Raw genomic sequence first — 121896 nt, 5'->3', positions numbered from 1 at the left:
CCCTTCCCTCTCCAGGACCCACCCACCGCTGACCGGCCTTCCAGAACCTCCCACCCTCCCACGCCGTGAGAAGCCAGCTTCCAACGTGAGAATATAAACATCCGAACGCAGGTGAATTTTCAAGACTTATCTGTGTTAGCTCTGCATTTTAAAGCAGGGTCCAAATATCGCCGCGGTGCCGTTGATATTTTCCTGCGACTTGAAAGGCCTTTCTCCCCTCCTCCCTGTTGTCCTTCCCCTGGGCAGGCCAGGTGTGCAGTCAAGGGTGAAGGGTGCTTTAAGAGCTACCTGTGCTGGAAAGTGGGCCAGACCCAAGCCCTGTCTCCCTGAGGCTGGCGGAGCTACAGGTGGAAAAGGTGCAGCGGAAGAAGCCAGGCTGAGCGCTCAGGCCGGAGCCCGGCTCGATTCCCACGGGCAGTCACTAGAAGCAAAGCGTTTCCACCGAAGCGTGTCTTTGCCCTTCCCCTAAATCTTATGTGAATCCCATGGAGCCCGTTTCTCTTCCAATGAACAGTGTCATTTACTCCAGAAGTGTTTTGGCACCTGCTCATTCAGGTAGTGCTTCCCAGATTCCGCGTTTTGAATGAGCTAACTCCTTGGAGTCACCGCCACGCCTGCTCCTTGAATGAAACTGAGCGGCACAGACCTAATTGTCCCTGACAGACTCGGGGAAACTTGTTTATAATCTTCCCAGCCCTGCACACACGTCTGATAAGGCTGCTTGCACACAGCCTCCACGAAGACGTGGTTAAAAGAAACGGAGAGACAAGAGAGGGAGAGAGCGATCTGAAAAATCATTCAGAATGCAGATGTTGACTTCAGACATGTTTTATTATAATCTTATACAGTCTACATAAATTTGAACTTGTATTGACTCGGGTTCAGTTATAACATAGCATTAATAAAAATCAAAGCACTGGTCCTCTGAAATAAAGCAGGCAATCACCATTCAATAAACACACTTGATTTATTTTGTATAAAAGGGTTAAGTTTACAACTAAACTTTTATAAAAAGTTTAGCATGAATAAGTACATCATTACACTTTGTATGCAGAAACATACATCTCTGCCACTATACAAGAAAACTCTAATTAAAGAGTTCACAAGGTTTCACTCAATATATATATATTTATATATAAATATATACACAGCATTCAGTAGGCTTGCGTCAAAAGGTAATTTCTGACCAAAAGACTTCATTTAAGTAACTGAATACTGGATCCTTCTGGTATTCACGCTCCACCTTTGAAAAAAGGCAAAGTCTGCTTAAATTGGGCAATTCCTTGTGATTTTAACGTTTTCGCTCCCCATGGTGGGAATAGTATATAAAGAAACCTTCCAACTGCAGAAAGGGCATTAAAAGTCTTTTTCATAAATAACTAATATCACAGTCCAGGTCAGAAACACTCTGGGGAAGATGATCTGATCCTTCTTAGTTTTGCTTCCATTTTTTAAAAAGGTCCATTCGACTTGCTGTCCTCCTTGTGAAATGGTTGAAAAATAAGTTCCCGTGGATTTGTTGTTATTGTGCAAAGAAAAAAAAAAGTCACAAACACCTGCAAAAGATTGAGAGAGAAAAGCAAGTTTAGGAGAACATAACCTAAGGGCAGAGGCAGGCAGCCCGGCGCCAGAGGAAGCCACAATTTTACCATTTAACCAAACACTCAAAAGATTGGGCAAACCCTGGCGTCCAGATGCAGCACACACAGTCGGCCTCGACAGCGCAAATTAAACATTAAAATAGCAGAGGCTCAAGGGAAAAACTTCCCAACGCAATCTCGTACTTGGATCCCCAACAGCAGTGCTCACAGGCGCCAGTCTGCTTCTTGGGAGGATTATTTGATTGAAAACAGCCCTTTAGTTAAGATAGGGAAGTCGGAATCCCACATCACAGGGGCTGAGAGGCACAGGGTCGCAGAGCTCGCCCCGCCGGATCCCAGAGGGTTACAGTTTTGGGGAAGGAGGATCCCTGTGGAATTTGTGGCGATAAGATTAATTACACGGAGGTTAGTACCTCATAGTACCAGGGCCACACCAGAAAGCGGCCAGGGCATTACATCCGACAGAGGCAACACACTTTCCCCGGCCACCCTCGTAGGAACTTAGGGGCATCCTTTTTTAATTTTTTCTTTTTCAAGGAAAACGACCTGTGATCTTGAGTGACCAGAGCTAGAGGCCCCTTTGCTGTCTAGCACACGTAAGCAAGATACTACCTGCAATACATTGAGGTACACATTCATTTATTAAACCAAAATTTTTTACGGATACACAAATACTTGCACACATGAAAAAACACACGAGCCCGCACACACTCGCCAAGGGGCAGTTTAGCCACCCGGAGCCACAAGCAAACACTCACCATTTATTCAGCCACAGAGCGCTTTGCTGTCATTTGACATTAACTCAGAAGGGAATTCGGAAGCCTGCGAGAGAAAGGGAATAAAAAGCAGGATGTTAGACTGTCTCACGGGGACAGCGCACCTCTCTCTCCCAAAAGTCGTCCGCGGAACGCTAAGTTCCATTAACCACGTTCATGCTACAGTTCCGATCAAAGACAGACACACTAACATCACAACTTCTAAGCAATTTCACGCGCGGCTCAATCCACAGCAGATATTAAGAAAAATAAAAGTTAATTAGCTCCTCTGTAAGTCATCGACTGCGGCCGTCTCGACAATGGGTCTTGCTCGTGGCAGCCCAGGCGATCGCCCGGGTGCGCGACGGCGAACGTGGCACCGAGAGCCGCTCTTACCTGCAAGGACAGGATGCTGATGTCCGTGTTCAGGGTGGTGAGCGGCGTCCTGGACGCCTGGCTCTGCCCGGGTCGCTGGTGGTGCAGGGTGACGATAGTGGGGTGCGAGTCCAGGGCGAGCTGCAGGTCCAAAATGTAGTCGATGACGTGCTGCAGGATTTCCATCTTGCTCACCTTCTTGTTCTGGGGGATGCTCGGCACCAGCTCCTTGAGCTTGGAGTAGCAGTCGTTCATGTTGTACAGCAGGCTCATCGGGTCGTCCACCGGGGTTTTGCTCCGGGAGATGCCCAGGCTGTGGTCCGAAAGGCTGTTTTTCCTAGCGGACCTTACTGGACTGAAAGCTTTCATGCTGACCGCGAGAGGAAGGAGACACCGGGAGGGAGCGGGCTGCCCTGGAGCTCAGGCCGCTGCCGCCTACGGAGCTTCCAGCGCTCGGCAGCAGGATGGGTTCAGAATGAAGCCGGGAGCGCGGCGGGGCGGCTTTTATCCACATTCGCCGGGGCTACACGAACCGGCTTCCCTGCGTTCCCATTGGTGGAGGCGGCGCGTCCATCAGGCCAGGCGGGCGCCCCATTGGCAGGCGAGGACGCGGAGCGAGCGCTCAGTTCTTCCGCGTTCGCAGCCAATCCCCGCGGGGTGGGCGGGGCGGGCGCGAGCCCAGCTGGGGTGGTAAATAGAGTACAGTAAGCGCGGGGCGGGAGGGGGGAAGAGGGGGAAGGGAGGAGTGATGGGGAGGGGAGAGGAGAGAGAAAGGGTGGGGGAGGGGGACCCCGGGAATTTAAATGTGCATCTTAATTCTGATTCCAACTGCCTAGCAGGACCCTCGCCCTAGGGTGTGCTCCGACACCTTGGAGCTTTCAGCAGTCCGAAAATCAGAGCGATGGGGGCAAGTTCTGCACGTTAGAGGGAAAGCCACAGTTCACTGCGACCCAGGGAATGTCATCAAGATAGAAAGCATTTCTGCAGAAAGTGAAAACGCAAATAAGTTTTGCCATTGCCATGTGACGTTTGTAGAGAGTGCGGTCTCTTAAGAGAAGGAGAAGCTACGTGAAAAAAAAAAAAGGCAACACCTACGCGCGCGTTCAACGACAGGTTTAGTGTGGGATCTTGCAACCCGGAGCAACGCAGGAGGCGTTATTGTAAACTCAGTAAAATGAGTGCATACTTATTGGAAACCGTGCTGATCGCTAAGGAGCTCTGGACGCTTGCAGGGTTCCTGTTCTAGAACAAGGCAGAACTATTATAACGATCCTACTAATCGGAAGTCATTAGGAGAATTTGCATCTCGAAGCTGTGTACACTGCCCTGAAGGCTGGGGTTTGTGCCCTGCAGGGTAGATGGCAAAGCAATGTGATTAATTATGCACAAATCCTGATTTCGGGTGTCACATTCCAGCACCTACAGTATTTTTAAAGCTTTGTGACAGGTAGGTGGCCCTAGTCATTGACTGACATCTTCACACTATTTAAACAGAAAAATTCTGTCACGTATGAGGTTTGGAATCTTTTCAGCACTAGTGCTGGATGCAACTTCAGGTTTGTTTTTGTTTTTTGTTGTTGTTGTTTTTGGTAAATCTTTAAGAACTCATTCCTGCAGTCTATATTTAAAAAGAAGTTTGCTGCTATTTACTCAAAAAGTTTTCAGTTAATTCACACAATTTCAGTTTAACTGAAGACCACAGTATATTAGTCATGTTTTGAAAATCATACCTCTCTAGAATACAATCAACTGGAAAGTCTGAGAAAATATAATTTTTTTAAGTATATAGTTTATTTTTTGTCCGACTCTCCATCTCTTGTGCATTAAAAAAAAACAAAAAAAAAAAAAAAGAAGGAAGGAGGCAGAACTGGAGAAAAAGCAAAGCTTAATAATGGGGGAAACAGTATTTTTCCCTTCAATTAATGATTAATTCTGCACCTGGCGGGCCAGCCTTGTGTCTGCTCCCAGGCTTCTCTGTAGGGAGGCAGAGTTGGTGGTGCTGAGGTGGATGTCACTTTCGGAAAATCCAGCTGCATTGTTCTGAAGGATGGAGGTGGATGGTTTCCTGACCAGCAGAGAAGCTGCTGAGAGCCTGGTCCTGCAAGTACTGCCTGCATCTCTGTCCCTGACTGCGCAATTAGCAATGTCTCCTCTGATATTAAGCCTGGGAATGATTTAATACCCAAGTCCCCCACAGTTCGAGCCTTTCGATGTACTTTGTGTGCATGTGTTTCTGTCACATACGTGCCACAGTGGAACAGATTTTGTTTTGACACTATTTTGGTTCATGATGTTATACTTCGACTATTTTACAATAATAGCCAACGTAAACAAACATCTTTGGGATTCTCAAATTATTACTTGTGATTCTTGGACATTGCAGCTCTGAGATACTGACGCATTCCTAGCTTTTTCCAAGGACACCGTATGTTAACACCCGTGCCAGGCTCATTATCCATCCCAACAGCCAGGCTCCGGGCTGGTTGGTAATGAGCTTGTGCAGTAGTTTACACACTTGCGAAGTTGATTAAGGCAGTGCCTTCTCCCATGATCTTTTCTGTACCCTGATGTCGTAACATTGCTAAATATGGTGAAAGTTTTCTGGTGTTTCTTTCTTTAGCTGCCATGTCAGAGTCCAGTCAGCCTGGCTGCGTTGAACTGGACTCCACTGGCACGCTACCCAGTTCTACATTCATTTAAAGATCATTTTAAGGGGATTGTGAGGCTGTATAAGTTAATGATTAAAAAAAAAGGCCCGAGTTACTGGTATGTCTGTCTCGGCAAGCCCAATGTGGAATTACCTTTAAAATTATGTTTTCGTGGGGGAAATGGTGCAGGGCCATTTTCAGGGCAGGTTACAAGGCAGTGAAATAAAGACCTGTCAATTGGTGTCTCTGTGGGTTTGCATTTGAGACCGCTAAAGTTCAAATGGTCCCAGCTGCAGAAAGGGCCCAGGATTTGCGAGATCCGTGGGTGGTGGGAAGGTGTGAAGGGCTTCCGGTGGGGGGTGGAGATGCCGTCCCCATTTAAAGCAACACGCAGGCCCTGAGTGGAAGTCCCCCTAAGCCGGTTCCAGGGCTCGCCGGGCGCTCGGTCTCCAGCCCAGTCTCCAGCCCAGGCCCGGCCGGCGGCTCCCAGCGCGTCCAGCCCCTCGCAGTAATCAGAAGCAGCCCCGGGGCCGGGCGCGCGTGATGCAACGGGGCGCGGGGGAGGGCGGGAGGAGCCTGCGGGGGGAGGGGGCGTCTCAAGGTCCTCCCTGCACATCTGGCGCAATTGCGAGCGCTCGCCTTTCTTCCCCCCGGTTTTGTTCTCACAGCTGTGTCCATTCCGCCCGTGACCCCCCGAGTGATCCCTGACAGGTGATGAATTGGCGGCGGCGGCGCGCGGGCCAGGCCGCGGCGGGGCCGGAGCCGGAGCCCCGGAGCAGACTCTCTGGCGCCAGGCGCGTGACGCCGCCCATTCACGCCGCCCTGCAGCCTTGTCCTCCCGGCGCCGCTCAGGCGGCTGCCATGGCAACCGCGCCGTCACTCAGCGCGCGCGCCCAGCTGATCAATGCCTGCGAGGCCCGGCGGTCCCAGGCTCGCCCCGGCCCGGCCGCCCGGCCTGCGCGCACCTGCAGCCGCTGCACGTCTTAAGTTTCGAGCGATTTGGGGGAAGGAAGGAGGACAGAGAAGAAAAGAAAAGGGGGGTCGGGGGGAGGAGAGGAAAAAGTCTGGGAGAGGGAGAAGAAAGAAATCTTCCTTTTGCCGAAGGAGGCATAACGTGGCTTAGAGGGTGCCAAAGCAAAAGGTTTTGCTTTATTTTGTTTTTGCAACCGAGGCGTTCAGGGTGGGGCCGGCGCGAGGCGAGGGCGGATGGGCAGAAGGCGCGGGTCTCAGCGCACGGCGAGATTTGTTTATGCCTTTGGATCCTCGCGCGGACGATTGTGCTGCTGGACTCTTAAAAATACTATTGAGGGACAACCCTCCCCCCGCCCCCGTCCCTTGCCTTCCTCCTTGGAACCCTTGGAGTTCGTGGAAAACCATCAGACTTTTCCAGAGCAGAACCCCCCGCCCCCGGGCCCACGGCGGGGAGGCGGGAGGACGTGCGCCCCGCCCGGCGCTGCGGGCGCCCGCGGACCCGCGTCGCCACGCTCATTACCACTACAAAGCCGGCGGGCGCCCCAGCCCGACTCTAACGCCGAGTCTTCCACCGAGGACATCGGGAGGCCAGCCACTTCCAGGGCGGCCCGCGGCCGCGGACGCCGCCCCCGCCCCCGCCCCGGCTTTATCTCTAGGGAAAGTTCCAGTGTAAGAACCAGATGCCAACATTCCCGGACGGTTTATGGCATCCGGACCCCTCGAGGGGGCTCCTCTGCAGGCCGAGTGTGAGCAGCGAGGATTTGTCGTCTGCCCTGCAGAGGGGTTCCCTGAACGTGGACGTCCTCTGCCGGGCCGAAAACGGGGGCGCGGGGCGGGGGGGGCGGGGCACGACCGTTCCCGACCCTCTTATCTGGCTCAGCAGTTTGTTGTGATTTTCGAGGAAACAGCATCTGGATCACATGAGGATTCAAGTTTTTGCTTTCCCTGTTTATTTAATACCTTGGCAAGAGGGACCCCTGACCCTGGCCCCAGATAACCGACTGTGGGCTTAAAACGGCCTTCGATGGGGACGAGGGGGAGGGACGCGAGCGAAGCCGCAGAAAGCGCCCGAGGGGACGCGCGTTTCTCCCCCTTTGGGTATGTCCAGGACCCGCCTACCCTCCCCCAGTCGCACGGCTCTAGCAGAGCGCCTCGGCCACCCCCGCGGCTCAGCGTCGGCGCGGCCCCCCGGCCCCGGCCCCTTCGCGGAGTCGCGCGGCGCGGCCTGTCCCGGGCCGTGGGCCCGTCCGCCCCCCGCGCGCGCCGGTCGCCGTCAGCTCCGCGCGGGCCAGGGGAGCGACGTTTGGGGAGTTGGGCCGAGGGCCGCGTTAACGACCGGCACGGCAGATCCTCAGTCACAGATGCTGTGAAGGGCCCCGGTGTGTGGCCGCCTTCGACTTTCACAAAAGATTTTCCTGTGACTTTTGTTCCGGGCACCGAATTAAAAAAGAAAAGCAACTTGAGCGACAGGTCTTGGGAAAGAATCCCGGCCGCCCGCGAGCTGGCGGGCGCGGGGCCGGCGTCGCCGAGTCTGCGGGGTCCGGCCCCCGTGGGGCGCCCAGGCCACCGCCCGCCGTGGGCCCCCCGCGCCCGAGCGCAGCGCCCAGGCCGCCGGAACCGCCCTCTCCAGCCAGCCACGAGGGCGGGCTTGTCGGGAGTCAGGCTGCATGTTAATATTATAACGCGGCACCAAAAGCAAAACCCGAAGTCGCGGCGAGGAGTCCCTAACAAGAAACACATTGTGCGCTTCCCCGCCCCCTCTTTTGGCCGAAGCCACGTTTGCGCGCCGGCCGCGACGCCGCCCGCCAAGTCCATGACTTCAGTGGGGAGGAACCCGCCCGCCCCGCACCACGTGCGCGCCCGGCCCCCGGCCACCCTGCTGCGCCCCGCCGGCGCGTCCCAGCGCCCGGCCTGGTCATGGGCCCGCTCCGTGGACACGTGTCCTGCGCCCGCATCATTTTGGCCACGGCCCTTTCCCGACCCAGGAGAAGGGCGCTACCCATCGCCCAGGGCGCTGATGGCACCCAGGTAGCACCAGAGTGGGTGATTTTAACAAAAGCCCCCTCAGTTTGGCTGGTGGAGAGACCTTTGTTTTTAAAACAGTTTGACACCCTCTTCTCTTACCCTCACCCACAGCTTTGGGGCTCTCGCTCCCATCCCCCATTACTATTTGCGGGTCTCCTTCCTAGTCAGAGGGACATTCAAGGGGGGTTCTGCAAGCCCCCTGTCACAATCTGTGTGTGGGGAGGGGACAGGACCTAAAGCTGTGTCCTCAGGGAGGTGAGTGCAGGGGACTTCAGGAGCACTGGGGACCTGTAGGGGCCCCTGGACATGCAGCTCTTGGGCACCCGCGGTCAGCTCTGGGGTGGGGGTGGGGGGACCCTGCCATCTTCCCAGTGCTCCTGACCCTCTGAAGTCAGGGGGCTCCCGTCTCGATGCTGGGACTGCCCAGCAGCCCCACCCCGACAAAAGGCCATGGGGGTTAAGTCATACATTTTGTTTTGACCAGGTCTGCCTTCCCAGTCCGTGAAACACAGAGAGGTGCCGCTTCCGAGGAAAAAGGGCCCATGATGGCCCTTCGCATGGGGAGGGTAAACACTCGCCCTGGGAGAGAACGGACCATTTATAGCCTCCGCACAGCTCACCTGTTTTCCCTTCGCTTTGACCCCATGAGTTAGGAAAGGCAGATGCTGCCCCATCTTCCAGAGAGGGAAACTGAGGCACAGGTGACACATCCCTCCGTGGTCCCCAACACCCTGCGATGACGCAGAGGTGTCCGGCCTTCGCCTCAGGCTGAGTATCAATTACCTTTTTTTGATTTTTTATTCGAAGTCTGCTCCTGCAGGCTGGATTGCCCAGAGCCAGGGATTTGTGAAACACTCTGTTCTCACCTTCCTCTAAAGTTCACACTGAGTGACTGAACTTGACCCTTTGTTAAGAAAAGGTCAGCTCAGATCTGAGGACCTTTCAGACCTCGCGTATGTGAGAATCCTTGCCACACAGGGTCCTGGGGCCTACCTCTAGAAATTCTGACTCAGGAAACAGTTCGAACAAGCCTCCTGAGGAGGTGCCGATGTGGGTGGCACGGGGACCACCCTGAGAAGCTTGGGGAGCAGAACTGGCCTCTTAAGTCCACCTGTGGCTGGTGTTGTCGCCTACTGGGTGAGCATGAGCTGTCTCGGACTCCTCGACGACCCAGACATTTGTTTTCAGAAAATTCAAGACGGCAAGGAAAGTTTATTACATTTACCCCCATTTTCCTTTTTTCGTCTATTTTCTTTCTTTCTTTATTTTCTCAAGCATTTTATTTTATTATAGTTTCAAGTATACAGTACATTGGTTCGACATTCGCACTGTTCACGGTCCCCGTGTTACTCGGTCCCCCCCACACACCGCCGTTACTTTGCTGCCGACGGCGTTCCCCACGCCGCGCTACCCCTCAGCACGGCCTTTCCCCTTCTCCTCCCTGCCGATCCAGTGCTCCTTCTGTGACCGTTTCCTTTGTGTTTCGAGAGCATCCTGTGGACATTCTTGTAGGGTAGGTCTGCCGGAGACGAGTTCTCCTAGTTTTCCTGCATCCGAGAAAGTCTCGTTTTCCCTTAGATTCCCGAAGGATAGTTTCGCTGGATCGAGAATCCTGGGTTGGTCCTGGTTTTCCTTCGGCATTGGATGTGTTGCGCCGTTTCCTCTGGCCACCGCGGCTTCTGATGAGAAATCCTCGTCATTCGAGTTGCTTCTTCCTGTGCAGGGAAGGGGCTGCTGCTCTCTCCCTGCTTTCTCTGTCTTCGGTTTTCGGAAGCTGGCGCACGATGTATCGTGGCATGGATTTCTTCTTGTGTGCGTTGGGTGGTTTCTATTGCTCTGTCTTCAAGTCCACTCATTCTTTCCTCCGTGCTCTCCGTTTTGCTTCTGAGTTTTGTTTTGGTTATTGTATTTTTTCAGTTCTAACATCTCCGTTCCGTTCTTTCTGTCTTCTTTTATGTTGCTGAGATTTTTTTGTGGTTATTTGAGCATGTTTGTAATTGCTTATTGAAAGACTTTTTTGGTAGCTACTATAAAATCCTTATCAGTTAATTCCAACTTCACGTCAATTAGATGTGGGCAACTGTTGATCGTTTTTCCTTATTCGAACTAAACTTTTCCTAATTCTTGGCGTGACATGGAAGTGCTTGCCGAGCACCTGCTATGCCCCAGGCGCTCTTCTAGTAACTTAGGGACCATCAGTGGACAAAACGGACGAAAACCCCTGCCCACCTGGGTGCTACATTCTAGTGAGAAGAGACAAAGAAACGAAGTCGGGGTGGCAGCCGCATAGGCTATCAGAGGACGCGGACAGCTGTGGCGGTACAGCGGGGGTGGGGGACGAGCAGAGTGGGGAGCAAGCCAGGAGTGACCGTTTCGAGGAGGGTGGCCCTGGTGGGCTGCCTGGAGAAGGTGACTTCTGAGCAGAGACCCGAAGAACGCGAGTCTCGCCGCCCCCACTGCGTAGGGTGCACGGACGGTAGGGGGGGGGCGGTGAGGCCCCGCCGGGCCCGCACGACGCCGGCACCGGGCGCCCATCCCACCAGCCCCCTGGGAAGCAGCTCAGCTGCAGAGTTGCATTCCCCGGTGAGCAGGGGGCCGGCCCTCGGAGGTCGCAGAGCTGCCCAGTGCAGGGGGATGATGGCTCTGCGCTCTCTGCTTCTCTCAGTCAGGTACGGGGGTGGCGGCGAGGACAGCAGTTACCCGAGGGGGCAGGTAACGGAATCCCGTGGGCGGTGCTTCCAAGTCTCGTCCGGAATCCACGCTCATCCGGGCAGCGACGGGCCTTTGCTGCTTTGCGTACTGCCAACTCCCCCCGCCCCCACTACAATGATCTGAAAGTTTCTGGAAAGTACGGGTTTGTAGACCCTTACCTCTATGTATCCCATGAAAATCTGGGGATGGGTGAGGAGTAGGGCCAAGGGCTTTGCCTCTTCTCACAAGCTTCCTGGTCAGTCCTGGGATCATGCTTTAAGAAACACCCCGAGGCCCCCAGCTTCTGACAGAGGCGGAAGTGTGACCGTGCAGTTGCTTTTTAGAGACGATCCCCCAGGTGATTCTTACGGCCATGCGGTGATTAGAAGTGGCCGTTTTATGATGCAATGGAGGTCGTGACTTTTGGGGACATTGAAGGAAAAACAGGAATTAACCACTCAAGCTTTACCCATGTTCCATTTAAAAACAAAATTATTTATAAGCAAGATACATGAGTTCATTTACTCTTGAACGTAAACCATACTACTGAGAGATTAAGGACAAATTTTTTTAAAAACCAGCTTTAAGTGTCTTTGCATTTGATGGGGCCAAATCTCTGCTTTTCATTTTTATTTAATACTAGTGTTTTTAGTCCTGTGCATAGCTCCGGTTCCCTCTCAACTACTCTCCTGTGTAGGAAAAGTTCTAGCAAATACAGTGTTCATGCGACTTTGCGGCTTTGTGAGAGCCGGTGGCTCAGCCGTCTGTGGAATCTCGAGCCGACTCTCCCAGCTCTGCCATCACCCCCCCTCGCTCCCCACCCCGTCCCCCCACCAAGAGGGCCGGCCATGGCCCTGCTGGCCCCAGCTGTTTTTGATGACCCCCTCCCGCAGGATTTCTCTGGGTGACTGACTCAACATGAATCAGCAACCTGAGTTTTAGGGGAGCCGGGGTAGTTTGCCACACAACCAACATATGGTAAACATTCACACTGTTTAGCAACATCGCTGTAAATTAAACACACCAGGAAAAAAAAAAGGCCCAGATTTCCTCACAGCCAAACCAGAGAGGTCAGCTCAAGGATGCTGAGGACAAGTTGAAAAAGCCATTTCCCCCCTGGGGCCAAACTGGAGAGTTGCTGTGTAGAAGGTGGCCGCAGAGGACAGCGAGGCCGTAACTCAGGCTCCTGGGTCAGGAGGGGCTGATGGGGGCGCCTCCCCCTCGGTTGATAATAAAAACAGCTGGCCAAGGAGGAAACAGCTCGAACGGTCGGATCTCACTGTCGGCGCACGTGGGTCAGCTTTACTTACTTATTTGCGGGCAAAGGTACGGTTTAATCCAAAAATTTAAGCTTAGTGGACCTTTAGCTTCTTTTTCCTTTTCTTTCTAAGTGGCGTGAAAGTACAGCTATTTAAAGAGGATGCCGCGGCCGCCGACCCTTGGCAGTCTCTGCGGACGGGGTTTTAAGGCTGAGAGCCCCGCGGCGGGGGCTTCCTCCTGGGAAAGCGTGAGCTCACCCAGCCGCCCGCCCCCAGAGTCTCGAGGGTCACTGTGTTAAGCCCGCAGTGACAGGACAGCCTCTTTGACGCAGCTGCCTGGGCCGGCCCGTCCCAGGACGGATTCTCGGTGTCTGGTGTTCACGTGAGGAAGGACACACACTGGATTCCTGGCCTTTTAGAGTTCGGTGTTTTCTGCAGCCGGGGGAGCTTGTTATGCTTTAGAAAGATTTTGCTTTTTAGGTCATAAAGTGGAGCCTGAAGACTGGAAGAGGTTTTGTGTTGTGTCTGTTTTCATGTCCGGCCTCCGTGCTGGGTGTTTGCAGGGTCTGGGAGTAAGGACGGAGGCACAGAGGTTTGCAAGTGGAGAGGCTTTGCGGCACGGCTCTCCTGTCCCAAGGGAGGGAAGCCGAAGGTCAGTCTCGGGCACAGGGTTCACCGCCGCGGCCGGCGGGTAAGCTGGACGTTCCCTGTCCTGCCGGCCTGTCCTGCTCTCTGTGCAGCGCCTTCTGCCCTTGGTCCGTTGTGTAGCGAGCTCCCGAGAGCAGGGCTGCTTTCCCCGCTGCTGCCCTGTGCCCGGCGCTTGCGGCAGGGCCTGGCGCGAGCACGTGGCGGGCGAACGGAGCCGCCCTGGGGAAGCGGGCTGTCAGGGGAGGAGGTTCTCGGCGTGAAGCCCGCTCACTGGTTCTCGTTCCCAAATAAGAGGTCGGGGTTGCCAGCTCCCCCCACGTCAGCGGGAATGGGACGGGGCGATGGGCGTGTGTGTGCGCGCGCGTGTTGAAACATGTTTTGGCGAGCAAGGAATCCCGAACAGAAGGCAGCCGAGGCACACGGCGCCGGCGTGGAAGTACAGGCGTCCGAAGCGGGGCGCGGACCTGTGTACCCGTCCCGGCGGGGTCTGGCCCGTCGGGCGCCGGGGTCGGCGTTCCTCGAGGCCGCGGAGACGAGGAGAGAACCGGCGAGTCGCTGCTCCTTAGAAAAGCGCGACGCTCGCGTGGTCCGCGTTTCGTGTCTCCCCTTCGTTCTGCGCGGACAGCACCCCCTCCCAGTGCGCTGCCTCCGGTTTTGCCTGGTCATCGGGCAAAGGGGACGCTCGCTCCGGACGCCCCCTCGCCGAAGCGCCCGCCACGCTGAGAAATGAACCGGCGCGGGGCCCGGCCGCTGCTGCCCCGCGGGGAGCTCACCGGCGAGGCCGCGTGAGCGGACACACGCGTGTACCCTGCGCCCCGCACAGAAGGAAAGGATGAATAAGAGACACACGCCAGGTCACAGGCGTCCTCGACGTCCTCGGGAACACAAAGGACCGGACGCGCCCGCCTCCGTCTCTGGAGCGAAACCGGCGTCCAGGTTTGCCGGTCTAACTTAATCGACGCCCATCTTCTGCCTCTAGGACTCTCTACCCCGGGCCAGGGAGCCAGGTCGCTGGCTTTGTGGAGCCTTCGGGTGCGAGGAGGGCCTGAGTGGGGTGATGCACAGCCCCTCTGAACATGGGGTACCCAGAAAGCAGGGAGAGAGGACAGCGAACGCCGGGGAGGGCCTCGCCACTTGAACCGGTTGACTGTGAGGCGGACGGACGGACGCGGAGGTCAGCGGCCTGCGCGGGGGGCTGGCCACGTTTCCGCAGGGCATCTTCCTGCCGCCTTGCCCAGAGGCGCTACACCCCCAGGAGTCTCCTAAATTTGGATCTTATCGCTGCCATTTCAAAAGTGAGGGGGAAGGTCGTTTCCTTTTTCATTAGTTTTAACATCGCTCCTTTAAGGCTGTGTTCCCAGGGAGTACGCCCACGGTCCCCCGGAAATTTCTGATTGATCGCCTAATGAAAATCAACATTTTCAGAGCTGATCTACGACGGATCAGGAAGTTGGAAATTCGTCCCAGGAGGGATGTGCCACTGAAATTTGCACTAAAATGGAACTCTTAATGCATTTTTACTTCCTTCTCTCACCTATAAAACAAGTCGGCCCGCCATTCCTACCGGATCTTTCTCCAGTCAGGACAGAGTCTGTTCCTCCCTCGCCTTCTCGATGCCATGCACATTTCTCTTCTCTTGCGGAGTTAATGATCCTTCTGAAGAACAAGGAACCGAGGTTATTTAATTGGGGGAAAGGTCAGGAGCGATCGAGGAATGACTTCAGGTGGCTGTCGAGGACTGCGAAAGGCGCGAGCCTGCTTGCGCACCCCTTTCCTGTGCAGAACCGCCCGACGCCAATCCAGAGAGAGAAGGGTGGCGAGCGGGGGTGCCTTCGGAGTCATGTCAGCCCGCCCCCCCATTCCTGCCAGACTGAAAGGAGACGAACGGACTGGGTCATGAGCCGAGGGGCTAAGCTGAACTGTGGCCAGGAAACTCAGACCTGAGCCTCCTTCCCGGAGGAGACGCATAAGACGTTATCCGTGCGGAGGATCGAGCCCTCCGCCTTCTGAACAAACTGGTGGGAATTGTCAGAGGCCTCAGTTGGTGCCGCACAGAGTCAACCCCCCTCTCTGCTTTTGGTTGAAGGCAGGGTGACCGCAGGGAAGAAGCAGTCAGACAACTAGTGATCCTCATGACAGCCTGAGCCCAGGGGGGCAGGTGTCTGAGTTACATCCCCACCACATCTTTAAGAAGAGAGTCACCGGTGAACTAGCATCTGCCTGCCTGCCCTGGGATAGGTGAATGCATCCATCCATCCATCCATCCATCCATCCCTCCATCCGTCCATCCATCTGTCCGTCCATCCATCCATCCATCCATCCACCCATCCACCCATCCGTCCATCCGTCCATCTGTCCATCCATCCAATCGTCCATCCGTCTCGAGCATCAGTGCTGAGGCAACTGCTTGAACAGGGGCATAGGAGCAAAGACGTAATGTGTGGGTGAGGCAGGTGCACAGGTGTGTACGCTGAGATGCTGTGTGCTGAGTTCTAGGGGAGAGGCAAGCCCGGGCCGGTGTGGAGCCCAGAGCAGGGGCCTTGGCCCAGTCCGGGGAGCATGGGGCTAGGGGACCAGACCTCCTGGGAGGGGGGCCCTACGAGATGGCAGGTGTGGTGGGGGTTTCTAATCCGATCGGCGGGATTGGTAACAGGTGACGCTCATGGTGCCGGAGGCCGCCGGAAGCGCCCCGGGTGGCTCCCGCCGAGCTCCGGCCTCGGAGGTGGGCCCTGCTGCTCCCCGTTGGCCGTGTGAGTGTGGGGAGGGGAGTTCAAGCGGAGGCAGGCCGCGTGGGGCACCGAGGGGGCCATCGAGAGCCCCGCTGCTGCCGGGCAGGTGCTAAGGTAACTTTGCTGCAGGTGGGTAACGAGGTGAGGGTCAGCCTTCCGGAGGGTTCCTGGAGGCCGTGCAGAGGGCGCCCTGGAGGGGAAGCCGGTCGGGGAATGAGCTTCGTGGCACTCCGCCCGCTCCCACCCAGGCTCCGATGAGGACACCGAGGCTCAGAGTGGGCCTCAGGCGCACTGCAGGTGTGTGGCGCGATCCCCGCCCAGTGCGGCTTCCTCGACTCCGAGGCGAGCTGGCTTTCTTCCACGCCGCGGAAACCGAGTGTGGCCTTCCATCCTCCCCGCTCTGCAGTTGTCGTCTGGGTCTGTTCGTCCTCCAGCCCCGCAGACTACAGTTGGGTCTCTTTCAGGGTCGCGAGAGGGAGGAACCCTTTCTTCTGAGCTTGTCCCTTTATGCTTCGCCTCCGGGAGGCACTTGTGGGATGGACGGCGAGCCCCGGCTCCTGGCCCCCGCGGGTTAACTGGCGGTTCTAGAAGTGAATCAGCTCACACTTGCGGCCAGTCACAGTGGCTGCTGGGACCCCCAGGGGACACTCCACCGAATGGCAGGCAGGAGCTTCCCCTCCTGGCTCGGGGTAGATCCTGGGCCAGTGCGGTGTCCTGCGACCCCCATGCTCCCCCGTGTCGCGAGGTCGGCCCCGCAGGACTAAATTGATTCGCTTTTACCGAAATACACATTTTAAATATTTAGTTGGTTATGGTAAGTTTTGTTTAAAATGAGTTGAAATCAGAACTTACGAGAGACATTGGAAACCATCCTCGAACTCAGAAAAGAAGCTCACTTCGTGGCTCGGACCCAAGAGTGAGAAACTCCTTCTAAAAGTGATGGTGATCTTGAAAAGTTAGGAAGGAGGCAGTCATGACGGAGGAGAAGGGTCTTGCCCATAGCTCGTAACGAGTGAGTGTTGGGCGGAAGTGTGGGATGGCCAAGGGCACAGGAGGAAGCCTGCCCCGGCGGCGGGAAGGGTTCCCTGCCCCACGAGGGGGCCCTGGGCGCAGGCCCAGAGTGACCCCGGAGGGGCCCCGTGGGCGGACCTGCCCAGTGGCTGCTTATCCTGTTTCCTTCGTGCCTTTCGGGAGAGCACTGGGCGCCAACAAAGCTGGCTCTGCCTCCTCCCTTTTCCTTTGCAAACTGCAGCCTAATTAACTTCCAGATTCACCCCCATACACCTTCTTTTGATAAGGGGTTCTTCAAGCCAGTAACCCCCAGCTTCTGCAGAAGCCCAGCCCTCTTCGTAATTGCAACTTCCTGCAGAGCTCAGCAGCTTCCGGCAGGATGCACACACATCCGCCCCCAGGCCGGGCCAGCTGGAGGCCTCTGCCTTGTGCACATTTGACTTGTGCCTTGGGTGTCAGAGGAAAAGGGTGTTGAACAGTATTCAGCGCGAAGGAAAGCCTCCAGCTCCTACGCTGAAGTGTTCAGTTAAAAATATTTTGATTTTCCAAAAGGTGGAAGGGAATCTGTAGGCAGTTTGCCCGAGACCAAGGCAGGAATGAAGTCGCTTTGGGTTCAGACTATTTCCAGGTGTCGCCTTCTTTCATTTCCCCCAGAAATAAAAGGACTTATCGGTAAAAAGAAGTGCACTGAAACCCATAGCAGTGAAGGCATAAAAAGTTGCATTCGAACAGTGAAAATGAACCAGAAACAAAAGGTGAATCAGTAATACTGATCCTGCCTTTGTATAAAAATTCAGCATCTATTCACCAAAGATTTTCGAATTAATTTTGATTTCTTCAATGTTGCATTAAAACGTGGTTTATCTCGATCACCGGTTTCTGTTTTTTGACATCCCCTGCGATTTGGCACCCCCGCCTCCCCGACCCTCGGCGCAGTCTCAGCGCTGGGGCTGACTGCTGTGCCCTGAGCCCTGGGTGTCGCCTGGGCACAGTTTCATTGACGGGGAGGTGAGGAGGGAGACTCACTCAGGCCTCCCCTGAGCCCCCTGCCTGGCCCCCCTTCTCTGTTCTTTATCTGACAACATCTCATCCTTCAGGCTCCTGCTCAAATGTGCCCTTCACGGTTCAGCCTTTTTAGTCCCTGCCATCTTTGGAGAACTCCCCTCCCCCCATGCTACTAAAAAAAGCCTCCGGCTCACCTGTGCTCACCTGTGCTCACCTGTGCTCTAGCCCCGCCTCCCTGCAAGTAAATTTTCCCCATGGCTGCATCTGTCTTCCCCACCAGCCGCGGAGCTCTTCAAGGTCAGGCACCAGGCTTTCTTTATGTCCTGTGTGGCGTTCTTGATACGTGGTTGGTGAGCACCCGCTGCATGGGGAGATAGAATGATCAGACGCGAAGATCGTTTTCCTGAGTGTTAATAAATGATACGTTCTAAAAAAAGTGGCCGGCCACGTGCGAGTCCTTCACTCTGTTCCCGTGACCGTGGGACATTCCACTGGCCCCGTCCAGTCTGGTCCCTGGCGGTCCGGTTGGCAGCTTGTGGGGCGGAGCTGGGTTGGGAAAGGTGGTTACACCTGAGAGTGCAAGAATTTGAAAGCTCTGGGTTATCTTCAAAACAGGAAGCCTGTGGCTGGATGGGGAGGGCGGAGGAAGGGGCAGGGAGGTATTTGGGAGGGCACCTACCTCCTGAGCTCGGTCAGCGAACACTTGCTGACCAGCTAGAGACTCAGTAGATGAAGCGATAAGTGGAGCTGTCAAACCACAGGTGTGCCGGGGAGGAGGGCGAGGACCCGCGGGAAAGGCTGGGGCGCAGCAGCGAGGAGGCATCTCGGGACACCGGCCGCTCCCGGTGGGAGGGGGCGCTGGCGGAAAGAAGGAAGGCGATCGGCATGTGACGTTTTCCCACAAAGGGGATCTTCGGAGCCATCCGAACGTGTATATTCCCTTTTAACTCAGGTTGAAGAAATGAGGACGTTAAATGCTGTGGAAAGGCTATTGGCAACTCCAGCCAAAATAACTCGATAATATTTTTAGTTTTATTGCTCTGGGATATTTAAGGAAGATAAATAGGTCTTGTAATAAGCCTACAGCGTGCAGACCGTTTGGCTATTAAAAGCGGGGCTTCTGGAGGAGCAGCACGCAATGATTTAGGACGGCCATAAAAAGGGCGAAGCGAAAAAACAAAAACAAAAACAGCAGTAAGTTAGAATCCAAGACGTGAGTCAGGCCTGAGTCGAGAGGGGCCCAGGGTTTGGGGCTGTGCGGCAGCGTCCCCCAGCATCACGGCCTGGAGCAGCCACCGCGTCCTCGGCCACGACTCGGCGGGTCCGGGATGGGGGAAGGGCCCCGGATGCCGTCGCTGAGGCCCGGGCACTGGCCGCTGGCCGGGGCACTCGGCTCCCTCCGCGTGGCCGTCTGCACGGCACCCTCGCCGCCTGGCCATCGGCCCTGAGTTTCTCTGTGGGCCGTCTGCGCACCGTGCGGCCCGTCCTCCTCGGAGGCTGGGAAGCCACTTCCACCAGTGACAGCGGCCGTGTGATGGGGGAGGTTTTTGTCGTGGAAACACAGTTATGAGATTCCTGGGCAACGGGGGTGAAGGAGGCATGGGAACTGGGCACGGCAGACGGAGTCGCCGGTTTGTGGAGTCGCTGCGGCCCTGGGAGGCCCCCCGTCACCAGGGCTGCTGAGGCGATGTGTTCGCCCCAGCATGATGGCCCAGGGGAGCCGCACCTGTGGGGTCCTGGCCCCACCGTTGGTTTGGAAGTGGCAGGTAAGCCTGTGCGTTGCGGTTTCTGGGCTCCCGCTAGGCAGGGCCGAGGCAGGTAGGCTGTGGGGAGACAGGGGAGCAGAGGCTGCTCGGGGTCAAGGGTTCCAGCCCAGCGAGTCACGAGTTGGCCCTAACAGTGCTCCCCGTGACCTCAGAAGGCCGAGGCCTGCCCCGCGTGCCCTGCCTTGGGCCAGTCTTGCCTGGCGGAGTCTGGGCCAAGGCGGAGCGTGCCGGGAAGACGGCTCTCAGCTCCCGGCGCCTGCCGCCTGCAGAGGCCTGGGGTGGGGGCAGAGGCGCCGTGACTGGGGCACACAGCGCCCAAGAACAGGCTGCGTTTGAGACTCTGCGGGTGGCCCCGAAAGCTCATGCTTGCCTGGGGCCCACTCTGAGGGGCAGCCCGGCCCCCAGCCCCCCGGGGCCAGCGAGTGCCCAGAAGGCCTCTCTACACCCTGGTACCACACTGGGACTTCGGAAGCCTTGTTTGCCCGAGGACACGGCTTTGGCGTGAGAGGAAGCAAGCCTTGATTGGGTAATAGACCTGGGGAGAGAGAGTGCTGGGGAAATCAGGCCTTTGCTTTAGATCCGCAGCTTCCTGTCATCGGGAGAGACCCTCTGGGGCCTGGGGCAAGGGCCGACCTTCCCCCCATTCCCTCTGCCACGAGGCTCTCGCCGTAAGGAGCGGGCACCCACCACGCTGGGAGCACAGGGTGGATGGGGAGCAGCCGCCCCCGATACTCACGGCCCAGGGCGAGGGCGCGACAGAGGTCCCTTCCGACAGCGCCTGGCAAAGGGGCCTGCAAGTGGCCCAGGGACGCCCCAGCCCCAGAAGCGAGGGTCGGACCCTTTGGGCAGGGATTTCGCGTCCCGCGTCCCAGGGCCTGCTTCGGGAGCCGCGGCGTGTGCTCCCTGCGGGCAGGTTCCTTTGGCCCTGCAGGCCCCGCGCTGGCTTGGTGGTGGCGCTGTAGTAAAGCGCCATAGCCCGGGGCTGTAGACAATGGCGCTGCGTCCGCGGGGCCTTCCTGCGTGTGTGTCTGTGCCCTAATTTCCCCGTCTGTGACGACACCAGTCGCAGTGGACTAGGGCCCGCCCCGATGGCCCTGATTGGACTTTATCGCCTCTGTAAAGACCCTATCCCTACATAAGGTCCCGCTCTGAGTTCCTGAGGGGCGAGGACCTTAAACAGAAGAATTTTTTTTTGGAAAAACTACAACCCACAGCAGCCTTACAGCCCTGTAGGGAGGAGCCCGGCCAGGCGAGGGTGACAGTCGGGCCCTGGAGAGCTCAGAGCAGGGTGCAGATTCTGAGGACCTGGGTAGGGGGTTGTGGGAGGTGGGCCCGGAGAGGTGGTGGGTCCTGCTCAGGAAGGGCTGGGGGACAGTGGGTCTCTGAGTGTGGGAGACACAGTAATCAGATCTAAGCTTCGGGACCCTGGTTCTCAGCCCAGGCTGCACCCACGCCAGTGACTTCAGGCCCTGCTGAGACCCCCATCAGCATTCAGCGTGTAGGGGCTTCTGGGGAGGCCTGGCCGGGTGGAGGCTGATGGGAGGCGGGTTCGAGCGCCCGAGTTAGGGGTTCCCAGGTGGGCCATGCAGATGGTCCTGGCGGGGGTTCGGGAAGGAGGAGACCCATTTAAGAGCCGTTTCTGAGGTACGTCCTCTGGGTCTCGTCCCCATGTTCCGGGCAGAGCCCCAGAGGCATGACCTAGGCCCCGAAAGCCTCCACAAGCTCCTTTATCTGTTTCCTGAGCCTGCAGCCCGGAGGCCAGCAGGCGGAGAGATGCTCTCTCAAGGACGGCTGAAGGGGCAGGGTCTGCCGAATGCGTTTCTGGGTCCCAGGCTGCCAAACAGTTCCTTCTCGGCCCGAAAGCTTTCGGAAGGTGTTGGAAGAGAGCACGGGACGCGGGTGGAAAGCCGGGGTCACGCCGGCCTCGTCTCTGTCGCCCCGCACCGAAGGGCATGGCTCCCCGGACGCGCGGGCCAGCAGCCACCTCCCGCCCGGTCACAAACATTCCCTCCCAATCGCCATTCGAATTTGGATGCAGGAAACAAAACGCAACAAGCCAACAAGCCCGAGCACTCGCTGGGCCCACCCGCCCACGCTCGGCCCGCCTGCCCGCTGCCCGCCGCCTCTGCTCTGCGGGGCACGCCCTCCGGAGGCCGCCCCCTCCCCGGCCCTCCCCGGGAGGGCCCACGACTGTTTGCGATGAACATGACATTTATTCTTCTTGGCTGTGTACAGAGTCAGGTGAGGTTATTGCAAATAGAATATAGAAATATTCACTTTTCATTCCAAAAAAGGGCTCTTAAATGTCAAATCAAATTAAATGAAATCATCGCGTCGGGCGGAACACAGATAAGTTGCAGATGGTGCTGTCCTCCTGCAAATTCTCCCAACCTCCTCGCTCCCCCTCAGAGTCGACCGACCTGGGCCAGGTTAGGCCGAGTTCAGACACACTTATTAGATGAGCAAATGGCATTTGCTAGCGTCTGAGCAAAATACACTCGCGAACTCCCCCTCCCCCCACCATACGCACACACCATTTTTTTGTCTGTCCTTCCTTGCTGGACTAATTATAAGTTTCTCTGACATCGAGATCACATGACATAGTTTAACTCTGCGGTCCACCTTCAGACGGGAGCGGCTGGGTGCGTGGCACCCAGGCCTCGGCATTCGGGGTGAAGCCTGGGTGAAGCCCCAGCGCTGTGGGCGGGAGGGGGCAGGAGGGGGCGGGGTGGCTGGCGGGCTCCTGCCTGCAGTGGCCGGGCCCCACCCCGCAGCGGGGCGCGCGGGGGGACGCGGGCTGGGGCTGCGTGGTGGGCTGGTGGACGCGCTCAGCCCCTCCAGGCCGGGGCCCTGCGCGGCACAGATGTCGTAAGGCTATGAGATAATTTTCGGGCCTCAAAGGGGTGGAAAGGGCGGGCGTGTCAGCAGGGGCGCACCTAGGGTGGCCTTTTCACTCGGGCCTTCATTACCATGTCAATCCCGGGAGAGGCCCCTGATCGAACACAGCGGGGCTGAATGCACAGGGAGGGACAGGCCCTGCATGAGCTGTGAATGGCAGACCCGCTGGAGTCTGCCTCGCGCTTTGTTTCCGCGATGGCCAGCGTCAGGGACCCTGGCGCCGGCCGCACAGATGGCGGGGGCGGCGGCCGCTGGTGGCTGCGCGGCTTTCCCCTCCGCCCTCTCGCCAGCGGGCTCTGCCTCCTGCCCGCGGACACAGCGGCCTCGCCAGACTGGCTCTGATGTCCTCAGTCCATGGAAGCAAACTGAGCTTTGGGGGGATTAGAGATGAAAAGCTCATGCAGCCACGAACACATACGACCCCCCCGCCGCCACCCCCCAACCGAAGTTGAAGGTACGCAGTTTTGTGAGGTTTAGAAGTCACTGAAAACGTAATTAAGAAATCACAGAAAGGACCATGGGAAGTGTGAGCGCAATGGTCCTCCTCGCTTCTGGGTCCCCCCGCGTGAAGGGACCTGGCAGGCCCTCGCGTCCGCTGGGAGCGCGCGCCCGCGTCCGAGGGGGCGAGGGCCGCGAATCAAAGGAGTCTGGCATCATCTAGTTTCCTTTCTGGCTTTAAAAGTTAGAACAGATGTCACGAGAGAGGACAGAATGGATTCCGTCCTCAGGAGAGGGGCTTTCTCGCCCTCCGTGATAGGAAGTGCCTTGAAATGCTAATGGACACAGTTCGTGTTGCCGGGGTTTGCATCGAGATGGTGGGAAACAGCTCGATCCCAACAAAACCTTTTGTTATTAATCGAGAAAATCTGGTTCTGAGCAGCAAAGAGCTGGAAATCAGCGAGGCCACTGGCAGAGACGCCGGGGAGCAGATGCCATTGCTCTGTGAGACCCGGTCCGGGGGCCTGGCTGCGTTTCCCTGTGCCCCCGACCTTCTCTGCTGCCCCGAGCCACCACGTCAATAAAGGGGGGGCGTTTCTCTCGTGTCTTGTACTTCAAAGTGGCGTGTCTTCTTTTTCAGCGATTTCGAGAAGCAGGCCGGAAGCACGTCCGCGGGACACGAGCCCCGCAGAGCCCGAGCGGAGCGTCCCGCGTGGCTAAGGGGCTTGGCGATGAGACCTCACAGGCCCTTTTATAAACGTGGATTTTATTTTGTGCTGGAGAACAGGGAGTTTTTGTTTGGTTTTCAACACACATGATCACACCCGCACATACTCCTGATTCAAAGCCGAGAGAGCTGGGGAGGCTGATGGCCTGAGGAGGAAGGCCAGGGCCAGCCCCACCCCCGGGGGTCAGCAAGCGCGCTCTGCAAGCCTGGTGCACTAGGAAGGGGAAACCGAGGCCGCAGCAGCCCCTGCGGCTCTCGGGCGCTGGCGTCTACCCGGAGTGCTTGCTGCGTTCCCTTTGGGGTCAGGTGTGCTCACCCTGCTTCGTCCTGGGGGCTGGCTTCTGCCTCGTGGGACGTCTACCTGGCCTCTGCCCACTAGGCCCCAACAGTCGCCATCCTCTGTCGCGACCACCAGCAACGACTCCAGACTTGGCCGACGCCACCCTGGTTGAGAGCCGCTGGACCCACCTGAGGGCGATGGGTCCGCCCGCGAACCATTCTGGCTGCCTGGCGCCCCGCTCAGCGAGGGCGCAGAGCCGAGGGGTCAGCGCGTGCTGCTGGGGAGAGCTCGGGGAGGGCAGAGCAGGTTGGCGCAGCCTTCGGTCCCCCTCCGAGATGCCAGGGGTTTTGCCTTTCCTTGTCTTCTGCAGGCTGGAAGAGAGAGAGGAAGCAGGAAGCCTGAACCGTCCGCAGCCTGGACACTCAGCTCGGTTATGGGAGACGCGCCGCGCCTTATTTTAAGGTCTGCATGGGTCTCCCCCGGGGCAGACGGTGTGCCCTCGTGGGACGGGAACGCGGCTGCCGCTGACTGCCCGGCGTAACCTCTGGTGAGGTTTTTAAGTGAGCCTCCTTGCTCTTTAAATGATGCTCTGTTATCCTAGTAAGGACCCCTTGCTTTTGGGAATGACGAGCTATTAAAAAGTTGCCTGTATATAGGATTTAACATTCACGTATGAAATATGTCTTGAGTGCACATCATACACACATTTCAACTAAAAGAGAACTTAAAGAAAATCCGTTACAAAGAATTTAATTGTATCACGGAGCGTCATCTTCCTCTCCATCCTGGGCTTGCTTAAAATGCGGCAGGGACAGCCTAGGGCAAGCGCGGGGAGCCCCATGGCCTCCTGGAGGTAGGTGGAGTAGCAGTGTTGTGATCACCTTGTGGAGTTTCCTCCACTGTGACAAGAGCTCCACGAGAGACCCGAGATAACATAAAAAGGGGACTTCAGGTGCATTCCGACAGTGGCCGGTCTCTGCGTTGCACGGAAGAATTCTTAACCGTGCGATCATGCTGACCCCACGGGGGGCTCATGTCACAGATGGCTGCGGGGTGGTGCGTGGCCCCAGCTGTGTGCACACAGGGGCTCAGGGACCTGGGGGTTTCCAGGCACAGGTGCTGTTGGCCTCACGAACACGTGGGTTTATAAATGGCCACCTTGATTTTGCCTCATGGGCTGAGGGGGCTTCCACATCCTGAACGCAAGAGCCATGGGGAGCCTGGGGCCCGCAGAATGCGGGGCGGGGGAGGAAGGACCCTCGAACCAGGGCTGGGGAGGGGCGGCTGCGGGGCCCCCAGCTTCGGAGCGGCGCCTTCTCGTCTGCCCGCATGTTTCAGGCTCGTGGTGCTGCTGCCCGTCCGTCAGGCTGATGGCCCCCTGGCTCACGCCTGCCCGGGAGACCTTCTGGGCCGGTCCGGGCCCCAATGCCTTCAGCTGGGGGAGGAGGAGAGGCGCGTGGAGGCGAAGGGCTGTGCCTGCCGCTGTCTGCCGCGGCGGGGCGGGGGGGGCCCCACAGCGCCTGCGGCTCCCCCCGCCCTGCGAGGGAGCCCCCCAGGGCCCGGGGCCGGGGTGAGGGAGCACTGAGGGGGGTGGGTGCAGAGATGCGGGCCAGGCCTGTCTGACCCTGCCTTCCAAAGTTAGGGCCCTGTGTGCAGGTCGGAGCTCAGGATCTGCTCCCCAGGGAGGCCGGGGTCACTCCCCGTGCAGACCTCGCCGGGACGGGAGGGGTGGTCCCTGTGCGACTCCCCTGTCCCCTGGACTGACCCCGTTCTGGGACTCGACACGCACATCGTCAGCATTGGTGCGAGAGGCCAGCAACTCCAGGGCCGAAACCGAATTTCGAGGGCCGGCTGGGACCCAGGGGACAGCGTGAACGGTGCTTCTGAGGGACGAAAGCACTTTGCGTGTGAGCCTTTTCACTTCCCAGAGAGTTTTTGGGAAACGGGTGGGTGGGGGCCAGCGGGAGAGATGGGGTTCAGCAAGCCCCTCTTCCAGCCCTGTCCCCACAGGGCTTTTGGCGTGCGGGCTGGTGCGGCGGCCGGCCTTCTCCCAATTTATCTACCACCCTCCCCCAGCCCCAAGTGGGCTGAAACCATCGGTCCTGCTCCAGAGTGACCCACTCTCGGGCATTAAAGAGAAGAGCTGTCGATGTGTGGCAAGCAGCAGAATGTCCTCCTGGGCTGAGATCTCACCTCGTGAGGGGGTGAGCAAGGAGCAGAAAAAAGGCTGCGTTATAAACACCTCAAAAATAGACATCGAAGGAAACGCTGAGAGCCCTCCCCGCCCCCATTGCCCCAGTCTGGGAGGGGGGCACTTCGCGTGGAGCGCAAAGCCCCGAGTGGAAGCGGGTGAGACCGTGGACTTGGGCAGAAGGCCGTGAGAGCTTAGCGGAGAGGCGTGGTGACTGGCCTCGGGGCCTGCGGGGCTTTACGAGGCGGACTTCGGAGCCTGCAGAGGCTGAGGCCGCCTCTGTTTCTGGGGCTGGCTCCGGGGCCGAGCAGGGTGCGTGTGGTCCGCACCCACGGCAGAGGGGAGCTCGGAGGCAGACGGGAGGGCGGTTTGGGGCAGGTCTGTCCCGCAGTTGTTTGAATCCTGGAAAGTCAGCACTGCTGAGGGGCCGTCATGGTTTTGGGGGTCAGAGAGGTTGTAGGGCACAGGGAGGGGCTTCAGGAGAGCTAAAGCGGGGTGAAACCAAGGCCAACGATGCCCCCTCTGATGGACCTCGAGGCTGCACCCTGCCAGCTCTTTGATCCTCGGTTCAGGAACACTGGGCCAAGCGAGCTGCTGGCCTTTAACATGGGTCGCCGAGTGCGTGGTAGCAGGTGACCGGTTTCCGGAACCTGCCTTGGCCTCTAGAGAATGTCCATTACTGCTAGGACCCAGGGCCACCACGGACCCCGCCCCGTGAGGGAAGGCTGAGACGCCCATAGGGCCAGGCCTTGCTGCGCATTTGGGGGACCTGCGTCACATCCTGGTCACAGACGAGGACTTTAGCTGCCAGGACACCTCAGGGCCCAGAGAGCAGGAGTGTCACTGTGTCTGGTTCTTGGGTCGAGGTCCTGGGTCCATGGCGTGCGTCCCTGTCAGATGCCACTCAGGGGAAACCATCCTCCACGGGGCTGGTCAACTCCCCTCTATGGAACGAGAAAAACGCCTGTGAGGAGAATGAGCAAACTCCATCGCCAGCAAACCAACCGAGGCACACCCCTGGCCCGACCCACACCGGAAAATCGCACGTGGCCGGCGGAGTGGCCCAGGGGCGTGCGAGGACTTATCACACGGCCGATGTCCGATGTCAAAAGGACGGTGATGACGGGAAAATGGGAAATAGTCCCGCAGCGGCGTTTCTGGGAAAAGGCGCCCGGCGCTGGGTCCCTCCCGCTCATTCAGATGCCGGCTCCTCTGTCCTCCCAGGGCTTCGCTCTTATCGATTCGTCTCGAAGTCTCCAATTTCCTGCGATGTGAACAGCAGTCACAGAGGCCAGCCACACGGGGACCAGAGATGGGGAGACATTTCAGGAATGCGAGGGAGGAAGACCATCGAGGGAGAGAGGTCTGAACAGCCTGGTCTCTTTCATGCTTTAGAGAACACAGAGGCGGGCTGGGCGCGGGGCGGGGAGGGGGGCCGTTTTACCCAGTTTGAGGCACAGCGAGGCCCTGGGGGCTGCCGGGGTGGGAGGGGGCGTGTGGGGGCCGGGGGCCTCCCGATTCCTGAGCCCAGCATTCTCAGCCGCCCAGGAGTCTTCAGAGGCTCAGCGCCTCCCTGGTGCTTTCAAAACAAAATCATTTCTAAGTCGCTTGAGTTACAAGTATGTTTGCTGTCAGGGGTCTGACTAGAAATCTTGGGCTGGGGTCACGCGAAAGTGCGGCCTGGTCGGGACAGTTCTCGGCTGTCCCCCTCCGAGACGAGATGGGGAGAGGCCTGGGAGGGGCGGGGGCCGGTGGGGGGAAACGTCTCGATTCGCCGGGGCGTCAGCTCTGCGCCCCCCACGCCTCCGGGCCTTCTGAGTGCCCGCGCCCCACGGCCCTGACCTCCAGCCTCCGGAGGGCTCGGTGTGGCCTTGGCGGGGCCGCGGCAGTCCCAGCGGTCACGCAGCAAACGGCCTCTTGCTGCGCCCGGCAAGGCCTCCGAGTGCCGAGGAGCGCACGTGACCTCTGGTGTCCCCCGCCGGCCCAGGACACGCGCCGGCACGGCGGCCATGGCGGCTGGCGGGCCCTGCGGCCTCTGCTCACGGGCGCCTCGCGCCTTCCTCGCGGCAGCCCTGTGTGCGCGCGGCTGTGTCCTACGTGGGGAGCCGAGGCTCGGTAGCAGTGAGTTGCGATTCGGGCCAGACATGCAGACCCCAGACCCCAGCTGCCGGGGAGTCGGCCCCCTCTGCTGCCCTGGGCTGTGTGGAAGGGCGAAGGGACCCGGGCTCCCTGAGGACCTCCCTGCTCTCTCTACACTTGTGGTTCCTAACTATTTAAAAACAATTAATGTTTCGAGATCATTGTTATTTGTTATGAAGTGGCAATAATGGCCAGTGATTCCTTTATTTAAAAAAAACAATGTGTAACAGCACAGATCGCAGACTCGGCCTGCGGTGCTGTCGCTCTCACTCCGATGTGTTTTCGGGAGAGCGAGGAAGAGGCAGGGAGCGGGGGGGGGGGGGGGGGCCCGCAGCTGAAGGGCGCCCCGTGGGTCTTGGCAGAACGAGGTTGGGCGGCTTCTGCCTGTGCGCGGCTGGGTCCCCCATGCTTTACGTCACGCCCTTCGTGACCTCTGGGGAGGGGGAGGGGCCGTTCTCTCAAGCTAAGAAAGCCCAGGCCGCAGCTGACAGCAGTGTCGTGGGTAGAACTGTGTCCTCCCCAGGATAAGTTCAAGTCCTTAACCCCTGGTACCTGCGAATGTTAACTCTGTCTGGACGGCAGGTTTTTGCAGATGTGATCAAATTAAGAGGAAGTCGTGTGGGTGGGCCTCATCCAGTGACCCCCGAGAAGGGGAAATGTGGACTCAGAGCTGCCCTGTGGTGGTGGAGGCAGAGATTGGAGAGATGCATCTGCAAGTCCAGGAACGTGAGGCCCCGCGCCCTCAGGGAGCACAGCCCTGCCGCCCCCCGATCTCGCACTTCCGGCCTCCAGAACCGTGAGAGACACATTTCTGCTGTTTTGAGCCATTCCGCGTGTGGTCCTGTCACGGCCGCCACAGGATGAGGACCCCCAGCGTTCGCCTTGCCGAAGGGGCTGGGGTGCTGCCCGCGTCCGGCCTGTAAGCCAGAGCAGCGCCCCCCGCACCTCCCGCCCCAGAAAAGGAGACGGAGGACGCGACCCAGAGGCCTGAGGACGGGGGGGGGGGGGGGGGTGGACGTCACCGAGGTGGAGGTGAGGGCGCTGGTGTTGCCACCCGAGGGTGGGCAGCAAGGGCCGGACGGGGAGCCGGGGACGGACCCGCAGGGCGGAGCCAGACGCTGGGGCCTGGGGCCGCAGAGGAACCGGGCTTCGGGGTCACACGTAATACAGGGTTCTGAGCGTGTAAGAGCGGGCAGGAGAAGAAGAGCGCGGGGAGAACGTTTCAAATGTTTGTGCTTCATCGAGGGATCCTTGGAGTGACGGAAAGGGCCTTCCCCTGCCCCAGCTTTCCTGGGGACCCAGGGGGGCTGGAGAGAGGGAGGGAGCAGGGGGAGGGAAGTGGCAGACGCTAGGGTTATGCGGAGGCCTGCGCGGGACGGGGTCTGGGCGCCCGAGGGAGCCCGCGAAGCCAGGGGGCGGCAGGGGCGGCAGCCGGCAGGGGCGCGGGGCTGGCACAGGACTCGTTGACACGCGAGGCATGCGCGATTCTCCGTGATAAACGGCCCTGGGAAGGCATGAAGGACCGAGCGGGCGGGTGACTCAGAACCCAAGCATGCCGACCCCCTTGTGATGTGGGCGGCCCAGCCATGCCGGCGGGGCGAAGGGGTTAGTGTCCCCCGGATGCCTGGGGGAGGCCGATGCAGGGGAGAAAGAGTTAATAATTAAACCGTTTGCGCCACTACAATGGGCCAGGCCGGCCGGCCGGGGGCCTCGGGCTGACCCCATTTGTCACCGGCTGCCAGGAGCCGTGTGGCCCACACGGGAAGACCGCAGGAAGCTGGGACCGGCGCGAACAACAGGCCTTTAAGTTCTGGAGTCTGCGGGGCAGGAAATTAGCGAGGCTGCTTAGGGAAATCGATTTGGCTTGCGTGAGATTGGGTGGGAGGGGAGACCAGGGAGGGAGGGGGCCGGCGTTGGGGGAGGGGCGAGGCCGGCCCGGGGTTCCTCCGCGCGGGGGAGGGGTGATGGGCACGGAGGCTCAGACGGGGCGGGCGGGCGGGTGGCAGAAGGCGGGAGTGAGGTGCAGGCTGGCTCCCCTCCCCGCCCGAGCCCCCACCGCTGCACTGCCCCCCACGCTGGCAGGGAGGAGGCCTCACAGCCCGCGGCAGGAAGCGGGGGGCCCAGATCCCGCCTCTGGCTCTGCCCTCCTCTCAGGTGGCTATGGGAGAAGCTCCAGGAGCGGGGTGCCGGCCCCCCACCATCCACACCTGCCCAGGGACGCGGGGCGGCCAGGGGCCTCTGAGAAGGGGTGACAGGGTGGGGGCAGGGCGTAGGCATTGACCAGGCGACGGTTAAGATGGCAATTCATGGTTTCTGGAGCAAGCGATAAAGACCGTCCTTGTGTCCAGGGGGGGCTCTGGGGCGGGACGCCGCGCCCGTGGGTGTCCGCGAGCACACGAGCACCCGCCGCTTCCCCGCCCTGCGCTCCCTGCTCCAGCCCGGCCTTTCCCGCGTGTCCCGCGCAGGGCCCGGCTGCAGTCCAGGCCTCTGCTTCCCCGCCCGCAGCGCCCGGCCCCGGCTGGCCCCCTCCAGAGGCTCCCGGTCAGTGCGACCAGGTGCCGGCGTCTGGCGACCTCCCCGTGCTACCCACGGCGGGCGCTTCACACGGCAAGCCCCACCCCGGCTGCAGGGCCCCGCCCCGGGTGCCCAGGACGGCCTCACCACCTGAGGTTCGCTGGGCCAGAGTGGCTTGGGTGGCCAGGCCCCCTTCCCTCCGGTGCCGCGGCCCCTCCCCAGACCCTGCGCTTCCAGCTCTTTCCCTCCCGTGACTCGCCACCCCCTGGGTGCAGTTTCCTGGAGAAGACGACCCTGTCTGCTGCTCAGCACAGGCCCCCCCAGGTCAGGGAAGGTCGCTTCCCAGCACCCAGGGCCCGCGGGGTGCCCAGTTAAGAACCACGAGTGGGGAACTTTCAAAAGTAAACGTTTTGGAAAACAGACTTCGGGGGCTTTTTCCGCGGAGGCGGTGTCAAAGGCCACCGCCAGTGGCCCCTCGAGGTACACTCGCTGGCATTTGCTCTCGTACCCCCGGGGACCCATCCTGCCCCCTGAGCCCCTGCAGGCGAGTCTGTCCCTCCTGTAAAACTACTGACATGTGACGACTGTAGTCCAGGGCCCGTTAGCATCGATTTTAAATCACAGTATAACATGCAGACGGAGATGCTTACCAATTCTGCATGTTTTGCCCAGTGAGTGATTATATCCACTGCTTTCGAGTACTGCAAAATGACCATTAAGGTAAACTAAATAAACCAAGAATTTTATGGCTGGCGCTGTCACTCTTTCCCGTTAGATTTTCTGTTAATTTGGCCCATTGGTGGCTCCGTCGTAACCGTAGCCGAGGTCTGTGACCGGCCAGTGGTGATCAGCGACGCTCCGTGATTCACCTGCACCATTTCGCTTAATCCTCCCAGAAAGTTCTATCTGGCGGTCTTTATAATGACCCCCAATTCAGAGACGAGGCCCCTGAGGCACAGCGGTGTTGGCTGGTTTGCTGAGAGCCACACAGCAGGGGACCGTGGGGCGAAGTCCAGCCCCAGGGGGCTCTGCGAGGCGGCTATGGGCAGGGCCAGAGCGGACCCTCCCAGGAACAGTCATCAGCGGGCTCCTGGCCCAGGCGCGGGCTGCGGAGCTGGCCCGGAGGACCCTGGGGTCTGATGGGGGTGCTGTGCTAGCACGTCCCAGTTCACACCCGGGGTGGGGGGGGTGGGGACTGTAGCACCTCCCAGTTCACGCCCAGAGAGCGGGGGACTCACAGGCGCGGAGGAGGCCAGCGCTCAGCGTGGCGGGGGCGGGGGGCAGGACGGGGAGGTTTGGAGCTGACGTAGTTTTCACCTGAAGAGCTGCTGCACCGACTTGTCAAGTAGAAAGTAGAACCGTGCTGACTTCTGGGTGTTCGCACACCTAAAAGCACCCGGAGGTGGCAGCCAGCGCCTCTTCGCGGCTCCAGGTGCCATCCCGTGTCGGGCGCTGCCGACGGCGGCGCGCTCAGCTCGCTTTACGTGAGAAACACTTCGGGAGCAATTTCTCCCGAAGCGAATGAAAAGCATCCGCCCCGGGACTGTCACAAGAAAGGCATGACTCGTCGCCCACGCCGCAGCCCCCCGGAGGTGACCGCTGTGTGGAAGGTTGACTCACGTCACCCGGGTGGCCAGCTCGTCGTCTGCAGGATGCACACCCGGCCGCCCCGCGCGGTCTCCCGGGTCCCTCGCGTGGCCTCTTGCAGGCCGGCTGCCTGAGTCCCTTTGGCCTCATTCTCCTGCTCGAAGCGAATGCTCCTCTAAGCACCAAGTGCTCGATTCGCTCTTGTCCCTGGAACTGCCATCCGACAGAGGACCGTGACCGGCAGGTGGTCATGCCGAAGGTTCGGGCTTTCCTTTGTGCCTTGCTCCCCCGCCGCCAGCGGCCGAAGCCCAGCTGGGGCTCTGGCCGCGCCCCAGGGGTCTCCTCTGAGCCTGCTGCCCAGCCCCACCCCCCCGGTCACCCACTCTGCTGCTGACGGGCCCCGGGGTGCCCGTGTCCCGTGTGACGTGGGTGAGGTAGTGGGGTTGTGAGAAGTTCAGCTCCCCAGCATGAGTGGAGAGTGAGGTCCCTGCCGTGACTCGAATGCAAGAACGCTGTGGGGAGTCGCGGGCCTCCGCTGGAGGCGAGGGCCCCCGGAGGGGAGGGCCACCGTGACCGGGAGGGCCAGCTACTGCCCCGGGACGCGTGGGCCTCTGACCGGCCTGCCGTGCGACCTCAGGTGCCCTTAGAGGAAGGTGTGCGCTTCTCCATCCTCTTCCACTGGGTAAGGCAGCCCCGTGGGGGCCAGAGCCCCACGCAGCAGCAGCAGGGCCGCCAGGGCCGCCACGTGCAGGCCCCGCCCCTCGCTCCGCGGTGCCAGCCCAGCCGTGGCACTCTCCGGCGCGTGGCAAGCGAGCGTATCAGCCCCTGCGTCTCAGACCCTCGTCTGTGCACGGGTAGCACGGCCCTTGCTTCAGAAGGCTCATGCGAAGGCGCCTGGCGGCTGACCCGGGCCCGGCATCTCAAGGTGCCGAAGAGATGTCACTTCCTGGTTACTCTCCTGCCGTCCCTGAAAACCGCCCCTCTCCTCCCCTTCCTGCCTCTGTCCGTGTCTTCGTGGGCCGCTCTTCCCAGCTTGCCCTCTGCGGGGCGTCCCTCTGCAGGGCGCCCCCCTGCTGCGCCTTCCTGGGCTCCCGCACTCCCCCTGTCTGCCGGGGGTGTCAGGGGAGTGGGGGCCAGGGGAGTTTTCTGACCGATCCTCCTCTGGTATTTCTGCTGCGAGGAAGCGTCTTTCCTGGGTGGCCACCCGCGCGTGAGCTTCTAGAACAGGCCTGGGGTCACGCCTCCTCTGACCACTCCAAGGGGCCGCATTCAGGAAGGCGCTTAGACGCCCCCTTCCTGTTGCTGGGCTGCGAGGCTGGAGTGGCCGTGAGGGAGAGGGGGACCCCGCGGGAGGTGAGACTGAAGATCGGGCCCCCGGCCGGCAGCACCCCGGGGAGCCCTGGGGCTGATGCCTGGGGTCAGCTCCCTGCTGGGTGCAGAATGGCCGAGGGGAGGCCCCGAGGTGCTTGCCCGAGGTGCGAACCCAGGCTCACCGAGGGCCTCGCTGAGGACTGCCGCTCGCCATAGGGTCAGTTCCCAGGGGCCCTGCGTCCTTCAGCCGTGGAGACTCGGCCTCGACCTGGGCCCGGAGCCCGGCACCCGGCCTTGGGGAGGGTTTTATGGGGCAGCCGGTGGGGAGACTCCGGTCCTTGCTCTGTTTGCCGGGTCCACCAGGGTCACTGCGAGCTTGACTTAGTTCAGATAACACTGTCTGTCCACCACTCCCTACTCAGACGGAGCCCTGAAACTTAGGGATTTCCTATTTACCTTTTAGTTTTATGGCCGTTTGGTGAAATGGTTTGACTATGTCCTGTGTGTTTAGCTGTGGAGTTAAATTTTATATTGATCCAGTTCTTCTCTCCCCACCTCCCGACACACCCCAGGCACACACGTGTGCGCACGCACACACACACACACACACACACACACAGCCCTCATCTACTCCAGCCTCCTGACGCCTCCTCACAGCGGGGCCTGTAACTGGCCTCCAAGCTGGGAGCCGCGGGCTGGGGAAGGTCTGGGCTCCTGGGCCCCGGCTCTGTTGGCCGCTGTGTACGGGGTGCTTTGTGGGGTCCTGGGCTCCTGGTGGAGGGCAAGGGGCCTGGCCGGGGCGAGCGGTGCCTCTCCAGCCATGCTCCGTTTTTTGCTTCAATCAGACCAGCTTTGCTTTTCTGTTTTGCCTGCTGAAGCTCTTTGCTAATTCTCTTGATGAAGTGATTCTGTCGCTGAAGAGCATTTGAATAGGGCCGGCCCCTCTCGTCAGCGCTGGGGTGCCCGGGGGGTGTCCCCTGAGCATCTGCGCTCCCTCCACCGCTGAGGCAGGGAGGTAGGTGGAGTCTTCTGAGTGTGAGTCTGGCATCAGGGCTTTTTTTGTATTCGTAGGGATGGGGTGCGGGAACCGGCGCTTTAGGGGCAAAAGAGCTTTTCGGGGAAGCGTAGGACTCCCTTCTCTTTGCAGAGCCAGCTCATCAGTGAGCCGCCTGTCCGTCCTTTGTCCATCCGTTGTCCCCACTTTCCAGGGCCACCTCCAGTGCCACCCACGGATCCTGGTGGCTGCGAGTTGTGACGGTACAGTCAGCAGTGGGCGGTTGGCCACATGGCCCGGTTCACCACGTCATCTGAGGAGAGCTGGGGCAGGGACCTGGGCGCCTGCGGTGGGAGCCCCCTGAGGCCAGACCCAAAGAGGCCAGCGGGATGAGAGCCTGCTGTGGGCCGGGTGAGGACGTCGGCCCAGCAGGCCAATCGGGCATCAGCCCCGGGCGGGAAATGCATGGAGGAGGCTTCCTGTGCTGCGCTGTCTCTGGGATGTCTTCCTGTATTAACAGCGCTCCTGCGGGAGCCGGTGATGGGGGGAACCTGGGCAGGTGCAGGAGGTAGGGCCTCCGCCTAGAGCTGGCCAGGCTTAGCCTGCCGGGAAGGCCTGGCCCCTGTCCTGACGGCCCGGTCCCCGTTCTGACGGCCCAGCCCCCGTCCCGATGGCCTAGCCTTCGTCCTGACGGCCTGGCCTTCATCCTGACGGCCTGGCCCCTGTCCTGACGGCCCAGCCCCCTTCCCAACGGCCTAGCCTTCGTCCTGACGGCCTGGCCTTCGTCCTGATGGCCTAGCCCTCTGTCCTGACAGGCTGGTCTTTGTCCTGATGGCCCGGCCCCCGTCCTGATGGCCTGGCCCCCATCCTGACGGCCCGGCCTTCGTCCTGATAGCCCGGCCCCCGTCCTGATGGCCCAGCCCCTGTCCTGACGGCCTGGCCTTTGTCCTGACAGCCTGGCCTTCGTCCTGACAGCCTGGCCTTCGTCCTGACGGCCTGGCCCCTGTCCTGATGGCCCGGCCCCTGTCCTGACGGCCTGGCCTTCGTCCTGACAGCCTGCGGAGGCTGAGGATCAGGACCAAGGGTCAAGCGGTGGACCAGATGTCTGGACTGAGGTGGCATCTGTAGGTGTGCTGGGTGCGCTCTCACCTCTACCCATGCAAGGCAGGCAGGGCAGACGCCCTGTCCTGCTGTACCTCTGACCTCACGTGACCTTGGGCAGATTGCAGTTTCTCTGAGCCTTGTTGTTCTTATCTGCGTAATGAGAAGGCCAGACTAGAAAAGCAGTAAGGCCCCCTAGAGACCCGGGATTAAATGTAAGGCCACGGGTTAAAGAGTGAGTATTTATTTCACTCCTTGTTGGCAGAGGAGGGGAGGAAATGGGAAAGAAGCTCACGCCGCGGCATGCCGGAACGAGAGCCTCAGAAGTGGGAATTTTATTACTGCTTTGGGGCTTCGCACTGGGTTCTTTTCCACAGAATTTAGGTTTGTAGGTTAATTATAAAAATGGTACCAGAAAAAAAACAAAAGCCGTCCCGATTTTTCGTGGCTGATTGGTCTAGGGGCGGAGCTTCCTCATTCTTCCCCTTGCGGCCATCCGACGTCTGCATCCGCATTATTTAATTTTTTTTTTTTATCGTTTTGGGCGTCAACAGCTGGAGAAGCGGAGAAGGCGAAGGCGCCCGGTCTCGCCGCGCGCTGGTGGCTCTGACGAAGTCGCCTATTTCTTCACTCGTTTGTTCCTTCATTCACAACATCTTTGGTCGGAAGATAAACGGCTAAGGAAATGTCGGCCTCGAGGAAGAGTGCGGAGAGGCCGCTTTAATCATTTCGTTTCTCTCCGCTCCCCTGCCCCCTGCCCGTTATAATGAACAGTTACGATCACGGAAAGCGAGGCGTTTATAAGATCCACGAGGGGGCAAAAAACAGGAAAGGGAGGCGAGCGTGTGTAGCTCTGTGGAGACGCCGAATTCGGGATCGACGACGGTCTCACGGCAGTTGAGAGGTTTGAATAGGGTCATGGATTTCTCACAAAAAAAGCGCCACCAAATCCCATGACAAAGCATCACGCGTCTCACGAAAGGAAGCACGTTGCAGGAAACGTGCTGTGTCTGTCCCCGCAGGGGGCAGAGCGTCGAGGGGCCCTTCCTGCCCCCTCGTCCCTCGACTGGCTCCTCAGCCCCCCCGAGCCCTCCTTTCTTTCCCCCTGAGAGAAGGAAGGTCTTCGGGAGCACCCGCCCTCCCGTGGCCTCTGCGGCGGTACGGCTCCATGGCCGCCTCTGCCCCTCGCCGGGCACTTTCTCCCTCTTCTTGAAGTAACTCGTTCTGGAGTGTTCTGAGCTGCTGCAAGCCAGACGGGCAGCCCTCGGGACGTCCATCCCACTTGTCATCCAGGCAGCTCCATTTGCCCGGGGACCCTGTTATTCTCTGTGTTTTAAAAAATTAACTTAACCAACGCACACTATGCAGAGAAAGAGCGTGCGCAGTGTGAGCCCGTGTCATGATGCGTTACCACAAAGCGCACGTGCAGCTGTCAGGACAGAACTTGGCTGGCGTTCTAGAAGCAACCCCTGCCTCTCTCCTGGGTACCCCTGGAGACCGCCACCCCTACCTGCTCCCCAGCGGTGACTCCCACTTACTAACGCAGATTAGTCTGGCTGCTTTTGCCTGAAGCACACGCTTCGGGAAGGACATGAGCCCTGCTGTTGTTGGACGGGGTATTCTATAAATGCCGGCTAGGGCGCGTTGACCATTCAGGTCATCTGTGTCCTGCCCGAGTTTCTGCTTGTCGCATCTGTCGATCCCTGAAAGAGGGGTCTTGGAGGCGCCGACCGTAACAGCCGATGCCTTTTCTCCTCCCCACAGTCCTAGCGGTTACCGGCCCGGGTCGATGCTCTGTTGTTCGGGGCACGCACGTTGGGGATTTTTCTGTCTCTCGGAGAACGGACTCCTCTGCCGTTACGTAACGCCTCTCTTCATCCCCGATCATCTTCTTTACTTCGAAGCCATCCTAGGAAGCTAATGCATCGTCAAGAAGGTACATTTGTCAAGGTTGAGGAGAGACGAAGTATTTTTAGTCCTTTCAATAGTTTATTATCTTGGTTTAGCCTTTCTTCATACATAGGGCGCATGGCTTCCTTTGGGACCCCTGTCAAGGACAAGCTGGCTTCTTACATCCCCGAATCTGGTTTAGGGTTCCGCTGTGTCCTGCTCACGCGGGCCCTCCCCCCTCCCCCGTGCGCCCCAGCTTCCCGCTGGGCTCGCTCCACTGACAGGTCTAACCCGGCACTGTCCAGCAGGTTTTCTGTGATGATGAGTAATGAACACTGTGGTTCAAGCCGCCTAGTGTGTGCTGACGGAAGTCCAGACTGGCTTACACAAGGAGCGCGGCCCGTATGTGCCAAAGCAGGTGCTGTGGGTTTCGCCAGCCCGGTCACCATTTACACGAACTGTAGATTCCTGCTGTCCTTGGGGTCCCGCTCAAGCACCTTGCGTTCCCACGATCCCAGGGGGCGCCCATGGAGACCCACGAGCCAGCTCTTGTCACCACGTTGGACTCGCGATACTGCCGATCACCCAAGGAACAAAGTCTGCTCAGAAGACCCATGTGGCAGCAGAGGCAGCTGATCACACCAGGAAGGGGGGCCAGGTGAGGCGAAGGAGGGCACCACTTGCTGCAGACCCGGAGGTGACAGTGGCGGCCCAATGTTCGGCCTGGACCACGGAGCCCCGCCTCCAATGTTTACTTCCTAACCTCCTCCAGCTCTCCAGCTGGAAGTGATCTTCATTCGGAATTTCCTCTGCCTGCTATCTGCCCCTCTCCTGGGGTCCTTGGGACTGTCTGCCTCCAGGGAGTTATTTCTGAACCGCCTTATCTCCTTCTAGACCATGGGGCCTCAAGGGCCGGGACTGTCATAAACACCTGTTATCTTCCTCACCCCGGCGGGGCCCCCCCGGGCCGGGTTATCATTTAGCTGAATCCAGCCCCACGGGCCGGCCCGGGCCGTCAGGTGCTGTCCCTGGGTCGGGAGCTCGGGGTTTCTCTGCGCAGGCAGGCAGTTTCCCGGGAGGGGGGCTGCGTCCTCGGTAGGCTCCCGTCTCGGGAACGCGACGCCCCCGCAGGAAGTTGGCCCGGAGGCCGTGGGGCCAGCCGTGCCCTTCGCCGGCCCCTGCCGCCTTCTGCGTTTTCGCCCTCGACGTCCTCCCATCGAGTCTCACCTCCCGCGGCTGCGCCGTCTCCCATTTCTCCTCTGCTGGTCAGGCGTCCATCTCTCCCTGCTTAGTGCTCACCTCCGGGGCTCCGCGTCCCCCTCAGCTCTCCTCCTTCCCTCCGTGGCCAGATGCTTCCACGAGGTTTTGGTGGCCTGCTGTCTCCCGGAGGCGTGGGTGCGTTCGGTCTGCCTCCGACTCGGTCCGTCTGCAGCATTCAGCCCGCCGCCGACTCTTCTTGAAGCCTCTGTGCCCTTTCCTTCTGCAAGACCTCGGCCGCCACGCAGAAGCCGAGACCCCCGAATCTACAGCCGCAGCTCCAGCCTTTTCCCTGATGCGGTCACATCCACATTCCCAGTTGTCGTCTGCTTTTTGCCAGGAGCACCTCACACACACACGTCTAAGGTAACAACGATGACTTATCGTGCAGTCTCTCCTGCCACAGTGAGTGGCGCTGCCTTTGCCTGGCTGCCCTGCCTGTCATCCTAGACTCACCTCTCTCCGTGGTCCGTTTAATGGCCAGTGTGCTCTGATGCCCCGGGTGTGGTCAGGTGGGCTATGCTGTGTAACAAACATCCCCAGAGTCTCAGCGGCTTACCGCCCTACACCTTTGTCTCTTGCCCACACAGATCTGATGTGGGTTGGGTGTGACTCCCAGTGGCTCTCCTCCGGGCAGTCACTCAGGGATTGTGCCTGGTTCCAGCTGTCGCTGGGCCATCTGGAGCCTGGGACGTCTAGGCTCACTATGAAGGGGGAAGAGCAGACCAGAGGATTCTGCAAGAAGCCCGGAAAAGGCCGACATCACTTCCAGCCCATGCCACTGACCGAAACTGAGTCCTAAGGCCCCTAAGCGAACCACCAGGGAAGCCGGGGAATGTAGCGCTCTGTGTGCTCAGGGAAAGGAAGTGACCTGGCGCCCCCTCCCTCTGCCTCCGCCCCTCGCGGCCACGGCCCTGGTCTGAGTCCTTCCATCTCCTGCTTGGACTGGCGCGCAGGGCCCTAACGTGTCTCCTGCTTTCGGTTCCTTTCCTTCTGCCTGGCTGTGGACAGCAGCGGCAGCCAGCTGCCCGATCTGAGGGCCGCGCCGCCTCCTGCGTTAAGCCTGCAGTGGTGGGGCTCCCTGCTCTACCGGAGGCCTCACACGGCCCGCCACGCTCCGCCTCTCCGTTCCCCTTCCCCGCTGCCCTCCCCAGCATGGCCTTCGCCCCAGTGGCAAGGAACTCCTTGCATTTCCCCAAACGGGTGATATTTTTGCAAGCCTTCTGGCTTTGCCTCCAGGCGACCTCTCTTCCAGAACAGTCTTCATCTGTGCTCCAGAACCAGGTCACGAGTCACCTTGGATGGCTGGTCATCGCACGCCCCAGCCCTGCGAAGACGCAGGCTCTCTCCTTAAGGCTTCCAAAGCCCTCGCTGCGCCCTTTGTTAGCCCACCCTTGAACGTCCTCGTGATTGCCCCTCGGGGCGTCTGACTTCGCCAGCCAGACGGAAGGTGGACAGGGCTTTGCGTGCCAGTCACTGTGGCAACGGTTCTGTACGTTTTAACTCGAAGGGTCCTCACAGCCGCCCTTGGGAGAGGTGTCACTGTGAATTCTATTTAAAAACGTAACAGGGAAACAGAGGCACAGAGAGGTTAAGGAACTCGGCCAAGCTCACGCAGCCAGCGAGCGCTGGAGGCGGGCTGGCTGTAAGTCCTCAAGTGCGAGCGACTGCTGTGCCGTGTGGCTTCTGTCACCCACAGCGCTTGGTGACGTGTCCGCCTCACAGCCCTCTCTCTACCCACAGAATGCTGGTCACTAGCTGTGTGTCGGATGCACATGTCAGTGAGGCCCATTCTCGGGTTTCTCCCACTCCGGCCTCCGCCTACCCGGCCCCCCCATATCCCCCTCAGAAGTCTCGCTAATCTCTACTCGGTTCATCTCCATAACTTAAGAAGTAAGAAAATAAATCAAGATACTTTTGCTACACTTTGTCCAAACAGATGAACTTGATCTCATCCACAAGCGCGAGCATTGCCCCCCTTAAACAGTCACTTCGGGGGTGGCACCGCCACCTGCAACCCCTCGAATCACTTCTCGGAGAACCGATCGCAGAGTCAGCTTACTGGTCACATAGAAAAGCCACTGCCGTGACCTCGTACGGCCATCTGCACAGGGCAGACAGCATCCCAGGGAGTCTCCCAAATGCATGTTTACAAATTCAAAGCGCTTTGCCCAACAGGCCAGCAATTTCAGTAAGTGTGCAGAAATGAGGCACTTAACAATTGCTGTTTCCTAAGCGGCTGCCATGTCGTGAGGGCGGGGGCGGGGGGAGCAGAAAGAGGCCTCGTGTTGGTGCCCCGGGGCTGCTGTAGTGAGCCCCACAGACCGGGTGACTGAAGCGGCAGAAATTTACTGCTCACGGCGCTGGAGGCCGCGCGTTGGAGCTCCAGGTGTTCGCGGCACTGCTTTCTCCCGGGACCTGTCTCCTCGTCTCCCCACGTCCTCAGACGGTTGCCCCTCTGTGTCACTCTGTGTCCCAACTCCTTCTCTTATTAGGACACCAGTCGCATTGGGCCCCACCCCAGTGACCTCGTTTACTTTAATTATCTTTTTTAGGGCCGTATTTCCAAATATACTCAAATTTTGAGGTTCTGGGGTTAAGACTTTAACGTATGCATTTCGGGGGATGCGGTGCGGCCTGTCACAGGCACTGGCCGGGGCTCCGGCCGCCCTTGGCTCCGGCACACTGCCTCTGTGACCTCGCAGGAGTCTTCTCTCTGCTGGGGTTTGGTTTCCTTATCACTAACGCAGAGGTCAGACCGGATCACTCTGGCTCCGGACGGCTTGGAGGCTCTGTGATAACCTATCAAAGCATCGCGCCCGGACGACATGCCGCTTCTGCGACACAGGCCACACGAGAGCTTTCACGTTCAAGGCCACCACTCCCCGGCGCGGCCTGAGGTTTCTCAGCATCTGACGACAGACTCCATCATCTTTGCGTTGGCAGGCTACACACTTCTCCCGGGCTCTGAAGGCCAGACCGCGGCGCACCGCAGCCGGAGCCGGGCCCCCGGGGCGCCGGCGCGTCCCCTCGCGTCTGCCGGCGGCGGCGCGTCCCGGGCCTGCTAAGCGGGACAAGGCCTCTTTCTTTTGGGGGTCATTCTCCGCGGGAGCACTGTGACGGATCGAAGCCCCCGCACCGACTGGGGAACGAGAAAGGCAGCAGCCCAGCCCGGGCTGCGGGGCGGCGGTGGCGTTCCCGGTCCCTGGGGTCGCGCCTGGCCGGCGGCGGCTGCAGAACCAGCCCGAGGCGGCGGCGCGTGGCCCGCGGCTTCCTGCGCATGCGCACTGGGGCGCCGCCGCTGGGGGCCTTGCGGCGCGCGTCCTGCCCCCAGGCGCAGCGGCCGGACGGGGTGCCCGAGGTCCCCCGATGTCTCGAGCGGGTTGCTTCGCCCCTCTCTTCACTTCTCGAAGCTGGTCTTCAACCCCAGCATCGTGTGTTCGTGCAGGTGAGCGAAACTTCCAGATTCTTTGTCTCCTTCTGCGTGGCGTTGCAACTCTGAGGCCTAGGGGGCTCTTCGTGGGGGGGCTCGTGTGCTCACGGGCTGGTGCCGGATGCATGGCAGCCTCCGCTGATTTGGGGGGCATTGGATGAGTCTGGACACTGGGGTGAGGTTTCCTGTAGGGTGCGCTATGCTTAGTGACTCAGCTCATCGCCCACGAGGACAGGGTGCGTCGGAGGCGGGTCGCACACACCCTGGCCTCTAACCCTCTCCATCGCACAGCGACGACTTCCCTTTTACACGGGGATGCGCTGGAGAAACGGAAGGTCACGTGAGTTCTTGTCCAAGGGCAGAGAGGTTACAAGAGGATGAGGAAGTCCTGGGTCTGTCACAAACGCCCTGCGTGGGAGAGAGAGACCTTGCGGGGCGGGGTCAGCCGACGGCCCCGCCCAAATTCACACCCAGCCCAGCCTTGTTAGGCTCCAAAAGTATTAGCTTCCCCTAAGGGAAATCGATAGCAAAGCAAAATGAACAACACTCTTCTAGTGTTTTCTTTACTGAGTGGTTGAGTCAGCTTCTGGGCCTGGTGGGGGTGGGGCGGGGTGGGGGTCGGGAGGAGGCAACACCGGGAAGCCCAAGGGCCCCCTGGAGGCCTCCGGGGGCTGGGGGCTGCTCGGCTCGGCCCTGTGGGACGTCCGGCACTGTCACTTGCTCGCTGGTAGCCTCGTGCGGGCCAGTCAACCTGCTTTGGCTTCACTTTATTTGGTCTGGAGAATGGCGATAACGATACCAGCCTCAGAGCCTTTGTAAGGCTGACATGCGCAGTGTGTCCTGCAAACGCCACCCGGGGGCGCAGGCTGTTTGCGCCGGCTCCGAGGGTGGGAGGCCCGCGGGGGCCAGGAGACCCGGGAGGAGGGCCAGTGGCCTTTAGCTGCGCTCTGTCCAGCTCTGGCTCTGGCTCTCAGACCCTGAGGCTCCCTCGTTGCAGCAGACGCCTGGCTGCCTTCTCTGTGCAGGGCACAGAGTTCAGCGTCCGCCAGCCCGTGACCTTGGCCAGGCTGACGCAGAAGCCTGGCCTGGCCTAGGGGCTGGCGGGGCGCGCTCCCCGTTCCGCCCTCCCGTCCTGCTCCGCGCTTTGGTGGCTCATCCCCGCTTCCGGTGACCAGGGTCCGGGTTCCGACACCTGTTCCCAGCCGCGGCCCTGCTGCCCCCTGCCTCCCTCCGGCGTCCTCCACCCCTGATGGCTGCCTTTCTTGGGTTCCCACTTCTCCCGCTTGCCCCGCGCTGGGTCCTGGGTTGCTGCCTGCCCCCAAGGGCCAGCCCAGCTGGCGCCCCTGCCTTGGGCCCTGCGGGTCGCTTTTCAACAGTTTTTCCTGCAGCTTTTGGCCCCAGCAGCCTCTGCGGGTCGCCTCTAGACCACACACTGTGGAGGGTGTGATTAATCTCGGTCGGTCCGGGTACTGGCCCTAAGTTTCTTTGGAGCCGGAGTGGCAGAGCTCTGTGCTGGTGTCTCCACGGCTCCCACCCGTGTGCTCTGAGCACCTGGAGTCGCACAGCTGGTAACCGGACAACTGGGACAAGGAGCTGGGCCTTCTGGCTTTGCCGCCTGGGACTTCCTGGCACTGGGGGAGCGAGGATGGAGAGGGCCCAGGTGACGATTACCTGGTTGGTCCTGACCAACTAAGATTACATCCTGGAGAAGCCTGAATCAGGTCAGGTACTAAGTCTAGATTTGGTGCCGCGGGCTGGAGCACAAGCGACTCCATTCTGGGCCTGCGGTTTCCTCTTCGACGGCCGGCATAAACCGGACGCCGGGCCGGGAGGGGCTTCGGAGCGGAGGGTTAGGGCCCAAACTGAACCGAGAGCCCGGATGCACCACCATCGCATCAGAAGGTCGGTTACCTGCGACAGCTTCGTGTAGCCTCCCGAGAAGAGCTATCCTAGACCCGTCCTCAGGCACTAGGGAGGGACCTTTGATTCAAGGCGGGAGGCGGAGGACAGTGTGTGGACAAAGGAGTTGGACAGGTGTGTAAATAGGAGCTTAGCTCTCAAGACTCCAGTCAACAGCGAAGGTTTATAATAATAATAATAATAATAATAATAATTCAGGTTTGGTAATTCCTAGCTGAGTGTGTATCGCAATGCTTGGTTAGTTTATAGAGTATGTAAACCATAGCTTTGTGGATTTGATCGCCATCTTCCTCGAGCCGATGTGATTTTCCTTCCTGAATCGCCAACAGGTCTGAAATCTCCGTGTGAGCATCGCCGTGTGTCGTTAGCTCGAGGAGAAAGCGCTCTGCTGAGGTCGTCTTGATGTTGTCCTGTGGCTGTCAGTGGGAAATTCACAAGTTCTAGGTTACAGAGCCCGTGTATCTACCACCTGGGTTTCAGATGACCTGTACATAACGATTCTTCACAGTTTACTCCGAGTAGATATTTCTTTTTTTTTTTTTTAACCATAATTTTAAAAAAATCGAGATACAGTTTTCACACCATAACGTTCACCCCTCACGGTGCTGTTTGTTACGCTTCTGACGTCGTGCGGCCATCGTCACGACCCGGTGCCAGGACGTTGACGAGGCCCCCAGAGAACCCCGCGCCCGTCAGCAGTCGCTTCCCGCCCCCTCCTCCCTCGGCCCTGGCAACCACAGCTCCGCCTTCTGCCTCTGGATCCGCTGTGTTTCCTGTGCATGAAGTCACGTGACGTGCGGCCTCGTGTGTCTGGCTTCTTCCACCACACATTTTCACAGGTCATCGATGCCGCGGCGTCTCTCAGTTATCCGTTCCTTTCACTGGCAGATAAGATTTCATTGTACGGCTATAACACCTTTCGTCTGCGCTTTCCTCGGCTGACGGACATTGGGTTGCTTCCTCTCTTTGACTGTGATGGATCTGCGCCATGAACATGTCTGCACAAGTCTCTGTGTGGACATGTATTTTCCGTTTCCTCGGGGACGTACCTCCCAGTGGAATAGCTGGGTCGCATGGTGACTGTGCCTAACTCTCTGAGGAAGAGCCAAAGTGCTTTCCAAAGTGGCTGCTCCGTTTTACAAGCCCACGAGCGGTGTGTGAGGGCTCCAGCTGCCTCGTACTCATCAATGCTTTTGACTGTCTTTGTTTTTAAGCCTAGTCATCTGAGTCGCATGTAAAGAAGTATTTCGTTGTGATTTTGACTTGCATTTCCCTGATGACTAATGATGGTGAGCGTCTTTTCATGTGTTTTTGGCCACTTGTGTATTTTCTTTGGGGAAACATCTATCTAAATCCGTTGCCTATTTCGGAATTGAATAAGTTTTCTTTTTATTGTTGAATTGTCAGTATTTTTTGTACATTGTGGTAGGCCCTCATCAGATACGATCTGCGAACATTTTCTCCCACTCTGTGGGTCTCTCTTCATTTTCCTCTTTGTGTCTCTGCCATACAAGTTTTTAATTTCGATGAAGTCAGTTTGGCTTTTTTCTTTTCCTTTTGGTTGCTCGTGTTCTTGGTATCCCACGGAAGAAACCATTGCCTAACGCAACGTCGATCGACAGCTATGTTTTCTTCTAAGAGTTTTATCGTTTTTGCTTCTCTTAGATATTTTTATCCTTAAATTATTAGGCTCAGCTCTGGGAACACTTTTTTCATTTTCAAATAATTTTTATTGTATAAAAGAAAACATTAAGACATTAAAATTAGAGAATAATACATACTTTAAGATTGATTTTGTAATTTGCTTTATTCATTTACTATATCAGAAACATTTCCTTATGTTATTACTTTTCTACATCGTCATTTTGATTAGTGGCACAATATTCCGTTGTTTGGATATTTACTATTTATTTGTTTACCTAATCTCTTATTAGTGGTCAATTAGATTATTCCATTAAAAAAGAATGATGCATGATAATTTCCTTAGAATAAATTCTCAACAATGATTTTAAAAGCATGAACTCCTATTTCCAGCATCTTAACAAAACAAGTACACAATGGTTCCCTGAGACTTTTCTGGAAGAAAATGAAAGATGGTGAGATACGTAGGTAAATGAAAAAATGAATTGCTTTCATTTTTGGGAAGTGCCTTCTTGACCTCGTCCAGCGTTCACATGTTTTCTGTAGATTATTGTGCAACAATATGAAGAATCTTTGTGACTACATTTATATATTTATTTATTTATTAGGTGAGGACACCCTTGGTTGACCTCACTGATTTCAAGGACCTTGTCAGCTTCCAATCCCTTATTTTTTATTTTTTTACACCTACAGCACCTGGTCTTCCTAGGTGGTCTCCCATCCATGTACTAACCAGGCCCGGCCCTGCTTAGATTCCGAGGTCAGACAGGAGCCGGCTTGTTCAGGGTGGCGTGGCCGTAGACTTGTTACTACAGTTACAATTATAATCACTATGTAATATTGTATTGATTTGATGCCCTATGATGACAGATGTTTACTTATGGCATCCAGCTGTTGAATACTCAAGTTCCACTCGACTTTTAATTTGCAGACAATGCCTTGGTGCACATATTTGTGCATCCAGTATTTTTGGTCTTTCGAGTTTCCTTACGGCAGGCTCTGGACAGGTGGATTTCTGAGTCGAATAGCCAGGCTGATTTGAGGATGCGCGTCTCGTGTTGCTTCCGGAAAGGGCCACAGCAGTTTGCACTCCCTTCAGGAGGGCAGAGGGTCCCGTCTCTGGGCAAGCTCACCTCCACGCTCATAAATGTTTTCTAAGGTTTTGGCTAAGATTCCAGAAGGGTCGTTGAGTAAGGGGATGGTAAAGTGACCTATTTTGTTACTATTTTTAATGTCTTAAATCGAAGGATTTTTTTTTTTTGGTTATTTCCATGGAATGCATATTTCATAGTCATCTCATTCTTTTCCCCAAAGAGTAAAGTTTCAAAATTGCCTTCAAGAAAACAGAATATATGAGGCCATACTACATTAGAAAGATCGATGTTCATGGTGTCTGACTTGCGAAGTGTTTAACATGCACAGGGGGACATGTCACGGTTTCCAAGTTAAAGAAAAGGAGTCATTCCACGTTCTTAGTCATCGTTCGTCTGAAGTGAAAGGTTGTCCCCACTTACTATTTTTTTTGCATAAACTTGCCACCAACCCACGGCGGCCCAAGGCCGGGGGTGCTCGACCCTCGCCGCAGTGTCTGTCCGTGGCTGTTCCCCAGCGTGACACTGTGTCGGGTTCCTCAGCTATGACCGCAGAGACTTTCGGCTCCCTGGGCTCCCATCGTGTAAGGGGAGGTGGCTTGGCCCAGCACTTGAGGTCTTGGGGCTCCCCTCAGAGGAGGCATCCTTGGCTCTGTGGGACCCCACCCCCAAGACCTGTGAGAGCTCTCGGTGGCCCAGAATGTTCTGTGTCATGCTTGATTGAGCTAGCCCTGGGCGAATGGAAGCACATTCTATTATCTATCATTATCTATCTATCTATCTATCTATCTATCTATCTATCTATCATCTACTGCCCAGGGGACGGAGGCTTGGCCTGGAGGCGCCCGTGTTGGTGGGTTTGGAGAACTGGGGGGAGGGGGTGAAGGAGGAGCCCCACTCGAGGGGGGGCTTTCTGGGGACCGTGACAGTGACGAGGAGGGGCCTTGCCTGCTGGCTGGCGAAGCGCTGGTAACCAGCGCTGATTTGGTGGCCGACGTTGCTTTGTCTGGCCGTGGGAAGGGCCGAGTCCCAGGCTGCTGCCCAGAGCCGGGAGGAGGATGGTCCTGGCCCCAGAGTTTTTGGTTCTGAAATTTGGCTCAGGTGCGTCCTGCAGCCCCGGATGGCTTCCCGCCTGGAAAACAAAGTGAGTCCTGTGCTTTGACTTGTTCCCACAAGCATGACGCCCACCTGGGAGGCGCAGGGTTTGGGGGTGAGGGGCTTGGCACCTTTTCTTTCTCTTATCCTGTCTTAGGCCTAGCAGCCTGTTTCTGTTTGAGTCTAGGCTCCCCCTACCCCCACCTCCGCGGCCCTGGTGGCTGTGAATTTTGACATCTCTCGTGTGGCCAGCCTCAGGGAGCACTATCTGAACCCCACCCTCCCTGACCTGTCCCAACCCCCCCTGAGGAGACAGGGAGCATGGTCCTTTCTGGTTCTTCCTCCCGAGTAGATGGGCAGGATGTGTCCTTGCAAACCAGCTCACCTGTAAGCAGGTGATGCCTCCGGAACCTTCCTTACCCCGCAGTGGTGGGAGCCTTCTCCCAAATTGGAGACCTGAGGGTCGTCTTTGGGGCCCCCTCACTGAAGCCCAACATCCCGCTGGCGACTCTGTCCTGGATCGGCCCACCCCCGACACCTCGGCCCGCCCCTGCGTTGCCTCTCCCCGGCCTGTCCCTGGTGCCTGGACCAGGGCAAGCTGTCCCCTTCGGGCCCGAGGCTCCCTGAGGGGGCCTCCCCGCCCAGCTTCCTCGCCTGCCCGCGGCCCCTCCGTGGCCACGTGCGGCCGTCTCACTCGCCAGGCTTTGCCGGTGCTGCTCTCTCTGCCGGGATCGGCCGGCAGGTACCTCTAGGGAACAAGGGCGGTGATTATACGGCGTGCGACGGGTCACAGAACACCTCGCTGGACCCGGGCTGATCTGGTCTTGACCACTGTCCAAGGAGGCGTGGTGAGTGGACCGAGGCCGAGAGAGGCTGGCTGTCTGGACCAGGGTCACACAGCTCAGGGGGCAGGCCGGGGCCTGACCTCCCGGGGATTGGCGATGCGGTGGCGTTTTTCTGAGAAAAAGGAAAGATCTGGAACGCTACTGGTGAACACTTGGGAGCACCCCAGAGTCCCGGCAGTCGTGGTATCGGGTTTGTCATTTTTCTCGTGGCTTGTGCCTCACAGTCCGGCTTGGTCCATGACGCTCTGGAGCATGAACACAGCTGGGGCCCCCCGGCCTCTCTCGGAGGAGGCTGGAGCCTGCAGTGGGAGCCGGGGGGTGAGGCGAGCTGAAAACTTAGCCAAGAGAGGAGAGACCGAAGGGCCGGGCAGTCGTGGGTGGGGCGGGAGTGGGTTCGGGAGAAGGGGATGGGGCGGGGCGCCGGGGTCGCAGGCTCGGGTGCGGGACCTTGCGAGAAGCTCGGAGCGCACGCGGGGTCCCCTGCCGGCCCGAGGACCCGCGGGGAGGAGCAGCCAGCGGGTGTCCCGCAGCATCCTCACCGCCAGATCGCCACCCCTCCGCAGCAGAGGGCCCCGGGGAGCTGCTCGCGGGGTAAACTCCGGCCCCCAGAAGCAGGTGCACATGGAAGCCATGCGCCGGGAGAGCTGGACCCTCTCAACCTGGGACGCTGCCCGCCCCCCTGCTCATCACCGTGTGCTGGAGGAAGGAACATCTCTTTTTGGGAAAAAATGAAATATAACCTCCAGTTCTCCTGAATCGGGTCGTTCGCCGAAGCGGACAGATGAGGAGAGAAGGGGCGTGTGTGCGGGGAGGGTTCTGAGGTCCACGGGCGGGTTCTTCTCAGGCGGACTCCGTGTTGGCGGCCTTCCGTTTGCGACTGAGTTGGGAGCATGGATGTCAACACATGCTTTGGGAGGCGCAGTGCTGACCGAGTGGCCAGGGGCCTTGGCGACCCGTTTCTGGCTCTGGTGGCCGCGTTTCCTCCCCTGTGACCAGCGGGCCACGGCAAGGACTCTGGTTCTCGGGCCCTGGACAGAGGCCCTGACCCCAGGCCCTGACCGCCTGGCGACAGCCGATGACTCCGTGACTCACGTCCTTTGTCCCTTCTGCTCATTTTCACGTTGTCACCCGCACGTCCTTCTAGGGGAAAAGAACAGACGAACCGCCATGCGAGGCAGCTCCGTCTCTCTGCCGTCCGGAGGCCCAGCCCGCAGGTGGACCTGGAAGGAGGCGTTTGGCCCGAACGTTGAGTTGGGGGCATCCGTCGCCCTGCCCCCCTGTTTGAATTCCTTTGACTCGTTCCTGTGGAGTGACATCAGGCCTCGGGGACTGTCTCACACTATGGAAAGAAACGTTTGACAATTTCCCTTCGCCACTTCTCTGAGCCTCAGTCACATTTCACGACGTGGAAACCCAGTTACTTGGGGACAGACGCGAAGACACTCCGCCTCACTGATTCATAAATGTGAATCGGGCTGGGACGCCGTGTTCCCTACCAACGGTGTTGGCAAAGGTGAGCGCACGTGGTCGTCTGCAGCACGGAGTCGGGCGTGAAAAAACCGGGTGCTCACGCACGGCTGCTCGTGGTGGCGCAGACGGGTCCAGACTTCCCGTCATCGAGTGGCGATTCTGCATCATGTATTGACATGATATTTCGAAGACTCCAGGTCTAATTCTGGGAATTTACCCTTCGGGTGTCCTCCGTGGGCGGGGCCGCCCGGGGGCCGCCCGGGGACCGCGAGGTTCGTGAAGGTGATGCACTAGCAGCTCAGAGGTGAAACGTACCACGTAGGTATCATGAAATGCTGTGCTGCCGCCGAGGCGGGGAAGGGGAGGTCCGTGCAGAGAGCGCATGCCGCGATCTGTTCGTAAGTTCGAACACGGAGGCCAACGCTTGTGACGATGATCTGCGTCTTGTTTTCCGCAGGAACCTGTGCGTGTTTGGTAGGTGGGGAAGTTCTGGACAGACGTGCGGACAGCTGGCTCACCCGGAGAGTGTGTGGGGCTGGCCGCGACACGTGCAGGGAACCTCGACTGAGGTTGAACGATGTGTTCACGACGGACACGTGGAATTTTAGTCTTATTTACTTATTTAAATGTTTAAATTTATTATTATTATTTATGCCTACAGCACCTGGCCTTCCTAGGTGGTCTCCCATCCAATTACTCACCAGGCTCGACCCTGCTTAGCTTCCGAGATCAGACGTCGGGCTTGTTCAGGGTGGCGTGGCCGTAGACCATGGACCGTGGCTCCACTGGGTGTGAGCCCAGGACCCTCTGCGTGTAAAGCAGACGTGCTGACCGCTCCACTGTGGAACCACGTTCTGAAATTTTTGTTTTTAAAAGACAGCCCCTCCCTCCGAGAAGAATGTAACCCCTCATAGGCCGCCATGAAAACCCAATTAGATAATTCAATGCCATAAATGTTTATTCAGCACCAATTATGTTGCAGCCACTGGCTAACGTACATAAAGACTGCTTCACAAACTGTTAACCGCCATAAAAACAGAGCGAACGATTTATTTCAGCTAGTACAGCTAATTAACCAAATATTTATAGGAACCAGCTTCCATTTATAAGAGGGAACCCTCCAGAACAGGAAGATTCATTGCAAACGAGCAGTCATTGTTACTTTATTAAGTGCTAGATTTTAACAACACAGACTCACAACCTTGAAACCTTATGACCCGAAAACACACACACATAACAACTCCCTCCGAATCCTTCCTTAAAGCCAGAAAGTGGTGTGAAGGTATTTTAAGACCTGGGATAGATTTGTTCATATCACAAGATCTGTGGTGGGAGAGAGAGAAGGCGGGAGGGAGGGGGTAGCAGGGGTGGTGGGGGGATGGGGAGGGGGGAGGGGGCGGGGAGGGGAGGGAAGAAGGCCGCAAGCCCCCGCCTCTCTCCGGGTCTCCTTATGCTACTCTCACCCTTTGACTCATCCTTACTGTGACTTCTTGACCTGCGGATGTGCAAAGATGTCGTAAACATTGAGGCTCTCCGCTCCACATCGTCCGCCACTGTCTGCCTGCAGCCCGGGCGAAACGTCGCTTCCGACTTGCCTTGTACTCTCTCGGTGCCATCAGGAGAGGGAGGCCCTTTCAGTGGAGATTCCTACCGTCCCCGCCTGACCTGACGGCGCTCCGTGAGCGACTTCTTGGGTTGGAGGAAATGGGTCACAGTGTGGGGCACGGCGTGGGTCCCGGTGACCCCACACGGCCGCCCCCCGGTCCCACCCCACTGCCCGGAGCAGCCTGAATGAGCGCCCTGTTCGTGGGCCGTCTGTCCCGGCCCTGTGATGGCTGTTGCCAGACGGTGGAGAAGCAGGTAGCGTCTTAGAGCCCCAACGGCCACCCTGCCCGTACTGATCGTGCGCCCCTGCCCCTCCCCCACCTGCCCTGCAAGCAGCAGCCTGGTCCAGACGCCTCTGCAGTTTGGAGGAGGGCGGACGGGTGCCCTGGCAGCAGGTGGGCGGCCGAGCCCCAGCTCACCAGGTGAAGCTTGGAGCTCCCCGCGGGGAGACGGGCCCTGGAGCCATGTGGCCCAGCTCCCAGCTCCGGCATTAGCGCCGGTACGACCCCGTGCACTCCTCGTGGCCTTTCTGTGCCTTGGTTTCCCATCTGTGACATGGGGAGAACAACAGTGAGCCCCCCCTCCCCCCACATGAGGACAGTGAGATCGCACCTGCCGCCACCGCCACGGAGGGGCTGTTAGGCGAGCAGAGCCAGGGACCGGACGCTGGCGGAGAGGATGAAGGGGTGCGGAAGCCGGAAGGGAACCGTGAGCATCTTTCTGCCTCTCCTTCCAGAGTCCTGTCTTGGGTTGCAAGATGGCTCTGGCTGAACGACTTTGGGGGCTTTTGACCTGAGGCCCTGTGTGACTCCGGGGGACTCCGGAAAAGCTGGTGGGCTCAGTGCGCCACCTGAGCAGAGGAGGGTGAGGTGAGCAGAGGAGGGTGAGGCGGGCGGCTCGGGGCCACAGGCTGCGAGAGACGGGGCGCGAGGCCCCGGCAGGGCGTCCAGCTTTGAATCGGGCTCGGACATTCCCCAGCGTCCCCCCTGCCTCTCTGGGCCCCGGTTTCCAAACCCGTGAAGTGGGGAGGCCCTTATCCCATGCTGCCGAAGGCCCGGCGAGAGGGCATATGAGGCATTTAACGTGCTGCGCTCAACTGGAATCGATCGCAGAGCAGTTGGTTACACAGACGGAACTTGGGGAGAAGGGCCGAGCTCAGGGCTCAGGTTCGCTTAGAGGAGGGGGTCAGGGGCCTGGAGGGCTTCACCTGGTTGTACCTGAGCTGTGGGTCCCGTGGCACCCACAGGCAGGGCTCTGCCTCGGAGTGCTGGCAACTCTGGCGCCTGTGGTCACTGCGCTCCGGGGGGGAGGCGTTCGGAAGACACCTGGAGTGGGGCAGAGTCGGGACTGAGGGGACAGGGAGTGTCGGCTGCGTGTGCCAGTGCGGTGGCCGCCGAGCACGCCCTACCTGGCATCCTCCGCCAGGCAGAGCCGTTACGGATAGCAGGGCCCCAGCCCCCTCCCCCCCGCCCGTGGGTGACAGAGCCACCCCGCGGGGGCGGGGAAGCAGAAGTGGGAGCCTCGCTTCCTCCCTCCCTGCTGCTCACTCAGCACGCTGTACCCCTTTGTGTCCCGGACCCCTGGGTGCGGGCCAGAGGAGGGTCAGCTGCCTCGGAGGGTCAGGTGTGCCCGTCCAGCTGAGCGGGGCCGACGCCGGGGGCTGTCCCCTTTGTCACAGCTGGACGGCAGCCTGGGGAGGTGACAAGGGAGCTGGCGGGGCTCCAACTCCAACGCACCCCTGCTGTAGAGGTGGTGCTGGTCACACGGCACGCCATAGGCACCCAAGCCTCGTTTCCCCCCCACTTTAAAGGGGTCTTCGGGGTTACCCGTACACCCCTCGGCCTTGAGATTTGCAGGTGGGCTGTCTTGAGCTAGTCTATGCCTTGTCTCGGTTTGAAATGAGCTGTTCCGGCTCCTGAGAAGTCACCTGGCCCGGGACCGCCCTCGCCGTCCAACCCTGGCTGGGCACCCCGCACCCCAGTCCTGTCTGGCAGTGACCGCGCCGCGCCCAGCTCCCGCATCCCGCCCCAGGGTTTCGTTCCCACCGGCCCCTCTCCGCCTGGAGTCTGCATCACTCATTTCCTATGGTTGTTCTGAGCAGTAAAAGAATTAACCAGAAGGCACTCTGCCTCGGCGCCCACTGCTCTGTCTCTCCTGGCTCCAGGGCCGAGTCCCGCCTACGGGACCCTGGCGCCGTGACCTCTGTGGCCTGTCCACCTCTACCCGAACCTTGACTAGGGTCGGATGTGAGTTCGACTGCAGGCAGGCGAAGCTGAGCTGGACATCCGGATAGAGGACGGGCCATCTCCGGTGTCCCGCTCCGGAGCCCGCTGCTCTGTCCGCCCCTTTCTCTGAGCCCAGCATCGCCTCCTGCTGGAGCGCCCCAGCTGTGCTGAGGCAGGGGCGTGGCAGCAGGCGTCTGGGAGAAGAGGCTTCTAGAGAGGGCAGCGGCCCGGTGGACGTTGCCGTGGGTGCTGCCTGTGGGGGACTGAGTCCCACACTCAGCAGCCAGGAATCTAGGCACCGACGGGGCGCCCGGCTCCTGTGTCCGAGCCGGACAGCTTCTCAGACCTCGAGACCTTTCATTCTCTCCTAGTGGCACCCATGTCCGGTGACTTACAGCCAACTCAGAATCGGAAAGTTCAGACATTTCTGAGCAGTTCAAATAATAACAATAAAAAGAGATCCTAAACCAAAATGAAAAAGACCCCAGAAAACCCACACTTTCACAGATCCCTAAACGCAGTTATGCTGCTGCTTCCTTGGGAAAGAAACGGGGTTTCAAGCTCTCGTGAGCGACCTGCGGCCGACAGCCCATTTCAGGGGCTCTGGCCCTGGTGGGTCGTTTGGGTCCCAAGTAAACCTGGGAATTTGCAGCCTGTATGAGCCGGGGCTCTAGCAGTTAAAGGAGAGAAAGAATGTCCCTGGCCCAGGAATAACTTAGGACTTAATCTTAAATTCTAAAAACGTGATTTTGACAGGTACAGTGACTCCAGGACGCAGGAGGAGGAAGGTGCCGGCCTGGGCGCAGGACGGGTGGAGCGGCGAGTTGCCCCAGGTGAGGCGCGGGAGGTAAACCCGGAGGAGGACCCCGTGAGTCTGGGCGTGTGGGGTGGGCGGGGCCGTGGGGTCGGTGGGTGGAGCCTCCAGAGCCTGAGGCACCTGCTCCCCTCCCCCAGGGCAGGGCCCACACCGCACATCTGAGGGTGGGGCGGCGCCTGCTCCCTGCCTCTCAGGAGTGTGGAGGCAGCTTCTCCGACGTCTTCAGTATTCCTGGAAAAGCGTCTCCGTTTGCTGGGAGAGCAGAGGGAGGGCCTGGCTCTCTGCGTGTCCTCACTTCCTGTTCGCCGGGTGCCGCTCACTCACCTCCCACGTGACGGCGGGCAGCGGTCCTCAGCGCCGGCCGCCCGCGGTCTGCCGTGGCGCCGCCGCCTCCGGGAAGGCGCTTCCACCAGGAAGTCCGCCGGGTGCAGCCCCCTGGGCAGCCACGCCTTCCAGACACTCTTGCGGAGCCACATCCCACGCATGTCCTGAGCTCTCCTGACCCTGCTCAGAGGTAGCCCCAAAGGAGGCGGGCGAGACTCCTGGGGGGCTTCCTAAGGATCTCTGGGGGTCAGGCCTTTGTTAAGCTGACAGTGGGTTCCCTCTCAACTCTGCCCGTGGCGGGGCTCCCTGCAGCCTTCTCCTGGGGCCTCTGTGCTGCCCTGCTGGGCGGGGAAGGGCTTAGGGCAAGCAGGAGGAAGCTGCCGCTTGGACCACTTCCTCATCACCCCCCTCCATCACCCCCCCACCCCCCATCACCCCCCACCCCCCCACCACCCCCCATCACCCCCCCCACCCCCCCACCACCCCCCATCCACCCCCACCCCCCCCCCCCCCAGTCACCCTCACTCACTCCTCGAACCCCCCCATACCACCCCCACCCCCCTCCTCCCCCGCCCCAACCACCGCCCCCATCACTGCACCCCCAGTCCCCCCCCCGCCCGCCTCACCCTGGCCTGACCCCCCTCCCCTCCCCCACCCGTCCCGCGTCACCCCCTCCCCGCCGATCATCCACCCCCCCCCCTCACCCCCTCTACCCCTCACTACCCCCCCGCCCGCCGTCCCCCTCCCCCCCGCCTCCTCCTCCCCCACCCTCTCCTCCCCCTCCCCCTCCGCCACGCCCTCCTCTCCCGCCCTCCCCACCGCCGCACCCCCTCCCCCCCCACCCCTCCCCCACCACCCCCTCACTCCCTCCTCCCCCCACCCCCTCCCCCATCCCCCTCCATCACCCCCCCCACCCCCCCCACTCATTTAGCATGCTATCGTATCCGTGTCATCTCATGAAAGACGTGTGACTGCGCCACTAGGGGAAGGACCAGACCGCGCGGCGGGGGTGCTGGGGACGGGCACCAAGCTGCCCGCCTGTCCCTTTCCCCATCCATTCGGGTCTCCTCACGGCCGAGACTTGTTTAGCCACAAACGTATCAGTGCGTATATCACAGTCTCCTTTGTCGAGAAGTCGCAGAGTTTTGCCTCCTGAGCATGGATGATTAATTCCGGAGTTCAGTCATCACTGTGCTGAACAAATAAGATTTCCTGAGCACCTGCCGTGTCCGGGCACCGTGCTGGGAGGACAGCGTGGCCCCGGCAGGGAACGAGACGGACGCAGGCCGGCTTCGCGGACCGGTCGGCCCGTGGGCCTGAGTCCCAGTGCGGCCATTGCTGTGCAGCCTTGGGCACGCCGTTTCCTCTCTCTGAGCGTCGGAGCTTTTGTTCGCCGGGTGAAGCTGGGGCTTGCGCCTCAGCGGCGCCCCGCAGGCCGCAGGCCGCAGCCACCCTCGCCGGCGCTCGGCAGGGCGTCCCCCGTCCCCTGACTTCTCTACTGGGCGTCGGCGCCGCAGCGGGCTGGCCTGAGCGTCCGTCCCTCTGGCAGGGCACCGCGGAGCTGGCCGGCTGGCCGCAGGTACGTGCCGGGCCGTGGGCCGGGCACTGCGCGCCGCTCTGAGCGACCCCGAGTCCCCGCTGTCGCCACGTTCCCGTTTGCGTGTCTCTGTGGGCTTCGTCACTGGGCCACTCCTTCCGTCAGCCAGGGCAGTTAATGACCTCGAGAAATGTCCCAGCCCGGAATCCATCTAGACCCCCGCCCTTCGGAAGTCGCCCGCGCCCTCTGTGGGTCCCCGTGTTTGCTGTCGCCTCTCGGGCAGGCGCCGGCTTCCGCTTTCATGCCGCGGTTGTCACGACAGGGCTCGGGATCATTCGCTCCTGCCGCACGGCAAGGTGCAGCTCTGTTACGCCCAGACGGCGGGTATCGTTGCTGTCTTGAGTAATCATTTTCCGAAGCCTGCGGGCATAACCTTTAATTAATGTTTCATTTGTGGCCAAGGTGGTAACTTGAATAGGGCCTAAAAATACATCCTTAGGCACGAAGAGATCGCGAATGGGGAGACACTGTTTGCAGTAATTTCTAAAATTAAAAATGTTTAGCCCATTACCGTGTAATAACGTGGGGAGAGGCTGATAGAGATACAGTTCTTCATTGAGTTGGATAAAGGTGCCAATTTCAGACAAAATCCGTTGGGGTGGGGGCCGCCGGGTCGCCTGCCCGTGGAATGAATTTCGGGCCCCCGGGGCCCGGGGGCCGTGGAGTCATTGGTCAAAGCCGGGCTCCCAGGCCTGTCCGACAGGCACTGTGCAGCTGGACTCTCACAGGTCACTGGGTTTGGGGACACATGGCAAATGTCTCTGATGTTCCCCGGAGTGGGCATCTCATATGTCCAACGTGCCTGTGGGAGAGGGCCAGCGGCCGTTTCCCTGGGTGGCCTGGGGACCCCCAGAAACAAGCCTTGGGGGCAGGAAGGAAGCAGGCGAGGGCCCGGCTGGGGACGGCAGGTGGGGACGGGCAGCAGGGAGGGTGGGGACGGACGCGGCCAGCGCAGGGAGAAACGCGGTCGCGACCCGCTGGCGGCTGACGGAGGTCCCGGGCAGCCTCCTTCCCAGCCACGGGCCTTCCGCCGGGTCGGGAACCCCGGGCCGGCCCCCGGGGGTGACCGAAGGCCTTCAGAGGTGCGGTCCACTGCCTGGCTCCTCACGGTCCACACGTTGTCTCGCAGACATGAGCTCATCTGCCCGGGCCGCCAGCCCTCTGGGACCCGTGGGAATGCGGTGACATCAGTCACCACTGGCATTCGCTGGGCCCTTAGCTCATCAGCTTTATCTCTTCGGGTCCTCCCCAAAACCCACGAGGAAGGAGACACTTCCCTTCAGATGAGGGATCCGGGCCTTTTGGTTCAAGTCGTGGATTCCCAGGGTCATCGGGAGCAGGGGAGCTGGGGCGATTTCGGGGCCCTGTGGGGGGCCGACGCTGTGGCATCCGCGGAGGGCTGCGGGCCGGTCAGCGCGCGGTGACTAAGCGGAGTGGACGTGTGGGGCCCGCCGCAGTAGGGGTCCCTCGCCCGTCTAGGTCCCTTTTCGAATTTGAATTTGCAGGAGCCCTGATCCCTGGTCTGGGGAAAATAATTTAACTTTACAGACACCATGGGGATGATCAAAACATTCATAATCAAGCATAGAGTTGCTGTGTCTCTGCGTTCTCAGGCTTATGTATTTTCCTAAAAAAAAAAAAAAAATTAAAAAACATTGGCCAATAGCGTTATCAACATTTTTTGGACCACAAAGGGGGGTGTCTTAATTATTAATCATCTTGAGATTTCTAGATGTGCTCGAGTTGGCTTTGCATTTGTGCCGAAAGCCCCAGCAGCGTCCGGAGAACTCTCCTCCAGGACAGGCCACAGGGTTGGTGACGCGGGCGGCTGGATGGGGGACCCTGCGAGGCTGGAGAGGAGGCAGAGGGGAGCCCGAGGGTCGGGTTTGCTTTTCCTCTGAGCCACGGACAGGGGAGGAAGAGGCAGGACAGCACGCCGACGGCCGGCCCCGGGCGCCCCGCGGCTCATCTCCTGGGGCCTCACGGGTGTGCCTGCCCCTCCCCCCCGTCCCCCGTGAGGCCCGAGGAAACTGGGGTCCCGGGACCCGAAATCACACCCCGGCGCCTGTTAGTGATCCGAGCTGGGATTCGAACCCAGGCCCTCTCCCCTCCATCGCAGGGGGAGCCGGCCTCCCCCTGTGCCGCAGTTCCGTGCCCCCGACCCCGGCCTCTGGGTCTGTACCCGCCAATCACACCGCCTCTACGGAGGTTTAAATAGCGACTGCATTTTATTTATTTACCCTTTCTTCCCACCTTTTTAAAAAGTTATAACGTGATAACTGAGTATCAAAGTTTGAGTTTTCTTCTGGAATCCTGTCCGCCCCAAGGGACCACGGCTGACGGTTTGGTGTGTGGTGTCCTAGACGTCGTTTCTAGGCAAACGTGAGCCTTTAAGGATGTGCGTCGGTATCTACACACAGAGGACTTTTTCTTTACATGAGATGAATATGGATAAGCAGACTTTTTTTTTTTACAGCGATGTTTCTAGGAGCCAAAGATTGGATATAACGTGAATCGGGGCTCAGGGGGATGTATCACGATACAGCCGTTCCATAGAATTATTGTTTGCCTCTTAGGAAAAGGCTCTCTGTGCAGCCGCGCGAGCTGATTATAGTATGCCACTAAACGGAAACACAGGGGCCGAGTGGTCTGCGACCCGCGAGCACGCTGCATCTTCGTAGCAGGGTCATCTGGACGCACCGGCCGTGAGGGCAGCCCGCCCAGATGCGGCCGGGGGTTCTCCGAGCAGACCTGCCCAGCTGCCGGTGACATCGGGACGCCTCTGGAGAGCCACGGCCACCCCAGAGGGAGCTGCTCGCTGATGCTCAGGGTCAGAGTTCCAGCAGGAAGGGGCGCGGGCTGAAGGGCGGGGGGACTCGTGATGACCCCAGACTCGAACCGTGTCTCCTGGAGGGCAGAGACTCAGAACTGGTCAAACGTGGCATGAGATCATTTTGAGTGTAAGCCCGGATGGCGCGACCTGCCTGAGGTCACACAGGAAGGCTCAGGTGAGGGCGGGGCCCAGGGCTGCCCTGGGTGTGACGGGTCTGTGCCCGGTGGGGGCCTGGTCTCTTCCAGCCTTCCCACCGCCTGGCTTTTCCCTAGGCCCATCTCAGCTTCCCTTTTCCTCTCCCTGCCCCTTCCTCCGCCTGCGACCCCTTGTCAAAGCCGTGACTCGCCGAAACCCCGGCGAGGATCCTGGTTTGATACCTCCTCCCTGGAGCCCTGTGTGATTGTGCGAATGTGCGTGTTTGTGAGTGTGCATGTGCAGCATGTGCACATGTGGCATGTGTGTGGTGCATGCACACGTGTTGGTGTGTGTGGTGCATGCACGTGTGTAGGTGGTGTGTGACATGCATGTGCATGCGTGTGGCACATGAGTATGCATGTGTGTGCATGAGTGTGTAAGAGAGGACAGATGGCGGCTCGGCCACGGAAGTGTTTGAGCCGACCCGGGGCGAGGGCCCCCTTTCCTGCGGGCCGCCCGTGGGGGTGGGTCCCACCCGTGCCCGTCGGCCCGCAGAGCCCGAGCGCCGGGCCGGCGGAGGCCGGCTCTCAGGAACAGTGAGCCACCGTTTCCTCGCCGGCTGTTTGCCCTATTAATTCAGGTACCAGTGACCCATTCTGAATGTCCGGTGACGACTTTGTTTTTCCTGTGGAGATGGCGGAGTGAGGGACACTTCCCTCTGACCTGACCCACTCTCCCGGCTCCCCGCGGAGGGGCCGAGGGAGGCCGCCGGCCGAGGAAGGCAGCCCGCCCAGCTTCGGGGCTGTGCCGGCTGCACGGGCCCGGCAGCCCCTGGGGGAGCAGCCCCCCGGTGGCGTCGTCAGAGCGAACGTGGGCGGCTGCTGGCCGAGTGGTGTCACCTCCCTCGGGAGCTGGGTCCTCTCATCCACGAGGGGACCAGGGAGCCCGACTGCAGGGGCGTGCGCCGCGGCAAGGCCGGTGCACGCTTGGGGCCGGGAGGCCGTGGGCTGCAGAGTCCGGGGCACAGGCCGGAAGAGAGACAGGTGTCGCCGGCTCGGCTGTGAGCTGTGCCGGGGACTTTCTCCTGTCACCGCGAAGTCCCGTCACCAGCACCTGCCCCGATCCGCCTTTTCGCCCTTGAACTCTTTGTTGCTGGGAATGGCTGTCAGTGCCACTGTCGTCTGTAGAGACGCTTGTCACAGAGGGCTCCGGCAGGCAGGAGAGTCTGCGTTCCAGTCTGAGCAGTGTCCCGAACTGGAATGCCCGACGGGCACGCGTGTATTTTGGGTGAGTGTAAATAGGTAAGTCAAACAGAACTTGCTGTGCCTTTTCCGGGAACTGGGGAGCAGTGGGGCTCCGACCACGGGGAGCCGGACGCGGCCCCAGGCGCCGCAGGCCAGCCCAGCGGGGGACCAGGGGGCTCCCTCTGAACCTCTCCCCTGCGGGGACGCACATAGGCTGGGAGGCGCAGGCTTCCTGCCCCTCACCCTCGCGGTCGTGTCTCTGAGAGGGGCTCTGCGCCCGCCTCTCATTTCGGGTGGAAATTTCTGCCGGTGCTGCCGGGCCGCCCCGCCGCCTCCTTCCTGCAGCCGAGTCCTGGGCCCGCCACACACGCTTCCTCATCCTCTGCGGCCGCGCCGGGCGGGCGGGCAGCAGCACTTACGGGCCGGCGCCCGCCTGCAGCTGCAGAGGCCTCGGCAGCTCTGCCAGGCCCTTGACCGCTGGGCACGTGCCCGTCTGCCCCTGCGGCACAGCTGGGCCAGCCCTGCTGACGCGGGGCCCTGGTCTCATCTGCACACGGCCGCACTGATGCCCCACAGCTGACTGTCCTTCAAGGCCGGGTCCTTGTCCGCTGGTGTCTGGGGTTTCGTCAGAGTGCCCAGGCTTGCGCTCTGCCCTCGAGGCTGGCCAAGGCTGGCCCCAGGCTCGGGCCCGGTTCCCGGAACCGCGGAGCTGTGGCTGCCGCACCGATGGGCTCCGGGGGTGAGCGGGCGCCCGGGCTTCGGGCCGGCTCTGAGGGCTAGTCCTCCCGGCTCCCAGTGGCCTCGGGCAGGCCACGCCAGCGCTGGCTCCACTGTCCTCCCGACGTGCTGCCCACGCATTTGGCATCAGAGGGAGCCAGACATGCAGGGGTCCCAGCGATGAGAACCGGGGGTGCAGGGGGCAGTTTGTGGGTGACCACCCTCGCGCGGTCTGCAGGCTGGACAAGCGGTCTCGGCACTCCCTTTTAATTCCCCGGGAGCCCGTGAGGGACAGAGCATCGCTGCCACCTCCCTGCAGTCAGGAGGGGGAGCCCCCGCCCATGCCCTGGGGTGCGGGAGGAGCTTGGGGGGCCCTCTTGGGTGTCTTCCGGGTCACCTGAGGGACAGGACGGAGTTTCAATGGGCTCCTTTGCAGCTTTTCCAGCCAGGACAGGACTGAGCTTGGGGGCCTGGTCCAGCAGTGCGGAAGCCTGAGGACGGGGCTGGGGGCTGGTGGGTGTGGTGGGGACCGGCCGCTCGCGCGGTGGGGGTGGCGGGGACCAGCCACCCTGTGCACGGTGGGGGTGGCGGGGACCGGCAGCCGCCACATCCGCGGGCCTGGAGCTTCGCACACAGCCCGTCAGCGGGGCTGGGAAGGGCGAAACCCCAGGTGCAGGCTGCTCAGCAGTCCACTTACATCACCTGGGGCTGTTCCGTCCGCTCCGCCCCCTGCGGCCAGGAGGTCAGTGTTCCTGGGCCACGCCCACAGCGGGAACCGCCCAGGGGGCCAGGCTGCTCCCCACGGGGGCCGGGCCTTCAGGGGGCTCTTACCCCTGGGCGAAGGGCAGAGGCGCACGGGAGCTTCGGAGGCCGGTCCTCAGTCTGAACCCCGTCGTTCCTGAGGTAGCCTCGCGAAGCCCTCTGACCGGGGGACGATGCTGCTCCTCGGAGGCGGGGGGCGGGGGGGAGGGGTGAGGACTGAGTAAGGCACGGAGCACGGAGGGTCCGGGGCGGTGCCCGGCAGGCGGCAGCTGAGAGCGGCTCTGCGGCGGGCCGCCCAGGCTCACCTCATCTCAGCGGCACGGCCATCTTACGACGTCGCGAGCGAGGTTATCCCCACTTTACCGATGGGGAAACCGAGGCACGAAGAAGCCGAGGAGCGTGCATTTGCACCCAGGCCACTGGCCTCAGGGCCAGCGCTGTCCCCGCTTCTCTGCTCAGGACGTCGCTGCCCGAGGAGGCCAGTGCCCCCCCTCAGCAGCTCCGGTGTCCCGAGGTCCCCCGTGGGTCTCAGGCGGCCTGCGTGACCGCGGCAGGCCCCGGTGCGCCGGCGAGCGCCCCTGCTCCGCCCCGGCGAGGCCAGCGGGCGGGTTGATACCGGCTTCCGAGGCAGATGTAGCCGCTCTGCTCCCCACGCTGATGCGTACAGCTGGGGACCTCGATTTCGTCACCGGCAGGAATAAGGGAAAGAATGGCCACTGTGATTATGGGTGTTTTATTTCAAAACATTTTTTAAGACGTTACGTTTTTAGAGCAGTTTTCATTCACAGCAAAACCGAGAGGAAGATGGAGCCCCCGCGTGCCCCCTGCCCCCCACACGGGCACAGCCTCCTCCACTGTCGATGCCCCCCACCTGACCGAGACACCGGTCACAGCCGTTGGACCTACGCGGACACGTCATTGTCACCCGAAGCCCACAGTTCACATCGGGGGTCGTGCTTGGTGCTGCGCATTCTGTGGGTCTGGACGACTGTGTGAGGACATGTCTCCAGCATCACGGCCTCACGCAGAGCGGGGTCACTGCCCCGAAAGTCCCCCGAGTGCCGCCGGGACATCCCTCCCCGCTTTCCCACGGACCTTTTCACTGCCCCGCGGCTCTGCCTTTCCCAGAATGTCCTGGAGTTGGAATCGCGACCTTTCCAGGTGTCTCCGTGAATCTTCTCGGCCTGAGAGCTCACGCCTTCCTAGCGCCGGACAGCAGTCCATTGTCTGGGTGGCCACAGACTAGTTATCCATCACCTACTGAAGGGCATCTCGGTGGCTTCCCGGTTCTGTTGACTATGAGCTACAGCTGCTGTACATGTCACACCTGCGTGCAGGTCTTTGCGTGGACATGTTTCAACTCCTTTGGGTAAATACCGAGGAGCGGATTGCGGGGTCACGTGGTAAGAGTGTGTTTGGTTTTGTAAGAACCCGCCAGGCCGTCTCCCGAAGTGGCCTCCCCTGCTGCGTCCCCGCGAGCCGGGCGGGCGCGTCCCCGCCGTCCCGCGTCCTCGTCCCCGCGAGCCGGGCGGGCGCGTCCCCGCCGCCCCGCGTCCTCGCCGGCGTTTGCGGCTGTCGGCGTCTGGGTTTCGGCCGTCCCCCGTGCATGTGCCTTGAGTGGTGCCTCGTGGTTCTAACGGGCGTCGGTTTTCATTTTTTACCTCGCCTCGATTCCCCTGCTGTGGGCCTCGTTTCTTTCTACGTGTTGTTTATTCAGCAAACCTTTCCAGAGGAACTCTTCCTTGTAAGTGTCGGGGTAATTGAGCAGCACTCAGCTCTCCCCGAGGTGTGATGTGTGTGAGATGCGATTATAAAGATGGAGGAATGAAACGAGAGGACGGAGAAAAGGCCTCGGGCAGAGGCCCCGGGCGTCACCGTGGCGTTGACCTGCCCCTCGGGGGTCCAGGCAGAGACCACATCTGCTCATTCTCTGCTTGTTCTGGGCCCCGTCAAGCGCCCGAGCCAGGGTGGACACCTAGGACATGTTCGTTGAATGAATAAGAAGAAATCAAAGAAGGCTTCCTAGAGGAAGGGGCGTTTAAGCTGAGACCGACGCGTTAGTCACGTTCGGTCAGGGACAGAGGAGGGAGCGCGACAGGGCCTGGCCCAGCGAGGTGGGGGCGCACACGCTTCCAGACTGACCACGTAGGTCCACCTGGGCTTCGTGTTGCCACAAACTGCGCGTTTGGGGCAGGTGAGTTCCGGGCGGGCAGTAATAAAGATTTACCTGTTTGTTCAACAAACATTGACTTGCCATGCACCCCAAGGCTCCGCAAGGACCATGAGGCTGAGAGGCACTGGCGGGCTGGCGGGGGGCGGGGGGCTGGCCATCGGGGCCCCAAGGTGTCCCTGTGCAAGGAGGGGGCCTGGGAGGGTGGGCGTCAGGCAGAGCAAGGCAGCTTCAGAGTCTGGAAGTGGGGACTGGGGACCTTTGTGACAGGCGCCCTTGGGGGGCCGAGGACAGGCCACGGGGGGCTGGCTGGCTGCTCATGTCCTGAGCTAGGAGTTACCGGTAAAAGGTCAGATCCCATCCACCCACGGGAGATGTTTTTCTGAGTGGGGCCCACGGACGTGCCTTTTAGTCTTGTGCGTGTGCTTTTTGGCACCCTAGAAAATCCTGACGCCGCTGGTCCTTGACGAAGCAGAAACAGCTCTCCTGGGGCGTGGGGCCGCTGAAGCCGAAAGCCCTTTAAGGTCCCCAGCACTGCTGCTTCTGCAGGAGCCAAAGAGGCTGCCGTCCGAGCTGCCCGTTCTCAGCCGGCCCTGCCGAGGACACGCCCCGCCGGGGACACACGCAGGGGCGTCGCGTTGGGGGAGCGATTCCTCTCGGCGGTCAGGCGACAGACAGTCTGGCAGGCCGTTGTCCATTTCATTCCCTGTGTTTGTTGCATCCTTCCCTTCCTGTTCAGAAAAGGGTTTCGGAGGCTCGTAAGGGCATAACGACCTGTGAGCAGAGCGCACGTTAAACGTGGCGTGGAAGGAAGGCGGGGAGAACAGGGGGGACAGAATAGACTGCGGCAGGTGCTCCGGTCGCCCTGGCTGCACCTCGCCCGAACCTGGTCTAAGGCCTCCCGGGCCGCTGGCCGCTCGGTGGGCTCCGCCAAGGACCAGGGCGGCGGCCGCCCGCGCGCCTCCTGCGGCAAAAGCCTCGCGCCTCTGTAGGGGCCGAAGGTACGAGCCCCGCCCTTGACTTGTCGCCTCGCTTCCTGCGGTGCCGCGCTTCTCAGTGGGCGTGCGGCGTCCGGCGAGCAGTGTCTGGCGGTGAGCAAGTCCCGACGCCCGGACGCACGGCCCACGGCTGCCGACAGGCTTCTGCGCCTGCGAACGCGGGTCCCCGGCTGCTCCCCCAGCCAGCCCGGAGTGCGCGGCAGCAGCTGCAGCCACCGTCACCTCTGTACCTGGCCCGAGCGTCAAGCCTGGAGGTCTCCAGGCCTCGGGACAGCTGCGCGGTGTGCATCCCAGACTCGGGGGGCTTCTGGCAGCCCGAGGGGACGACGGATCCCGTCTTTCAGGGTGCCGAGAGGAGGGGTCCTGTGTGGGCCTTGGAGAGAGAAGCCCCGAGGTACAGAAGCGATAAGAACCGTGGCCGCGAGCTGCACTGGGGGGTCTGTCCCCACAAACGAGCTGCTTTTGCATTCCCGGTGGAAGGCCCGAGGCTGTGCGTGAACGAAGCCCCCAGCCACGCCTCTATTTCATGAAAGTAAAATGAACGGAGTAGAAGGACCGCAGTGACAGAGCCCGCCTCGAGTCCACACGGGCTCTTTGTCTGCTGGGAGTCGGGCTTTGAGGCCACTCTGAGGACTTTTTTCCCCTGAGATTTGCGGTCATTTAAGCCCTTTTTTTTTTTGGAATTACAAAGTCGCTTCTTGTCTCTGGTGAGTTCCCTTTCCTCCACTACTTGAATTTCTTCGGGAACAATAGTCAAAAAAAGCAGATGCTGCTTTTTTTGAGCGTGTGTGTGTGTGTGTGTGTGTGTGTGTGGCCGTGACTTTCTCTAAATAGTAATTATTACACAGAACCAAAGGGGAGTCTTCTGTGAGGATGCTGTTTACAAATATTTGCCACTTTAACAATCAGTAATTGAGGTTGCACAGCGTTGTATTCTTAGTTCCTTACATTACTCCTTAAATAACTGGGTTGAGGGCTGGGGCAAGGCTCTGGGGTGACCTTGGCCTCGCCCCCGGGGCGGGCTTCTCTCCCGGGACGCCGTCATCAGCCCCTTTTCTCTTCCTCCTTCTCCCCACAGCGTGGCTTCTTCGGGCCCCTCACGCCGGCTCCTGTGGCTGGGTCTGGAGCCCCCGGCACTTGCTAGATGTTGGCTGGCGAGGCCCCTTGGTGGCTGCGAGTCCAGGCTTGGGACCTGAAGCGACTTGCCCAAGGCCCACGCAGTGTGCCCCAGATGGGGGGGGGCAAGATGGGGAGTGTCCTGGAGGGTCCGTGAGAGAGCCCTGCCCTTGGTTCAGTATGATCTAAAATTTGAGGCAGAATTAGAAGTTTAGGCTAACTATACAAAGTTGCCATTTCTTATGAGGCGAAGAGGGTCAGATATGGTTTTACATGGCCCGCCTACTAGTTCGAGGGTACGGAAAGACGTGCAGGTGTACCCGCTTTATCGTGCTTCCCACGGGTGGCGTTTTTTACAAGTTGAACGCAAGAAAAAAGATGGGAACTTGCTTTATCGTGGGGTCTGGAACCGTTACTATTTTAGAGTATATTGGTTGCCTTGTTCGGGCCGCGACCATCCCTCCATGGGGCACTGCTGGCCGCTGACTCCCACAGTGTGACCTGAGGACCGACCCATCCAGGGACGGAGGTGGCTTTAACTGACAACGGAGCCACAGACTTTCTGAGTCAGGGTCTCAGGAGCTAGGTAGCTGGCAGGTGCACTTTTAATAGTACATCTGATGACTTTTATCCACACCGAGTTTGACGGCCACAGCCTGAAGGCAGAACCCGCATTCCCCTGGATTCAGAAATGTCCTGGGACTTGTTAGCTCATCAGCCATGAGTCTCTTCAGCCTCTGTTCAAGTCTCTGTGTTATACTTTCATGTCCTTTGGGATAAGCAGTGTTTATCCAAGTGTAGTGCATGATTAAGGAGACTGGCAAGTCCAAAATGGGCAGGGAGGGCTGGCAGGCCGGAGACCCAGCGCAGACTCGATGTCACGTTTTGAGTCTGTCAGGCAGAATTGCCTCTTGTCAGAGGCCAGTCTTCCCTCTATGCAGGATTTCAACTGATTAGGTGAGGCCCACCCACACTATGAAGGGCCATCCGCTCCACTCGACGTCCACCAATATAAATGTTAATCTCATCTAAAAACACCCCACAGGGACACCCAGAATAATGTGTGACCGAAATGTGGGCACAGTGGCCCAACCGATTTGGCACATAAGATTAACCATCACGGCCCCTAAAATTCCATCTTTCAGATATCCAGGAGTTTCTCTGGTTCTAGGAGTCTGATGTAGTATATTCGAGGTAGAGTTCTAGACCCTGCGGGATGACAGAAATGCATAAAACTTCATAAGCAAGCTCGGGTTCTTTCTATCACTTAATCAGTTGTCACAGCGTAGCCATTCTGTGCCTATCTCAAACAGGTGCAAGTGTTATATAATTTCAGAAACATAGATCACATCTCAGCGGGCTGCTGGGGAGGGCCAGCGCTTCTGGAGCTGGTGCTAGAGCCAGCTGGGCTCCTTGTCGCTGACTGCGGGCGACGCCAGCTCCCCGGGGATTAAGTGAGATTGTGCGTGCGAAGCCCCAGCATTATTTTTGTGATGATTGGCTTGTGCGACTGCCCCGTGCACGGAGCCAGTGGGCCGCGGCTTCGGGGAGGCTCCGCACCTGACTCATCAGGGACAGGTGGAGGCAGGTCGAGGAAGAGGCTGCTCTGGCTGGGGCAGCGCCTTTTGGTTTGTTCACGGAGACACAGTTCACCCCAGGGTACTCGGGCCCGGATTCCTGAGAGCACACGTAAGGAGCGCAGAAGTTAACATGACAGGTTGCTGAGCACATTTCTTTTGAAAGGTATTCTCTCTTTCTGTGGTAAGGGCAGATGCGAGGGTTGCTATGGTGACGGGGTGACTGTTGAGGAGCACACAGCACGGTGGCTCAGACAGCAGCCTGTGATGTGTGGTCACGGGAGGTCAGCAGCCCCGTCCCGGGAAGCCTTGGTGCGGGGTCCTCTTCCTTCTGGGTTCTGACTTCCGGAGATGATTTTATTCTGTGCCTTGGGCGCCCGGGCAAGATTCAGAAGGACAGATATCTATGTACAGCACCGGGTTGAAGGGTCAAGGTCATTTCAAGAATTGAAGGAGATTTAAAAACAAATTCCATGAGGAGCTTAGTGCATTGACGCATCGCGTGTGCTGGGATCTCGGGAATGGAGCCCCGACCGGCGAGTTTCCTCGCCGTGGACAGCTCTGCCGTCTCGCAGGTTAGGAGCAGAATCTGTAGCTGGCCGTGGACTTATTTCAATACAACAAGGCTGCACTGAGGACCTACTGTGCACGTCGAGGCTCCTGGGTGAGGAGGAGATGGCGGGTGGGTGACAGAGGTGGTCAGGAGTGCAGGAGCAGACGGTGCGTCCAGAACAGGCTGGGGCGAGAGCTCATGCACGGAGCCCCCGCCACCCACCCAGGACGGGTGCCCGCTGGAGCCCCCGCTGCTGCCCGAAGGGTCCTCCGAGGAGGCCCGCTGTGGCCAACGCAAGCGGACAGAACAAGAGTGGCAGCCGCCTTGAAGAGGAGCCGAGAGGGCGCCTTGGTTTGGGGTCTTCAGCCCGGCCAGGGGAGGGCTCAGGCTCAGGGACCCAGGCGGGTGGCCTTCTCGATCGTGTCCGTCTGCTCTGGGCAGGAGCTGGTCCGCCCGAGCCCCGCCCTCGCCAGCCGTGAGGTGGGGACGGCAACGCCTGCTTGGGCGACCTCGGGATCCCCCGGATCGTTGAATGTAAAAAGGGGCGTAAACTACAAATAAGGTCCAGTTCCACGGAATTTGAAACATTGAAAACCTTAATTTTGTTCCAGAACATAAAATTAATGCATATTCACAGCATACATTTTGGAATCGGCAAAAAATATGTTAGAAAATAAAATAACCCGTTACGCATCAGGGGTCACCAATGTTCCTCGAAACCTGGATGCGAACGCCGCTCGCACGTTGCGGTATGAACGAACTGCCATTCTTTTGTCTGCGCTTCTATGCGAATTCCTCCCTTTTATATCCTTCGGCCAAAATTGGATCATCCTCCGTGTACATCTTCGTAAACCTTTCTTTTTCATTTGGCAACGAATCCTAAACACATTCCTTCGTCAACAGACCTTCCCACACGATACATCCTGGACATGGCGGCCTAGAATGTCATCCCGCTTGTGGGGACCTCATTCACTCGGCGACCTCGTCGGGGCTCGTCTCCTTGCTTCATGTTTTCTGCGCCCCGAGCGGTGCTGCGGCAACGTCTGACTGTTCCGGACGGTTTTCCGGCAGTTCTATCAGGGTAGGCAGCGTTTTTATTCCAGAGAAACGTGCCCCCGGGTCTCTGGTGTGCAGGGGCCGGGCCGCTAGCGCCCCACGCTGAGCCGGAGGGGCTGCCTGTTTCACTCTCCTAGATCCTCGGCCACGCCGTCACCCGAGACGGGGCCACGTGCCGCCCGGGCGCGTGGGAGAGCCAGCAGGTCGCGAGGCTTTCCCACACGGCACGAGGCAGAGACGAGCGCGTCTGGGTGGGCGAGGCCGTGGTGACAGCGGGTGTCACTGTCAGCGGCCCCCTTGGCACCCAGGGCCACAGCACCAAGCAGGCGCTGTTATTCTTGACTGATTTCGCGACCGAGGAAGCCGAGGCACAGAGTAACTACTTAACCTGCCCAGATCGTGTGGCTAATGAGGGAGCCGGCTTCCGACTCTGGCAGCCCGGCCCGGGCCTGTGGCCTTCCTCGCCTTGCTGTCTTGCCGTGCTGCAGACGGAAGAGTTACGAGGACGAAAGCTGCGTGAGCTAGGACGTCATTAAGAGAAAACGCATCAAACGACCAAAGTGCTTTCACCAGCTTTTGAGTCCATGGAAGATGGTCACGGTCCTTCTGAAATCGCAACAGATTCATTCGACGTATTAACAAAAATGTTCGTAAAGGATCTGCTTTTTCTTTGCCCACATGGAATTGCTTTCTGAGGTATGAATTAAGCTCTGTTCACGTGGCCAGACCCCACTGGCCGTTGGCAATGGCCTGTGTTTCTTGTCCAGGCTTTTCCATGTGGTGTGATGTTTATGAAGGATGACTGACCAACAAAGTAAGTCATTCAGGCCCAGGTGCTTGGCAGACATTTTCTTGAGGATAAACAAAGCGATCTTGTTACTTCGAGAAACATAACTGACAGTATTTGTTGCCAATCATAAAATTGCAGCTTTCGAGTGACAGAATTTTAGAAACCTTGTATCTACTGCTGTGACTTTGATAGCTTCCTAAGGTTTGTAGACTTTTCTGATGCCATTAGCGGTTGTATTAAGGTTATGATCTCTGGATATTGTATGATAGCCAGAAATGTGTCAACAGCTCATAGACCTGCATAGCTCAGTGAATCAATATTTTCCCAGTGACCAATGCACGATGCCACCGATTCGTGAATGAGTGCTTTAGAGCTAGTGGGTTTTAACGTAACTGTATAAAAAATTAATTGATACGGTTTTAGATTCTGCATTGCCACTAACCTTTAAGAGGCTGTCACTTACCGACTTCCGGTGTCGTGTCGAAGAACAGTATCCACAATGGTCTGAGAAGCCTGTCCCCAAGCTGTCCTCTCTTTTCCAACTATGGATTTGTTTGAGGCCGAGTTTTCCTTTCATGTCTCAACTAAATAACTTACACTTTATTTATAGAGAAAGTTATTTTCTTTTGGAAAATATAGATTTTTTTTTAAATGTGAAATTTGTGCCAATATGGAATGAATTTACTATTATTATTTTTGATCCAAATTGATAAATGTTCAAAAACACACTTGCATTTCTTTATGTAGCTGGGCGTGCAGGTGATCATTTAATTTCTATCACAGTAAACATCTTTAAATACAACCCTCATGAACACAAGCTCTCTGGGGCACGCAATGATTTTTTCTTTCTTTCTTTTTTTTTTTTTAAAAAAAGAATTTTATTTATTTATTTTAATTCATTTCAAGTACATAGTACGCCCAATGATTTTTAAGAGTAGAAGATGGCCTTCAGACCAAAAGGTCTGAGACAAGGTGTTTTTCCAGAAAAGCCAACCTCGGTTTAGAACAGGTTAGGACGCTTCCTTCCAGGCCCCAGGTCTGCGGTGCCAGTGCCAGTGCCGGGAGCAAGGGCAGGTCCCCGCAAGCCCTCACCTGCCCGCTTTCCCCAGCTCTACCTTCTGCCTATTATGCAAATCGGCCGGTCCCCGTCTGGAGCGGCTCTGAGGGCGTGGGGCGCGTTTCCTCTTTGGTTCGCTATTGAAAAGCCAAATGTAACGTGGACACCAGTGTTTATTGTGAAAAGAGAGAGGCAGAGTGTAGAGTTCGGGGGTTGGGCCGCGGCGGCAGGAAGCCAGGCCGGCGCCCCTCGCTCTGCCCCTGTTTGCTGCCCGCTGCCTCGCCTCGGCGTCTCGTGGCCGACGACCTCTGCGGCTCCTCCGTGGCAAGCGTCTGTGCCTCCCTGATCTCTAGCGCCCTCACGTTTCTGCCCCTGTCAGGGCAGTATTGAGTCGACGGTCCTAGATTTTAAGTCTTTGTACTTCCGAGCGCTCCAGAGCTAGAGTGAAGCATCTTTGGCGAGTTCGTTCCAGGGAGTCCTATCGGTGAGCAGTCCTCATCCTCCCCACCATCGCTAACACTTTTGACCCCCGTCTCGGCCCTGTCCTGGAGTCCGAGAGGCGTGGCGCACAGCCCTGCTCCGAGCCCGAGCGGGGCAGGGCCGGGGTGAGAAGCCGCCTTGCAGGGGGTGGGGGACTTTGGCACCGCGGCCCAGGTGAGGCGGAAGGCCGAGTCCGCGGTACACAGCACGGTAATGGGTAACGAAGGTGAGGGCCGGGGGTCAGCGTAGGGCGGGGAACTCAGGTGGCTTTTCTGGAGCAGTTTGCTCCCTCTGATAAGCATTTTTATTGACCGACGCCATTGAGGGCACAGTGCCTCCTGCACGGCCTGGCCTTGGAGAGCTGGCATCGTGGTGGAGAGACTCGTGGAGAGGGTGGGGCATGAGCTCGACCTTGCAGGGCGCCCAGGATTTGGGTGAGGAGGAGCAGGGCAAGCGCTCAAGGGCAAGGACGTGAAGCGAGCAGAGTCACGGACGCAGGCGACGCGGGGTGCGTGGGTCAGCCGAACGGCGCGGGGGGCACTGTGTGGGGAGCAGCTTCGGGCTGGAAGGTGGGAACGTCTCGAATTCCAGGTGCACGTTTGCGCCTTGCCCTTCGCCGTGGGGAGCCACGGACGGTCTCTGAGAGGCGACCTCGGCCGTGTGCACGGCGGCTTTCAGAGGTGACGTGGAGAGCGATGCCCGGAAATCGCCAAAGGGGGATTTGAGCGCCCAAACCATCCATTGGGGTGTTTCTTCGTTATGAGCAGCAGGGGGAAAAGGGAAAAAGATAGAAAAATCAGCACCTTCGAGGCGTTAGGACCTGACTGAAGTCGCGAGGCCACGGGGGTGGGAGGAGCAAACGGCGGTGACGAGCGTTCGGCCTGACGCCGGCGAAACACAAACAGGGCCACACGCGCACGTGGCCTCAAGGGGGGTCCGCGTTCCCGGGCGCCGGGCTTCTGGGACAGGCGGGGGCAGAGTTCTCTCAGGCTGGGGGGCGCTCGCGTTGAGGTGGGGGGGCGTCCAACGGAAAGGGGGACTCGACCTCGTGTTCGTGGACGCCTGTCTCCCCCGCCCCTGGTGCCCGCGGCCTCGGGTGTGGGCTGGACCCGGACACTCACTCCTCACGCACAGACGTTGGCGCAGGCGATGAGAGGTCACTTCTGTGGTCAGGGCTGAAGCGCCGCGACCTCCAATGACCAGGTGACAGGCAGGCCGCGGGGTAAGGGGCAGACTCTGGAAGCAGAGCGGGTCTGCGGGGAGGGTCAGGAGCTTGCCTCCGGATGAAGCAGCCTGAGGTCATACGGCGCCGGCCATGGGGCGTCTGGGGGAGGGTATGGGTGGTACTGGGTGGGGGGCAGGTGAGAAGTCTGGGTGCAGGCAGAATGCGGGGGGACTGGAGCCGGAGGTAACAGAGGCCCCTGGTGCGGGTGAGCTCGCCTAGAAGGAGTGTAGCGAGAGGTGACGCTAAGACCAGAGGCGCCTCGCAAGGCCGGGGACCCCGGCGAGGATGGGGGGAAGGGAGCGAGCGAGGGAGGGGGCGGGGCTTCCGCGGCGCCCAGGGACAGGTGCGTGGGCAGCCGGGCATGAGGAGGGCTGAGAAACGTCTCTTGGATTTGGAAAACGAGGTCACTGGGGACGCAGGGAGGAGCCGAGGTGGTGGCCCGCGGGTGCGGAGGCCCTGGCGGTGGCCGGACACGTGGGGTGGGGCAGGAAGTGGGGACGGCGGGAAGACGTGCTGGGGACGGGAGCGAGGAAGAGGGGTGCCGCTGCCGCCGACGGGGCGGGGTGGGGGGGCGGGGTGGGGGTGTCGGCGTGGGGGTGGGGGAGGGTCGGGGTGGGGTTCGGGGGTGTCGGGGTGGGGGTCGGGGTGGGGGAGGGTGGGGTGAGGGGGTCGGGGTAGGGGCCTGTAGGGGTGGGGGTCGGGATAGGGGGTCAGGGTGGCGGGGTTGGGGTGGGGGGGCAGGGTGGGGGGTGGTCGGGTGGGGGTCAGGGTGGGGGTAGGTGGGGTGAGGGGGCGGGGTAGAGGTGGGGGCGGGGCGGGGTGGGGGTCGGGGCGGGGGCCGGCATCTGTTTAATTTTCTGTGGGCGAGGCTCTGACAGGCGCCTCGCAGACCGGAGCTGGCCGGGCGAGTCGCGCGCTCGAGCCCCACACACGTGCGAGACGAGCGGCCACGCCGTGCTCTGACTTCGCCCGTGAGGCCCGGAGCCCCGCACCCGGGGCCGCTCTGCTGGAAGACGCCCGAGGTCTGAGGAGGCGCCGTTAGCCACAGGTGCAACCCAGGCGCCCGAGCCTCTCGTGGGGGGCGGGTCTCGGCCGGCTGTCGGAGCTCCTGGCAGCTGACCATGTGGCCTCTGCCACAGTGACACCGGCCACTGTGAATACCGGCACGAATCGGAGCTCCGGTTCAGCCCCCTGCAGAGCCAGTCGTTAAAGGCGCACAGCACACTGCTCGTCCCCAGAGGACACGGAGGTGCACCCGGGACCTGCCTCCCAGATGGACCTGTCTTGACAGGCAGCCTGAGGGGTTCCCGACTCCCCGACGCCCCGGCTCCCCGGCCGCGTCTCCGCCGCCGTCCTGCTGCCGGGAGGCCTTCCGCCCGCAGACCGTGCGATCCAGGCTGCGGCCTGGGCTGCCCGGTGCTGCCCGGTGCTGCCGTGCGCTCGAGGCTGGTGGCGCTGCTGCTGCCGCCCGGGTGCCCCCCGCCACCCACCGCGCCTGGCCCGCGGAGCCCCTCCCGTCATGGCGTTTCCCGCCCGCGTGCTGGGCGTCAGCCCAGAGGGTGCCACCTCAGACTCGGACTTTCAAAGCTGTTGCTTCCACCTGCCAAAATGTAGCATGGATTACGCAAGGACACAAAAGAATTTTCAGAAAAGGGGGCAGAAGGCGAGGGAGTGCCCGCGTGAGGGGCGACTCGGGCGCAGAGCAGCTGCCTGTGCAGGGGCCCCGCCTGGGGACACTCTCCGCCTCCCCGCAGAGCGCTGCTGCGTTCACTCCGTCCTGCAGATCATCGAACGGAGGTGCAGAAAGAGGAAGCCACTTGCCCAGGGCGCACGAGTGCCCAAGGGGCAGACTGGAGACCGCTGCCAGGGCGGCCCCCGAAGGTCCCCTGGCCTCCCTGCCGAGTGTCTCTCAGGCTCCTCTCTGGGGCAGCGGGCCGCGTGGGCTCAGGACGGTCATGGGGCTTGCACGGGGCTGCACACGCCACCTGCCTGACGCGGCGGAGGCCAGGCACTCGGAGGGTGCCCGAGGCTTCCCGTTTTCTGCCTTCCAGGCCGGGGCTGCTGTGGCTGGTGCCTGGGCCCCATGTCCCAACCTGCAGCCTGCAGCACCCACCCCCACGTGACACCCAGCTAGCACATTCCTCCATTCAGCTGATGGTGAGTGCTGTGCTATTTTGAGCCCACATGGAAGTATTTTTTTTTTTTTTTTTTTAATAAGGACCATCTGCTACCGGCCCCAGCCCAGATGATACAGTTAGAACCCACAGCATCCTCTCCCGCCTTCAGACAGTTCCAGGAACAAGGGTGAGTCAGCCGCCCAGCTGAACTCCCCTCTCGCTGCCCCGAGAGATGTCCCCGGTGCCAGCAGAGGGGACTGCTCACCCCCGAGGGGCAGGTGCACTGCTCTGCTCCTTAGAGGCAGGAAGGGGACCCCGGGCTCCCGCGCTGGTGCCAGGGGCAGAGAGGCCGGGACAAGGCCCCGGGCGTCCTTCTCAGCTGAGCCTCTTCTCTCTCGGAGGCCGTGACCTGGTTCATGAGTCAAGTGCAGATGCTGGAGCTTCCACCACAGCTCATCACCAAGTGTGTCACAGAGAAGCGAGCAGCTAGCAGGCCGGCCCGCTCTGGCTGCCCCCGAAAGAATCCCCGGTCTGCTTCGGGGTGCAGAGGGGGGGGTTTCCCTCTCGCTGGGCTACTTGGGCAGGCACCCCCCCCCCACACACACCCCGCCCCGGCGCCAGGGGATGGTGTCGCTGAAACTGACCGCAGCACTCAGCTCTCGCCTCTGCTCACCCGCTTCCCTTCCTCCCCTGCACTAACGGCTCCCCGTGATCGGGACACTTAACTTGGGGCACAGAGCGGAGATGGCCGCCAGCTCTGGGGTCTGGACTCTGCCCCTTACAGGCCCCGTGTCCCTGAGCACGGTGTTTGCAGCACCCTGCGCCCCACCTTGCTCATCTGTGGGTTCGCTCACCCACCGGGAGGCGTGTGGGCACAGGGGCGCAGCGTGTGAGAGGCTCTGGTACACGGCCTGCCTGGCCGTCCTCTCCTCAGCCGTGAACTTCACGGGGCCGCCCTCGAGTTGGCTGCAAAGCCGCGAGAGTATGTCAAGAGGTTGGCTCTGGAACCCTGAAAAGCAGGACCCCTCCCCTCACCTTGGCAGTGGGTTTGCCCACCCCCCTCGCCGGCCGCTCTTGCTGCAGGGACCCTGGTTAAGCATGCACGGGCAGACGTGCACTCGACCCCGAGAGTGTGGCCCCGCGGGCTGTCATCAGAACCACCGCCCCTCCCCCGAGGGTGGCGGGAGCCCGGACCTCCCGGCCAGGGGTTTTCTCGGTTTTTCTTTCTCCCTCTGGACGGGTCCGTGCCTCCGGGGCAGTGGCCGGGGCCGGCCTAGCCGTGCCCCCCCTGCATCGCGACCCACAGCTGTGTCCCGGCGCGTTCTCGGCACAGGCGCCCTTCGGGGTGGCCCGCGAGCAGGTGCGGGGCTCAGGCCTGGCAGCCCCACTTCCTGTCCGGGCGTCTGTCCGCCCTGCGCGCCGCGTCCTGCAGTTCGCCTGTGGTCAGTGTTCTCACCGTTTCCTGCCAGCTGCTACCGGCTTTTCAGTCAGCGCCGCTCGCCGCGGCGACGGGGAAAGGAGGCTGCGGGGTTCGCCGGCCCCGGCTGCCAGGGGTGCTGACACGGTCCGCAGGGGCAACTCCCTAGGGCACCGAGGCCGGCACCCCCTCGCCCCCGCCCCGGGCTTTCCCCCTGACCCCTGAGTGAGACACCAAAAGCACCCGTCTATTCATTGCGAACCGAAAGCTGACTGTGTGTCTGTGTTGGAAGGGAATTTTTTTCAAATGCACCAGAGCCAGAATAAATGGTATCATGTTTTGAGACGTCAGAACATAACTCTAGGCTGAGCTTGCTGCTTCCACGGGGAGCCCCGGCTTCTCTCTGAGGTATAGCTGTGGTGAGCGCGCCATGGCCCACGTGAGGATGCTGTAGTCGCTTTTAAAGTTTTTGTTTCTTGGCATTTCCAGAAACTGGAGAGGAAAAGCCCCCTCTGTGGCAAATGACTCCCTCAAATAGAAAACTTAGAATGGGTCCACTGAAGACCAGAGTCTCCAAGTTCCCCGAGGTGCTGGTAAGCACTGAGTAACTGAGAGGTTTTAACTGTCTAGCGCATCGCTCCTCAGAGATGGATTCTAGTCTGCAGCGCAGGTGACACTCGGCGTGCGAGGCCAGGACCAGCCCCAGCCCCAGCCCTGCCGAGCCAGGCCGGGCCCGGGGGCGGCACAGTCTGGGCCTTACCTGGCACACCAGGTGGTCCTGTCTTGCCATCAAGCATGAGAAGCGATGCTCTAGACTTCCTTGGTGTATTTTACTAATTCTCTTGATAGACGTGGGTCGTGAAGGATAAAACGATGCTCCAGGGAGGAACTGAACGATTCGGGCCACATGTATTTACGGCCCTTCTTTCTGGGTACCCAGAGCCCCAGTCCTGGTCCTCGGGTCCCTGTGTGGAGGAAGCGGATGAAGCGAGCTATAAGGATGCTGCCTAACTGGGGAGGCGCCCCCCCCCCCCCCCCCCCCCCCCCCCCGTCAGACGTGGGCCCGGGGCTGGAGGGGCTCACCTGAGCGGTAGGCGAGGCCTGAACTATTTCACCCTGGCGGGCATTGGATGAAGGGGGAGGAGAAAGATGAGATCACTGTGCGGGGGCGGGGGGGGGGGGGCGGGACGCGGGATGCCGAGGGCGGCCTTCGTGGGCCCGGGCTCATCACACCCCTACGCTGCGCAGCGTGGCAAGCTCCGACAAGGCCCTGCCCCTCCTCGAGCCTCAGCGGTCTCAGCCGTATAGTGGTTTAATGATCTTTTATTTCAGGATGGTTTTGGGACTTATGTGAAGTGACGTCGTCGACCCTTACACCACACGGGTTTGAACCGCGAGGGCCCACTTAGATGCTGAGCTAATAAGCCCACGAATGACGGACCTGCGTAGCACAGGCTGGTTGTTTAAGGGTCAACTGCTTGTCAGCGAGGGGGCCGACTGCAGCTACGCTGGGTGGTGGGCGGTCAGCGCCCCACCCCTGAGATGCCTGAGGCCAGCTGCACATGCGCAGTGTGCAAACTCAGTAAAGATAGTAATGATTATTGCCTGTGGAAGGGCAAGGGGGAGCCCCTGAGGACTTTACGGCTGGTGAGCGATGAGGGCAGAACACAGGAATCGCTCCTAAAAACGCCTCGTACGTTTAGGCCATTGAGGCTCTTTGGTGAACACAGGACGCACGTGCCACGATGTTTCAAGCCGTCGTCACGTGTAAGACATGCCCGAGAAAGCGTCTTGCGTCCCAAAGGGCACCCTTCGTCCCTTGCCACAGTTTCAGGTCCTTTCACCCAGACGTAGAGTCCGACTACTTTCCAGAGCAGCATTCTTTCAGGTCGGGAGCAAAAGCCCAGAATATCCCTTTACTTTTCCCTCTCAAAAGTCACAAGGCCCAGAACACAAGAAAACCTTGGCTTTCGATGGCCGTGCTTCTCGGGGTGGCTGACACGCCCCGCTGCTTGCCAGACCTGGTCTGGATGTCCCCACCTGAGTGACCCGCTTTCCACACAGGCTGGCCTGAGCGTCTCTGGGCAGTGAGGAGGAGACAGCTGACCAGGATGTGTCCTTTCCAGAAAGAACGCCCCACGGCGCGCAGCAGGTCGCAAGTAGGCGAGCCTTGCGGGGGGGAGGGGGGGCCCCAGGACGTCCTGGGTGACTCCATCTCCCTCCCCGTCCACCCCGGGCAGCCCCAGCACAGGCGTCCTGCACCCATCCTCCACGTGACTGCTGGCACCGGCGCGCGTCCTCAGAGAGCTTTGGCTAGGGGGACAGACGCCTCCGTTCCGCGAGAACGGCAGGGTGGCGTGGATGAGGACCGGCTGGGAGGAGCGTCCAGCGGCCGGGGCCTGGGTTCTGCAGAGTCGGAGCCGCGTCGGCTCCCTCGAAGTTTCCTGTCTGGGCTGGAGCTCTGCACAAACCTCCCTCTTCTGCTCGCTCTGGAAGGAGGCGCCGGTGCTCCAGGTGGGGCGCCTCGCAGCACGCCGACGCCCACGCGCGGAGGCCGGAGGCCACGCAGCGGCCCAGGTGCGCGCGCAGGAGGATGCGCAGCTGCCGCGCCCACATCAAAGGCCTGCGGCCGGGTGGGAGTCCGGGCGCCGGGAGCTGTTCCTGGCGCAGGCGCCGACTGACTGACACTCAGCGCGTCTCTATCTCTGTTTCCCGCTGTCTACAAACGCGCGAGATCTAACTTTTCTGGTTCCACAAAGACTCACGGGCAAACCGCTTCTCCGCCCAGGAACCTGCCCGCTTGCTGCGCGCTGGGGCCAGGGAGCCTTCTAGTTTCCTCCCTGAGGTTTTCTGAAAATCCTCCCGACAGCGCCTCCACTCCGTTTCTTAGAAGAAGCGACCCCATTGGACGGTGCACCCCTGGTTTCTCGTTTAAGTGTCGCTGTGGCTCTCAGCTCCAGCCTCCCCCGAGCTTGTCCCAACCCCAGGCCAGTCCCTGCTGCTGCCGGCTTCGTTCCACACCCGGGCCGCCCTCCCCGGCCCTCGGCCTTCGGGAGTGTGATGCCAGCTGCTGTGTGCTGGGTCGGGCGGGCTTTGAAGGCGCAGGGCCTCTGCGGACGGACGGACGCTGCCCCCCCCCCCCCCCCCACTGCACAGAGCGTCCCGGGGCCGCCTCCCAGGGCTCACCTCTCTGGTGAGGCCGGCAAGCTCCGCGCCATCCCTGAGAGCTCAGCTCCATGACCATCGTAGTCCCTTGGCCTCGGGTGTGAGGTGCCCGGAGGCCCCGCCATGCTCCACTGCCAGATGCCTGCCCCCCAGAGGGCCATCTGGGCCGGGCAGGCCAGCAGCGAGAGGGGTGCCCTCACGAGGCCGGAGACAGGCGGAGGGGGGCGTCCTTTCTGGTCTAGAGCAGATGGGAGCTGTGCGAGGAGGGTCCCCGGGAAGGGGGCGGCGCAATCCCGCATGAGTGTGGCTGCGGGGACCCCCGGCCGTGTGGGATCATCCCCCTGTGTGCCCCACCCAGTAGTCCGGGACTGCTCTTGGGGCGCCCGGCACCCGGAGGCCCCTCTCTGTCGTTTCAGCACCAGTCCGGAGGGGTGGCTGCTGGAGGCACCTCAGGCAAGGTGACCTGATGCTGAGCATCCTTCTGCCCCTGCAGGGCGGGCACCTTCAGGAGGGAGGGGTGACCTGGAGAAAGGAGGCGCGGCCCGGGACGGAGGCGGGGGGGGGGGGGGGTGCTGGCAGCCTCCAGCCGAGCTTGTGACGTTCGACAGCTCCCGGTGTCTGGTTTTTCCTATTTCTGAAATTCCGGCGGAAAAGCAGTTTCTCTGGGCTGCGTCAGAGGTGGCCGGCGGGCCGTGTCGCCCCGGGTGTGTGCACGCGCACATGTGATCGCTCGGCTTATAGAAACAGGAAATTCAGAATCTGTGCGGGCACCGCGTCCGTCCCATGACGCCTCGTTTCCTAGAAAGGAAGGGCCCGATGGCGCGGGGGCCGGGTCCGCACGAGGTCGGGCCGGGCCTGGGAGGAGGGGGCTTCTGCATCCCACCCGGCCGCGGCCCGCGGGGTGTCCGCTTCCTGCCCAGAGCACTCGTCTGCCACCCTGGGAAGAGCCGGGTGCGGGGGACGGCTCGGCGCAGAAAGTTCTGGACTCCTGTCTTGCCAGGTCGAAAAGTCCCCTGAGTCCCGAGCATTCAGTGCTGACACGTGAAATGGACCCGGAGTGCCGGCTGGTAACTTGGAATGGAGGAGGGGCACGGAGCGTGAGGAGGGGCCGGGACCGTGAGGGACTAGTGGCTGGGAGGGTCCCGGGACCCCTGAGCGCAGACGCTCAGGTCCCAGAGAGTTGGGGCCGGTGGGGGCAGCGATGTCCTTCATAGCCCAGGAAACCGAGGCCACGGGACTTGAATGACTTGCCTGGGTCCCATGGCTCTCTGCTGCTTGACACCGTCAGCCTCCCCGTGTGGTGACCTTCCATTACGGGGTCTGGTTGTCCCTGCTCTGAATTCCAGGGCTGGACGAGTGTTCACCTTCCTTCCCAAACCCCCACCCAGGCGGCCACCCCTCAGCGCGGGGGTCCTGGGGCCACTCGTGTTGAGATGTCTGGACAGGAGATCAGCACACGTGTGGCTGGCTGCTCAGGTCCTAATCAGCGGTCCCCAACCTCTGTGGCACCAGGGACCAGTGCTCCTATGAGCATCTAACGCCTGACAGTCTGAGGCGGAGCTGAGGCGATGATGCTGGTGCTGGGGAGCGGCTGCGGACGCAGGTGGAGCTTCGCTCATGCACCTGTCGCTCACCTCCTGCCGTGCAGCCTGGTTCCTGACGGGCCATGACCAGGACTGGTCGCGGCCGGGGGGTTGGGGACCCCTGCTGTGGAGGACACAGACCCTGAGGTCCCTCGGGCCAACTCGGTCTGGTTTCCGGGACTAAAAGGGTCAGGTCCTGGATCTAGGGCTCTCTTGTTATATCTCTGTGCCTACCTGCCATTCTTATTTTGCTCAAAAGAGCCACGATTTGGGTGTCCAGCTAGGAGGCAGTTTTCCCTCCTGGGGACGGAGGGGATCTGGGGCAGCCAGGGTGGACCCCAAGTCCTGGCCACTGGCCCAGGTCTCTCCCTCTCCCTGGTGTGGCCTCCTGCAGCTCTGGGGACCATGGGGACTGGTCTGCACCCCAGAAATCAGCCCTCGGGTCCCTCACAGGCTCTCCTTCCCTCCGGAGGGCCTCTGACCCCTGACCCCTGACCTCAGCATCTCTGGCTCCTGGGCGAGCTCCCTGGGAGGGGGAAGTGGGCAGAGCGGGGCGGCCCGGGGACCAGATCAGCGCACGCTGCACAAGTCTCCTGCACTGATTTCCCCCTTAGCTTGTTCCACTTTTAAAAATAGCTAATGAGGAAATTAATTTTGTCACCCAGATGTATTCAGTAAAAACATGTCAGGGAAAGACAATTAACCTCTGCACCGATAAATCCTTCCCAAATTAATGAAGTTCATATTTGTCGATGTCGAGACATCCATTTGGGGAGAGGGGCCACAAAGGCAGAGGTCCCCCAGGCCGAGACGGAGAGATCAAAAATAGCGGGGGGAAAGGGGGGGCAGGGAGGTGGGGGGAGGGAGAGCATAGTCCGCACTGAGAGGAAAATGGGACGGAGGGAGAGGGAAGGGGGCAGGGAAGGAACGGCGGAGCGGGACAGGCGGACAGAAGCAGGACCGACGGACAGACGGAGGACGGGAGGGCGCGCGCCCAGGCCGTGTTCTGGGAGCTCGGCGTCCGTCCGGGCGCACGCTCGTTCCCTCGCAGTGGGTGTTGGGCAGGAGACTTGACAAACTCGGAACCACCGAAGGAAAGAGCTGGGAGGCGTGCGAGACGGGACTGGCCAGGCCCGTGCCGGGGGCTCCCCTCCGCTTGGCGATTCTGGGGTCTTTTTCTCATTACAGGCGCCCCAGGCTGCGGGAAGGGGCCTCCAGCCGGAGGGGGCCAGGCCGCTGGCCGGGTGGTCACGGAACCTTTGTCCCCGTTCCCCTGGAGGGTCACCGAATCCCGGCTGGAGGGACCAGGTTCAACCTCCCGCCCAGGGCAGTCACCTCCCTCAGTCCAGGTCTGCGGTGAGGGGTGACAGCCCCTTGGAAGAGGCCAGTGTGCCCGCGTCGGGTCTTCTCATCCAGGCCGAGGCTGGGGAGAGGGGGCAGACGCCCTGTGGCGGGGAGAGGGACGGGTCAGCGGGTGCGGGCAGGCTGGCGTTCCCATGGCCGGGGTCAGCATGAGGAGGCTGGGATGCTCGCACTGGGACCTCTGCGGCCTTGGCCCTGTGGGCGGAGCACCAGCTGAGGGGGAGAATCCCGGCCTGGCCCTCCTGGACCTCTCCTTCGGGGACCTCTGGCTTTGAAGATGTCGGGGAGAATGGCCGAGCAGCTGCGTGACCTCTCGGGGTTCGGTCGTCTCTAAGACGCTGACGGGCTTCTCAGGTGCCGACAGGCAGGAGCCCTCGGTGGAACCTGGATGTCTTGTTTTTTCTAGACCCCAGCCAGAGACGCTGCTTCGCTCTCATCTGTTAAAAGACCGTTTCTTTCCTGATTTCTCTCAACTGTGCGAACTGCAAACAGGACGTGAAGCATGTGTGCCTCGGTCCTGCTAAATCATCAGCTCTGGGAGGCAGGGGTCGGGCCTGGGGGAGGGGGCTCGCACGGCTGTGTGGAGTGAGCCTCCCGGTTAGGAGGCAGGTGACAGACTGCGCTCCTTTCCAGAAGCCCAGGGCAGTGACAACAACCAGCCAGCGGGAGGGTCCCAGGGTTTAGTTGGATCAGGCCCGGGGCCACCATCCTGGAAGCTGGAGGGGGCGTCTGGGAGCAGAGACGGTGGGGACGGAGACCCGGAAGGGCAGGGCCTGCCCGCTTGGTTTCTGCACTTGAAAAAGCGCCAGCCCGGTGGGTCTCAGACGCTGCGGGCGCAGGCAGGAGAGGGAGACGTGACCCCTCAGGAGCAGGATTTTCTGATGGCCGGTCCTCGCTGGTCCGATCTGCCCAGACAGAGTGAGGGGCCTGCGGGTTGCAGAGAGAGATGTCAGCTGTCTGGAGTTCAGGTAGGCTGTTGCTCTGCTCTGCAGGACATGGCTCCCCTGTCCCCAAAGGGAAAAACGGGGGATATGTGTCGGGACCTCTGGGTCCCAACCTGGGTGGACCAAAGTCCCTAAGTACGGGCACACACGGGGAGGGCCTCGGAGGGACCTCTGGGGCTCAGGCCTGCTCGATGGCGTCGTGGCCCCCGAGACGGAGGACGGAGGCTCGTCAGGTTTTGCAGAGAGCTGCAGCATGGGTGGGGAGGGCGATGGCTTGGGAGAGGATCTGAATTCACGTGGCCTCGGGGAATTGCAGAAGTGGTGAGATCCGGAGCTGAGGTATGCGGGGCCAAGGGCAGAGCGGGGTGGGGCACGGGCCGGGGCATGGGGTGGGGGCGGGGCGCGTCTGCCCCGCAGCAGCACTGAGCTCACAGACAGTGGGACTGGCACCGAGGAGAGCGGGGCCCCAAAGACACCCGCCGAAGTCCCCATGCGACTCCTCCTGCCTCCCACGAGTCTCCCGCCCCCAGACGGCCGCCCCAGAGATTAGTAACGGCTGAAGGATTAGAGACAGGAGGGCAGTCTGGGGCAGCCGGGCCAGTCTGGGGGCAGCCGGGCCCGCGGGACTGTGACCGACGTCTGCGGGGACACGCGGGGTTCGGCGGCCTGGGCGCCGAGTGGGTGGTCCTCTCTCTCCTGCTCCGGACGAGCACAGGAAGCGGGCTCCAGCTCGATGGGCTGGGAGAGTGGCAGGGAGAGGCGTCTGCTGGGGGGTCGGCTGTGTGGACGGGTCCCCAGGAGGCTCTCGGTGACTGGTAGGTGCCGCCTCGTAGCCAAGACCCGTCCTGTAAGACTGGTTCGGTGGCACGCGGAGGTTTGACTTCCAGCCCAGGCTCGGAGCCGGGTCACACCCCCACCCGCCACCTGTGTGTTCAGACGGTGGTTTCCACCTCGTGGGCTGTGGGGAGGATCAGGGGTAACTCATGCGCAAACGTGTGTTTTTAGTTCAGAAATCCCGCGTGAATGTTCCCGCCGCACGCACGCACTCCGGGTCCGGGTGAGTTCCCGCGCGTTTCGGGGAGCGATCTGCTCCTCTCCGACGCTCACCCTCGTCCCCTGCGCCTTCCCGAGGCGGGCAGAGGCCGCCGGGCCTGGGCCGCGCTGCCGGAGTGCAGGGTGTGGAGGAGGGCCTGGCCAGAGCCCCCTGCTCGTCTCGCCCCATCTCCTCTCTCCTGGGGTCCTGGGGAAGAATGGAGCACATGGGGAGGCGCAGGGCTGGCACGGGGGAGGAGGGGACCCGCAGAGCAGCCCCCGGGGCCGGAGAGCACCGCCTCGGCCGGCAGCAGCTCCCCGGGGTGGACCTCGTTGACCATTCAGGCCTGGGTGTTTCCACAGAGGCCTCGTTCACCCCTCTGTGCATCAGGCCGCTGCACACGGCGTGCTGGGGCCCAGGGCGTTTCCGCCTGCAGGCCCCGGACCCGCGTCCGGGCCCCTGCTACCGCCCCCATGTCCCTGCCCCGGGCGCCTCCCTCTGGGCCGGCCCGGCCTCGATGGGGGAGGATGGGGGATGGAGCACGGAGCCTCCTCCAGCTGCTGCCTCCACGGGCCCGAAGGCCAGCCCTGGCCGCGGCGAGGGCTTTGCCGACAGCCACGCAGGGCGGAGGGCGGTTACGGGAGGGAAAAAAGTGGGGAAGTGGCCGGAGCGTAAGAACTCTCACAGGCCTCTGGCCGCCGGGCCCTACTTCTCGATTCTCCTGCGGAGCTGCCCGAGGGCCCGTGGCCTCTGACTGCCCTTCCACCCGCCGGGCGGCCAGCGCCACTGACTCAGCTCCTTCCGCGGGGTGGGTGACCAGGGCCAGGGGTCACTTGCATTTCCCAGCTGGTCTGGACTGGATGCCTCCTGCTCAGGCCGATCAAGAGGCAAGTGACGAGTCCGGTTCACAGGGTCAGCGGGGTGGCTGGGATCCACCCCAGTCACGGGGTGGCGCCCAGCTCTGCTCTCCGCAGGGCCCTGGCCACGTGACCATGGCAAAGCCCTTAGGCGCCCAGACCTCCAGGGTCCTCGCCTGGGAAACAGGCGTCATCTCTGCTCCCGGGCAGTCGGGTCAGTCTGCTCCGCCTGCCAACAACATGTCACCGGCCCGGTGGCTTAAACGAGAGATCTATTCTCTCATGGTCTGGGAGCTGGAAGTCCAAGATCAAAGTGTGGGCAGGGCCGGCCCCTCCCGAGGCCGTGAGGGAGAAGGTGCTCCGGGTGGCCACCGAGCGCTCGCGTTCCGGCTCCTGTCCCAAGGGCTTTTAATATGTTACCTTGGCCGCCCGTCGGGACCTGCCCCCCCGTGGTGGCCTGTCCTTGTCCTGACTGGCCGCTAGGGCCGAAGCTTGGTGCTGATTCTCAGCCTCTAGCACGGGGCCCTGGTGTCCCTGCCTAGCTCTGTGTCCTCTCTCTGTCCCGCCCTGATCCGGACCCTGCCTCGGCATCCCCAGCCTCCTGATCGACTCGTCTTGTCCTCGCCCTGGAGGGAGGGTGGGCTTTGGGCGGAGCTGGGGTCAGAGAGCTAGGGGGGCGCGAGGTGGGCTGTGGCAGCTGTGGGGTGCAGACGGGCACAGCGAGGAGCCCGCGGGCTGCCAGGGTGTGGCGCGTCGGAGGCTGGCGGGGGTGGGTGGCGGGGCACAGGGCGGCAACTCCACCACCTCGGTGGGCCCCCCCCTGCCCCCCCCCCCGCCCCCCGCCGTGGTCATGTGTCACACGGCCAGCCATTTATGGAGTCAGGCCGGATGCAGACACCGCGGCTGGAGGGCCCCGCGGGCCGCCCGGAGCCTCCGCCACGAGGCTGCCCCGTGTTCCCCAGACTCGCCTCCATGGGCTGGACTCGTGACGCTTTGCTTAGGCGTTGCCTCTCAACTGTCCACGTGTTGGGGAGGTGACGTCCCTCCAGAGAAACGTCACACGGAGGCCAGGGTTAGTGCCACAGGACTTGGCGCCAGAACCATGTTGGGCGTCCTAAGTACTTTTGAGCCGCCCCCTCTCCTTACTGCAAAGACAGGCGCTTGTGAGACCCTGATGTGACCTTGTTGGCCCGTAAAATTGGGTCTGGTGGGTTTGGGCCGAGGCCCGAGAGCCCGCGTTTCTAACGGGCTCGTGGGAGACTCCCGTGTTGCTGTGAGTGGTAAGTGACTAGACCAGCAGGTCCCAAGAGTTTTGAACTCAGGACATCTTTGTACTCCTGAAAATTACTGAGGTCTCCAAACGGTTTTGTGTATGTGGGTTATATCTATTGCTCTTTACCGCATTAGAAATTATAACTGACAAATTTAAAGAATGTGATTATTTTTAATGAATTAAAAATATAAAATACCAATAAAACCATTATATATGACCTTAAATAACATATTTTTACAAGATAAACTATATTTTTTCCAAAACAAAAATAGTAGAAGAACAGTATTCATTTATATTTTTGTAAAGCTCTTTAATGTCTGGCTTAACAGAAGACATTGGATTCTCCTGCTTCTGAATTTAATCCGTCGCGACATATTGCATTGGTTGAAGTATATATATATATATATAAAGTCCTGCCTCGCACAGCTGTGTAGTTCATACTTCAATGGCCTTTTCGGATGATTGTGGATCTTCTTCTCTGATAATGCTCTAAAACTCCACCAGTGAGCGTTTCTTGAAAGCTAATTGTGATGTGTGTACACTGTTACTTTAAGGTCTGTCGGTCTGTCTTATTCCAGATGCATTCTCATCTGGAAAATACTAGTGTACTGAGTGATGCAGATTCTCCCGATGTTGACACAGCTCGTTACACAACATCCAGAAACCCTATTCACTAATTCGCCACCAAGCCCGACAGGAAAAAGCTGGACAGCAATCTGTCAGGCACGCGGTGATGGACACAAGTTTCTCCAAGTGCGATTTTTTTTGCTTGACATCTCAGATGTCATCATCGACAATAAACGTTCTCAGTGTTCCTTGAAGGAACAGGCCCGGTTGTTCATTTTCAAGACATCGGCGGAAGACCCGGGTTTGGAACTCCGCAGTTTGTTGTCAAGTGCAACAGTGTTTCACGGGAAACAGTGGCGAGTTCGGCTTGTAACTCGATCTCACGGGCGCTTCTCCTCCTGACAGCGGCCCTTCAGTGCCCCGGGGGAGGACTCCGTAGGCCTTGCACACAGAGCACTAAGAAAACGCAGAACCAAAGACAGAGATGCAGCAGAACTGACACGTTTTCCTGTCTCGCCGGGGACATTCTCCAGTGACATGGATTAGTGCAGCAGGGAAGGCTGCTGTGACCGCTGGTGGGCTTTGACGCCGGTGCCGCTGCCTCAATTGGCGCTGGGGTGTCGGGGTTTTGCCTCTGTGGCTTTGGGACCCTCTGTGCAAATGTCAACACCGTGAAAAGCGCAGGCACTGTTTAGTAGTGATGCAAGAACAGCCTCTAGGGGTCTGGGGACACCGCTCGGGACTGTTCGAGCCCAGTGTCGGTCTGCTCCAGTGGGAATTCAAGGTGACCTCAGTCTGGCCCACTCAGGCGTGAATCCCCCGGGACGCGCTCTCTCACCTGGAACGGAGCTCTTCCTGAATGCGAGTCTGGGCCGTAGACTCACGTGCACTTTGTCCCCAGAATAGAGGGAACAGGGTGGTGGATGAGGGCGGGGCCTGGGGACTAAGGGACTTCGAGCCCAGGTCTCTGAGGACCAAAGTCCCTAAATCTTCCCCTCCTAGGCCGAGAATCAGCCTCCTGAGGCCTTCCGGCTCACCGTGCCGTGGCCCCGCTCAGGGACACCCTGAGGCCGGCTCCGAGGAAGGGCGAGAACCACAGGGGACGGATGGCCTGGGCGGCTCTGGGCCTGGTCACGGGTCCGCAGAGCCCAGGACGTGCGTGGACGATGGAAGACTCGCCGCGTGAGGGCTGACCCTGCCTGTGCTACTTGGCATTTGACCGTCTCGTCGAAGTCGCTTTGGAGCTGACAAGCTGTTTTTCAGCTTCTTGTCATCAACTCTGATGCGTCTAATTAGTCCTGCCCTCCAGCTGACAAATACCAGCCCTCAGACTAAACGGTGGTCCCCCCCCACCCCAAGTGCTTCCCTCTGGCAACGCTAAATATTAATTATCTCCCTTTATTGAGTGATTATTCATGGACGCCAGTGTCGCCACATCGCAGAGTGAGAAGTCATCGCTGGGAGAGATGGAAAAGGGGTAGGTCGCAGCGAGCCGCCCAACAGGCCTGGAGCACGTGGAGATCGTCACGGCCTGGGGACACGTTTGTCCCCGGGCGCAGCTCTGGGCTGCGCCCGATGCACGGGCCGCTGTCCCGGTGGAGTTTCAGGCCGGAAGGGAAGAGAAGCAGTTTGTCTGGGCAGGAAGCTCAGGTGACAGACGCTACCTAGGATCCCGAGACAGTTCCCACGCCGCTCAGAGGAGACGCCTGGGCGGGTCAGGTTGGAACAGCGGGACAGACGTCCACGAGGGACCCAGGCGACGCGCTGGCGCTGGACGCAGAGGAGGAGGTTATGTGGCCCGGCGCCAGTGCGGGCCTGTTTGGAGCTGGCCACGGCGCGTGCGCGCCACGCAGAGCCCCGCCCGGCGCGTGCCCCGTGTGTGTTTGGGGGCGGGACTGCGCGTGTGCGTGCGGGCATCGCGCACGGCCCTGGTGGTCCCTCCGCTGACAGTCGGGGGACCCGCGCGCGGCCGCGGCGACGCTGCTGCCGCGAGCCACACCCCTCCCCGGCGCCCGGTTCCCCGGCCGGCCGCCCGCCGCCTGGGACGTGCGCCCAACGCGCCGCCGCTTGTCCCGCGGCTCTGCCACGTTCCGGCCTCCCCGGGGCGACCCAGGCGGCTGTCAGCCTGACGACCCGGCGCGTCCCACGCGGTGGGCGGGGAGAACAGCCCAGCTCGCTAATTATTCACAAGTAATGGCGCAGGTCTGTAATTAGGACATGAGGTCATCTTGATTAGATGGCATAAAACGGTCTAATTAGGCACCATCCCCTCTTCTAGAGACTTGTCATAGACCTTGCGCTAGATGCAACTGGAAAACCTCAGAGCTCCCCGTGGCGACCTTTCATGTTCTCCGGTGTGTTCCCCCCCTCCCCCCCGCCCCCTGCAAGGGACCGGGCTGTGCTCAGGCCCCTGCGCTGGCGGGTCTGCTCCACGGGGTGGGTGTGGCCCCAGGAGGAGCCGAAGGGGTGTGGCAGAAGGGCCAGCTAGTCCCCACCTCATTCCTGCTCCTGGGGCCTCTCCTCTTTCTGAGAGTGAGCGGCAGAGGACGGAAGACCCACAGTGTGATCCGGGACACCTGGGCTCCAACCCTGGACGGCCTTCCGGAGCCAGGCCCAGCCGTGTTTGCCGCTCAACGCTCTGACCCTCGGTCTCCTCATCCGCAAACATTCTAGAAGCCTCCTTGTTGTCCGAGCTGGACGGAAGCGTTTTGTTGGTAAAATGAAATAATGTTGTACCTGTAGCAACACCAAAGGCAAATGACCCCCAGTTGTCTGCTCGCTATGGGGGTCACTGGTCCTGGGTGCCCCGGAGGTGCCGTCTGAGCCCCGTCCTGGGGGCTGTCAGTCAGCTCAGCCCCCAGGCCTCTCCGGGGATCCTGGGAGTGAGCGCTGCCCAGCCACCTCCGGCCAGGTGGCCATGTTGGGTCCTCCCTCTAGTGGCCTCTGGTCAGCTGGTCACAACGTCCGCGGACTCTGCTCTTTCAGTCCTGCCCCTCTCCAAGTGACAGAGCCTCCCATGTCCCCAAAGCTGGCATGTGCGGCCGCTTCACCGAGGCCGACGGCAGGGCGGGGAGAAGGCCACCTTCGCTCCCGCCTGTGCCCGTGGGGCCACCGCTGCCCTTCCGTCTCTACGTCCTTGTCCCTCATGTGGCCAGAGCCACTCTCCTTTCTCCTCACCCCTGTCCCTTGCCTTCGAGGCTGGGAAACAGCTCCTGACACCTCGCTCTGCAGAATTTACATTCTGGGCATTTCACTGTTCAGGCCGAGACGGGGAAACCCTTGCCCCATCTGCAGGAACCGAAATCAGAGAGCAGGTCTCTCCAGAGGACAGAGCTCTCTCAGAATGCGAACCCCGAAACCCGCCCTCGCCGAAACCCGCCCCCCTGAGATCGCAAGCTGCCTCCTTGCTGCGAGGTCTCCACACGGCATGGACTGTTCTGCGTTTCTCTTCCGCGAATGCTCCAAACTGTGGCGAGAGCTAGGTAGCGTGGGCCCCCGTCTTGCCCACGTCGACGTGCGCGGTTCGGCGGTGGCGTTTCTCCTGCAGTTTTTCATGCTCTGTCGCTTGCTCCCGCCCAGCAGGAGCAGCTTCTATGGCGGAGGACGGGTGATGAGCTCTGCGCCCCGGGTGGCCCTGGGTGCTGGTCATCGCGGGGTGCCAGGGGCGCCCTTTCCAGCTGAAGCTTCGCATTCCGCCCAGGTTGGCTGTCTCCTGCTCATCAGCTCTGTGACGTCGGACGATTGAGCGTCTTTGGCTTTCTGGACTATCAAATGCAAACAAGGAGACCTCCCCTGGGGAGAGAGAATAGAATAATAGGGACCCCAGAACTTGGCGCCCAGGAAGCAGCCCGCTCAGCGTGGCCCCAGGAAAGGCAGGGCTCACTGCGACTGCCCTCGGGTGGCCGGCCGAGGGGAAGGAGCAGCTGCTTAGCCAAGCAGGAAGAGGAGAACAGGCCGGATCCTGCTAGAGCAGGTCAAAAAAAAAAAAAATGAAAGTCACTCCCGCAGGGGAAACTGGGAGGAAAACTGGCCCACGGAGCGGGTCACCGCCTCCTGCCTCGGGGGGTCCATGGGGACAGTCGGTTCCCCTACGCCTTTACTCAATAGGAAAGTCCCCACAGGTGTGAGCTGAGACTTACAAAGAGGGTGGGGAGGCAGCAGCCCTGGGAAGATAATCCCACCTGTAAACACCTGTGTTAACAAGCGCCGTATTTGTCCAGCTATTTTCTTTTTCAAACAGTGTTTACACACACCTATTCTCTTACCTGCTCAGGTGTGCGTGGCATGGCATCTGGAGACCCGCTGGCCGGCGGCCAGCCTGCCCTTTGGAAACGCCTGCCTCCTCTGCCCCGGCCTGGACGCCCAGTCTTCTTGGGACCCGGGGTGACCGACTGCCTGGAGGTCAGCCAAGCCCTGCTGAGCATCAGGTCCCCAGCCTCCATGTGGCAGGAAGGGCCTGCGTGGGGCCCCTTAGGGGACAGTGACCCCAGGTGGATGAAAGAGGATACCTGCTCTCCGCGCCGGCCCGGGGCACTTTGCATTTTCACACTGAGAGGAAACTTGAACCCCTAACCACCTGATTACAACAGCGGCCAGTCTAGGACTCCGCAGTGGGCAATGCCAGAGATCAGACAATGAGACCTTTGGAGAGACGGGGACGGGAGGGGTCGGTCCCGTGCGGCTCTTTTGCATTCTGCACGAACTCCGGAATCTGCTCAGCGTCCCGTCTGGCTCACGGCATTAACTCCTGTCTCAGCCCGGCCGCCCCGAACACTCCCTGGAACCGTGCGTGTGTCCGACGCTCAGCCCCCAGCCCGGGCCTCTCCTTCAGGGGCCCCGGGGCGGCCGGGCCCCGCACATTTTCCAGATCGGTCTACTGCGTGCTGAGCTGGGAGCCAGCTCCCTGGTGGGAGAGCCAGACACCATCGCCTCTCTGTTTGCTGTGGAGCTTGCATCGAGAACACACGCGGAAAAGCCGCAGAGACCGTGCGGAGCGTTCTGTGCCCCTCGTCCCCCACCCCCGTCCCGCCCTCGCCAACGGCCGGCGGAGCCGCAGCGCCGGGGCCGCCACTCGCAAAGCCACAGGCGACGAGGCTGCTCCTAGTTCGTCCCCAGGCCTTGTTCTCTCCCATGCCGCCCTCCGGGACCCCTCCTTACACTTGCTTTCGCACCTCCAGGGCCCCGCCCCCCGGTCTGCGACAGTTTCTAAGGGTTCCCCTGTTCTGGACAACCTCGATGGTGTTGAGGTCGGGTGTTCTGCCAGGCGCTGGCACACCGGGCCTGTCTGTCTGGGGTCACGGTCGCGCCGGGGCTCTGGCTTGCGGAAGGCAACTCGCAGAGATGAGCGTCCTCTCTGTCACACACGCGGAGGGGAAGCGCCGCCTGTCGCGCGGCTCAGCACCGCCGCCGCGGGCCCGGTCCCCTGGCCGAGGCCATCTGTCGGGGCTCCCCACCGCGGCCACCTCCCTCCATCCATGCTGTCCGCTTCAGGCAAGTCGCAGGCAGAGCCCACACCCGAGGGGGCTGTCTCTGCCTCCACTGCTTGGAATTCTTCTGCTGGGGCGAACTGTCTCTTCTCCCCATTATTTATTCTGCTTTTATTTACATCGGTGTCTTTGGGCGACAGTCCAATGCCACGGTGCTTACTCTGCTGCTTCGGCCGCCGGGAGCACGTTCCGAGCGGCACCTGCGTCCCCGGGGCGGGCCCCTCCGTCCGGGGTTCGGCACTTCCTCGTGGCCTGGCGAAGGCCTGCCGGCTTCTGTTTTAGGCGCTTATTTGCATGTGCATCCTCTAAGAATAACCATCCGTTCCTTTGGCGAACACTCTCTTTCCCTCTCTGACCCCGTTTTCACTCTCGTCCCGTGTGGTGTCTCGTCGGGAAGAGGGAGGAGCAGAGACGGCCAGCCAGGTGGCCGAGTTTGACCTGAGTTCTGCTCCCCCCCCCCCCCAGCTGTGCGACCTACAGCAGCTTCCTGAACCTCCGCCAGCCTCTGATCTGCGGGCGGGGGACGGCGCCGCCCGACTCACGGGAGGGCTGTGCGTGTTCGAGGCGGTGCGGACCATCCAGTGGGCACTCACCGAGGCCACTTTGCCGTTCCTGGGCCCGGCTCTGTCACTGAGAGACTGTGTAACCTTTTCGACCTCTTTGTAACTTAGTTTTGTTATCTATAAAATCAGGGGACTTGGCCAGATGGTCTCAGAAGAACCCCATCCTGGGGTTCCACGCGGGCCCGGGGGGGATGGGTGACTGGGGCGGGGAGGGCTGGAGAGGGGGCTGGCAGGCATGTCACGGGGGACCACGCCCGGGCCACCGCCAGCCCTGGCACCATTAGAACCAGCTTTGTGAACCTGCCGATCAGAGATGATAACTTTTTGCCCTAGAAGACCAAGGACAGAATTTTACACTGAAACTATAACCTACACACCTGAGTGAGCCCCCCACCCTGTGCGTTTCGGCCCCTAGCCTGGCCCCGCTGCCCGGGCAAGGGGCAGACCGCAAGCCCGCTCCACCCGATGGGATATTAAACGCCTTCCCTTCCCTTGGTCCACAGAGACGCACGCGTAAACCTTAGGTTCTCACTGTCTGGGCCTTCGTCTCTGTGCGTCCCTCTCTACCCACCAGTGGTGTGTGTCAGCTTCTGTCAACGGCGGGATGGGGTGGGAGTGGGGGTTGAGTTTCTGCTGTGAATTTCCGAGGTTGGTTACAGGTTCTGAAACTGGGGGCCAGGGCCTGGCAGTAGGTGGGGTGTGGCTTCTCAGTGCGCTTCCTGTGGGAGCCGAGCCTCAGCCAGCGATGTGGGCCAGTTCACCAGAGCAGGAAAGGGGCAGGTGGCGGGGCGGGCTGGGGGAGCAGCCCCAGGTGCCCACGGCTCGTCTGGTCTGGCACGGGGCGGGGGCAGACGGGGAGTGGGCCAAGGGAACAGCCCACATAGAGCAATGGGCTTCTGTCCTGGAGGAAGGAGGCCGAAGGCACTTATCGGACTGAGTCCCAGGTCAGTGGGAGTGCTGGGCTCTGGCCAAGGCAGTGGGTATCCCAGGATTTGGGGCTGCGTAGGGGGTGAGCGAAGGAAAAGGGCTTCTAAGCATGACCCCGGGAACGGCGGCCTGGCAGAGCCAAGGGGGCTCAGAATGTCCAGTCGAGGGAGGCCAGCAAAGACAGAATCCAAGGGGACTGGCCTGCTGGCCTCTGTCCCGTGCAGATGACGTCCCGTGCACGCGTTAACCATACGCTTGCTATGACACTTACGGAAGAAATTATTTGTCACAAGTCTTGACATAGGTCTTGGCGATGATTTGTTTGAATCTGACACTAAAAGCAAAAGCAGCGAAAGCAAAAATAAACACGTGGGAGGGACTCCATCAAACTACAAAGCTTCTGCACGACAAAGGAGACCATCAACTAGACGAAAAGCTGACCTACCGAACGGGAGAAAATAGTCGCGAATCGTACACGTGACGAGCCGATATCCAAAATACGTAAAGAACTCATACGACTCAAGAGCGAAAACAACCCCCTCCCCAAATCCCCAAACGATCCAATCAAAAAGTGGGCAGAAGACGTGAACAGACATCTTTCTAAAGAGGATGTACAGGTGGCCAACAGGTACATGAAAAGGTGCCCATCCTCACCCATCATCAGGAAAACGCAAGTCAAACCATGATGAGTCACCGCCTCACACGTTAGTGTGACCATCGTCAGAAAGACAAGAGCTAGTAAACTGCTGGGGAGGATGTGGAGAAAGGGGAACCCTTGGGCACTGTTGGTGAGAATGTAAATTAGTGCCGCCACTATGGAAAACAGTATAGAGGTTCCTCAAAAATTAAAAAAAAATAGAATCACCGTATGATCTGGCAATCCCACTTCTGGGTGTTTATCTGAAGAAAATGAACACATTAACTCAGAAAGATCTCTCTACCCCTATATTCATTGCAGCATTATTTACAACAGATAAGAAATGGTAACAACCCGAGTGCCCACTGACAGATGAAAGGGTAAAGAAGATGAGAGATATATATAGCCATTAAAAAGAAGAAAATGTTGCTATTTGTGACAACATGGTTGGGCCTCTAGGGTATTATGCTGAGTGAAACAAGTCAGACAGAGAAAGACAAATACCATATGCTCTCTCCTTTACGCGGAATCTAATATATATCTAATGTATACAAACTAAGCTCATAGATAAAGAGAACAGATTGACTCTTGCCAGAGGCCAGGGGCGGGGGTGGGAAAAATGGGGTGAACTGCTTTTGTTTTTCTTTAGTTTGAGTAAATCGAATTAAAAAACATGGCTGAGTGAGAAATGCGAGAAAGGAGAAATGCAGAGTGCGGAGCACAGAGTATCCTAGGTGCCATTTGAATAAATGCACATCTGTAAATGACGCTTGTCTAGTGTATCGATCAGGATGCGTTCTCCTGCAAGGAACGAAAAATCTGAGTAACTCTGGTTAAACAAGTAAGGGTTTATTTTTCTCATGTAACCCCACATCTAGCGGGGAGCAGTGGCCGCTCACCAAGGTTTTCAGGGACCCAAGTTCTTCCTGTCCCCTGCCACCTTCCTGAAATGTGTTTGTGGGCTTCTGCATCTTTCCATTTATTTCCTCAGGGTCCCCGGATGGCTGCTGCAGCTGTGAGCATCACATCCAAGCACCAGGAACCAGGAGGGGACCGGTCGGTGTCAGGCACAATTGTCCTTTATTTTTTTTAGGAAAAACATTGGAAATCGAGAGTTTCCCAGATGTCGCTTAGCTCCTCCCCCATGGGCCAACTCACTCCACCTCTCACTGTCCAGGGTAGGTCACGTGCCCGGCGGCATGGAAGGCTGGGAAAGCAAAGACCTGGCTTTCTGGCCACTACAGCAAGGGAAGAGAGTCTGCAAAAGCTGCTAAGTGAGCTGGCCGACTGTGTCTGCCCCGGCCCGGGAAGGGCTCGCCGGGAAGTCCCCGGAGCACTGTTGGTAATAACCTTTCTGGGGAACAGGATGCGGGGTCTGAGAGGGAAGAGCAGCTTGCTTTTCCATTATGGATTCCTTCACGCTCTGCCTTTTTCGTTACCATGGGTATGGATGACTTTTCAATTAAAACGATGTAATTAAAGTCAAACGCAGGGATGCACAGCAGAAGACCGAGGAAGTGGGTTTAGGAGTCAGAGGCGGGGGCGAGCCCCGATCCCCTGTGTGGACGTCTGAGGGGCCCCTGGGAAGACCCTGGTGCCTGGCATCTGGTGGTGGGGGATGGGGCGGGCCTACCCGGGTCATTATCAAGAGCGGGGAGAGAAGGGAGTGAGAGGCGGGGGGCGGGGAGAGCTGGACGCCCCTTCTTCAAAGGTCCCCTTGGGGGGCAACCGTGGCCGTCTTTCTGCCTCATCACCCAGGAGGCAGCCCTGACACCGACTTCTGAGGAACCTTCCTCGCCGGGCAGAAGGGGCCGGCGTAGGTTTCCAGCTCCGCCCACCAGCTGGACGCGGGTCTTTGATGACCTAGCGTGGAGCAGAAATGAGAAGACATCTGAATCGGTCCTCGAATCAGGTGCCCGGGGTGAGCTTGGAAGAGGACGAAGGGGCGTGTGGCTTCGCTTTCCCCGAGGGCGGTCTCATTCCCGAGGGGGCCGGAAGCCACCCGTGCCTCTGCACACGTGGGCGCGGTCCGGAGGCAGGCGGAGGCTCGTCACCCTGGGCAATGCCACCTGAGCTCTCCCCGCCCAGTGAGTGACCCGGGGTGGCCCTGTTGGGGGACATGCCACGGCTAGATTCAGGACATGGCTTGCTCTGTAGCCCAGTGAATGGAAGACTCTGGCCTTGGCCTGGCGTAAAATGCGGCTGCAGGATTTTTCAGGAGAATGGGCCCCAGGTCCCCATCGGTCTGTCTACAGGGCTTCCCCCCCCCCCCCCCCATCGAGGTCTAAGGTGGAGTAAAGTTTCGTTTGAGCCCCTGACATTTTCCTTAGTAGTGGACCACCCCGTGCCAGTGTGCCTGTGATCTGCTCGTGTGTGTGAGAAGGCCCAGCGCCACGTGGATCCGGGTACTTTTGAACAGCGCCTCCCCAACGGCGTCCTGGGACTGACCGCTGAGGCCAGGAAAGGTCTTGTGGAGGCTGCTAGGCTTTCGGGCAGCCGTTCCTTAAACTCGCAAAGAACACAAATCGCCCAGCTCTGAGAACCCAAGGGCAGATGCATGTCGGGGCTCACGGCAGGAAGCAGAAACCACACTAGCTACGTGAAGCAGAAAGGATTTTAACAGAGGGAGTTTGGTCTTCACAGAACGGGCGGATGGCCTGAGAAGCAGGCTCTAGCCTGGGCCGCTGGCGTGGAAATGGCCGCGGGGTGAGCTGCCGCCGCCCCCGAGGCACCACCCCCGAGCCCGGCTGGAAACAAGATCTGGACGCAGCCTCCGCTTCGACTGGCGAATGGCCGCCCGAAGACGGGATCCAGGGGTCAGGAGCCAGACGAGGACACCGAGGAGCCGGCCGCGCCCGCACGTCTCTGCGACCTCATCTGCAGCAGTGACAGTCGGGCTGCGCAGGAAGCATGCATCCACCCCACTCTGCCGTCCGGAGGCCTCGTCCGCTGCAGGCCGATCTCCATCCGGGAGCCTCGCGGCTAGGAGGCCTGGGAACCGCCTTCCAGCTCTCGCGTCAGGTGAAAGGAGCGGCCACGTGGGCCATCGCGGCGAGTCCGGCTCCGCGGGCAGCGCCAGCGCGGCTTCGTGCAGTTCTGGTTCCTCAGGCAAAGTCTGACTCAGAGATGTGTTTCGCTTCGCGTGGGAAGGTCATGGGAAGCGACCACGCCTCTGGTCTCCGCTCTGCCGCATCTTGAAACGTGGCCTCGAGAAAGCCTCGGCTGCTCCCGTTGTTGCGTAAGAGTGTGTGGCAGCCCGGAAGGCGGCTTCCAGCGCTGGGGCCCTGGGCCGCAGCGCCATTTAGCTCGCATTTTGAGTCTCTTGCTGGGAATTCTTACAAACACTTCTGCGAACAGCAGCTCTTTGTTCCTGGGCTTCCCAGCCTTCAAGGGCACTCCGCTGGGGGGTTTCTGACAGCTCGTGAAGATCAAAGCCAATTAGGAGGAAGAAAATTTGTGGAAAGCTTGGTAAAGCCCAAACAAAAGTGGATTGTTGCCCAAGTGATGATGTCTGAGGTTGAATCCCGGGCTCCACAGCTCCTGGGACCCTGTCTCGTGGGCTCTTCCCAGAAGCGGCCCCGTTTGTGGACGAGAACACTGTGGCCGGGCCAGCTCTGTGGCCTCAGAGCTGATGATGCCTAAGCGACCACACGACTCCTCAGGCTGGGTGGAGAACACACGCCCTGGGGCTCTGGCCCCGTGAGACGCGCACTCTACCGGCCTCGGCAATGGGCATCGTCCCCTTAGAGTCCCTCGGTCCCCAGCTGGGCTTCCTGGTGTCAAAAGGGCAGGGAGGGGATTAGAGGCTTTAGGATGGAACCCCATTCTGCCTGTCGACCCTTGGGCTCCATGGCATGCTGGGAAACGTCTAACCATCAACCATTGCCCGCCGCCCAAAATACCGCATGCGCATTTGGGAAGCAATGCTCACATTGGCTATGGTGACGTGGTTGGCGCTGGCTTCAGCCCGTCACCAATTTGGGCGGTCCGCCTACGGCCGGAATGCCCCATTATTCCTGAGAGAAATGACAGCTTATTCACAGAGCTGGGGCAAGAGCCTTGGGCTGGGCAGTTGCTAGCTGCGTGACCTCGGACAAGGCCTTGGCCAAGGTCGCTGGCCTGGATAGAGTCATTAGAGTGTTACCGGAAAACCATCCCTTCTGGAGAGGAGTCAGTGAATGTGACTTCAGACCACCTTCTGCCTCGGGCTGACGCCACTGCCTCCTCAGAGCCGGACCCCCTAACCCTGGGCGGCTGTGCGGCCCTAAATCTCCATGATCCTCTGGCCCCCACTAGCTGGGGCAGTAGAACTCGGGTGGGCCTAGGTTAACCTGGACTTGACCTTCCAGATCTGCCCCTTCTGAGCTCGGTGACATCGGCGGGTTGCTGTGCCTCTCTGAGCCTTGGTTTCCTATCCGCAGCAATGACATGAACCGTAGTTACAGACGGTGGCCGTGAGGAGGAAGGGGGCGCAGCTGCCGGTTTTCGATGAGGTCCTGGGGAAGCGCCAGACCCACGGCCTCTCGAGTCCCGGTGCGAAGCCCTACGGGATGCAGTTTAGGGGCCATCTCGTTTCATCCAAGTCAGATCCCGTGAGGAGCCGCGGTTCTCAGTGACCCAATACTCAGATGGTCGCACTGAGACAGGGCCGTGCCCCCACCCGCCCGGTGCCACGGGGCCAGGCCGCGCGAGCGGGCGTCGGCCCACGGGCCCCGCCCCGATCCCGAGGGCGCTCTGCCGCCCCCTGATGTGTCGTTCCTTTCTTCCGGCCATGTTTGAAGAACTTGGCCCGGGAAGCAGCAGCCACTGTCCTGAATGGGCCCTTTCTTCCGCGAGGACACCTGGATGCAGGCTGGGGCCCTGCAGGTGGCGGAGTGACAGCAGGTGTGGAGTATTTTGTTTGCTTCTTGGTTCTCAAGCGTTTCCTCTGATAACATTCATTGAGAGCAGCGTGCTGGTCGCTGACTGCCCACCCCGAGGGCCGGGGAAGGGGCGGGCAGGGCCTGAGCATGCCCTTCCGGAAGGCCCGAGAAAACCTGGCTTTCTCCACCAGGGCTCCCCGAGGGCCGAGGCGTTCCTGAGACATTTGCAATGTAAAGGGCAGTCACCCTCCATGACGCAGGAGATGAGATACCATCTGCGTGCAGTATATTTAGAAGACAGGAAACAGCCCTCCAGCCTGCCCTTGACTTTGCTGCAGCCAGCAGCTTTTGCCTTGTGAGCGCCCCCCAGTTGACCCAGAGGCTGCAGGGCGAAGTAAGCGGAAATGGTTCTGGCCTCCGGGCGATGAGTGCCTCCGTTCCCCTTTTCTCTTCTCTCTCTCTCCCTCTCTCTCTCTCTCCGTTTCTCTGCTTGCAGCCTAAGCTGGGCTTGTCTCAGAGTGTTACGTATGGAGAAATGACATTTTGCTAGAAACCGAGTCATTTTGCTAGATTTTCAGCCCCGTCTCTAATTACTAAACCTGTTTCAACAATGGGAAAACGCACAGGGCTATTTTCTAAGTGTTCTCAGCATCAGCTTTCCTAATTCCTAGAACAGACATCACATGCTTTTCTGTCCTCAAAGTGTGGATAACACTTAGCAGCTGCATGACCTTTGGCAAATTAGACTTCCTGGGCATTTGTGAGCTCATCTGTAAAATGGGGCTACCACTGCCTGCCTTACAGGGCAAAGGATGAAATGATCTGTGCCCCCCGCCCCCCCATAGCGTGCAGTGCCTGTGGGCATTCAATGAGCAGAAGGTTTCTCTTGGGATTCTTAAGACAAGACTGACTATTCCAAGCCCAGCATGGAGGCTGGAAGAATTCACCCATGTGCTAGACCCAGGTGTGTTTATTGGTCTGAAATCCACCTTTGCTCAGCAGATGGAGGAACCAGATTAAAACTTGTGCGTATACGTAAATCATCGTCAGTGAGGGGAAAACTTGGCAGCTTCGTTGAGCAGGTAGACGTTTGCCAAGCTTCTCTGCGCTGGCCCCGTGGGGGCAGCTGGAGGAGAGAGAGATGCTCGGTTCGTGGCCGCGGCCGGGGCGCCGTCCGGGGCGGAGTCGGGCACAGAGGTGGCTGCGGAGCGGGGGCGGGGGCGGCCGGCTCAGCCCGGGCACTCTGGCAATGGATCCGTGCGGATCCCGTCATCCGGCCTTGGAAGTCGAGGATACCCCACGATGCGCCGGGGTTAGAGGGAGCCAGGACGGAGGGCCGAGGTGGTTGGTAAGTCGGTCTGGGCGGACACACGCTCTCAGCGTGAGCTGCGTGGAATGTGTTAGATTCCGAGAGGAAGGCGCCTCCGCGTCTAACACAGACACCGGCCGCTGAGCGGTTAGTGTGTGTCGAGTGCTGGACACGGCTCAGGGCTCGCCCTGCCTGCAGCTCTGCGGGGTCGGCGGTGTTATCACCCCCAGGTTACAGACGGGGCTATGCTGCTTGCCTGAGGTGTTACGGCAGAGAGGGGGCCGCCTGGGACTTGGACGGAGATCTCTGATGCACCCCTTGGAGTCACCAAGGCCCATGCCGGCGTGAACCCTTCCTCACGCCTTGGAGAGATGGATTTTGCTGTGGTCGCTTAGGGCTCCAAATTGCCAAAGGTCATGCAGCTGCTAACTCCTGTGTGAGTGGACAGCACCTTGCCCCATTCGCGGGTTAGCTTTGTCCTGAGGGGGGGTTCTCCAGGGACCCCTCTCTTGTTGCCCTTGTCCTGCGTCTCCCAGTGTGAGGGAAGCAGGGCCTGCCGGCTCTGTAGGCCCTGGTGTGGGCGCCTGAGCGTCCACGAGGATGCCTGGTGCCCGTGTGGTCGCCAGCAGCTCAGCCTGAGGGCGGGGGACGGCAGAAGAGGGCCTCGGCCTCCCCGCCATGGGTCGACAGCGCCAAGGGCCACCACGAGGCTCTCCTGGGCGGCATGTGGGGGAAAGTGGGATCTGTCTACTGTGGAGTGTTCGATGTGTAAAGAAAATACTTCCTAAAGGACCTGAGCAGGATTCATTGCCCCCCTGCGAGGTAATTCAGGGTGTCGGATTACATGAATGTATATTATGTGTGAAATATAACACACGAAATCGGCTCTGTGATATGCTGGGTAATTGGTGTCTCAGTTAATTTCCAGCCCCGACATTAGCTTTCTTGCAGGGGGGTCAGAGTTAAACTCAAATGAGTCAATGCAGCTGCTGGTTCGCGCTTCACAAGTTCAGGTGGGGGAAAGGTGGTCGGCATGGGTGGAAGGACTTATAGGGGAGCCTTGACATCGGGGAATTAGCATTTGGACTCTTTGCAGATGACCTGGACAGGCAATCTTCTGAGGGCAGCGGAAGAGGCCGGCTCAGGTGTGGGGGCTGGTGTGCCGTGAGGGGTCCCTGGGGTGGTTACCTGCGCCCCTCGGTGCAGCTCGGTGTCTGATGTGTGGAGGGAGAAAAAAATGTTTCTCTGTTAGGAAAAACAAAAAACAAGAAAAATCCAGCGCAGAAAGCCGTCTGCTAGAGCGACGACGAGGGAAGGAAGCGGCGGTGGCTCTTGGCCAGGTAGGCGCCCTCCTGCCCAGCGGGGGCGGGGCCGCTGAGGGGCCGCGGGGCGGAGGGAGCCGCGCCTTCCGCGAGGTGCCCGTGCGCCCCCAGCCGCGTCCCTTTCCGTCATCGGAGGACCCCTGCAGCTGCCCCGCCGCCGCCTCGGTCTCCCCAGAGGACAGGGGCCCCCTCTGTGACTCAGGCCTCTGGGGTACGGCTCCCTCCGCGCCCTGTGTTGGCGTGACGATCCTCGAACGCAGCGTCACCCAGGGGGCCCCTGGGTGGCCGCCTGAGGTCCTGAGGCCTGGGTGACGTCTTGCTGGTTGTCGGGAGCCCAGCGGGGTGCTGCACAGGCGGTGGTGGTCGCGGGGGGCGGGGCCGCTGGGGGCGAAACGCGCCGGGTCCAGGCCTCGGAGGTGGATCCGGAGCCTCGTGCGGGCTGTGTGGCCTCGTGCGGCCATCTAGCCTCTGAGAGCCCGGACTTCCTCCTCTGCCGGTGCGGCGATGATATTTACTATCACAGCGCGGTGAGGAGTGACTGGCCCGGGTTTTTACGCTGGGTGCCCAGCACAGTGCCCGGCGGACAGAAGGCACCTGATGAGCAGAAACCGCTATTATCAGTAAGACGCGGCCGTTCGGGAGAGCAGGTTGGCTTCTTTAGGAGAGCTGTCTTGCAGAGAGATTTTCACAACCTACTGTACTATGGTAAAAGAGACAGCTAAATTCCTGTTTACATATAAACTGTGCCACCGCCTTAAAAGACTCAGATTCATGCTTTCGGTCCTTGCCGTTGGTGTGTGTAAAAGCGGCACACGCTTCCAGGGAGATCACGCTCACGTACGCGAGGAGTTTAACAAGCGCTCTGACTGCACTAACCATTTATTTGAACTACATTGTGCATAAATAGGGTGTTATCTTAAATAAGCTCCTAATATAACTCAGTAATCACCGTAATGCTTTTTGGTGAAATCGTGGTGTTGTTACTGAATTCAGCCACGAGCGTCACATCCTGAGCTTTCGAGCAGACACCAGCAGTGCCTGGTCCTTCAGTGCCTGGCCCAGAGGAGCTGGCCCTGCTGTCCTTGTGGGCTGGGGAGGGCCCGGGGCCGGCTGGCGTCGCGCGAGGTCCGGGGACCCACAGCGGTGGGTGAGCGAGTGTGGGGGATCGGACCTGCCACAGACACATCGGGGAGAAGAGACAGACCCACAGGCATTGCACGGTGTGCACATTCCGGGGGTCACGGAGTCGCGAGGCCGGCTGGGCCTGACTCCCCATGTGGAGTGCAGACCGGGCAGGGTCCCGGCAGCTGCCGCTCCTCTCTGCGGGACGGCCCACCCACGCCACGGGGAGGGCTAGAACAGGCTGTGGGAATTTGGGGGGCAGGTGGACTTCTTTGATTGGCTCCAGGCTGAAAGAAACAGCAAATCTCAGTTTGCTGTCACAGCTCATTAAAGAACCAGGAAAATAGAACATCGAGGATTTAAAAATATAATCTCCCTCCCTCCCTCCCTCCTTCCCTCCCTCCCTCCCTCCCTCCCTCCTTCCCTCCCTCCTTCCCTCCCTCCCTTCCTTCCTCCTCCTTCCTTTTGCCCTTCCTTCCTTCCTTCCTTCCTTCCTTCCTTCCTTCCTTCCTTCCTTCCTTCCTTCCTTCCTCCCTTCCTCCCTTCCATGTTGGTGGATGGGAGCATTTAGCTTAGGAGAAGGACCTGCAAGCTGAGCCGCGCCAGAAGAATGCTGGGAATGGAGTGGGACAAGCCTCTAGGGGAGGTGGGAAGGATGAGTCCGCCTGACCTCCGAGGTGAGCGCATCGCAGCCCGGAGCCCGGGCTGGACGCTGTCGTGCGGGTCTCACGCGGTGCAGCTCGCGGGTGCTCTGCGGGGCCAGGGACGCAGTGGCCCTGGCGAAGGGCAGCGGAGGAGGCCGCGCTTCCTCTCCGGGCCTGAGGGCTGCGGGAGGTGACGTCCCAGCCAAGGGCCACGCGTGGACCCCTGTGAGACGCTGGCACCGTGAAGTGCTTCTCAAACTGCAGATCGCTTTGCATGTTGTGGCGACATTAAAATACCTGCGGAACCTGGAGAGGAGGCCTCGCACGTGCAAGCTGCCAGTTCGGAGCCGCGGAGGGAACATACACGTAAAACGAGCCCAGCCGAGCGCTGGAGGGACCTCACGCCAAGGCTACGCGCTGCTCTTAGACTCAGGAGCCGTCGTGACAGCCACACTGCCACGCGCAGTCACACGACCAGCTTCACAGCAAGAGGAGATGCCGGTGCTTGGAGAGGCCACACCACTTGTCCCCATCACTGAGCTAAGACGCGGCGGGGCTCGGAAGTAGGGTCCGCCTGAGCGCAGGGTCATGGCCTGTCTCCCTTGCCCCCTGCCTCGGCAGGCAGCCAGCGTTAGGCTCCTCCTCTCTGATTTGGTGGGTGGCCCCCCCACCCCCGAGTCTGGAGAAGGGGTTTCCTCCTCATGAACCAGCGTGGTGCCGGGATCTGGGGCATCCAGGCCTTTCCTTCTCTGTCCAGGGTGCGCGAGGTGGCCGACTTCACCCCCTAGGGATATAACATTAAGCTCCTCTCTCACAGATGAGGACGATCATTTTCTGAGCAGAGAGGAGCCGCCGAAAGGTTTTGGTGGCACTTGCGGGTTGCATTGTGTCTCCTCCAAAAGATGTGCTGCGGTCCTGAGCCCTAGGATCTCAGACTGTGACCTCGTTTGGAAATAGGGTTCTCGTAGATGTAGGTGGCACTGGAGTAGGTGGCCCCTGTCAGCAGAGGAGAGAGGCACAGATACGGCGGGGGACAGTGACGGTGGCGGCGGAGCCCGCAGCGCTGCCGCGTCCCGCGGAGGAGCGCCCGCGTTCCAGTGGGGGCCCCGGGGCGGACCGCCTCCCGCAGGCCGGAGCTGGGAGGCGGAGTGAGTCCGGGTGCCGGCGCGGACGCGGCAGGCGGGAGCCCTCCTCCGGGTGGCGGGCGGAATTCTGCGTCCTCGGAGGGCAGAGCGCACCGGCTCTCACCCTGCTCCTCCAAGGGCCCTGACGCCGCTCCCGAGGGCTGCGCCCTGCTCACCTCATCCCCCCTGCCCCCCAAAGACCACCTCCGAGTACCATCCCACCGGGTGAGGGGACACCAATGTCCAGTGCACGGCACTGAGGCCCCGCAAACCACCGGAAGCTAGGGGGACGCAAGCGTGGCTCTCCCTGCAGGCGCCGGGGACAGGCGGCCCCGTCGACGCTGCCATTTCGGACGTCCGGCCTCCCGCTGCTACTTCGTGTGCGGCGCGGGCAGCAGACCCGGCGGGGTCCGCGGACGTCTCTGGTGACCACCCCCCTGCTTGCTGCTGGGCCCCGCGCCGGCGCCGTGGGCCCGGGTCACTTCTCAGCGCGCTGCGGACGTTGCGGGGGTGGCTGCTGGCCGCCTCCACTGCACCCCGCTGGGCCGCCCAGTTCTGATAATGTGCTGCGTTGGGTTGTCACCAGCCTGAATATTTTTGTCGTTTTCTGGGAGAAGACGCAGGCTTGGGGAAGAAGCAGCATACAGAGAAGAGATCTTTTAGGGACTCGGGACTGAGCGTTAAAGGCCGCCTGAGGGAGGAGGTGGGGCCCCCTCCCAGGGCGCCAAGGGCCGGAGGGGCCGGAAGGAGGGGGCAGGGCGATTCCGCTGGCCACACTTGGCAGTCAGGGGCAGGGACTACAGGTGACCCAGGGCGACCGCAGTGTGCCTTGGCTCTATGTGGTTACACTGAGGTCGGCGTAACTGTGTCTATACGGGTCAGAAACAAACAACAGAGCTGAGCGCTGGTCTCGGCTGACCGTGGCGACCGTTCGGGGCTGGCCCGGCCAGCCTCGCTTGAGTCCAGGGTGGCAGCGGCGTCCACGAGGCTTGACATGGCTTGCCCATCCCCACTGCGTCCTGCCCAAGCCTTCCCGCTCCCCCTAGCCCCCTCAGCTCAGCCTGCTTCTTCGGAAAAAGTGGAGGAAAAAGTTGCCTTTGCTGGATACTGATCGAAGGGCTGCCTGTGTCCTGTACACTGAGGACATTGTTTGAGACGGTGCCACCTCTGTAAAAATATTGGTTCTGTAGTGATGCCAAGATTTCTGAGTTAGCTATCAACCAGAACTCCCTGTGCAAACCCAGCCTGCCTTCTGACAGGTGTAATCAGTGTGCAATCCTTTTTACAGAGTGTTCCTGGTTCTGGGGCACACACCTCCCCTGCTCCCCACTCGCCACCAGCAGCCACCAAGGTGGGAGCTTCGCGAAGCCTGTTGTCTCGAGGCAGAACTGAGTAATTACAACCCGGAAAGGGGCAGGAGAGTTCTTTCTAGAACAAGCTGGGAGAGATATCACCTCTGTTTCACTCTGGTGTGCCTCAGAGAATATCTTCAGTCAAAGATTAAAAGGCTGAGTGTCCCAGTCGCTGGCAGAATTCGTCATTTGCATTCGAACCTTTGGCATTTAAAGTCTGAGACCCTGGATAATGAGGTCAAGGTTTTGAATCACAAGTATCTATCTATTGGCTTGGAAAGGATAACTCAGCGGTGTGTGCCTTGATGTGATCACCTTGGAAAACAGAGCGTTTGCAATTCCCAGGCTCTAAGCAAACTCTATGATATGTTCTTTTGTAAAATAATTCTATACAGATATGTAGATTGACAGGTGAAATTATCCAAGAATGAGATTATTTTAGCCATTCATCTACTTGGGATTAGAAAGGATTATTTTCAAATTCTAAAACTAAATAAGCTCAAAATCTGTGTAAACATTCGATTAACATTTAAAAAAAAATTTAAGCAGGGCCTGAAATTAACTAATGAGGTATGCTTGGCCTTTGAAGTAACTGATTTAATATCTAGACTATATGAAGAACAATGATTTGATGGAATTATCAGATAAATTTCCTCTTGCCTTTCCTCACCCCACCAAGTTTCTTAAAATGACTGTTTTGAATTATGGATTTACAGCAGGGAAGAAATTAATAGAGAAATATGTAGTTAAAACAGTGGGCTGGGAAGTTGGCCTTGGCCAGCAATGAACCTCTCTGAGCCTCAGCTTCCTCATCTATAGAAAAGAAATATCGCTTGGCCGCCGTTATAGGGGTGAGGTGAGCGAGCCAGCACTTGGGAAGAGAAATGAGTGAAGAGCTCAGAGAGGTTTGGATGGGGAGCCTCCGGGGAAGAACCAACTGGCCCCCGATTTCCCCCACGCCTCTGATTTTGGCCCCGTCTCAGCACCGATGATTGTCATCTGTGGTGCCAAGTTGATCTGGCCTGTTACTCAAAAATATTGAAAGCAAATATTAGCTCAGGATAATGCAACTCAAACAACGCAAAGGCCAACTAACCTGGAAAAAGAAAACATCCCCATAGTTTAAAAACGGTGGTGCACGATGCTTCTAGCATTGCTCATAAATTCCTGCTTTGTGGCGGTGAGAACATGTTTGAGAAATTAATGCTGGGGTATCTCAGGGCAGCTTTATACTCATGTCAGCTCTGCGCGCTGTCCCCGATTACGAAAACTCTACATGGCTGATAAGGTGCTTGTTAGAGAAATGGGAACTAAATTTATAGTTGGCTTTTGTGGAGCCAATTTACATGTTGTACTGCTGGAGCTCAGAACTAAAGGAAATGTGCTTGAAGCCAAAATTGGCTTTGTGGCGCGTTTCCTCAGCTCAGCACCACCTGCCTCCAATCAAACTGTCCAATTACAGGAAACAATTGTTTTCTTGCTTTCTGGGAAGTGAAGAAATTCATCCAGTAAAGGACTGATCTCTAAATGTTTCTCCCCACCCCCCCCACGAAGAAAAAAAGAACAACAACAACAACAATAACAAAAACAACAAAAAACACAACGGATGCAAAACGTCAACAGTGTTTCGGGGTAGAAAGTGTCCCCCTGACCCGTTGCTATCGAAGCTCGACAATCGGCATATGCCGTCCATTCGTCTCGGCGTCATGGCCCGCAGACACCTGATCTGCAATTATCTCCTATAATAACGTTATTAGCTCTTCAGAGGAAAGGTGCTCCTTTTTAAGATGTGAGGCGGTAATTAAGGGCTGTGGATTTCGCAGGTGAAATCTTGCAGAAAGTACGATTTTGAAGTCAAAGGATGTAGCGATCCACCACTGGTTAATTAAACTTTCTTCTCAAAATAAAATCTTGTATTTGAAACAATGAAGTCGATGGCAATGATACTCTTTATCTCGAAGCCTGAGTCTCATTTCTTTAAACTCTGCCCGATTTGACTTGCTAAAGCTTATTTCTCCGAAATGGTTAAAATAGCAGCAGAGACGTGGAAAGCAAAATTAACCATGGGCCACATGTAGATGGTACGAGGAGGCGCCGAGCCGGGATGATAATTACAGTCCATGCTTCTCTCTGGCAGGTAACGTTTAATGGAACTCGCGAACTTCACTTGACGTGCTTCTGTGTCATCTCCTGAATTTCGGTTTTTAAAAATAAAAACAGAACTGCTCGATATTTCACGATTCGATAAGAATAATGACCTCGCGAAGGCTGCGCACGGGCACTTTTTCATATCCTCCCTCTGCAAGGCATTAACGTCTCGGAGGCTACCTCCAAACGCTTATGGATAGCACACTGACTTTTCGCCTCATTCGGAATCCACTTAAGTTATTCCGAGGGATTGACCCCCATTCCATTGCATGAGTTCCCCTATGCATGGGTCTTAGCTTGGAAGAATGCCTGTTCTCCTCCTCCAGGAAGCCTTCCAGGCCTGGTTGGATCAGCCAGGGCCGTCTCTCATTTTCTGCCTTGCCACCAGCCCTGTTCTGGCCTCTGGGCCAGGCAGTGGCTTTCCCTTCTGCCCCGTGGGGAAGCCCTTTGGGAGTATGACGTCACAGGAGGCCCGGCTATTTCGCTCCTATTTGGTGAGAATGAGTGGATGATTTTCTTCCTGTTTTTCCACGTGTTTCCTCCGAGCTCCCCTTAGACATCCTTTACCACCTCCATGTCCCGCAGATGGTGGCCTCCATCCTCGGCACCCCTTCGTTTTACTCTGCACACTCCCCAGGTGACCTTGTGCCCACTTGTGACTTCACCTCTAACCTGCCGTCCCCAAATGCTCGGGCCTACGTTTTCATCCTTGCGCCTCGCGGGGTGCTTGTGGGGCTGCTAAGCGCGCAGGCTCCGGAGTATGGCCCGTGGCCTCAGGGCGGGCGCCCACCTCCCTGAGTCTCCGTTTTCTGACCAAATGAGGGGGTGGGGGAGGGGATACCAGCAGATCAAATCCTTTAATCCTGCGAAACTCCTCCGCATTCCTTACGTCGGCTGGGCTGGGCCCAGGCGTCCAGCCCCTGCCCGCACAGGTCACCTCCGCCGCCTCCGCCACTGCGTCCCCAGGCCTCCCGCTGCCGTGCGGCCGCCCGGGCTCTGCGCGTGGCGGGCCGGGCTGGTGCAGGGCGGGGGCTGCGCGGCTTAGTTAGCTCTGGCCCCCGGCGTCTAGAAGGCACCGGGGGCATCTTTGCGGAAGGGGCGCAGCTGGCTTCGGCCGACTCCGGACTCGCGCGCTGCCCCCCACCCCGCCGTGTACACGTCGGACACGGACTCCGCGGGCCCCGCTGATGCGGTGACTCGGGGGGCAGCCGGGGGCTCCGGGGCTTTACGACGACCCAGTTAGACGAAGCCGCACGCAGCCTTCCCGCCCGCGGGTGACCTCGTTCTCCATTCCTGCGGCCTCGGCGTCCTCGCCGCGGCTCGGAGGGGCCGGGCGGCTCCGCGGGGGCTGGCGACGAGCGAAGGGGGTGAAACGGGGGGCCCGACGGGGACCTCGGGACGGCGACGGGGATGTCGCCCTGTTCTGTGCCCCCGCGGGAAGCGGTCTGCGTGAAGGGGCTCCCCGCGACCGCTCCCGAGCCTCCCGGGGGTTCCGCTCTGTCCCCGCGGGACGGGACGGGCCAGGCCGGGACGGGAAGGCCGGCCGGTCCACGGGGCCCGAGCCCGACCCCTGGGGCTCGCGGCGCCTCTCGGGGCGGGATTCCCAGTTAGAGTGAAGCCACATTCACGCCCACGACGTCCACCCCTGCTGTTCCCACCCAGACCCTCGCCTCGCTCCGCATCCGCACCCTGCGCGCCCGGCCGGCCGGAGTTCACCTGCGGGGCAGCGGGGCCGACGGCGGGGTCCGTGCTGCCCACGCGCCGCAGCCCCGCTGGGCAGGTGCATGCCCGCCAGGCTCCGGGGCAGCCACGCGAAGCCGAGGCGTCGGAGCGGGCGGGTTTCTCCCTCTCTCGGCTGTCACCGATCTCAAAGTGCCCTTTGACAACTCCATCCTCCCCGAACCACGTGGGCCACACCTGCCGGAACGCCCCGCCCCCCGGGTCCCCGGATCCGGAAACTCCGCAGGTGAGCGCGGTTTTCCGAGCATGCCCAGCTTCCCGCAGGTGGGGTCGGGCGTGCGGACTTGACCGCTGCACCCGGGGGTATGGCCCAGGGCGGTCACTCGGTACACAGGTGTCAGGAATGGAAAAACCATGCCGTGATGCTCGGTCCTCTGTCCTTAGAATCTTCTGAGGACAAAACAAGCCAAAGCCAGGTTCCGCCATGGGTCAGTGGAATCAGACTACCTGGGGCGAGGCCCAGGCACCAGCATATAAAGTCGGGGGAGCGGGGTGGGTGGTTGGAGTTCTACTGCGCAGGCAGGGACGGGACGACCGGAAGTGGCGGAACCGGGCTCTGGGGGCCGACCGCTCAGGCTGGAGGGGGCTTCCCACCTGGCCAGTTGTGATGTCCTCACTTACACACAGGCAGCCTGTCCCGCCAGGTCGCTGGGCGCTGGGTGCTTGATCCTGTGTATGAAGAACCTAGAAAGGAAAATGCACCCAGTAATTTTGAATCTTGTAGCTGCAAACGCTTGGTGCCCATTGGGCTTCGGCCTGGAGGATCTGGACTTAGGCAAGGCCCGATTTGAGCGAGTCACCAACAGTTTGAATCTGGGCGGGCTCCTTGACTTCTATGAGTCTCGATGGTCTCCTCTGTGGAATGGGTTTAAGAATATCCACATTTCAGAAGTATAAGGATCAAATGAGCTAAGACATTCAAGTAATATTTGATAATCAGTAGCCATTTATTATTAGTAGTAGTGCGTTATTGGATAAGCAGGTGAAGAACTTAGGGTGAATGCCGGCCGATGTTTATAGAGGAAGAAACAAGTAGGTAATGACATGAACTGTGGTTATTTGGACTTCTCTTCTAAAATACGCCTCTTTAAGGCTCGCGCTTTAAAGAAAAAGCCATGTGCCTCGACTTCCGACCTTTATGGATCCAAATATTGATTAGGCTTCATCCCTATTATGCAATGGTAGATTTGCGCACTCCCGATATATTTCTGGAGTGTAACTCCATTTTCGTTTGCTAATTTCTGTTAACAAGGCAAAAAGCTTTCTTACATAAACAACTATATCTTCGAGGCGTGTCAATTAGAGCACTGGTCTTCATTTTGCTAAACTCGTCCTCCCTCTGGCCGCGATTTACCCCCACGAGCACGCCGCTCTCGTCGCTGCAGAATTGTGAAGCTCTTAGCCAGCCCTGAGTTTTGGCTGTTAGAGGTAGGTGACTGTGATGGAGACTCCGCTGGGGGCTCAAGGCCTGAGACCCAGGACTCACAGCCTGTGACCTGCAGCCCCTGCCCTGGCCCCCGCCAGGGTTCGTGGAGCTGAGGCCGGCGCCATCCCAGATCCAGATGTGGGTGATGCGGCCTTCCAGTGGGAGAACAAATAGGCAGCGGGTTCCAGCTTGAAACCCATTTAAATGGTTAAACATCATGGAGGAACATTTCGAGTCCCTCATTCGGTTGTCTGGTGTCTCACGAGTGCCGCCTCCCAGGAGGCACCTCACTGTTTCCGGGTTTCCGCTGACGTGACCCCCCCCCCCCCCCACACACACGCACCAGGTCACTTGGCGTCACCGTCTTCCCTCCAGGGCCACTCCCGTGAATGAACAAGAGGGCATCTCACCGCCGTCATTGTCTGCCTAGAGAAGGCCGCTGTCTGCGGCAGGGCGCTACCTCCAGGGGCTCCCCACATTTGCAGCCCCGGGTCCAGCGGGCGCCAGGTTTCCTGCAGAGATAAATGGACAGATGGCCTCTCCCTCAGGTCCCCAGGCCTAAAACAAACCTGCGACACGGAGTCTCCCAGTGTGTCCCCTTCCCCTGCGGGCGGAACCCAGGCCCGTTGGAGAAGACGCCATGAGGTCCCCTCTGTTCCCTTCTGGGACCCTCCTGCACCCAGCACCACCTCCCTGTGTGTCCTTGGATGCGGGGTGCAAACAGGCCCTGACGTGTGTGTGTAACAGCGTGAGGCAGGCCAGGCCCGAGCTTCGCCAGCTGACAAGTCCCTGTCGCACAAACGAAATCCAAACCCGTCTCATGCAGCCACTGACAAAGACCATAGCTCGGTAACTGACGCCTTCCTAGCGAAGAGTCTTAAAAATGTTCACAGCCTTTGACCCAGCATTTTACCTCCCAGGACATTATTCTCAGGAACTGTTCAGGTATGTCTATAAAGATCTGTCTTCAAAGATTTTATTTTAAAATTCATCTCACTAATATGCATGCGAAATTGGAACTTAACAATCGCAATGCCCCAAACAGAGGAATAGCTAATTAGAGTCTGGTGTTTACATACATACAGTAAATGTTTTAAAGCTATTAAAATCACATCGAAGAGTGTTAATGATATAGAAAGATGCAACGTTTGGTTCAAACTGTTGCATATAAAATTGTAGGTATAATGTGAGCCCAATCATGTAAAAACATATCTATGTGTTTGTGTATACATACATAGCACGCGTTTATGTGTGTGTGTATCAAAAAGAAAAAAAGGCCTAGAAAGAACACACTGAGATATGAATAGTGGGCAATGAGGAAATTCCGGATAATTTTCACAACATATTTTTTCCTAATTTTCTATAATGAGCATGTATGACCTGAAATATACCTTACAATGATTCAGGCATCAGAAGGTCACAGAGCATCTGAGAAAGCAGTTGTCACTCCAGGTCCCCTTCGTGGGGACCTCCTCCACTGGGTCCACACTGCACCCCTCCCCCATCCCTGTTGCCGAGGAGACGGAGAGGCAGAGCTGGACTGGGCGCGGCTGAGCCCTGAGCCAGGAGAACCACCGTCCGTCCCTCCGGGGTCCCGTGGGGAGTGGACGGTGGCTGGTCAGAGCACGGGCTCCGGGTTCAGTCTCGTCCCCACGGGCTTCCTGCCTCCAGGACTTCCCCGAAGGGACCTCGGACAGGGCCCCTTCCTCTGAGGACCTCGGTTTCCTCATCTATAAATGCCATGAGAACACAACCCACCGGATGACAACACGACTCGCTTTCGTCCGTGGCTGGAGCGTGTGTCCGTGCGTGCATGTGCGCGTCGTGTCCGTGTGGAGGCGTGTGGCTGTGTCTTCTCATCTGACAGATGCGTGCGGGATGGTTTTCACCACTCCCTTCTTAACGCTTTGGATTAATATATACAAGAACAGCGTTTTGTAACCTGCTGGACCTGTGCCTGGTAGGGCAAGTGGGGGTCTCTTCGTGCTGAGGCAGAAGATGGGGGTCAGCAGCTTTGTGTGGACAGGATCGTTTTTCCCCCTCTTCACAGCAGAAGTGGACGAGGGTTGCCAGTCGACCCTCCGAACCCTCTGTGTTTGTGCCTCTCCTGGCCACGTGGCTAGCCCGTGGCCTCCCAGGGCAGGGCATGCTTTGCTGAGGGGAAAAGTCAACTAACAGTTGCAAAAGCACCTTGGCCCCCTCAATAAGGCAATGAAGCACTCGCAAGGCTAACATTGTCTCTGTCTCCTTCATCACTGCAACATCAGGATGTAGGTGGAGGGCAGGTGGTTTCCTGGGAGCTCGGAGTCTCGCCTGGACCACCCCTCCGTTTGCCAGCGGGCCCCTCCTCCTGGAGCCTCAGCGCCCGGAGCTGTCATTGTGGAAGCCACTGCTGTGGCTGTGGGGTGAGCCGGCTGGAGGCGGGCACCGTGGCCAGGGCTGGGGTGCCAGCAGCCGAGGCCGCGATGGGGCTCTCAGGCCATCCTGGCTCGGTGTGCGCACATCACAAATGCGCACACCATTGGGGGGGAGGGTGCCCGCAGGAGCAGCCGAGCACAGGCCAAGTGCAAATTGTTTTAAAGCACACAGATGAGCTTGGTTCAGGTGGTGCCAAAGAATTCCGGATTTCAGCAGAGAGTCACTTCGTGCACTTTTACTGCTCCTGCCCAATAAAAACGCAACTGCTCAGAGTCATTGTCGTGTTAGGAGCTGCTGTCAAGGGGAGCAGGCCACAGACTTCACCTGATCTGCCAAACTGATGTTAGTTGCTCTTTGCGAAACCACATCGGACCTTCAAATCTGCGTGCTTTTGTTTTCTTTGCAAAACTGCTTCTCTGAACGTTTAGAATCGGTTTGATCGAGTGATACTCACCTAGAGCCTCTCAGAGTGTGCTCAGGTCCGGGGTGTGATTCTTATCGTGAGGAGTTGCTAAGGACAGCGTCACGGAGAGGCTGACGCGAAGACACGTGGCTTGGCCGTAGGCACCACGAGTGGTCAGGAAGCAGGGAGAGGATGTCACTTACCCTGTAACGGGCGCCTCCAGGACCCGAGTGCCCAGGGTGCGGCCTCGCCCGACCGCTGCGCCCCTGGCGCCCCCCGCCGCCGCGGAAGGACCCCGTGCTCCGTGTTTCCTTTGCGCATACGCAGCCCGACCCCGTCCGCCCCCCGCCCACGCGGTCGGGTATGGGCGTGAGACTAAGTCGGACCAAAGGAGTGTGAGTGCCCTTTGGCTGCCTGGCCCAGAGAACCTGCATGCACGGTCCTTCACGCGCATGGGCAGTTACCGGTGCGCCTTTACTGCTACGGTCCAAACGCAGAGCGCGGCCCGCGGCCACGCTCCCGGGGTACACTGGCAAGGCGAGCAGGCGCTTGCTGCTCTGGCCGCCGCGGACGTGGTCCCCAGGGCGACGCTGGAGCTCGTGTTGGAGACAGCGCAGCCGCCCTCGGCCGGGGCCTGCGCCTCTGCATCACACCATGGAACAGAACCCGCCGCGCCTGCCGCCCCGGCCCAGCCCCTGGGTGCTGCCCCCTGACTCTCACGGGAGCAAAAATAAACACGTCTTGGGTGAGGATCCAGACACAGACCCGTGGTTCCCGCAGCCCGGCCTTCGCAGAGGAAGGACGGCTTTCTCAGGAGCCGCCTGGCCGCCTCCCTCCTCGGCTTCTTGGCCAGAGTTAAGCGTCACAGCTGTTCCCAAACCAGGCCCTGTCCAGGGGGAGTTGCTGTGATCCGGCCCATAAACCTCAGGACCAGGGCCCATGGGTAGCGAGAGGCCACCCGCCACTGGGCAGGCGGCCAAACTGTTTGTCGTTGAGGAGGAAAAGGAAGGCCGTAGGCCTCCCACCCCAGCTTGTGGAGAGAGAATTGAGGTGCAGCGTTGTGCGATAAGTGTAGTTAACTCGTCTGTCACCTCACATAATTTATTTGGAGTGACGGTATTTAAGTTCTACTGTCTTAGCAGCTTTAAGTATATAATACTTTTTTTTTTTTTTTTACAACGAATTTTTGGCTTTCAGCTTCTGAGAAGAGAGTGAGCATGTCTTTCATTTCTTGTGGATCAATAAATTATCCTCTGTGCGGTCTTATGAACTTGGGGACGAAACACTTACGCATGTACTTCGGTGAAGAGAAACCACAGCTATGAAGTTTATGCAGAAATACGAGAGCTGCATGTAGGTCTTCAGCTGCAACGCTCCATGTTCCCACCTCAATAGACACCATGGCTCGCAAAGCGGAGACCGCCCGGAGCCCCCGGGGGCGGCGGTTAAACCGGGCTGGTAGACGAGGAGCGGCACAGGCAGGGACCGGGTTCCTCGGAGCAGGCTAAGCTTTTGGACAAACCGCTCTCCCTTTCTGTTTGGTTTCCGTCTCAGAGGGAAGGTCAGAGACGGCATGGCTGCCCGAGCGCAGCGGCGCCAATGGCGGAGGGGGACGTTCCTCTCGGGACAAGAAGACTAGAGGCAAGCAGTTGTTGGCACCGATTGGGGAGCTCGATGGCAGTAGCGACCACCCTTCTGCGGTGTCCCCAGAGTCTCCCCGCAAGTGCCGTGATGTGGCTGTCATGGCTCCCAGTCACGTTCGGGGCAGGATGAAGGTGGCAAGGCAGGGAGAGACATTTTGAGCCCCGCTCGGTCCTATTTTGCCAAGAAAACAGCATCTTCTAGACTCCAGCCCCAGAGCAATCTCCGGCTTTGGTCTCATGGCCGGAACTGGGTGACCGCGTCCCCCCTTTCCAATAGGGAGGGTGCAGAGTGAGGAACAGAATGATCCAGGCCGGCTTCGACCAATCACACAGCCCGTCACCGCGGCCTGGGCTCACGGCTGCTCTGGACCCAAGTGGGTTTTAGTCACAAGAAACAAGGCAGCAACAGTGTGTGCCGCCGTCTGCGGGAACTTCGCGGCGAGAAGACGGCTTTATAAACACAAGGCGGGCGGGACCTGAACGTCTCCTGGCCTGGGGGAGGGAGGTTCGGTGTCTGGAGCACTTCTCGGTACAAGCGCGGCCCGGACCGAGGTGGGAGCGGAGCAGCGCGCGCGCCCAGCGGGTGCCGGGTGCCGACGTCCGAACCGGATCCAGAGTTCCTGCCGCCAGCGTGGATCCCGCCGTTAGCCCCGCCCCCCTGCCGTCCTCAGGGCGTATGAACTTTTGGGGTGGCGGCCAGCGCGTGCCCAGCCGAGGGGCCCGCCCATGAGAAGGGCTCCACCTCCGCGTTTGCGTTCTTCGTTCTTCGGGCCCGAGCGCCGCGTCGCACGCGCGTTCCCGCGCCGGCCTCTGTGTCCCCTTTCTCTGCCTCCCCGGGTCACGGGGACAGCGCCGCCCCCCTGTCGTCCCTGTGGGACTTACGCGCTTCCCAGGAGCGGTGTCGCGGGACTCACGCGTGCGACTTTAAACTGTTTAGTAGCTACGTTTTAACTAAAAAAAAATGATGGTTCAGTTAATCCAAAATATTAAAAATATCATTTCAACGCGTAACCCATAGAGACGATTTCAGTGAGATAGTTTTCTCTTGTTTTCGTACTAAGCCTTTGAAATCTAGCTCGTAGACTTTACGCAATCGGGTCAGAGTAGCCACACTACTCCGGCGGTCACTAGCCACCGATGGGGGGTGGCCACAGCTTTAGAGCATGGGGTTCCAGGGGACAGACACCGTCCCAGTCGCCTCTCTGTCGCTAGAGGCTGCACAATGCGGGCCGCCCCAGGCGGGTCTTTCTCAGATACGAGTGCGGGGAGGTAGACCAGAGAGCCCTGGGGGAGTGGCACCGGCCACCAAGAGCGGGGACCTGCATGCGCAGCCCTGGGGCTCTGTGAGCGGCTGACCCAGACCGAATCCTTTGGCCTGGTCCCGTCTGCACTTCCTCGTTGGTCGGCAGAGAGACGGCAGCGTCCACCTTTCCAGACGTGGAGGAGATTGGACAAGAACCGTACAGGGCGGGTACTTGGGAGCGGTCGCCGTAGCTACTTGCTCTCCCTCTGGTGTCGTGGGGATGTAATCAGCATGCGGCACCGTTCACATTCCAGGTGGAGCTAGGTATTTCGCACTGGACACTCTCCGCTCGCGCGGAGGACGTGAGTTCCGCCGGCAGCCCTGTAGCTGGTCCCGAGGGCTGCGTGTCTTAGTCACCGGATTCTTTCAGCGTGGGATCTCCTTGCTTTGGGAACTGTCCCAGGGGATGGCGAAGCAAGTCACGTGTTTCTTCTTTTTGTTCGCGGCTAGGAAAAGTCACATGCCCACCCAAGGGCTTGGTAAGCAAGGGCGAATGTCAGGCGAGGGAGCCTTGATCTGGGAGTTGCTCGCTGCTCATTGTTTCTCCGCAGCCTGAGGGTTTGGCTGCGCTGGGAACTGGACAGCAGCCAGGCCCTCCTCAGAGCCAGCGGAGGACACAGGTCCCTGTCACCTGCTGTCTCTGCTCCCACCGGGCCGTCCTCACACACTGCACCCCTCCTCTCTGTCCTCCGTGGGTGCCTGCTGACTTTTTCCCTCTACATTGACTGTCTCGAAATCAGGTTGTTTTAAGCAGTGGGCACCAAGTGTTTCGTTACCATACCCACTTTTGAAAATGTAAAACAGGCAAAGCGAGCCAGACTCACAGTGACAATAAGTAAAGAAAAGGCTAACTTTATTAAAAAGCCTCTTTGTGGTATTAGGCAGGAAGTGAAATGGCTTTAAATGGCAAAGATTTCTCAATCATTGAATGCACCAGTAGTCTTGGCCTGCTTTCTCTGTTCCCTTAAAGAAAAAAAAAACCAACAAACGAAAAACAAAAAACAAAGCCCAGATGTCACTCAGACAAGAGGGGGGGACAGGGGCACCTCGGAGGGCGGGTGTCCCTTCGGCGAGGCTTTGCGGGAGGGCCGCGGAGGGCGACACAGGTTCTGGCAGGCGGGGGCCCGGGCCGCCTGAGGAACCGCTACGTTTTTACTGCTGCCGGCGGCCAGCGGGCTCTGTCAATGCCGTCACCTCTGGACATGCCGTCTAGGTCAGATTTTGGGCTGTGTAAGTCCACGGTGAAACCCCCATTGCCACATCTAACATGTGCTTCTCTTGCCAAATGCCGCTGTCCTCATTCCTAACGTCAGTTTGCACAGAAAAGAGGAGCCCAGAGGAGCCTGATGGGCTGCATCGTTTCTCGAAGGAAAAAAAAAAAGCACTTATTGAGCACCAAACCCACAGACATGAAAGGGGAAATCGGAAGATCGTGACGACCGATAAGCTCTTGCTTAGCTGCACTTTGGGACACTTATTTATAGATGTCAAACAGGATATGGCTCATGGGTGGTGTTCAGCCCACATGCCTTAATTGATTAAAGCACAAGAGATTTGCATCGAAGTCGAGCCTTTGAAAGGCGATCTCTCTTTATAGCTTAACCCCTTGAACGACCACCAAACCAAGGAGACAGTGCGAGGGTGGTGGGCGAGGGGGGGCAGGGAGTGCGGGGGGGGGGGGCACCGTGCGCGTGGGTTTATTTATGCCGCTATGAAGTCCACTGAGGAAAATCCCACCCGCGTATTTTAATTGTCTTGGCTTTGGAATCAGATTTCCTAGGTTCAGACGTTGGCTTTGCTGCTTACCTGTGGTGTATCGGGCAAGTTGTTTAACCTCTCTGTGACTGTCCCCTCACCTGTAAAAGTGGGGATAATCATAGTGCCTGTTTCGATGATTTGCATTCATGTATATAAAGCGCCTAAAAATGCCTGTTACAGAGCATGTGCCGTGTGTTAGTTACTAATTATTAGTAAGTCATACAATCTAATTAAGAAAGTAAAAAAAAAAATTAAAAAACAACCACGGAAATGTATTTGGAGATCTTTAAGGAGATAGGTATACTTTTTGAAACAGCAGTTTATTTTAATCAGCAGCAAAAACGGTGCCAGATGAAATCACGTTGATCAAGACCGAAATCTGGCCAATACGAAGCAGCTCTCAGAGGTCACGCTTTTAGGATTTTTCCTGGGGACTCTCAGGATGCCGTCCCAGGTCTTCCCATGACCCTTTGCAGGGTCCTGCGGTGTCAGGTGCCGGGCATTCCAACGAGGCACCGAAGGAGTCAGGGGTGTGCCTCGAGATGGGGCCGACCCCCTGTTTCTGGACTTCCGACGTCGTCCTTTCTTCTCCGGCCCCCTCCGCCCTTGAACCCCAGAGTGGAAGTGTCACCAGCTCCTGCCCCTGGTATAGTGCTGGCCCTGGGAAAGGTGATCGTCTGCGTAGTGTCTGTCTGTCGCATGTGACCTCCCGGGGGCACAGACCCAGGATCATTCGCTTTTACACCCCAGTGACCCCTACCATGTCTGGGAGGTCACGGTCTCACAAGCGCTGGTGGAACCGATGAAAACAGATCTATTCCCTGGCGTTCGAAGTAGTTCACTCGGTTTGCTGTTGGGGTTCCTTGCAGATATTCCCAGCCTTGCTTCCTGCAGCCCCCTTTCCTCCCTCAGATGAATAATGAAGCCAGACTTCTCACCTTGTAAAAGGTTAGTCTTATTTCTAAAGCCATTTTGCAGGCTCTTTGGAGAGGCTTGAAATGTTATCCCTGGGGAGAATCCTAGGTGAGGGGTTGGCAAATGTTGCCGCAAATCAAAAGAACTCGCCCTTGAAGTTAAGGAGAAGGACATTGTGTCCCTTCCTCTTTAATTTCGGTTCCTGTCGTGATCCTGTACGAGGCAGGCAGCTATGCGGGCTGGGAAAGCTTGACACTCCCCTCCCCCGCCCCGACTTCTTGCAGCCAGATAGAACTTGTCATTTTTCCTCATTGCTTTCTCTTGCTTAAATGTCCTTGAAACGACCTTTCTGAGTGTGGAAGGGGCTTCGGCCCGGTTCCACCAGCCAGCAGGGACGTTTCGGCTGGCCCTGCTGCACTGGTTTTAGGCAAGTATTTTTTAAGCCCTGACAACAAGTGGCCACTTGGTCAGGGGGTGTGACTGTCAAGCTGTCACACCCCGTGGAGCCTGGGGTGACTTCCCTGGCCTGTGTCCCTCCAGCAAGGGCTTGCGGGTTGGCGGCCTGGCTAAGGCTCTTCCTTGTGTCAATGTGTCTGATGATTGTAATGCTCAGCAGACCTGTGGGGCCCTGTTTGATCAAGCCCGACAGTTAAAGGAAGTATTTGTCATCTCAGCACCTGGTTTCAGGAACAAAGTCCTTCCCTTGCGGCCCAGTGAGCCATTTCAAAACAACCTTTGTTCAGGGATCTGGAAGGCCCAGTAACTCAGCAGCAAGGACTGTCCTACTGGCTGGGGGTGGGGACAGGGACTTCAGGTGAGCTGGGCTTTAGCAGTTGCCATGGAGATTATCGATCATTGGGCAAAACCTGCTGGGAGGGGGTGAGGGTG

At 59.5% G+C, this 121896-nt stretch overlaps 3 protein-coding genes and 2 pseudogenes across 27 annotated transcripts; 2 read left to right on the top strand and 3 right to left on the bottom strand.

The window, feature by feature from the left end:
- Positions 1 to 812: 812 nt before the first annotated feature.
- On the bottom strand, positions 813 to 3218 carry ID2 (inhibitor of DNA binding 2). Its single transcript, XM_016121166.2, has 3 exons — positions 2753 to 3218; positions 2360 to 2423; positions 813 to 1556 (listed from the first exon to the last, which is right to left on the bottom strand). Exons 1-2 carry the CDS (start codon positions 3098 to 3100, stop codon positions 2367 to 2369), a joined length of 405 nt encoding a protein of 134 aa, XP_015976652.1. The 5' UTR covers positions 3101 to 3218; the 3' UTR covers positions 813 to 1556; positions 2360 to 2366.
- Positions 3219 to 11856: 8638 nt separating this feature from the next.
- Positions 11857 to 93892, top strand: LOC107498271. 25 transcript variants are annotated; one of them, XR_004952001.1, is made up of 6 exons: positions 11863 to 12393; positions 24199 to 25735; positions 27244 to 27382; positions 34779 to 35688; positions 36220 to 37601; positions 37864 to 38898. XR_004952001.1 is itself a non-coding variant. In XM_036224499.1 (5 exons), exon 5 carries the CDS (start codon positions 92541 to 92543, stop codon positions 93672 to 93674), a length of 1134 nt encoding a protein of 377 aa, XP_036080392.1. In that variant the 5' UTR covers positions 11857 to 12393; positions 24199 to 24290; positions 54894 to 54970; positions 55092 to 55468; positions 92180 to 92540; the 3' UTR covers positions 93675 to 93892. The 25 variants fall into 25 exon arrangements, 8 of the variants coding, with proteins under 8 accessions (XP_036080392.1, XP_036080396.1, XP_036080398.1 ...); XR_004952000.1 differs by having other exon boundaries at positions 34779 to 35692; XR_004951999.1 differs by having other exon boundaries at positions 34779 to 36569; positions 37430 to 37601.
- LOC118606152 lies at positions 46491 to 46609 on the bottom strand (annotated as a pseudogene).
- LOC118605743 lies at positions 50960 to 51075 on the bottom strand (annotated as a pseudogene).
- Positions 59272 to 63996, top strand: LOC118604989. The gene is made up of 3 exons (XM_036223967.1): positions 59272 to 59281; positions 60550 to 61130; positions 63355 to 63996. Exons 1-3 carry the CDS (start codon positions 59272 to 59274, stop codon positions 63439 to 63441), a joined length of 678 nt encoding a protein of 225 aa, XP_036079860.1. The 3' UTR covers positions 63442 to 63996.
- Positions 93893 to 121896: the final 28004 nt, after the last annotated feature.

The sequence above is a fragment of the Rousettus aegyptiacus genome, unplaced genomic scaffold (assembly GCF_014176215.1).
Source record: "Rousettus aegyptiacus isolate mRouAeg1 unplaced genomic scaffold, mRouAeg1.p scaffold_m13_p_7, whole genome shotgun sequence".
Lineage (NCBI taxonomy): Eukaryota > Metazoa > Chordata > Mammalia > Chiroptera > Pteropodidae > Rousettus > Rousettus aegyptiacus.
Note: the sequence above shows the minus strand (reverse complement) of the source record. Positions and strands in the feature narration are given on the sequence as shown.

Excerpts from the sequence above, each read along its gene's own strand:
- LOC118604989 (XM_036223967.1), top strand. Across the intron at positions 61,131-63,354 it reads CGGGCACGCGTGTATTTTGG|CAAAACCGAGAGGAAGATGG; the intron begins GTGAGTGTAAAT and ends TTTCATTCACAG.
- LOC107498271 (XM_036224503.1), top strand. The coding sequence starts at position 92,541 with ATGAGACCTTTGGAGAGACGGGGACGGGAGGGGTCGGTCCCGTGCGGC.
- ID2 (XM_016121166.2), bottom strand. The coding sequence starts at position 3,100 with ATGAAAGCTTTCAGTCCAGTAAGGTCCGCTAGGAAAAACAGCCTTTCG. Across the intron at positions 2,424-2,752 it reads TCAGCATCCTGTCCTTGCAG|GCTTCCGAATTCCCTTCTGA; the intron begins GTAAGAGCGGCT and ends TTTCTCTCGCAG.